Here is a 144,179-nt window from a genome sequence, read left to right as displayed (position 1 = left end):
ATGAAGTGTATGACAAGGGATTTGCCGGCCATGGAATGGTGTCCTCGGGCCATGAAGATGGTTCCTCTAGACCATGACGCCTTTGAATAATGATATGAAATTTTGAGAGATTCTCCAGCCATGGTATGATGTCTTTGGGCTTTGCGGATGATGCCCTCATACTATGACGCCTTCGAAAAATATGGCAATTTTTCAGCCCATGAGATGCAAAGATGTGGCGATATCGATCATTTGAGAGAGGAAACAGCTAATGTTTAGTCTTATGCGAGAACGAGATGAGACAAGGTTTAGTCTTGTGTGAGATGAGGGCAGTGCTTAGCCCGATGCGAAGAGCGGAGACAGTGTTTAGTCTCATGCAAGGAAAGGCAATTCCTAGCCTTATGCAATAATAGAGGCAATGCTTAGCCTCATACAAGGAATGGAGACAGTGTTTAGTCTCATGCAAAGAAAGGCAGTGCTTAGCCTTATACAATAGTGGAGACAATGCTTAAATAATGGAGACAACACTTAGCCTTATGCGAGGAAAGGCAGTGCTTAGCCTTATGCGAGGAAAGGCAGTGCTTAGCCTCATGCAAGGAATAGAGACAGTGTTTAGCCTTATGCAATAGTGGAGACAGTGCTTAGTCTCATGCAAAGAAAGGCAGTGCTTAGCCTTGTGCAATAGTGGAGACATTGCTTAGTCTCATGCAAAGAATGGAGATAGTTCTTAGTCTCATGCAAAGAAAGGAAGTGCTTAGCCTTATGCAATGTGAGGGCAGTGTTTAGCCCTATGCAAGGAGTGGAGACAGTGCTTAGTCTCTGGCAAGGAAAGGCAGTGCTTAGCTTTATGTGATGATGAGGGCAGTGCTTAGCCCTATGCAAGAAAAGCAAATGGCTAAATTCAAGAGAATAAAACATTTCTTAGCTTGATGTGTTTATGTTTGGCGCCCTTTGTCGATGTGAAGATAGTGATCTTGCTGTGTGTATGTATTTGCGGACGTTCCTATTATGTTCATTGTTCCAGCGTTCAAAGAAAAGTCATGAGTTTTGTGGGGGAAAGGTTGGTTCGTGCCCTCGATTCCTTGCTTTGCCTTTTCTTTTGTCTGGAGGCCCTGCTTGAGTTACCCCGGGTAACGTCTGGCTGCTATAGAAACATAATTTTCGAAAAACATGCATTTGATAAATTGTTTTGAAAACCGTAGTTGTTTGAAATATGTGATAATACACGAGAGCAAATAATTTTATTGAATTGATGACTGTGACACGCTTTTGAGACATCGCAACCTTCTTACTCGGAATTTTGAGGATCCTCCTCAAAATTCTGCCCCAATTTAAATGCATACTTCTAGCATACCTTCCTTGGCGGTTCCAAACATGATGAGATCCTACAAACTTGAGTTCTTGCCCCTGTTTCTGACCATAGGGGAAATGAAGATTTTATTATGATGTGACCAAACCCACAGGGCTGCCTACGTATTCCCTATTAAATGGGAATCAGGTCAAGCATAGTTCAGTTATAACAAATAGAAAGTGCGAACATAATCTTAAATGTTGTATCTCATGATTGTGTCCGAATTGATAGGTTTTGGCGAAATCTCTCCATCCATTTCTGCAAGTATAAGTGCTCCTCCTGTTAATACTCGGATGAACCACGCAAGGCCCTTGCCAATTGGGTGAGAATTTCCCTTTGGCTTCATCTTGATGCGGGAAGATCCGCTTTAGCACCAACTATCATAGTGTGAATTATCTAGGCATGACCCTTTTTTTGAAAGCTCTAGCCATTCTGTTTTGGTAGAATTGACCGTGACATACTGCACTCATTCTTTTTCCATCAATGAGGGCCAGTTTCTCATATCGGCTTTGTACCCATTCTGCGTCGCTGAGCTCGGCTTCTTGTATCACTCTTAAGGAAGGGATTTCTACTTTGGCAGGAATAACGGCTTCAGTACCGTAAACCAATAGATATGGAGTTGCCCTTGTGGATGTACGAACAATAGTGCGATACTCGATCAAAGCAAACGGTAGCTTCTTGTGCCATTGTTTGTAATTGTCTACCATTTTTCTCAATATCTTCTTGATGTTCTTGTTGGCGGCTTCTACGACTCCATTCATTTGCGGCCTGTATACTGTAGAGTTTTGATGCTTGATCTTGAATGTTTTACACATGGCTTTCATCAAGTCACTGTTGAGATTGGCGGCATTTTCAGTAATGATTGACTCAGGTACTCCAAATCGGCAAACAATGCGGTCCGGAACAAAATCTGCTACAATCTTCTTAGTTACAACCTTATAGGATGCGACATCAACCCATTTCGTGAAGTAGTCTATAGCCACTAGAATGAACCTATGTCTGTTTGAAGCAGCGCGTTCAATTGATCCGATGACATCCATACCCCAAGCAGAGAAAGGCCAGGGCGAACTCATTGCATCAAGTTTATTAGGTGGCACTCATATCATATCAGCATGTATCTGGCATTGGTGACACTTTTGAACATATTTGATGCAGTCTGTTTTCATAGCCATCCAGAAATATCCTGCTCTTAATATCTTCTTAGCAATAACTAAAACATTCATGTGGGGTTCGCAAGTTCCGGCATGTATTTCCTTGAGCAATCTAGATGTCTCCTTGGCATCGACGCATCGCAACAATCCCAAATCAGGAGTCCTTCTATACATAATTCCTCCGCTTCGAAAGAAATAGTTGGCCAGTCTTCGAAGCGTGCACTTCTGAGTGTGTGTAGCGTGCTCTGGATATTCTCCCTTTTCTAAGTATTCTATGATGTGTGGAACCACGAATTTTCGTTAATTTATTCTTCAACATGAGCATAATAAGCTGGCTGCTTATGAATTCCTATTGGGATAGGATCGATGAAATTCTTGTTTGGGTGTTGTATCATGGAAGATAAAGTGGCTAATGCATTTTCAAACTCATTCTGATTCTTTGGAACATGCTTGAACTCTATCTTTGTGAATCTCTTGATTAGCTCTTGTACATAGTGCAGGTATGGTAAATATTTTGGTGTTCTTCATAGCCCATTCTCCTAGAACCTGGTGCACCAATAGATGTGAATCTCCAATTACCAACAACTCCTGAACGTTCTTATCAATGGCCAACCTGAGTCCCACGATGCAAGCCTCATATTCTGCCATATTGTTGGTGCACGGGAACCTGAGTTTTGCGAATACAGGATAGTGTTGACCTGTTTTTGATACTAAGACAGCTCTGATGCCCACTCCTTTGAAGTTTGCTGCTCCGTCGAAGAACATCCTCAAACCATCATATGCCTCGATAATATATTATCCTACAAACGATACCTCCTCATCGGGAAAATACTTTGTCAGTGTTTCGTATTCTCCGTCTACGGGATTTTCTACCAAGTGATCCGCCAATGCTTGCCCTTTGGCTGCCTTCTGAGTTACATAAATGATGTCGACATCACTCAGTAATATCTGCCACTTTGCTAACTTACTCGTAGGCATGGGTTTCTGAAAGATGTATTTTAGCGGATCCATCCTTGATATGAGATATGTAGTGTATGCACAGAAATAATGTCTCAACTTCTAGGTTATCCATGTCAAATCACAGTAAGTGCTTTCAAATAAAGAGTATCAGGCTTCGTAATACGTGAACTTCTTGCTAAGATAATATATCACATGCTCCTTCCTTCCAGTTTCATCATGGTGTCCTAGAAAACAACCAAAGGCTCCTTCCAACACAGACATATAAAGCAGCAGAGGTCTTCCTGGTTCTAGTGGGACCAACACGGACAGTTTAGATAAATACTCCTTGATTTTATCGAAGGCTTTCTGGCATTCTTCAGTCTAGCTTGTTGCAGCATATTTCCTCAACATTCTAAAGATTGTCTCACATATCACCGTTGATTATGCTATAAAATGGCTGATATAATTGAGGCGCCCTAGAAAACTCATCACATATTTCTTATTCTTTGGCGGTGGCAAGTCCTGGATAACTTTGATTTTTTACGGATCTAACTCGATACCTCGGCCGCTGACGATGAAACCTAACAATTTTCCAGCAGGGACTCCGAAGGTACATTTTGCAAGGTTCAACTTTAGGTTGTATTTTCGAAGCCGATCAAAAAATTTCTTCAGATATGCTATGTGATCTGGACTCCTTTTAGATTTGATGATAACATCATCCACATACACCTCTATTTCCTTATGTATCATGTCGTGGAAGATAGTCATCATGGCCCTCATATAGGTGGCCCCAGCATTCTTCAAACCAAACGGTATCATTTTGTAACAATATATTCCTCATGGTATGATAAAGGTGGTCTTGTTGGCACCCTCTTCATCCATCCAAATCTGGTGGTATCCTGTGAAGCAATCCACAAAGTATTGGAGTTCTTGCTTAGCATAGCTGTCAATCAGTATGTGTATGTTGGGTAGAGGTAAATCATCCTTATGACTTGCTTTGTTCAGATCTCGGTAATCAACACATACTCAAACTTTCCCATCTTTCTTTGGAACTGGCACAAAGTTGGCTAACCATGTCGGGTATTCAACCACTCTGAGAACCTTGGCTTTGATTTGCTTGGTGACCTCCTCTATATCTTCAAACTCACATCTGACTTGAACTTTCTGAGCTTCTGCTTTACCGGTGGACACATGGGATTGACGGGTAGCTTATGAGCTACTATGATGTGCTCAAGCCTGTCATATCGTCGTAGGACTATGCAAAGATATCCTCATACTCCTTTAGGAACCTTATATACTCTTCTTTCTCTAACTGTGATAGATGAATGCTTATACGAGTTTCCTTGACTGTTTCAGAATCTCCTAAGTTAACGGCCTCAGTCTCTTCCAAATTAGACATCGGTTTATTTTCAAAATCCTCTACTTCTTTGACGATTTCCTTAGGTATTATATCATCCTCCCAATCTTTCGAATCATTGTCCTTATGTTGCGTTGTCTCATTACATGTCACAGTCATAGGTTCATCGGGATATGTAATAATTATGCTGAAAAGAATGTAGAAAGATAATAATAAATATGAAAAACAGTAATGCATTAAAGCTTTAAAATGTCAACAAGTACGACTCGATGGCTTGAGTAATTATTTCAAAATGAAATACTGAAAATGTCTTAAATGCTCAAAACTATTTGAAAATAATTCATGCTAATTTGCCAGGCTACCCAGGAACTAGGCGAGCCCGAGATAGTGCAACGATTCAGTTTTTTAGAACAACTCCCTCTTCCATTGTCTGAATAGTAAGGTATTCATCCTCTTCCTCCCCAATAATTGCACTGCAGTCCATGTCTTCTTCATCTAGAAACAGCTTCCTCATACCGGCCAAAACCTCATCTTCTTCGGTTCCCCACATCATGTCGGCTTGATGGAATGTCTGGTGCAGCGGTGATACGAGTTGTTCCAGCAGATAATAAGGGGCACGCCATGGCAGTGTCCAATACTGATATTCTTGCCATGTATATTCATATCTGAGTCCAAAGGTTGTGCCATGATACTGTGGTTGTATAGCTTTGGTGATCCCCTGAAGCTTTTTGCCAAGACCATTGCCTTGTTCATATCACATCCACAACAATATACTTCTATCTTCTTGCTCCACCATCGATCCTTTTCAATCGCGTTCACCTATTCAATGCAGTGATATATTTCTTCGCCCAACGTCCTTATGTTCTCGATGAATGGAATGTTCTGATTGGTGTAGATGGGGTTGCTTCCATCTCCAAGAATGATCACCTCCTGATGATTCCACTCGAACTTCACATCCTAGTGCAGAGTTGAAGCCACTGTCCCGGCTGCATGTATCCATGGCCGTCCCAACAATAGATTGTAAGTAGAGGATATATCTAGCACTTAGAATTCAACCTCAAACCAAGTTGGACCCATCTATAGATCGAGGTTGATTTCTCTGATAATGGCTCCCTGAGATCCACCGAACGCCTCCACATTCATGCTTCACATTCGTATTTCGTCCAGGCCTTTACCCAATCTCTTTAGAGTGGTCAGTGGGCATATGTTCATACTCGAACCTCCATCTATCAAGACCCTGGAGATGAATTTGTCCTCGAATTGCACTTTGATGTGCAACGCCGTGTTGTGACTCAGTCCTTCTAGTGGTAACTCATCTTCATGGAAAGTGATTTTGTGGCTCTCCAATACCTATACGACCATGTTAGCCATCTCTCCACTAGCGATGCCGGAGGGTACATAAGCATCACTTAACACCTTCATCAAAGCATTCTTGTGCGCATCTGAGTTTTGCAATAGTGATAAGATGGATATCTGAGCAGAAGTCTTGTTTAGGTGGTCAACAACAGAGTACTCCCTTGCTTGTATCTTCCTCCATAGATTGTCAATAACAGTCTTAACAACATGTTGCTTATGTGCAGTTTCCTTGCTCGTTCCTCCCAGATTCTCAAGTGTGTAAACTCTGCCAGTCCTAGTCATACCTTGCGCGACACATGTTTCTTCCATTTTGGCTTTTCCCCTTACCTTGCTTCCGCAACATAATCCTACGGGATGGCATCAGACTTGTAAGATGGTGTGAGAGCTACCATTATAGTGAAAGGTGTACCTACCTCAACTTTAAATGGCACATGGGTTTGTACCACAACTGGCGTGAGGGTGACTGGAGATAGTTTAGTACCGTCTCACTATCGAATGAGTCTAATGGACCCTTCCTGATCCCACTCTTCATCAGTTTCTATCACGTTCACTCCATCACCTTTGTGATCCGGGAGAGGGTTGTTGCGAACATTTGGTGCAGCTTCCTTTGCTTGTATAACCTTAGTGTCGATCAACGTCTGAATCTTGTCTTTCAACGTGCGACACTCCTCAATGGTATGGCCCTTCATGCCTGAATGATAAGCACATGTTTTGTTAGGGTTGATTCATTGTGAGTGAGTTTTCACAACCATAGTAGGAATGGGGGTGACATAGTCGGCGACCTTCAGTCTCTCATACAGTTGGGCTATGGGTTCAGCAAGTGGGGTGTATTGTCTAGGTGGTCTGCGGTTGAAATTTGGCCTGATTTTGGGTAGTTTTGGCGGGCGGGTGGAGCTGAATAGTAATATGTAGGTTGAGTGTTGTAGGTATGGTAGGTGCTAACAGGGTATTGGTATTTTGGTGGTGAGGGTTGATATGTGGGTGGAGGTGTTCATGGGCTACCATCACGACACCCACTTCTTTCTTCTTTGAGATACCCTCGGATTGCAAGGCTTTATTTGTGGCTTTCAGCGCCTCAAAATTAGTTATCATCCCGCTCTTGATTCCTTCTTCTATTATTTCCCCTAATTTGATGATGTCGGAGAACTTGTGATTTTCGATGACCATCAACCTTTCTCAATACTGGATATCCTGAGACCTAACAAAGAACTTGTTCATTTGTTCTTCTTCAAGTGCTGGCCTTACCTTTGTGGCTTCTGATCTCCAACGAGTAGCATACTCACGGAAGGTTTCTGTCGGCTTCTTCTTGAGGTTCTGAATGTAGAAATCGTCCGGCATATTTTTCGTGTTCAACCTGAATCTATCTATGAAATCTGATGCCATATCCACCCAATTAACCCACTTCTTGAGGTTTTGACTGATATACCAAGACAAAGCGTCTCCTGTAAGGCTTTGCATGAATAGTTTCATGTGGATTTGTTTATTCTTACCCACTCCTACAAGCTTGTCGCAGTATGTTCTCAGATGCACCTTCGGGGCACCAGTACCATCGAACATTTCGAACTTGGGAGGTTTGTAACCCTCCAACAGTTTCACATCCGGCTGAATACATAGGTTCTCATTTAGACCTTCAATGCCTTTCCCACCTTCCACACTCTGACTCTCCTTGTGAGTTTCTTGAGTTCCTCTGCCATGTTTCTAATGAGCAGGTCCTTCTTAGTTGGTTCGGGTATGTATAGGGTTTGCTGCGGGGTATGGGGTAAGGTTTTCACATGTATCGGATTGCTTTGATAAGTTCCTGGAACTTGGGTATACGGGTGGTCGTTGGTCGAGTTTTGGGGATCGGGAGTAGGTTGTGGTGCATTTTGGGGAGTGTGATAAGTGGTGGTTTACGGGTATTGAGTTGGATGATGGTAGTGTTGTTGGAGGTTGGCACTGGTGGCGGGTTAAGGTTCTAGGGAGGTGCGGTATTATGATACTGGTGTGGTACGGGAGGGTTCAGAACTATGGGTGGTGGATTCTGATTTTGTGCGTTTTGTGGTGGTGTTTGGTTCTGGGTAGTCGGGTTTTGCTGGTTGATGTCGGGAACATTGAGGGTAAGGGAGAGGTCTGCCAGATTTCAGACCTGATCAAGCTCAGCCTGTAATTCCAGGATTTTTTGTTCCAAACATAAGACCAACTTATTCTGCCCCGGAGTACTTCTGCCATCTGATGTTTCAACGTTTTCGCCACAACGGCATTGTCTTTCTTGATACCGCTTAGATCATCCATTTTTCCTTTTCACTTGCTTTTGCTTTTCGGGTCGCTAGATGGAGGAGGTGGTGGAGGACCTCTAGATCTGGTGTGGTATGATGGTGATGCCAGTGTGCACGAACCAACCTATTGGGAACATGAGTAATCAAAAATAAAGAAAAAGAAAAGATAAACCAAGTTAGAAGCAATCAAAACCTCTCTCTAGCTTTGCTCTCGGTGTAGGTTATGCCACCGACCCGTGGATGCCATGGCTAAGAAGAGAGGAAAACCATTCAAAAATCAACCACCTATTACTTTAGGAAGCTCCATCAGTGCAAGTGTGATTGCACAAACCCTTGAAAAAGGAAGTACACAAAAGGTAGTGACCCCAATTAGGAACCTTCCAGCTAGGTCACTCGATTTCGGTTCGCAAAATACAAAAGTAGCGGCATCGATGATGCTTAATTTGAGCCCAAATCAACTGATTGAGGCACCAAATTCAGCAAATTCAGCTAAGAGCATCGCTCAATCAAATGGGAAATCTAGGGTAACGATTACAATGGAGGAAATGCAGGACATACCATAGATTCCATCGGACAAAGGCAAATAGAAAGCTGACCCACCTACTCTAGCGCCGAAAGCTGTACCTGAAGCTCCAAGGACAACCTTATTTGCTGGGAATCGAATAGTTGAACATGGTATGAAAATTTGGATGGCCAATTTGTCGTTGACCTAGATAAAACAGAGGTTAAAAATGAAACTGAAAAATGGAGGAAATCACCCATTGTTTATGTGATTGGGGAAAAGTCGGGCTATAACTATAAGTGTAGATATATTGCTCAATATTGGAATGCTGTAGCAGAACCTGAAATTTATCTACATGAAGAGGGTTACTATATTATTAGATTTCAGAGTATTGAGGATCTGCAAGACATACTACATGGAGGTCCATACACCATAAGCAGTAGACCAATTATTCTCAAACAATGGACTCCTAATTTTGACTTTAAAGCTGAGTTCCTGACAGACATTCCTCTGTGGGTCAAGTTCCCTAAGTTCCCTATGAATTGCTGGGGGAGTAACTCATTGAGCAGGATGGCTAGCACACTAGGCAACCCTTTATTTGCTGATGGATGCACCACCAAGCATACTAGGGTCTTTTATGCTAGAATCCTCATTGAAGTTAATGTCACAAAGTAGCTATCTAATGAAATAACAGTGAATGATCCCTCTGGCAGTATATTTCAGCAGGCTATTGAATTTGAGTGGAAGCCTGCTTTTTGTGCCAAGTGCTTAAAATTAGGACATAATTGTGCCAAAGCACCATATGAGGATAAGGTAGATCATTTATAAAGGAGAAGGAGACCAAGACTAGTTCCTACATGGAGGACAAATGGACAGCTGATACAACACCCTGCAACGGATCAAAAGGATCAACAGCCTATCAATGAGGGGAAAGAGGCTAAAGGAGGAGAATGGATGCAGGTTAAGCCAAAAGGAACACCACAACTTCCCAAACAAGTTGATAAGCCAACAACAAGTGGGAGTAAAAGTACAGAACAACAAACAAACAACTTAATTTGGCCAAGCCTAGATGTAGTTGTTTCAACAAAGAATGGATTTCAAGTGCTACATGAAGGAGGACACAGAGGATAAGGCCAGAAACCCCCTGATACAGGAGGGGGGAAACAACATGCCCAATGACTTGGATTATCTGGAATATAAGAGGAATAAATAAGAGGTACAAGCAGAAGGAACTAAAGCAGTATCTCAAAGAAAATCACATAAAAATAGCTGGACTCCTAGAAACTAGAGTAAAAGAAAACAAAGCACCACAGATTGCCAACAAGATTGTTCCTAGTTGGGAGAGAATAAGCAACTACAGAGATGCAAGGAATGGAAGAATATGTGTAGTATGGGATGCTAAAGCCTATAACATACATAATCTAGCTAGTACAAGTCAATTTATTCATTGTATGGTGACAGGAAGGCAGAATGGAATAGATTGTATACTTACAGTAGTATATGGATTTAATACAGTAGAAAAAATGAAAGCATTATGGGATTAATTGAAAGCAATGGCACCTATGATCAATAAATCTTGGCTAATTAGTGGGGATTTCAATGCAATCCTACACCCTAGTGATAAGTTGTCTGGAACAACTGTATCATTAGCTGAGTTAAAATATTTCTCTGAATATCGCAACAAACTACTTCTAAATGAGATTCCTTGGAAAGGGGAATATTACACTTGGACAAACAAACAGAGAGGGAATGATAGAGTATGTAGCAGGATTGATAGGCAATTGCCAATGATGAATGGATGCTTTAATATGGGCACTTGACTGCAGTATATGGAGAACCCTTCATATCTGATCATACACCCATTCTCATCCCAATGAGAGAAGCCAGAAGAAACATCAAAGTTACTTTCAGGTTCTTCAATGTCTGGATAGAACACCTCAGATTCAAGCAAATTGTGGAAACAAAGTGGGGTAGAAACAAGGCTATAGAGAAAATGAAGAATATCTTGCTCAAATTGAAAGACTTGAAGCGTGCACTTAAATAGTTGAACTTAGAAGAGTTCAAGGGGATTACAGAGAAGATGAACCAAGCAAGATCAAACCTGAAAAGGATTAAAGAAGAACTGGGGGTGCTTACTCTGATACATTGGCTGATCAGGAGAAAATCTATCTGATCCAACTGGAAAATGGTCCTTGATAGAGGAAAGTGCACTACAGCAGAAGTCAACAGCCACCTGGAACAAACTAGGGGATTCAAATACTAAGTACTTTTCAGCTGTAATGAAAGAGAAGCAATAGAAGAAGCAAATAACTGAGATCAAGTCATTGTTGGGGGTCAATCTTGAGGATCCTGAAGCTATCAAAGAAGAATTTGTTAGCTTTTACAAATCCTTGATAGGAACTGCAGCATCACAACTACCAGCAGTGAATAGATTGGTAATGAGAAATGGCCCTTGCTTATCACATACTGTACAGCTAAAGCTTTGTGTCCCAATTATAGAGGAGGAAATCTATGAAGGATTGAGCTTAATTGGAGACGATAAGGCTCCAGGAATTGATGGCTTTAATGTTGTATTTTTCAAGAAAACATGGTGCATTATTAAGAATGAAGTTTGTGAAGCTGTGCAAGATTTGTTTTCACCACAGGAACCTTGTATAAAGCTATAAACTACACTACACTTACTCTGGTGCCTAAGGTTCCAAGTCTAGATTCAGTCAAAGACTATAGGCCTATAGCTTGTTGTACAATGTTATACAAGATTATTGCTAAGGTCATCACCAGTAGGTTATAGAAAGTTATGGCCTACATCATCTCAAAGGCTCATGCAGGGTTTATTCCAAGAAGGAAGATAGCAAACAACATCATTCTGGCATATGAACTTATCAAATCTATGGTAGAAAGCATATCTCCCCCAGATGTATGATAAAGGTAGATCTACAAAAAGCTTATGACTCATTGGAGTGGATCTACTTAGAGCAAGTTATTGAAGGACTGAGGTTTCCAGAAAAGTTCATCAAATGGGTAATGAACTGTATCAAAACAGTTAATTACTCTATTCTACTCAATGGAGAATCAGTTGCACCATTTAATGCAGCCAAAGGCTTGAGCCAAGGAGATCCTATGTCTCCTTTTCTCTTTGCCATTGCCATGGAGTACTTGAGTCTATTACTTAAAGACCTACAGCATGAGAAAAGCTATAAATTCCATCCAAGGTGTAGAAGACTGGGGATCACTCACCTAAGCTATGCTGATGATCTGTTGATGTTTTCTAGAGGAGACAGTGAATCTGTACAGAGACTTCATGCATGTTTTACTACTTTCTCAGCAGCCTCAAGCTTGCAAGCTAACTTAACCAAAAGTGCAGTCTATTGTGGGGGAATGGCACAGAGGGAGAAAGAGGCTATAGTTTAACTTCTAGGTTACTCACTAGGTGAAATTCCTTTTAAATATCTAGGGGTACCTCTAGACACTAAGAAGCTTACCATGGTACAGCGGCAACCCCTCATAGAAACAATAGTGGCTAAAATCTCTTCATGAACGGCAAAGAAACTATCATATGCTGGGAGAATTCAATTGATTCAAACAGTGTTATTTAGGATCCAATCTTATTGGGATCAACTCTTCCCTTTACCGGCTAAGGTGATACAAATAGTTGAAGCCCATTGCAGAAGCTACCTGTGGTCTGGGGGTGATATAATTACAAAGAAGGCCACTATTGCTTGGGAGAAGGTCTGCCTGCCTAAGTCTACGGGGGGGAGGGGAGGGGGCGTAACTTGCATAATCTCCAGGTATGGAACAATGCTGCAATTGCAAAGACACACTGGGATATGTCTCATAAGCATGATAGACCTTGGATAAAATGGATCCATGCCTACTATATCAAGGTTCAGAGTTTGGGAACTATGACTATTCCACAAACCTCTAGTTGGATGGTTAGATAAATTCTGGGAGCAAGAGACACTATTGGGCAGCTGAGCAGAACCATTACTGAACATAAGAATGTCATTAAACAAATATTCTTACAACCGATTCGAGAATACACAAAAATAAAGTGGAGAAAACTAGTGTTCCAGAACTTTGCAAGACCAAAAGCCTTATTCACAATATGGCTGCAATGTCAGGACAGACTTCTAACAATGGATAGATTGCTGAGATGGGGCCTTAGTGTACAAGCTGTATGTGCAATGTGTCAAGCTCACAATGAAATAAGAAATAATTTAGTTGTTGCATGCATATATGCTCAGGAAATTTGGAACAGAGTCAGCAAGTGGGCGCAACAACAACTCTATGGTGGCAGTAACTGGGAACTACAATTCCAAGAGATTGTTAAAAGTATACAAGGGAAGACAACCAAAGACCAAACTCATTAAGATGATATAAGATAAAGTTATATATTCCATATGGAAGGAGAGGAATGCAAGAGTTTTTGAAGGGGTGGCCAGAGAATGTGAAGGAGTGGCAAAAGAGATAGCATGTGTTTGTAGCCGCAGAGCTGTTGGGGAACTAAAATGATTAATACAAAAGCTAGTTTTCTAAGTTTCTTCCTTAATCTACACATCTTTGATTATTTTGTTTTTAAATTAGCTGGCTGAGTGTGCTAAGCTAATGATTTGTAATTGCTTTGGTGATTAATAAAAAGCCTAATTAATTACCAAAAAAAAATACAAACCAAGTCAGTAAGGTGAAATAAAAGAGTGTTCGCAATATTTAAACATGTTTCACAAAGTCATGCAATAATTTGTGTCCTAATTTTGGGACCTCTTTGTGCCTGAGGTCGGCCTAAGCGACATATAGACTTGGAGAAAATTGGTGCGAACATTTGCTTCATTTCATTAATGTGAAAATGAGCCAAAACAAACTTTTACTAAATCTACAATAATATAATAAAGTTACTAATGGCATTTAGCCTTATTACATCGAAATCTAATCTAAGCTAGAACGTAGTAAAGAACATCATCTCCTAATCTACTGGGTCCCTGAAGGACCTTCCCCATGCTTGGCTCGTTTGACCCCATCAATCAGATTTCTTAGGTCACGCATATCCAACAGTAAGTAAGCTTTTTCCAGATTTCCTCCTTCATCGTGGTCCATGCCTTGACAATCCGAGAGTCTCTTCCTCATCTTCCCTTCTAGCTCCATCAGTCCTTATTCCAGGTATTCTAATCTTACTATTGACTTAGTGGCAATCTCCTTCCATTCCCTTATTGCTTCGGACTCAAACACCCTTTTGTGTAGCCTCTTGTAATTAACTTGTGCATCAGCCACTACATCTATGATCCTACCCTTCAGATTAACTCGTGGCTTGATGTCCCCTACTACATCGTCTTCTAGACATGACAGATAGTAGTACATATGACTGGCGTGATACCTGTCTGGCTTAATAGTTTCCCCTTCCATAATAATCTTTTGGTTCCACATGTGTTGCGCTTCGAACTTGAACGGAATGACATCTCCTTTGAAATCTGCCATGTACTGGACCATATTGGAAACCCGAGGTATGACTTGTTTTCTTCCGGCTTATCTTATTACCCTTATTAGAGCGTAAGGGTAGATACCTCACAGCCCGATCAGCACAAAGTGCGTAGTCCCTTTCGATCTAATGATGAACTCACTACTAGGAAACCATCAAACATCCAATGTACCTGCTTGTCTGTCAGATTGCTGAAGAAACACAACCAACTTACAGCATTTCCAGGCTTTGCAAACCTGTCTGGAATAAATGTTATTTTCTTTGGGTGATGGTTAGCTATATAGTGACGGTACCCTCCTCTCTGAAAGTGTTCCAGCAGCCAGACTCGTAGCAATAGATTACAACCCTCAAAGTGTCTGAATCTCTTCTTGCACCGATCTAGAGCACGGTACATCTCAGCTAAGATCTTGGGGATGATAGTGTAAGTTGTCCCTCGATGCCATCCATTAAGGTCCTGACGACCATGGCTAAGCGAGTATGAATCATTCCTCCTTTCATTGGAAATATCAACAACCCCAAGAAGCAGACAATGAACACATAAACCCAGCGATGCACCCATCCTAAGAAAGTAATGGCTAGTTCATCATGGTGAAGATGATATGACTTGCTATGCCCATAACACTGATAGAGAAATTCAAAAGGAATGTATGATTTCTTTAGACAGAGCAGTTTGTCATTTTTCTTAAAACCCAACATTTTTAGAAAACCGTGAGGAGTATGGTTCTTTGGTACCAGTAATCCGAGACTATCCCATGGAAACTTGGTGAAACCTCCTATTTCTTCTAGGAGAGGAGTCATTTCTATATTGCCAAATCGGAAAACATCTCTTTTCTCGTCCCAGAACATGGTGGTGTCCTTGATCAACTCCCTATTTGGTTGAATATTCAACAAAGAGGGAAGGTAACCAAGTACTCTTCTCACACATGATTCTTGTCACAAGGCACAATGTCTTTCCACTAGTCAAGTAGCAAAGGCAGGATATTCTGGACCAAACCGAACTTGGGGATTTTGTGCTTCATTTTCTGCAAACAAATAAAGGTTAGCCCTTTCCCCCTACAGATTTGACTACTTACAACGCAATAATGATCAACACGTTGGCACATTTTCTCCAAGTAATGCACATAATATGATAGTGCCCACTAGGATTGTGTAAATCCTGTCGGACTTTGGACAAGGCTCATCTTAGCGGGTTGTTACATTAAAAACACTTCAACCCGTACTAAGTTTAGCGTGATGCATGTACATTTTAAATTGGAGTAGGGTTTCAAGAAGGGTCTAGGCTGGTACTCCCAAGTGGACAACTTGAGAGGGAAAGGCACAAGACTGTCGACTACACCGCTAATCGACTAGTCTACCACAAATAAGCCTTTCCAATTTAAGAAGGGTGATTACATGAAAGCGCGGACACTCATCAAGTGCCTCTATGTTGATAATTGGCATGAGTGGAGTATGACGCGGAGCATGCTTTATGCGAAAATAATAACACATTGCCAAGTATTTGCATGATAAAAGTACGTAAAAGCAGTAATAGTAAAAGTGAACATGAGGAGAAAAAAAATGAAAGACAAAAGAGAGAAGTCAGCTTAGCTCATGAAAAAATGTGCGAGAACGTAATGAAGTAGGTAGGGAAATAAGGATGGGAGAGTCACAATATAGCAGTCTTAGACAAGATGAAGGAGATGGAGAGATATCATACATGTCATAGCAAATAAAGGAGAATAAGGGAAGGGATATGCATATAATAGCGTTTCAAAACAAATAAAGGTGAATAGGGAAAGGGATGTACATATAATAGCAGTTTAAGACAAAGAAAGTAATCCACATAAGTCAAGTTCATTATGGTAAGAGCCTAAGTAATCCCCAGCAGAGTCGCCATGCTATCGCGCCCCGTTTGCTCATGAAAGCGGGTTTCGACGTGTGAAAACTCTTTTAAGGGAGGTATTAAAATAGAAGAGTCGTCACCTAACGATTTTTAAGGCGCGTTAGGGCACCTATTTGCAAGTAACTTTGTTTGACTAATCTGTATCACCAAAGAAACGGGTAAGGGCTCAAATTACCTCAAAGAGAAGGTGTTAGGCACTCTTCGAGGTCCACAACTGTGGGTCCCACCCGAACTTTAAACTATGTGGATTACGTAATTAGACTAGGGGATCAAATAAATAAAGGGAAATTTACAAGTGGAAGAGTCTTATTAGGGCACGTGAGACTCGGTACAAATCTTAATGACTACAGAGATATAACTACATTGATCTATGTTAATGACTAAGTGTAAATAATAAAAACATAAAGAAAATGGGGGGGAGGGGTCCTAAGTTTTTAAGCCTAAAGGATCACCCCGTGCAACATAAATAATACTTCACAACTCCTTTGAGGTAGATGTTGCTCATATTATTCAGCAGGCACAGACTATCATCTCCCGCTACCCGATTGTTAAAGTTGTTTACCTAAAGGTACTCTAATTCAATTCTAGGTCGTACCCTACGCGTGCACTACCTGTCCCATACCTATGGTCCATGAGGTTTTGGACCACTATTTGGGTGGTTCTAGACTTCACTTAGGATGCTCTAAATGATAAAACTAGCGCACATTCAAAACATATAGGACTACACATAAGTACAATCAAAGGCTCAAGTTAACCTCCACACATAAACAACAAATGCACGCGGGAAGTTAGGCAGTAGACAATTTCCGACGCATTAGAGTCATTAAGTCCTATAGGCATAGTTTCTGTGTGATTCTGATTTCTAGCGTTGCAGCTTTAAACTAACGAATTTGTAGATTAAAGGTATTACAACCCTATAGGCATAACATCTACATTGTTCGTGCGATGAGGCAATAAGGCTGTTTGAAAACTAAAGGTTTACGACACTGATTTTATAAACATGTTTCTTAGGCAGGTAACAGTATCCTATAGGCAGGATTTCTAACAATTGACAATTGAAATTGATTTTATAATGCTTTATCCCTAGAGGCATGTCATCTAAGGCAGGGCAGTATGGTGAAAGTAACGGAAGTAGTAGATTGATTAATTAAGGTCATATAGTCATGATATCTAGATGAGCATTATACTAAAAGCAATAGAGGCGACTGATTGATTGATTAGCTGGATCCTTATAGACATGGTATATAGACTAGCCAAGCACATTCTATTGCATCCTATATTCATGTTGTCTAAATGTGCACAATGAGAAACAAGTACATCAAATGCTTAAACTAACATGCTTTGAGAGGTGTACAAGTATTAGACAAGTTAAGTGAAGTGTGTGATTTCCTATAGGCATGCTTTCTATTAGTGTACAACACACTAAACTAAATAACATATAAGGCCTTGGTGAACGAAATAGCAAATAGAACATATAGACCCTATAGGCATATTTTCTACCCTTTTGTGTAAGTATTAAAATACCTCAACCCCTTTCATTAACTTCCCCATCATTCGTTATTACAAGTTATTACAGCCCGAATGAAATAATACAAATTAAATATGAATAGCTACAGAAGAAGACAATTATAGGCCCAACGATAGGCCCAATATAGATAACATAGGGCTTTTCCTTGGCCTTCGACAACTCCAGTAGACTCAAAACCCAACTCATAAGACTAGTAGTAAGTCTAAATCCAACAGCCAAGCCCAATATCACATAGAACATACACCAAGCCTATACGAAGGATTCACACATGATTACAAGCAACATACTATATGTTGAACTAACTAAACAAGGAAGGAAGTCTGCACACCTATTTCTTAGGACTGTAAAGCTAATTTTCACTAAGACGTATAGAAACATTCATGTGACATGTTTGCAGGACACACACAAGACGAGTTCATGCTTGCATTTCCCAAGTTTAGGGGACATGATTGATTATCACAGGATAACATACTACTTCTAAAGAAGTTTCAAACATTAATATGGTAAAAAATAGCTCTAGGCAATTTCATGCAGGGGATCTAATTATGAAAGATGAAGGATCAATAGAGAACGGCCTTAATGGAGTCATTTTAGCATAGAGACTGACAATATAGGTTCATAACAAGTGAAAGGGTATAACATGTGCAACATTAGCAGAGCTGACGACACATATCACTTAGGTCAACATAGTAAGCATACATGCTTAGTTTTCAGAACAACAAGATTATAGTAAAGCATGAACTAACCTAAAAGAGACTTAAAACTAGGAATTTAAGGCATGAAGGTCTAACACCATCATAGTCAAAGAATGGAAAGCAAACAAGCAAGTAGGCATGGTCTATAGCAGCTAATAATAATATTAATTATGCTAAGTGTAACATAGAGGTTCTTAAGTTCAAAAATATCATGGTAGAAGGTATTGCCAACTTAAGGTCAAGCAGAGTAGACGGATTTCAGAACTTAAACCAGTCAACCAGGAATAATACAAAAAATAAGTGTATTAGGATTCAACTGGGAACCTAGGCAATACTAAAGAGCACAGAGTTTGCTAAACACCACATTACAATTCTTAAAGCCACATGTTTGGTTAAACATTGAGACAACAATTATGGTTCATATAAGCAAATATAAAAATAGAGTTCACATAAAGGAGTTATCAATAGAAGTTCATTAAGGCAAATTCTGGGTATGAGACAATTCCCTAGGAATCTCAATGCGAGAATCCAAAACAAGGTATGAGAAAAACTCATAATAAACAACAGAACAACAAAGCAAACTTAAAGATACAAAGTTACTCAAGCTGAACACATAGGAGTTTAAAGAATTAGGTAGGTTGTGACACTAGGAGATTCATAACTACAAAATAGCTATAATGCAGGTAAAATTGCCGATGATTACAACACAATATTGGAGTCATATTGGTTCGAACAACATGGATATGCGAAGCACTGGAAAAAAGCAAAAGAGGATAGAATTGCAAAAGTCAAGACACTCACCAGTTTGCAGATTCAACAAACAAATAGAATAGAAGGCTAAGTGTCAGAAATAACTCGAATATCACCACCAAAGAGAACAACCAGAAGACCCAAATACTAGTGCGTCAGAGTTCACAGAAGCCTCAAATGAGCTCCGTGCAGTGCTCGCACTAGAGAGGTCATTAGAGAAGGTTACAACAGCCTTGCCTTTCAGCCGGCCAAGAGCAGTAGATTCAGAATAGTATCCAGTGAGTGAGAGTATGAGAGAACAACAGTGATTAAAAATCCGTTAAAGGGGATTAGGGGAGGGGTTTATATAGTAGTAAAATTGAACGAACTAATAAGGAAACACAGTCGATCAAACATAATAAACGAAATAATAGCATGCAGAATCAATTTAGAATCTGATTAGGAGAAAAATTAGGTAAACCCTAGTTCAAGATGGAGAACCAAATAGTTAAAAATCCCATTGAATTAGACCCATTTAACCTGGTGGTGAATGTATCAAGTCAAGAACATGGCGATAATACAGAATCGGAGTCGAATGAACTCATGTTGATGAACTTCCATAAATAAATTAGTACCAAACACATTGTAATATTTAAGATATGGTAAGAATCTCCGTGTATGCAAGAACGGAAAAGAAACAAGGAAGATTTCCATGTAATATCGGATTGGGGCTGTGATTTGAGTGAAGAGGCTAGGGTTTGTGAAGTGAGGGGAGGGTTGCAGAGAGTATAGAGGCGGCTGCTGAGGGAAAAATGGGATTAGGATTTGGGTGAGGGGATATAAGGAAAGAGGTTGGTTTATTATTAGTCGTTGATCATTTGAGATCAACGGCCTGGATCAAAGGGGAATTAGGGCGGGTTATTTCAAGGGATCCGACCGGGTTGGCCTAAATGAACACTTGGTTTGGGTTGTGAGAGTATTGGGCCAGCTTTTGGTTCGAAAATTGGCCTAGCTTTGGACCAGATTTTAAATAAAAGAAATTAGAAAAAAACAATTTAATAAAATAACTAAATAAATTTAAAAAATAATATTTGTGAGACTTAATATTTTAAAATAATAGTTAAAGATTACAAAAATATAAAAAATTATTTTTTGACCTTGAACAAAATGATAAATGCAATTATTTGTAAAGTACAAGCTATTATTGCATAATTGTATAAAATAGCTTTAAACAACTATAATTATATAAAACCAAAGTAAAATATTATGAGACATATTTGTGGATGCAAATGAAAACTTTGGATGATTAATTCATCACAAAATAATTTAAGGGGTAATTAATGCATATTCAAGTATTTTAAAATGTAAGGAAATCAATTTTAAAGCCTAAACAAATTATAAAATACTTGTATAACTCTTGTAGATCAAGTAAAAAATGATATTTTGAAAGTATATATATTATTTAAAAAATATGAGGGTAAAATTGGGTATCAATATAGATTTGATAAAAAAAATTCAATTGTCTCTTGATATATGTGATGAGCGCAAAACACAACTGTGTGCTAGCCAAAGATAGTATGGTAAAATATTGTCTCCATAGGAATTGGATTTCAACACTTTGATTTGGAATGATTAATACTAAAACTAACAAACTAAAATTAAAGCAAGTAGTACTTGATCACAGAGAACTAGAGAATAGCAAACTTAGGTTGTTATCCGTGCGAGAAATAAGGGTCATGACATATAGGTGTACGATTGCTATCCTGGATTTGATATTGTTAAATTTCACTCTTAAGGTTCCATTGGTTCTCACGAATTCAACAGGTTATTATATTATTATTCTGATGTGTATTCCTCTCTCGATTAAACCTAAGTCATTCAAATAGGTGTCACGACCCAATTCCCATTATAAGTTGCGATGGCGCCTAACGTCGCAGTTAGGCATGCCAACAATGAACCATAAAATTTAATTATCTATTTTATTGCTTTCGAAATTATGGATTTCATTAAGTAAATGAATTTAAGCATAGAAAAACTCTAACGACCCGATCGGTCGTTTTGAGCTGTAGCCCGTCGTTCGGCGGTTTGAGGCCTTGAGTAGCTTTACTTCATGTTTTATGACTTATAAGCGTAGTCAAAATTGAATTTCGGGAAGTTGAGAGTTGATTCGGATGGAAAATTCTAATTTCGAAAGCTTTAAGTTGGAAGAATTTTCTAAGGTTTGACTTTTGAATAAACGACCTCGAAATAAAGATTTGAAGGTTCCAATAGGCTTGTATGATGATTTCGGACTTGAGTGTATATTCGGGTTGAGTATCGGGTGGTCCGGGAGCATTTCAGCGCTTATTGTAGAAAATTGGCATCTTTGAAAGTTTTAGAATTTCACAAGTTTGGTTTGGAGTTAATTTTGATGTTATCGATATCCGTTTGGTGTTTCGAGCTTTGGAATATGTTCGTATCATGATTTTTGACTTGCATGCAAAGTCTGGCGTCATTCTGGAATGTTTTGATATGGTTCGGACGCGTTCGTCGAAGCTTGGAAGTTTGAAAGTTTTAAGAAGGATTTCGGTCGTCGATTCGTAGTTTCGATGTTGTTTGGCATGATTTGAGGCCTCGACTAAGTTCATAATGTATTTTGGGATACATTCGTATGTTTGGATAGGGTCCTAGGGGCCTCGGGGTTGAAACAGATTAAAATTGGGATTTGAAGAAGTGTTGGTGTTGCTGAAGATTGGTGTCTTCGCATCTGCGGAATAAGTGGTCGCATGTGCGGTCACGTAGGAGCGGAAGGAGTCATCGCACGTGCAAAATTCATGGACAGACCGGAGAGCGCAGGTGCGAGGAATATTCTGCACCTGCGAGGTCGCAGATGCGGGGAAGAAGTGGAATTGCCTAAGAAAGCCTGGGCCGTAAGAGCGGACTTTGTCACGTAGGTGCATGAGCGAAGAAACGCTTATTATCAATAGAAGTGGAAGCGCAGATGCGCTATAGAGCCGCAAAAGCAGAGGCTGCTGTCTTGAGCTAGAACCACACATGCGATGGTTTCTCCGTAGGTGCTGAGCCGCATAAGCGGCTATTTGACAGCAGATGCGAAAGTCGCTGGGCAGTGGTGGTGATTTAATCCGAGACTTAGCCCATTTCTCTTATATTTGCATTTGGTTAGGTGACTTTTGGAGTTCGTGGAGGGAAGATTTTCATCATCTATATCAAAGTAAGCGATTCCCGCATATTGTGAGTTAAATACAAGGTTTATATATGGATTTAAACATGGAAATTAGTAGAAATTTGAGATTTTGGTGACAAACCTAGAATTTGGTATTTTTGGATTTTGACCACGAAATTTGACACAGAATTGGGAACAAAATATATATTTGAGTTCATAATGTTATGGGTAATGTTTATCTTCGAACATTTTCGGAATCCGGGCACACGAGCCCGAGAGTTGACTTTATTGACTTTTCAAGCGGAGTTAGGAATTGTTATAAATTGATTTAGTATGAGTATTAGAGTATATTTTAATTAGTCTGCACATTGTTTGACATGTTTTGGAGTGACAGGCATACAACGGTTTGAAGTGTTAGAGTGGCTTTGGAGCCGATTATGGAACTTCGGAGCGAGATAAGTCTATTGTCTAACCCTGTGAGGGGAAACTACCCCTAGGTGATGTATTTGGTATGTGCTATTTGTTTCGGGGAATATGTATGCACGAGGTGATGAGAGTCCGTACGTAGCTAGATTTATGCTATGTCCGGGTAGACTTAGGTTCCCTCCTTGTTATAACTGTACTATTTGAGTTGTCCCTTGCCTATTAAATTCCTTTATTTTACGCTACAACCTGAAACTAGACTTGTGTAGAGTGATAGACTAGCTATTTTAGAGATTTGACGAGCTTCATGATTAGTCGTGGAATAATTGTGCTCCCCTTATGAATTTCTTCCGCGTTGTGCATTTTCATCGAAAAGCTTCCTTAAAATTCATAACTCACACGTTTATTGATGAATGGGGTCAAAGACCCGTTAAAGCTTCTTATTATAATGGGATCGGGCTGTTTGCCTCCACAATATAATAGATGTATCTTTGGTTCGTGTCGTTCGACCCTCGGTAGTGCGCATATTATGATGCGATCGGGCCGTTCATCTCGATAATACAATAGATGTATCTATGGTTCATGTCGTTCGACCCTCGGCAGTGCATACATTATGATGGGATCGGGTCGTACGCCTCAGTATTTTTATAAAATACTCTTATGGAATCGTGCGTAATATTTGACAAGAAACCAGTGTATTTGTGAGTTTTTCCTGATTTGAATTGTAACGACCTATTTGGTGACGTCCATTATATATATACTCTGGTTGAGGAGGTAACTGCCAATCAAGACCTTGAGTTTATTATGGAGAGGAGGGTTGTGCCATGTATTTATACTTGTTTATTTCATTTATTTACTCTGTCTCATGTCTGTTTACTTCCTACTGCATTTGATTTATTGGACCACTAGTAAATGTCGATGTAGACCCCTCGTCACTACTTCTCTGGGATTAGGCTAGATACTTACTAGTTACGTGTTGATTTATGTACTCATGTTGCACTTATTGTGCAGGTCTATATATTTTTCCAGTGGTCCTTTGAGTGCAAAGGCTTGGCTATTGCGGGGAATTTACATTGCGTTGCATTCCATGTTACGATCCGCAGCATACAGAGTCTCTATCAGAGTTATTTATATTCTCCTATCTAACTTGTACTCCAGACGGATGTTGTATTTTATTGTACTCCTTAGTAGATGCTCATGTACTTGTGACACCGGATTTTGGGGGTTCCTACTGGTTGTTCGTTAGTGTAGTTCACGTAAATATTATCATTTAACCCTATAAATTATATTTTATACTACTTAATTAATGGAAATTATGGTTTCAAAAGTAATAAAAATGAGTAATTAAGTTGATGAATCACCGTTGGCTTGCCTGACGGAAATGTTAGGCGCCATCACGACCTATAGTGGATTTTGGGTCGTGACAGCTTGGTATCAGAGCGTTAGGTTCACTTAGGTCTCATGAGTCATGAGCAAGTCTAGTAGAGTCTTGCGGATCAGTACGGAGACGTCTGTACGTATCATCGAGAGACTACAGGGTTATTAGGAGCACTTCCAATATTGATTCCTCTTCGTGCGATTTGATTCCTTTGAGGCTTGTGCCTTTATTTCCTTCCTACGCAATCTCATGCAACGTGAAGTGCTTGTTATTAATTGGGTATCGAGGAGTTGTAGTGGTACTACAGACGTGGTGCAGGATGTTTTCCCCAGCGTATTCGGGCAAGCTACTATCGTCGCCTTACGGAAGGATGTTCTGTCATCTCAGCTCAGTAGGTATATTTTCGATGGCTTTGAGGTTATGCACATATTGCTATGATGTTCATGCGTTGTTATCGCACAGTATTGATGTAATTGTAGGGTGCTTGTTTACTTGTCGAGGCAGTGAATGACTTGGAAGGAGGATCCCTTAGTGCGTGGTTTAGAGGTTTGGAATTTAATTCTAGTGGAGGAAAGGCAATCAGACTATGGATGTTCAGGCTTTGGTTGATCTTGTAATGAGACTCGATATTTTCAAGAGTGGTGGAATTCTCATTTGTAATGTGGTGTTGTCGTCCTTATTTGAACGCATTAAGGCTCGTTGGTGTTATTGTCTTCTTTGATTTGCCTTCGAGGTGGGGTGTTGTGAAATGGTGCCTGAGAGACGCTTGTCAAGGATGGCGGTGTGTAGAGGTTTCAAAATTTAATCGGCATTTCTAATGCTGATGGCTCAGGAAAGATGATCTGTGATGAGGCTTAGAGTTGGTAGCAATTTATTAGTTCGGGGGCTACAGGTATGGATTTTGATTTGAGGCAGCAATTAGGCAGCGAAGAATGAGGAAGGACATGTGGGAGGTGTCTTGCGGTGGTTGAATTTCTAGCAAGTCAAAGTATGAAAAGCAGAGGTCGGGGAGTTGCTTAGAGAAAGAGGTTTAATAGAAGTGGGAGTGGCAGAGTAGCATATGGATTTTGTGGCAGGAAAGCCACTTGCCTTGAGAATGTTTAGGGCGATTTGGGAATCATGATGGAAGGTGATTTGGTCTATAGATTTTATTTGGGATGGTGGCTATTGTACCGAGGAAGATTGAATATGGAAAAGAGGAGTTTGCTTGAAATGAAAAAGGGTGTGAAAACTTGATTATCGATTTGGATGTAACATGACTACGAGTTTGGAACGTATCATCGGACTTTCAGTTGAAGTTAATGGGGAATGAACAGACTTTTACAACTGGTGGGAGGGCATGAGCTCCGGAGGGTTTACTAAGTTCGCGGTGGTGGTACCCGGTGCATCATCGTTGGAAGATGTTGGTATGGAATTTCCACATGTGGGTTATCTCTTATGAGCAGGTTAGCAGTTGCATGATTTTGATGAAGTTTCTATGAAGAGATCTACTTACTACTCAGCGGAAGGTCGAATATGCGATTGTGACTGATAATTCAAAATATTCGTGAAGAGTTTAATAAGGGACTACGAGAAGTTTGGCGAGTTGATGGTGTGAGATCATGGTAATACTGAAGGAGGAATCTTTGTGGGTTCTACATTATGTGATGGTAGCTTAAAGTTATGTGAGGGAGCCTACCATCTACGATTTGATTGCGTGGTTGTCTGCTTGTACGATTTCTAGTTATAGGTGCATTGGTAGATTATTCATGACTAAGAAAGGGAAACATCAGGGGTAATTCGAGCAAAGAACGTGATGAATGTGTGATATATTTAACCTTATCGATTCATGTACAAGGAAAAATAATTTATCTGGTTGCTTCTTTGGGAGTGCTTATGTGCTGACAACGCACTAGAGTTTGGTTTTATATTCGGGACCAAGTCAGGGTGGGTGACTCTTAACAGTGGTTCTAATGGGTTAGTTATGTGGCTGGAGACCGGGATTTTGCAGTAGAGTGTGAAGAATACTTGGGGAATTTTCTATGATATCATCGAGTCTGCGGGGAAGTATTGGAAAAATAGGAGAAACAATTTTGGATTTGCAGAAGGTCATTCAGAATGGGTGTACCAATTGGAGATGATATTTTGCGCATGAGGAGGGTAGGAGATGGTTCATGGGTATTAAGACGATGTGGTCTCGTAAATTAGGTCACTTGGGAGGAATGTTGTTGAGTTTTGTTATGTTCTTGAATGGAGCTATTATTATTTCTAAGGCAAGTTGAGAGTAAATTGAAGGAAGTAGGGTCAGTTGGTAATGGTTTGAATCAGCGTGGTTGGGGCAATGATCAATTCTTTCGGCGTGTTAAGGTTATACATGTGGTTGGTGGTTGTACGTACGGTCTTGACAGCCACCATAACTTGATGAATTCGAGAGGTATTTGATTCAAATGGCCTTGTGGTGAAAAGGGAATCTAGGAGGGATTATAGTGGTGTAGACCACAACTTGAGGTTTGTATTTTCTACAGTTTTGGAATTCGACTGCGTGTCTCTATGGTTCTTCCGAAATGAGTTAAGTGAAAGATTTCTAGCCAATGAAGTATTTATTCTACTATTAGTTCAGGGGTTATGGTGAATTCTTGTACTCTCGCATAGCGGCGGGATAGGTGCAGTGAGCGGCATGGGAATTTGAAAGTTGAGGATCAAGGTTGCGGTTCGGTGTTGACAAGAATGTCATGCGCTCGGATGAGCAGGGAAGAATTCAGATGTTCAGAGTAAGCTGGCATTTTCTTTAGTGTTACCTGAGGACGGTGTCCTATGTAAGAGGTTTTGTGTATTGATTTTGCGGATTCCCAATTTGCTTTACAAAATTAGTACGGTTGGTGGGATGGATATGTAGACTTGGCTACATGGTGCGGAAGGTCGTGGGAGCGTATCTCACAGGGAGATTTGTATAGTGTTACATGTTAGTCACTTAATTCCTAAGGATTGAAACTAAGTATGGAGATTCTGGTACAATCGCTAATATGAGAGTTTATGCCTGAAAGGCGCTCTCGTCATTTGGTTGTGGACCGTGAGAGTTTGTTCCGGATTGGATAGTTGCTCGTGTGTGTTAGGAATAGGGCCATTGTGGATCCTTGAAAGATTATTGGCCCAGTATGGGATGATTAGACTTGGCCTGGGGTCCGTTGGTAGGTTTAATGTGAATGTGTGCTCTACATCATGTCGGATGTGTTTGTTTGGCATAGCATTGCTTGTGGAGGAGCCTTCGGGCATTGGATGGTATTCCAGTCGTTAGCTATTCCATGTAATACTCTATTGTGCCATGTGGGTTATGATATGGCTTGATTATTTGCACATGTGTTGTGATCCCGTGTAGCTTGTGGTGTTATATGAGCATGATGGATCTCGAGATGCAGGTCATTTCTCGCACCTTAGTTGTGCTTGGGTTTTGTAGTGTATGACACTATCTATCTCCCCAAGTTTGTATTTTTGCACTTGGCGTGCTTGTGGTCGATATTCGGTATTTCGTAGGTATAAGCATTTTGGCTTGATGGATATTTTCTTATTTATTGTTATATGTGGATCGGGTGGCACGTCACCACGGGTATGTTGTTTGGATCGGGTTGCACGCTGTAACGGTATCATGTGTGGATCGTGAACAGTGAGATGATGAGTACGGTTCCCTATATCTATTCTTATGTATTTTTGTTTCCCATTCTCGGAGCAGGGTTCATAACATTTGTTACACCGTTTTATTCGTTACGAGGGCTGGGTAGCTCTTTTCCAGAGTTCATTTTTTCCTTATATATCATATTCAAGTTATAGCTTATTGGCGCATTGATGGTGTCATATGAAATCTTGGCGAGTGTTTGAGGTGGTTTATTGACTGCTTGTACTGGGTGAGACGAGGTTATTGGGCCTAAAATTGGTGCGATCGGATTTGTGTAAAGTATATTAAATAGCAAATATCATTATTCAGTTCAGAATGAGGAAATAGTTTTTATCAGGAGAAGAGACTCCATGAATTATTGATTCGGCGGGTGGTAAGGAGTTTCAACGCATCACTTTTGTCATGGAATTATTGCAAGAGTTGGATCAAGGCTTATATATGTTATGAGGTGTATTGCGGTGCATGATGTGATTTCATCATAGGTGCATCATCATGTTTTAGTACAGTGTGTAGTGATTGATATGGTGTTCGTATGATAGAATTTGGTCTCGTAGAGAATTCTGGATGTTGGAATGTGGTTCTAAGGGGAGGATCTTCATCCTAGCTCGAGCTAAAGTGCTCACATGGGTTGTGGTGGCACGGGCAGGTACACGAGGTGTTAAACAGTGATCTTGGACAACTCTAGAGCGGTCCTTGGCACATTCGAGGATAAATGTATGTTTAAGCGAGGGAGAATGTAATGACACCACCAATCATTTTGAGCTCTAGCGCGTCGTTCTGCGGTTTGAGGACTTGAGTAGCTTCACTTCATGTTTTATGACTTGTACGCATAGTCAGAATTGAATTTCGGGAAGTTCGGAGTTGATTCGGATGGAAAATTCTAATTTCGGAAGCTTTAAGTTGGACGAATTGACTAAGGTTTGACTTTTGAGTAAATGACCTCGGAATCGAGATTTGAAGGTTCTAATAGGTTCGTATGATGATTTCGGACTTGGGCATATGTTCGGGTTGAGTATCGGGTGGTCCGGGAGCATTTCGGCGCTTATTGTAGAAAGTTGGCATTTTTGAAAGTTTTAGAATTTCATAAGTTTGGTTTGAAGTGGATTTTGATGTTATCGATGTTCGTTTGAGGTTTCGAGCTTTGGAATAGGTGTGTATCATGATTTGAGACTTGCATGCAAAGTTTGGCGTCATTCTGGAATGTTTTGATATGGTTCGGACGCGTTCGTCGAAGTTTGGAAGTTTGAAAGTTTAAAGAAGGATTTCGATCGTTGATTTGTAGTTCCGATGTTGTTTGGTATGATTTGAGGCCTCTACTAAGTCCGTAATGTGTTTTAGGATGTGTTGGTATGTTTAGATGGGTGCCAGGGGCCTCAGGGTTGAAACGGATCGAAAACGGATTGAAATTGGGATTTGAAGAAGTGCTGGTATTGCTGAAGACTGGTGCCTTCGCACCTGCGGGAGAAGTGGTCGCAGGTGCGGTCATGCAGGAGCGGAAGGGGTCGTCGTACGTTCGAAATTCATGGATGGGACCGGGGAGAACAAGTGCGAGAAACATTCCACACCTGCGAGGTCGCAGATGCGAGGAGGAGATCGTAGAAGCAGAATTGGCCAAAAAGGCCTGGAGCCGCAAGAGCGGACATTATCATGTAGGTGCGTGAGCGCAGAAGCGACTAATTGACCATAGATGCGAAAGTGGCGGGGCAGTGGGGATGTTTTAATCCGAGACTTAGCCCATTTCGCTCACATTTTCATTTGGTTGGGCGATATTTTGGAGTTCTTGGAGGGAATATTTTCATCATCTATGTCAAGGTAAGTGATTCCCGCATATTGTGAGTTAAATACAAGGTTTATATATGGATTTAAACATGGAAATTAGTAGAAATTTGGAATTTTGGTAGAAAACCTAGAATTTGGTATTTTTGAATATTGAGCACGAAATTGGACATCGAATCGGGAGCAAATTATATATTTGAGTTCATAAATATTTATCTTCAAAAAGTTTTGGAATCCGGGCACGCGGGCCCGAGGGTTGACTTTATTGACTTTCTGAGTGGAGTTGGGAATTGTTATGAATTGATTTAGTATGAGTATTAGAGTATATTTTTATTGGTTTGCATATTGTTTGACTAGTTTTGGAGCGACGAGCATCGGTTTGAAGTGTTAGAGAGGCTTCGGAGCCGGTTATGAAACTTCGAAGCGAGGTAAGTCTCATGTCTAACCCTATGAGGGGAAAACTATCCCTAGGTGATGTATTTGATATGTGCTATTTGTTGTGGGGGCTACGTACGCACGAGGTGACGAGAGTCCGTACGCAGCAAGATTCATGCTATGTCCGGGTAGACTTAGGTTCCCCCCATGTTATAACTGTACTATTTGAGATGTCCCTTGCCTATGAAATTCCTTTATTTTAAGTTACAACCTGAGACTAGACTTGTGTAGAGTGATAGCCTTACTATTTTAGAGATTTGACGAGCTTTATGATTAGCCGTGGAATAATTGTGCTCCTATTACGAATTTCTCCTGCATTGTGCAATTTCATCGAAAAACTTCCTTAAAGTTCATAACTCAAACGTTTATTCATGAATGGGATCAAGGACCCGTTAAAGCTTCTTATTCTAATGGGATCGGTCGTAATATTTGACAAGAGGCCGGTGTATTTGTTAGTTTTTCCTGATTTGAATTGCAACGACCTATTTGGTGATATCCATTATATATACTCCGGTTGAGGAGGTAACTGCCAATCAAGACCTTGAGTTTATTGTGGAGAGGAGGGTTGTGCCATGTATTTATACTTGTTTATTTCATTTATTTACTCTGTCTCATGTCTGTTTACTTCCTACTGCATTTGATGTATTGGACCACTAGTAAGTGTCGATGTAGACCCCTCGTCACTACTTCTTTGGGATTAGGCTGGATACTTACTAGTTACGCGTTGATTTACCTACTCATGTTGCACTTATTGTGCAGTTCTATATATTTTTCCAGTGGTCCTCTGAGTGCAAAGGCTCGGCTATTGCGGGGAATTTACGTTGAGCTGCATTCCATGTTACGATCCATAGCATACAGAGTCTCCATCAGAGTTATTTATATTCTCCTGTCTAACTTGTACTCCAGACGGATGTTGTATTTTATTGTACTCCTTAGTAGATGCTCATGCACTTGTGACACCGGATTTTGGGGGTTCCTACTGGTTGTTCGTTATTGTAGTTCACGTAAATATTATCATTTAACAATATAAATTATATTTTATACTACTTAATTAATGGAAATTATGGTTTCAAAATAATAAAAATGAGTAATTAAGTTGATCAATCACCGTTGGCTCGCCTGACGGTGGCGTTAGGTGCCATCACGACTTATAGTGGATTTTGGGTCGTGAAATAAACCATGGAGATACGAAGCATAAATAAACATAAAAGGAAATGGTGACAATATTAGGTAAAAATCATAAACATCTACTATAAATTCCCAAAATCCGATGTTACGAGTGCACTAGCAATCTAGTAGAATATACAAACCACTATAACTACTGTGTGAAGTAAAATAAACAGAAATAGTAAATACAACAAGAAGGAGACTCCGGGTGCTGCAGATCGGAGCATGGGAAGCAGCTCACTACTAGGTCTCCGGATAACGGGGATGTGCGCCCGAATGACCACTAGATGTACCTACCTCAGAACTTGCACAATTAGTGCAGAAGTGTAGTATGAGTACGTAAATCAACGTGTACCCAATAAGTATCTAATCTCACTTAGCACGCTCAATCACTTAGCACTCTCACTCATCACTCAACGGTACCTACACTCACTGCTGGTATGTCAGACTCTGGCAGTGCGGATCCTGCCCAAGCGCTAATACAAAGCCAATATGGCATGCTACGGCGTGCAGCCCGACGCCATAATAATAGATAAAGCTTATAAGTATCGCTGCGGCGTGCAGCCCGATCCATAATATATATATATATATATATATATAAAGCCAATAAGGCATGTTGCAGCGTGCAACCCAATCCACAACATCACTCACAGATACGGGTCTCAGGCCCGAACTCAGTCATCAATCTCTCCAGTCTCAAGGGCTCACATATCTCTTGTCACTCAGCCCAAACAATGATAACATGATGTAACAGTGAATGATAACAGAGACTGAGATAGGATATGCAAATGAATGAATATGACTGAGTACATGGTTGCAATTTAAATAAATAGCTCAACAACAGAAATGACCTCAGTGGATCCCAACGGAATAAGCATATAGTCTAAACATGATTTCTAACATGGATCACACCTCAATTACTCTAACATGTAGAAGTTACATTGATAAAACAAGGTTAGGTAACTACACAATACCACAGAATTAACCGAATCATAAAAATCATGGTACAAGCCCACACGCCCATCACCTAGCATGTGCGTCACCTCAACACCTACCATATAACATGAAATGCATGGATTCATACCCTTAGTACCAAGTTTAGAAGTGTTACTTACCTCAAACCACGCAAATCACAACTCCAATAAGCCCTTGCCTCACGAATCAGCCTCCGAACGACTCGAATCTAGCCACAAACAACTTAATACAATCGATACAAGCTATAGGAATTGATTTCGTACGATAAAGTTAAGTTCATTAACTAAAGTCAAAAATGCAACCCAATACGTCAACCCCGAGCCCCCATCTCGGAACTCGACAAAATTCAAAAAATTTGAACACCCACTCAATAACGAGTCCAACCATACCAAAATCATCCAATTCCAACCACAAATCAACACTCAAATCCCCAAATCTTACTCTCTAATACATGTGCCAAAAATCCCCAAATTAGATTCATGATAAATAGGTGGAATAATCAATAGGTATTCCAAATACATGGAAAAAAGTGATCAAAAATCACTTACCTCTTCAATCTAGGTGAAAACCCCTTAAACAATCGCCTCAATCCAAGCTCCCAAAGTCCAAAAAATGAAGAAAATATTCTAACCCTCGCTTATATCTATTGTGCCAACAAAACCGCACCTACGGTCATGAACTCCGCTTCTGCGGTCGCATGTCCGCATCTACGAAAAACACTAGATAACCGACCAGTCGCTTTTGCAGCCAAAAGCTCGCACCTACGGCCCTAGTTCTGCATCTGCGCATTCAGGCCAAGCTTCCAATCTCCGCACCTGCGGACTCCTCATCGCAGAAGCACTTTCGTTTCTGCGGAAACTCACCCGCTTCTGCAGGACTCCCCGCCTTTACTCCAGTACGCATATGTGACCAAAGCACCGCACCGGTGGTATCGCATCTATGGCCACTCCTATCGCAGGTGCGAACGCACTAGAACTGAATACACTAGTACTTATACGAGTCCAAAATTCCATCCGATTTTAATCTGAATCACACCCAAGGCTTCCGGTACCCTATCCAAACATACCAACCCTTCCTGAAACATCCTACAAACTTAGTTGAGGCTTTAAATCACATCACATAACATCAAAAACATGAATCGCACACCAATTCAAGCCTATTGAAACTACTAGATTTCCAACTCCTACAATCGATGTTGAAACCTATCAAACCAACTCCGATTAATCTCAAATTTTGCACACAAGTCATAAATGATACAACAGACCTATCCCAACTTCCTGAACCAAAATCCGAGCCTGGTATCTACAAACGCAACTCTTTAGTCAAACTCTTCAACTCTCCAAACTTCAACTTTTCCAACTTTCGCCAATTCAAGCCAAAACCAACTACGGACCTCCAAATTGATATTCGGGCACACTCCTATGTCTAAAATCACCATAGGAGCTATCGGAACCATCAATACTTTATTCTGGAGTCATTTACACATAAGTCAACATCCGGTTAACTCTTTCCACTTAGGCTTCCAACCTTGGGACTAAGTGTCCTAATTCATTCTGAAATATCTCCAAAACCAAACCAACCACCGTGGGACGCCACATAACAACAAACAAACATAAAATAAGCAATAAATGGGAGAACATCCCTACAATACTCAAAAGGGACCGATCGGGTCGCTACATTCTCCCCCTCTTAAACAAACTTTCATCCTCAAATGGGTCTAGAATCATACATAGAGTCTCAAATAGGTGTGGGTAGCTGCTCCTCATCTCCCGCTCGGTCTCCCAAGTAACCTCCTCGACTGGCTGACCTCTCCACTACACTTTCACTGAAGCTATACTCTTTGATATCAACTTTCGAACTTGCCAATCCAAAATGGCCACCACCTCCACATCACAAGTCAAATCCCCATCTAGCTGAACCTTGCTAAAGTCCAAAACATGAGAAGGATCACCGAAATTATTCCAGAGCATTGAAACATGAAACACTAGGTGTACATTCGATAGACTAGGTGGTAATGCAAGCTTGTAGGCCACCTCTCTAATCTTCTCAAGCACCTCAAAAGGTCCAATATACCGAGGACTCAACTTACCCTGCTTCCCAAACCTTATAACACCCTTCATGGGGGAAACTTTGAGCAATACATTCTCTTCCACCATGTAGGAAATATCACGAACCTTCCAATAGGCGTAACTATTCTATCTAGACTGTGCTATGCGAAACCAATCTTGAATCAACTTGACCTTTTCCAGAGCGTCCTAAACTAGATTCGCACCCAATAGCCTAGCCTCACCTGGCTCAAACCAACCAACTGGAGATCGACACGGCCTCCCATACAAGGCCTCATACGGAGCCATCTGAATATTCGCTTGGTAGTTGTTGTTGTAAGCAAACTCTGCAAGCGGCAGAAACTGATCCCAAGACCCCGAAATCCATGACACAAGCGCGTAGCATATCTTCCAGTATCTGAATGGTGCACTCGGACTATCCGTCCGTCTGAGGGTGGAATATTGTACTCAACTCAATTCATGTGCCTAGATCTCGTTGTACTGCTCTCTAAAACTACGATGTGAACTGTGTTCCCCGATCTAAAATAATGGACACTGGAACACTGTGAAGGCGAACAATCTTGCGGATATAGATCTCAGCCAACCGCTCCAAAGAATAGATAGTCCCAATTGGAATAAAGTGCGCGGACTTAGTCAACCGGTCCACAGCCACCCAAATAGCATCAAATTTCTTCAAAGTCCATGGGAGCCCAACTACGAAGTCCATGGTGATACGCTCTCATTTCCACTCAGGAATCTCAAGCCTCTGAAGCAAACCGCCCGGCCTCTGATGCTCGTACTTGACTTGCTGACAATTCAAGCACCGAGCTACAAACTCCACTACATCCTTCTTCATTATCCTACACCAATAGTGCTGTTTCAAGTCCTGATACATCTTTGCGGCACCCGAATGAATGGAATACCGCAAACTATGGGCCTCCTCAAGAATCAATTCACATAACCCACCCTTATTGGGCACACAAATATGACCCTGCATCTACAACAACCCATCATCTCCAATAGAAACCTCCTCGGCATCACTGTGCTGAATCGTGTCCTTAAGGACAAGCAAATGGGGGTCATCATATTGGCGCTCTCTAATGTGATCATATAAAGAAAACCGAGAAACCACGCAAGCTAGAACCCGACTGGGCTTCGAAACATCTAACTTCACAAACTGATTGGCCAAGGCGTGAACATCTAATGCAATCGATCTCTCACCAACATGAATATATGCAAGGCTACCCATACTCACCGCCTTTTTACTCAAGGCAACGGCCACTAAATTAACCTTCCCGGGATGACACAAAATGATAATATCATAGTCTTTTAATAGCTACAACCATCTCCGCTGCCTCAAATTTAGATCTTTTTGCTTGAATAAATGCTAAAGACTCCGATGATCTATAAATACCTCACAAGATATGCCGTAGAGATAATTCCTCCAAATCTTCAATGCATGAATGATGGCTGCCAACTCCAAATAATGAATGGGGTAGTTCTTCTCATGAGGCTTCAACTGGCGTCAGGCATAAGCAATCACTCTAGCCTCCTGCATCAACACACACCCAATACCTAATATGAGAAGCATCACAATACACTGTTATGAACCTGATGCTGAAGGCAAAACTAGAACTGGAGTTGTGGTCAAAGCAATGTTAAGCTTCTAAAAGCTCTCCTCACACTCATCATACCACCTGAATGGGTCACCCTTCTGGGTCAACCTGGTCAAAGGCGTTGTAATGGATGAGAAACCCTCAACAAAGAGGCAATAATATCCGACAATCGAAGAAAACTCAGAATCTCAGTAGCTGAGGATGGTTTGGACCAAATTTAAACTACCTCAATCGTATTTAGATCTACCTTGATCCCCTCACTGGACACCACGTGCCCTAAGAATGCCACCAAATAGAGCCAAAACTCACACTTGGATAATTTAGCATAAAGTTTATCCTTCCTCAATGTCTGTAGTACAGTCCTCACAGGCTGTGCATGCTCCTCCTGTTTAGGTGAGTACACCAGGATATCATCAATAAATACTATGACAAATGAATCAAGATATGGCTAGAATACAATTTTTATCAAATGCATGAATGTTGCTAGGGCATTGGTCTGCCCAAAAGACATCACAAGGAACTCGTAGTGACCAGAGCGGGTCCTGAATGCCACCTTCAGAATATCAGAGTCTCGATTCTTCAACTGGTGATACCCATACCTCAAGTCAATCATAGAGAACACTCTAGCTCCCTGAAGCTGGTCAAATAAGTCATCAATGTGCGACAAATGATACTTGTTCTTAATTGTATCTTTGTTTAACTACCTATAGTCAACGCACATCTGCATAGTACCATCCTTCTTCTTCACAAACAGAACTGGTGAAACCCAAGGTGTCACACTAGGCCTAATGAACCCCTTATCAAGAAGCTCTCAAAGTCGCTCTTTTAATTCCTTCAACTCTGCTAGTGCCATACGATACAGAGGAATAGAAATGGGCTGAGTGTCGGGCACCAAGTCAATACCAAAATCAATGTCCCTATCGGGTGGCATGCCCAGCAGGTCTACAGGAAACACATCCAAAAGGTCTCGCACTACCGGAACAGAATCAATGGTAGGAGTATCAGCATCAACATCCCTCACAAAAGCCAAATATGCCAAACACCCCTTCCCAACTATCCGTTGAACCTTCAGATGTGAAATCACCCTATTAGGAACATAGTCCAGAGAACCTCTCCACTCGATCCTAGGTAGCCCCCGGCATCGCCAACGTCACGGTCTTAGCGTGACAATCCAGAATAACATGACATGGGGACAACTAATTCATGCCCAGAATCATGTCAAAATCAACCATACTAAGAAATAAGAGATCAACTCTCGTCACCAATCCCCAATGGTCACCACACGACCGATACACATGGTCCATAACAATAGAATCGACCACCAGCATAGATACATGAATATGCATAACTAAGAACTCATGGGGCATATCCAAATAACGAGCAAAATACTATGATACATATGAATAAGTGGAACTAGTGTCAAATAATATGGAAGCATCTATGTGGCATATTGAGACAATACATGTGGTTATTGCGTCTAAAGCAACGGCCTCTGGCCTGGTGGGAAAGCATAGCATCGAGCCTGACCGCCACCTGATCGGCCTCCCCATCTAAGATGACCTCTAGCTGCCTGATCCCCACTCCGAGCTGGTTGAGTAGGTGATGATTTAACAGGTGCAGAAGTTATAACCTGACCCATCTGCTGAACTAGACCTCCCAAGAGAAGGGTACAATACCTCCTCACATTTCCAAACTCCCCACACTCGAAGCAACTCCGATCTGTTAATAGCGGTGGAGACTGAATCGGACCCCGAGATCCAGAATAACTACTAGAAAGAGCTAGCACCGATGAACCCTGAACTGAGGGAGCACGAGATGAACTTTAAGCTTGGAGGGCACTAAGAGATAACTAGCCCCTATGAGCACTGTATGAACCATGGACAGCTAATGTACCATGATGAACCGAACGAGCCATTTGAGCGGACCTATAAGGGCGACCCCTGTTGTGGTGGGAGTTTCCTCCAGAAGAAACAGTGCTGAAACCACCCGAACCACGAGGCCTTATGGCCCCACTCTCCTCACGCTCCTGACTATGAACCTGCTCTAGTCGCCTAGCAATATCAACCACCTCGTCAAACATAGCACCTGATACAATCTCCCAAGTCATGACGAAGCGCAGTCGATAGTTGAGGCCATCAATGAACCTCCTAATCCGCTCTCTCTCGGTGGGGACTAACCATACTGTATGATGAGCCAACGCTGAAAATCTCATCTCATACAGGGTCACTGACATACCCTCCTGACGTAGCTGTGCAAACTTCCTACGCAACTCCTCCCTGTGAGTTTGTGGAACAAACTTCTCTAATAAGAGAACTGAGAACTCATTCCATGTAAGTGGTGCAGTGCCGGCTGGCCTGCTCAAAGTAGTAAATGAGACTCTACTAGTCCCTAGAATACCCGTCATGCGAAAGATCCGCTAGCACCTATCTAAGAAACTTTGAGCATCCTCGAACTCAACCTTACTGAACTCTGGAGGCCTGAGTCTCCTAAACCGCTCTAGTCTCTTCTGTTCTTCATCACTCATAGGTGGACCAACCTGGGCCTGAGCAGCTGCAATATGTTGGGCTGGTAGTACCCCTGGTGTCTGGAGTCCCTAAACTACTTGCTCTAGAGTACGGGCGGCGTAGTCTAAGCAACTCCCTCGACCTGAGAAGTGGCTAGTGCGGCCGGAACTGAAACCGCCTGAGTAAGGCTAGTGCATATATTCAATATCTGGGTCGGAGCCTCCTGAAGGTATGGAATCACAATGGGCACAGCTGGTGCATGAGTTGGTCCCACCGGCTCAACCACATCTGGTATCTGCTCCTGAGCTGGAGCAACTGGTGGCTCCACATCTGCTTCTCTAGCTGCTGTATGAGCTATACCTTGGCCTCTACCGCGGCCCCGGCCTCTTGCGGCCCTAGCTAGTGGTACTGTTGGCCGTCCACCCAATCCAGTCACACGTGTCCTCACCATCTGTGAGAGAATAGAATAATAGAAGTTTAGTTTTCGAAATCAAAACATGCGCACCACAAGAATACAAGAAAGTGAAATTTTCCTAATGGTTCGGTAGCCTCTCGAAGATAAGTACAGACGTCTCCGTACCAATCCACAATGCTCTACTAAACCTTCTCATGACTCGTGAGACATGTAACCTAGGCTTTGATACCAACTTGTCAAGACCCAAATCTCAACATGTCGTGATAGACCCTATCACAGTACTAAGCCAACAATCACAAAATAACTATGCATTTTAAATTAAAAGCATGATGTATTAAGTTTAACGGTGAAAAATCTCATAAATAACTGTGAGAACAACTACGACTCAACTACGAAATTCCCAAAATCTTGTTGTCCCCGAGTACATGAGCTACTAAGTGTCAACACAATCTGAATATCTAATACAACTGTCTAAAAGATAGAACAGTACTAAATAAAATGAAAGGAAGGAGAGTCGAGGTATGTGGACTTCATGGCAGCTACCTCAATAATCTCCAAGCAGATACTACACCAAGTCTAGCAACTGTCATGTCCAAATGTACCTGGATCTGCACGCCAAGTGCAGAGTGTATACAACCGACCTAATGCACTCAATAAGTAACAGGACTAACCTGGGGCTGAAAGTAGTTACGAGCTCAGAAAAATACAGTCCAATCCAGATAATAACAATACAGATATAACAGGGAAATGACAGTAATAACTCAAAGAAATCCCATAATCCATTTGTACACAGTACAAAAATGTAGACATGCTTTCAAGTTCAACAATTGAAGCTCAATACCGAAGAAATATGTCAATTATAGATAGTATGAGGAATGTTACATCTCTATGTCTATATGTCAAATGTGCATGTCACATGTAATACATCACAATGATAAACTCAGGTACTCACACTCTCAGAGTACTGCATGCTCAATCACTCAGCACTCCCACTCAGCCCTCTCACTCACCACTCAATAGTACCTACGCTCACTACTGGTATGTCAGACTTCGGAGGTGCAGATCCTGCCCAAGCGCTAATATAAAGCCAATATGGCATGCTGCGGCGTACAATCCGATCCCACAATAATAGATAAAGCCTATAAGGCCTGCTGCAGCGTGCATCCCGATCTATTATATATATATATATATATATATATATATATATATATATATATATATATATATATATAGCTAATATGGCCTGTTATGGTGTGCAGCCCGATCTATAACATACTCACAAACACGGTTCTCAGGCCCCAACTCAACCATCAATCTCTCCAGTCTCACGGGCTCACATATCTCATGTCACTCAGCCCAAACAATGATAACATAATGTAACAGTGAATGATAAAAGAGACTGAGATATGATATGAAAATGAAGGAATATGACTGAGTGTATGGTTGCAATTTAAACAAATAGCTCAACAGCAGATATTACCTCAGTGAGTCCCAATAGAATAAGCATATAGCCTAAACATGATTTCTAACATGGATCACAACTCAGTTACTCTAACATGTAGAAGTTACATGGATAGAACAAGGTTAGGTAACTGCACAGTACCACATAATCAACCGAATCACAAACACCACGGTGCACGCCCACACGCCCGTCACCTAGCATGTACGTCACCTCAACACCAACCATGTAACATGAAATCCAGGGATTCATACCCTCAGTACCAAGTTTAGAAGTGTTACTTACCTCAAACCTCTCAAATCACAACTCCAACAAGCCATTGACTCACGAATCGGCATCCGAACGACTAGAATCTAGCCACAAATAACTTACTATAATCAATTACAAGATATAGGAATCGATTTGATACAATAAATCTAAGTTCATTAACAAAAGTCAAAAAGTCAACCCCGGGCCTAGGCCACGGAACTCAACAAAATTCACAATATCCGAACACCCATTCAATAATGAGTCCAACCATACCAAAATCATCCAATTCCTACCACAAATCGACACTCAAATCCCCAAATTTTACTCTCCAATACATGTGCCAAAATCCCCAAATTCTAACTTAGATTCATGATAAAAAGGTGAAGTAATCAATGGGTATTCAAAATAAATGGACAAAAGTGATCAAAAATCACTTACCTCTTCAATCTAGGTGAAAACCCCTTCAAACACTGCCTCAATCCGAGTTCCCAAAGTCCAAGAATGAAGAAAATACACTAACCCTCATTTATATCTATTCTGCCAGCGAAACCGCATTTGCGGTCATGACCTCCGCTTCTGCGGAACCGTTTTTGCGCGTGCATGTCCGCATCTGCGGAAAACACTAAACACCCGACCAGCCGCTTCTGCAGCCAAAAGCTCGCACGTGCGAGACAGCTTCTGCGGCTCCATGTCACCATATGCGCATCCAGGCCAAGCTTCCAATCTCTGCATCTGTGGCCACTCCCACAGCAGGTGCAAACGCACCAGAACTGAACACACCAGCACTTATACAAGTCCAATATCCCATACGATTTCAATTTGAATCACATCTGAGGCCCCCGGGACCTCATCCAAACCTACTAACCGTCCTAAAACATCATACAAACTTAGCAGAGGCTTTAAATCACATCACATAACATCAAAAACATGAATCGCACCCCAATTCAAGCCTATTGAAACTAATGGATTTCCAACTCCTACAATCGATGCTGAAACATATTAAACCAACTGATTAACCTTAAATTTTGCACACAATTCAAAAATGACACAACAGACCTATCCCAACTTCCGGAACCAAAATCTGAGCCCGGTATCAACAAAGTCAACTCTCGGTCAAGCTACTCAACTCTCCAAACTTCCACTTTTAAATTTTTGCCAGTTCAAGCCAAAACCACCTACGTACCTCCAAATCGATATCCGGACACACTCCTAAGTCCAAAATCACAATACAGAGCTATCGGAACCATCAAAACTCCTTTCCGAAGTTGTTTACATATAAGTCAACTCTTTCAACTTAGGCTTCTATCCTTGGGACTAAGTATCCTAATTCATTCCGAAACATCCCCGGAACCAAACCAACCACTCGGGAACGTCACATAACAACCAAAGAACATTAAATAAGTAATAAATAGGGGAACGGGACTAGAATACTCAAAACGACCGGCTGGGTCATTATAATAAAATCCTTAGATATTGTGTGCTATCTCACATAAATAAAGAACATCAAGTAAATACCAAGTCTCAAGGAATAAGTAAATCTCATGTATATTCGGACTCCTAGCGATAGTACGCACGAATTATACCAAGGTCGTACGGTCTGATCCCTAATAATAGTGTACACTGCCACGAATGTACGACCTGATCCATGGATGCATCTCAAATATACTACTCAGGTCGTACGGTCCGATCCATAATGCTATTTCATAGCACTGCTGAGGCATTCGGCACGATGCACAGGAACAAAGGAAACTTTCTGAATTAAGGGCCACATATTTTCACCGACAATCAAGTATTGTGCTAAAAGCTCAAGGTAAAGAGGTTCGGCCTAACATAATCTCTAATCCAACTTTAATTATAAATTCAAGTAATTAAACTAACAAATTGAGTTCAAGTAATACAAATATTGCATGGTAAAGTCCTAAGTCTACCCGAACATAAACATGATTTTAGCTACGTACGGACTTTCTTCACCTCATGCGTACATAGCCCGAGCAATCCGAAACTAAACAAATGGTGCATAAATCGATCAATATGTGTTGAAAAGTTCATAATTTAATTATTAAAAAAATTCCAACCCAACTCGGACAGACCGTAAAAGTCATCCTCGGACCCACATGCCCGAATTTCGGAAATTTTTGTAGATAAATGTTGTCCATGACCTTACGAACTCCAATATATAATTTATACCTAATTCTATAATCAATTTCATGGTCAAATCACATCTTCACTAAACCTTAGATTTTTCAACATAATCCCATAATTCTACTACTTTCTATATTAAACTCTACCCATAATCCATGTATTTAACTTACATTAGGTAGAAATCAACATGTATTTAACTTACATTAGGTAGAAATCAATCTCCTTATAGTGCTTGATAAACAATCCCCTCCAAGAAGCTCCAAATACGGCCAACAAAATTGAGAAATGGAAAATTTGAGCCTAAGTCCCAACATTAAAATGTATTATGCCCAGTTGACCCTTCTTCGCGATCGCGGAATGGCCCTCGCGATTGCCAAGGCAAAAGCTGCCAACGCCTAGAAAGAGTTCATCATGAACGCGACCAAGCCTATGCGATCATGAAGGCCAACTTAGCCAACCCTTCGCGAACGCAGACAGCACTTCGCGAACGCGAAGGCCAACAAACTAGCATCCCCAGGCCCAACTCCTTCTACGTGAACACGAGCGTACTATCGCGAACGCGCAGACCACCGGACCCTAAGCTCCGCGATCGTGAACGCGTAGCACAAAAAAACCTCCAGACCAAATCTTTTATCATGAACGCGAGACCCCATGCACCTTCGCGAGGAAGGAAACCAGCACTACAAAATCTACCATTCCAAACTTAGTTTCGGGTGGTCCGAAACATACCCGAACCACCCGAGCCACCCGGGACCCCTTCCAAATGAAACAATAAGTCCATAAACATAATCTGAGCCTTCTTGAAGTCTCGGAACACATAAAAAAATATCAAAACCAAGAATCGCACCTTAAAACAAAATTATTCAACCTTAGAACTTCAAATTTCTTCCAACTAGCTCTAAACGCGATGAATCATACTTAAACAACTCGAAATGATGCCAAATTATACGTACAAGTTACAAATCACCCTACAAACCTATTACAAGGCTCGGAATCCCAAACGGACATCGATAATACCAAATTTTACCTTAAACCAAACGTAGAAAGCTCTAAAACCATCAAGATGCCAACCTAGAACAATAAGCATTGAAACGCTCGCAGTCCATATAAAACTCAATCCGAACATACGCCCAAGTCCAAAATTATCATATCAACCTATTGGAACCTTCAAATCCCAATTCTGAGTTTGTTTACTTAGAGTGTTGACTGAAGTAAAACTTGGCCACCTTAGGCCACTACTATGGAACTAAGTGGTCCAAATTATATCTGAACCTTTCCAAAACCAAACCAACCATCCCCGCAAGTCATAAAATAGTAGAAGCACATAAGGGAAGTCTTAAATAAGGGAATGGGGATTTAGAAACCAAAAAGACCGACCAGGTCATTACATCCTCGACCTCTTAAATAAACGTTCATCCTCGAATGTGTTTAGACTCATATTTGGAGTGCCGAATAAGTGTGGATATCTGCTCTGCATGTCATCCTCAGTCTCCCAAGTCGCCTCCTCGAATATTTGACCCCTCCACTGGACCTTTACAGCTGAAATCGTCTTATATCTCAACTTAAAGACATGTTTATCAACAATAGCAATTGGCTCCTCTTCATAACCTAGGCTCTCATCTAGCTGAACTGTGCTTAAATATAACACTTGGGACCTTTCGGTATGGTATCTCTGGAGCATAGACATGTGGAATACCGAATGAACTCCTAGTAGACTAGGAGGCAAAACAAGCATGTATGTAACCTCTATCCAATACCTCGAATGGATTGATGAACCTCGGACTCATCTTGCCCCTCTTCCTAAACCTCATGATACACTTCATCGGCGAGACTTTCAAGAGAACCTTCTCGCTCACCATAAATTATAAATCACGTGCTTTTTGATACGAGTAACTCTTCTGCTTGGATTGTGTTGTGCGAAGTCGCTCCTAAATCAACTTTACCTTATCCAAGGCATCTTTTACCAAATCACTGCCATATAACCTAGCCTCGCCGGGCTCAACCCAACCAATAGGAGAACGACATCGTTGACCATACAAAGCCTCAAATAGAGCCATCTCGATACTAGACTGATAGTTGTTGGTATAAGCAAACTTGGCCAAAGGTAAGAATCGATCCCACTTCCCTCCGAAGTCAATCACACAAGCTCTAAGCATATCCTCTAGAATCTAAACTGTTCGCTCCGACTGCCCGGCGGTCTGCGGATGAAAGGTTGTACTGAGATCTACACGGGTACCAAATCACTCTATACTGCTCTCCAGAAATCTGAAGTGAACTGAGTGCCTCTATTTGAAATAGTGGAGATAGGCACACCATGCAACCAAGCAATCTCCTAAATATAAATCTGGGCCAACCTCTCTGAAGTATATATAGTCATCATCGGAATAAAGTGTGCAGATTTGGTCAATCTATCGACAAAGACCCAAAAGACATCAAATTTCCTTAATGTCCGTGGAAACACAACCACGAAGTCCATAGTGATGTGCTTCCACTTCTACTCTGGTATGGCCATCTGCTACAGTAAGCCATCTGGCCTCTGGTGATCGTACTTAACCTGCTGGTAATTCAAACACCTTGCCACATACTCAACTATGTCCTTTTTCATCCGCCGCCATCAGTAATGCTGCCTCGGGTCATGATACATCTTAGTTGCACCTGGATGAATAGAATACCACAAAATATGTGCCTCATCTACAATCGTCTCCCTCAAGACATGAACACTAGGACACATAAACGACCTTGGAGCCGCAGAACAACATCATCACCGATAGTAACCTCATTGGCATCACCCCGCAGTAGCATCTCTCTAAGGACTAGAAAGTGCGGATCATCATACTAACGAGCCTTGATCCACTCGAATAAGGAAGACTGAGCCGAAACACATGCGAGAACTCGACTGGTCTCTGAAATATCCAACCTCTCAAGTCGGTTAGCTAAGGACTGGATGTTCAAAGCCAATGGCCTCTCCTCCACTGGAATGAATGCCAAACCACCCATACTCTCGGCCTTTCTGCTCAAGTCATCCGCAAACACAGTCGCCTTGCTCGGATGATAAAAGGATAGTAATATCATAACCTTTCAGTAACTCAAGCCATCTGCGCTGCCTCAGATTAAGATCCTTCTACTTAAACAAATGCTACAAACTGCGGTGATTTGTGTAGACCTCGCACGATACACCATAAAGATAATGCCTCCAGATCTTGATAGCATGAACTATCGCAGCCAACTCCAAATCGTGAACAAGGTAATTCATTTTTTGGGCCATCAACTGGCATGAAGAATATGCAATAACTCTCCCATCCTACATCAACATACAATCCAAACCAACACGCGAAGCATCACAATACACAGTATACATCTATGAACCAAAGGGCAAAACCAACATTGTGTTGTAGTAAACACGGTCTTGGGCTTCTGAAGATCACCTCGCAATCCTCGGGCCATCTGAACTGAGCACCCTTCTGGTAAATATAGTCAAAGGAGTTGTAATATATGAGGCCCTTAACCATCTGCCCTCCACCTCTAGCTAGCTGGACGGGTGTGCGGTGATCATGGGCTGATGGCCCTGCTATATTGCCTTGCCCTGAAGCCTGGGGCAAACACTCCTTACTTGACCAAGCTCCCCGTACTCGAAGCAACCTCTCGGTGTGGAAAACGGCTAACCTTAGGTTTAACCCTGATGACATGAATACTCGCTGGAGGAACCTTGAATAGCCGGTGAATGGTAGGTGCTCTCTGGAATGGCGCTAAAGTAGGAACCTTGACTTGGTCCCAAGTCAAGGGAGGTGAACCTGCTAGCCTACTCTGGAGATAAGACTGCCACCATCTGTGGGCCTTCCCCTCTAGCTGAAATGAGGGGAATCCACCCCGTTGGAATCTATTACTCCCGTAGTCTCTCCCTGCAACGGTCAACAAAATCTTATGGGTTCTCTGACTGCTCACCGCTAAAGGGAGGAAGACGAAGCCTAGTCCATCTATCTAGCCGCTTCTGCTCCTCAACAGTCATGACCGGTCTGGTCTCTAGTCTAATTAATGCAACCGGCTTAGCCTTATCTATAGGTAGTGCACCTGGAGTCTGATAAACGGTAGGAATGTGCCCTGAAGCATGAGAAGTAGGGTTTTGTGATCCCCCTCCCGCCTAAGAGATAGATGTTCTGAAGCATGAGAAATAGCCCAGCCTGAGTCATAGAATCCATGAACTGCAACATACGGCCCAGGACCTCTTGAAGTCCCGGTGCGGTCATAAAATCCGCCAGGGCCGGCTCACCTGCAAGAACCTCATCCTACTCCTCAATGACAGGATCCTCCACCGGATCCACTAGTGGTCTTAGGGGAGCAACTCTGGTACATCCTCATCCTCTAGCAGGAGTTGTGGCCCTCCCTCAACCTCTACCTCTACCCCTAACAGCTAGGGGAGCAGCCCCTCTACCGTTGGGTACTTCCTCCACGTGCGTTCTCATCATATGTGAGAGAGTAACATCAACTACACGATAGGAGTTGAAGAAAGAGAAGTTTTCTTACACCCTATAGCCTCTCAAAGATAAGTACGGATATCTCCGCATCAACCCACAAGACTCTACTAGGCATGCTCGTGACTCGTGAGACCTTTATGAACCTAGTACTCTGGTACCAAGCTGTCACGACCCAATTCCCATTAAAGGCCGTGATGGCGCCCACCGTCATTGTTAGGCAAGCCAATGGTGAACCATCAAATTTAATTATCCATTTTATTGCTTTCGAAATCATGGGTTTCATTAAGTAAATGAATTTAAACGCAGAAAACCCATAGAGATATGAAGCATAAATAAACATAAAACAAAATGGTGAAAATATTAGGTAAAAACCATAAACATCTACTAGAAATTCCGAAAAACAGGTGTCACAAGTGCATGAGAAATCTAGTAGAATATACAAACTATTATAACTACTATCTGAAGTAAAATAGACAGAAATAGTAAATACAATAAGAAGGAGACTTTGAGTGTTGAAGATCGGAGCATGGAGAGAAGCTCACCACTAAGTCTCCGGATAGTACGTATGCGCGCCCGAGTGGCCACCTGATGTACCTATCTCAGTACCTTCACAATTAGTGCAGAAATGTAGTATGAGTACGTAAATCAATGCATATCCTATAAGTATATAGTCTAACCTCAAAGAAGAAGTGATGAGGGTCGATAGAGACACTTACTAGTGGTCCAATAAATAAAGTACATGAACTATAAATAGGCATGAAACACAATAGTAACAATGAAATAAGAAAATGTAACTAACATGATCTTTTAACATAATGACTATATGAAATCCTCAGATATCGTGTACTATCTCAATAAATAAAGAAAACTAAGTAAATACCAAGTCTCAAGCAATAAGGAAATTCATATATATTCGGACTTTTTGCTATAGTACGCAAGAATAATACCGAGGTCGTACGGCCCGATCCCTAACAATAGTGTACACTGCCGAGGTCGTACAGCCCGATCTATGGATGCATCTCAAATATATTGCCGAGGTCGTACTGCCCGATCCATAATGCTATTTCATAGCGCTGGCGAGGCGTTCGGCCCGATCCACATGAATAGAGAAAACTTTTCGAATTAAGGGCCACATATTTTCAACACAAGGGTAGGAACATAAAGAAAGCAAGGTTTTTCACCAACAATCAAGTATCCCACTAAAAGCTCAAGGTAAAGAGTCTCGTCCTAATATAATCTCTAATCCAACTTCAATTATAAATTCAAGTAAATAAACTAACAAGTTGAGTTCAAGTAATACAAATATTGCATGGTAAAGTCTGAAGTCTACCCGAATATAAACATGATTTTAGCTACATACGGACTCTCGTTACCTCATGCGTATGTAGCACCTATAATAAGTAGCACATAACAATTAAAGCACCTACAGGGATAATTCCTTCTTACCAGATTGGGCAAGAGACTTACCTTGCTTCAAAACTCTCTACTCGGCTCACAAACTACACTAGTCGCCTCAAAATAACGCCGAGCAACCTAAAACTAATCAAATAACACATAAATCCATCAATATGTGTTCAAAAGTTCATAATTTAATTATTAAAGTAATTTTCCAACCCAACTCGAAAAGTCCGTAAAAGTCACCCTTGGGCCCACGTGCCCGAATTCCAGAAATATTTGTAGATAAATGTTACCCATGACCTTAAAAACTCAAATATATAATTTATACCTAATTTTATAATCATGTTCGTGGTCAAATCTCATTTTTACTAAACCCTAGATTTTTCAACACAATCAAATAATTCTACTAATTTCTATGTTAAAATCTACCCATAATTCATGTATTTAACTTATATTAGGTAAACATCACTCACCTTATAGTGCTTGATAAAAATACCCCTCCAAGAAGCTCCAAATTCGGCCAACAAAATTGAGAAATGGGAAAAATGAGCCTAAATCTCGACTTTAAAATGTATTCTGCCCAGTTGACCCTTCTTCACGATCGCGGAATTACCCTCGCGATCGCGAAGGCAAAAGCTTCCAATGCCCAGAAAGAGTTCATCACGAACGTGACCAAGCCTCCGCGATCGCAAAGGCCAAGCTAGCCAACACTTCGCGAACGCGAAGGCCAACAGCCTAGAATCCCCAGGCCCAGCTCCTTTTACACGAACGCAAGCGTACTATCGTGCATGCGTAGACCACTGGAACCTAAGCTCTGCGATCGCGACTCCATGCTCGCGAACGCGTAGCACAAAACACCTCCAGCACAAATCCTTCATCACGAACGCGAGACTCCTTCCGCGTTCGCAAAGAAGGAAACCAACACCAGAAATCTGCCAGTTCAAACTTAGTTCCTGGTGGTCAGAAACATATCTGAGCCATCCGGGACCCCGTCCAAATACACCAACAAGTCCATGAACATAGTCTGAACCTACTCGAAGTCTCGGAACACATAAAACAACATCAAAATCAAGAATCGCACCTCAAAACCAAATTATTCAATTTTAGAACTTCAAACTTCTTCAAACTAGCTCTAAACGCAACGAATCATACTTAGGAAACTCGGAATGACACCAAATTTTACGTATAAGTGACAAATCACCCTACAAACCTATTCCAAGGCTCGGAATCCCAAATGGACATTGATAACACCAAAGTCTACCTCAAACCAAACTTAGAAAGCTCTAAAACCTTCAAGATGCCAACTTTCAACAATAAGCGTTGAAACGCTCCCGGTCCACCCGAAACTCAATCGGAACATATGCCTAGTTCAGAATCATCATACAAATCTATTGGAACCTTCAAATTCCGGTTCTGAGGTCGGTTATGCAGAGTGTTAACTCAAGCCAAACGTGGCCACTACTATGGAACTAACTGATTCGAATTCAACCCGAACCCTTCAAAAATCAAACCAACCATCCCTGCAAGTCATAAAACATTAGAAGCATATATGTGAGGTCTTAAATAGGGGAACGGGGATCTAGAAAGCAAAACGATCGGCCAGATCTTTACAATAAGGTAATGTGAAGTACGATGAACATGGAAAAATCTATTAGTAACAATGATTTAAGAGAAACTTCTCATGAATATTTCTCAATTTTAATTCAAATAATGGATCGCAAAGCTCTTTCGATTACGTTAAAGAACCTAAAATCAATTAAGACTTGCATTGAAATAATATTCATTATTTTGTTCCTCTCCTGATTAAACAAGATAATGAATAAAATCACAACTAAGGTTAAAGTTGCTCCAACAAATTTATGCACTAAAACAATAATCAAATCCATAAATAATAACCAAAGTTATCAATTCATGTTAAACCCTAAGGTAAACGACTCCATAGATATCGAAAAAGTCATCACAAATAGAGTTAAAGAATAAGAAAACATAATCTAACATTACAATCCAAACTCCCGTATTAAATTGGTGGAAGAATGATGAAATCTTGTGTGTTGAAACCTCATATGCTCTCTATCAAGCCTCTATAGGTCAAAAGTTCTTCTAAAAAATATATTTTTGGTATATTTATAGCATGTAGGAACGAGTTCGGATGAAACTACCCTTTCCAATTTGAAGTGGGAAAATAGAACAACAAAAATACACAGGCACCCCGCATTGTGCACCGCGCTACTGGACATTTTCAGAGCGTTGATTTTTTTATCAAAAGTCTGCATCTACACTGCCGCGCTGCCCCGTGCGGCATCCCATGTGGCGCGGTAGTTCAAATTTCTCATAGTCGAAATTTTCTCAATCATTTTACATCCAGACTTGATCCTTGACCCCCGAACACGATCCCGATTTAATAGGGCTTTTAGTCAGACTTCAAAGCTCCAACTCAACTCCAAAATTGCTTCGTATGCGGAATCACCTCCTATAAAGCATAATACACATAATAAGCGCAAATCATGGTCAATTAAGCTCAAAAACGATTAAAGTGCAGAAATTACAGTGTAAAATATAGCTAAAATACGAGTTCCTAATCTACCATCAATATGTAGTAAAGTATATATTTGGTAATTGAATAATGATTTTAACTCAGTTTTGTTTTTGCATATTGTATTTCCAGTCTAGACTGAAAAGCAAATTAAAGTCAAATGCCAACTTAACAATTACCTGGATGGCCACTAATACTACTGATTTTGACCAATATTTGCTCTTTGCAGATTACTGAATTGGGCCAAATGCCAAATTCAAATTTTGATGTCACACAAAAAATTAGTTTAGCCAATCACATTAAGACAAAATACTGCTACTGAATAAAAGTGCAAATCTTGAATATTTATATGTGTGCCTGTAATGTATGTAATGAAATGAATTAATTGGTTAATTTATTCTAGTTTTTTCGTATTTTCAACTGTTATGATTAATTGATCGTAGAGATAATAAATGGGAGTTACTTAGCTATGTTTTAACTTAGAAAGTGAAATTTCAATTATTTTAGATCTTAATAAGAAAATATTTTCTCTACATTTAGTATGAGCTCATAGATGATTTATAACCTGTTTGGCCAAGCTACAAAAATCAGCTTATTTTGAGATTTTTTTTTTTTCAAAAGTACTTTTGGCGAGAAGCAGTTTGTGTTAGGCTAATTAATTTGAATAGCACTTCTGAGCAGCAATTAGTGTTTGGCCAAACTTTTAAAAAGTATTTTTAAGTATATTTTTCTCAAAAGTACTTTTCAAAAAAGTATTTCTCGGGAGAAACTATATTTTTCTGTTTCCACTTAAAAGCGCTTTTTTTCTTCTAAAAGCATAGCCAAACACTTCAACTTTGGAAATAAGTACTTTTAAAAAAAACGTTTTTGGCTTTGAAAAAATTTGACCAAATACGCTATTAGTTCAAAAGGCCTACCTCTTTTTTTTCCCAATGAGCTACTTGTTCATCCTTATCTCCTTATACCCGGCTCTTTTATGAACTCGTTTTATCAGTACACTAAAATTTTTAATTTTTTTTCTTATTTCTTGGCCAAGTTTTCATATATAAAATATAATATTAGAGAGGATTAGGGTATTTTTTAAAAATATTAGTAAGTGGATAATCACCTCATAAACGACCTCCTATTTCCAGCATTAACAATATTTTAATTAGTAATTCATTCACAATATTTTTAGGCAAAATACGTAAGTCCGAAAAATTAGATTTCATACTTTAACTTTATGGCCATTTAACTTCCCCCTAAACAATTTTAGGTCAATTATTTTTTCCTTACATGGACCTGAGGCATTTCAATACTAATCGGTGTATACTATGCACCATCTGATTAAGTCACGTCATTATAGAAGACTTGCCATTAAATAACACGACCCATTTCCAAATAAATCCAACCTAAGAAAAGACCCGACACTGTCCCAAATATTTTCCCCAAAATTTCACTCGATCCCATTAGTTACCAACCCACACTAAAATTAGACTCCGCAAAAGGGTCTGATCCACCCAAAACCCTAGGATCGATACAACCAAAAACCTCAAATTATAACTGGATCTCTCGTCGTTTTCACTGTATGTTGTGTAGAGTTTGCCTAATTTAAACATAAAACTGAAGGACTATTGGCATTTCTCAAAAAAGTGTGACATTTTTTCAAAACTGATCGTTACCTTGGAAGCTTAGTTCTTTTTCATCACATTTTGAATTAGATACTGAGGTTGCTATCCCAAATTATACTTCATTGTTAAAAGGTTACCCTTCTTCATCATCGTTTTCTGTTTTGATTCTAGGGTTTTTTTTTTTGTTCTTAATTCCTTGTGAAATTTCAATGTAAATATTAGGGTAAGTGTTGTATTTTTAAGAAAAGACTCCTTACTGTTGTTGCATGTGTTATTATTTGCATGCTTTTATATCTGAAGCTTGTTTTTTACTGACTTCAGTTTGAAAAATATCGTTTGAACTCGTTACTCTAAGGTTATTCCATAAAGGGAAATTACATCAGCACACTATTAAGTATAAAGGTTGTATTATAACTGACAATTTTGATGTGGATATTGATAGATTTTCATATTTTGAATTTATGGATTATTGTAAAGAAATTGGTTATAACTGTAAGTCTTGTTCCATTTATGCGCGACCACCTCAATCTCAGAGGCGGATCCAAGATTTTAAAAGGATGGATGCATTACTACCTTTTGATCTTCTTTTTTGGTTTCTTACCCAACGTTTGTATCCCTTTTAGGCCCAACCAATTTGAATTCGTCTTTTGCTTTGATACATTCTACTGTCAAGACAATAACTTGACGAGTAAGCTATAGTCAGTACTAATATCACAAATAAACATCATTTCATTTATCATTATCCTTGAATAGTTTTCTTACATTGGAAAATGGTCAATAATAGCATCATAATATGTAGTTATAAATACCTTAACTCTATTTATTAAAACAAATAAACATTCAAATGGATGTTAAGACCCGAAATCCCAACCACAAGGTCGTGATGACGCCTAACATCCACTTGCTAGGCAAGCCGACGTCAACAATAAAATTAACCAATTTTAGTAATTTAAAACAGAATAATAATAATAATAATAATTAACGATCGGTAAAATCTAAAATACATAGGATAAATCCATAAATAACGCGGTCTATACTAATCCCAGAAATTCAGAGCCACAAGTACATGAGCGACTAGAATACTACAAATATGATTAGAAATGAAATACAATTGTTTGAAACTAGATAAACAGTAAAAGCATGATAGAAGGGGGACTTCAGGGACTACAAACGCCGAGTAGCTCTACCTCAAGTCTCCTGTAGAAGTGGTATCCAAGCGAACTCCTCTACGCACCACTAGGACCAACACCAGGATCTGCACAAGAAGTATAGAAATGTAGTATGAGTATAACCAGCCTCACGTACTCTATAAGTATCAAGCCTAACCTCGACGAAGTAGTGACGAGGCTATGACAAGACACTTACAATAAACTTGTATGGACAAAAAATAAAAGATGACAGAATATAAAAAAATTTGATAAACTCATAAGTACGGTACCCGAAGGTCAACTAACAGAGGGCCCTAGTGTCACGACCCAAATTATACTATAGGCCGTGATGGCGCCCAACGCCGTTGTTAGGCAAGACAACAATTAAATCAATACGTCAATAGTAAATCCAAAATGCATTTCAAAGCAATTAAAGAAATAGGGAGTGAAAATCGTTCGTTTTCATAAAAAGTATAGATGTTATTATTTTAAATATTCGAATGTGGCCAAAATATAAACTAGAAAAATCATAGCGGAGTACAACCAAGAGCAAGATCTAAATACCCAAAACTCGGTGTCACAAGTACATGAGTATCTACTAGGAAGTACAATACAAATATAAAATCTTTCTAGAATATAAAATAGACGAAATATAATGAATGAACAAGATGGGGACTCCGTATGCGCCAAGATGACCACCAAATGTACATGTTTCAGTACCTGCGCAATTAGTGCAGAAGTATAGTATGAGTGCGTAAATCAACGCGTACTCAGTAAGCATCTAGCCTAACCTTGAAGAAGTAGTGATGAGGGGTCGACATCGACACTTACTAGTGATCCAATAAATCAAGAATAATAAAAGTAAACAAGTAAGAAGCATGGCGAATAAACAGTGAAAACAGATATAGGTACATAATGCGATCCTCAGCTGTAGAGTAAACACGAAGTCCTCAAATACCGGATACTGCCTAAAATGGAAGACATAATAGTCAACACCAAATAAAATATCACATCTCGAGTCAGGAAAACTTATAGGTAAACTGACTTCTTATTAAATATTACGCACGATTCTGCCGAGGCGAACGCCCCGATCCCTTAATAATCGAGTACATTGTCGAGGGTCAACCGGCTCGAACCATAGATGCGTCTCATAGTGCTATCAAGGTCGTACGACACGATCCATAATAGTACTACAGAGGCGTTAGCCCGATCCTATACGAATAGCGAAACTTGACAGGTCACTGGCCCCACTCACAAATATATATATGAGTTATGAAATTTAAGAAACTTTTTGGATAATTTTGTACAACACGGGATAAATCCATTAATGAAAGTTTAAGTTCCACAACTAACCAAGTAGCTTGTCTAGTATTGAAGATAGCAAGGTTCGATACTCTATATGTCACGACCCCAATCTCCCACCGCATGATGTCGTTATGGTACCTAGTCTCTAAGACTAGGTAAGCCTAACATGCATGGAGAACTAGCAGATATACTACTAAGACTTCAAATTAAACCTTCACACTATTATAACAAACGCAACACTATAATAGCCAACACTTTTTCATTAACCCCTATCCTTATACTGCCGCATGCGCATCATTATCACATCAGAATAACAACTCACAGCATAAGTTCCATATGTTACAACTTGCCAATAATCAACAATATTGATATTTACACAACAATAGTCCATGGCTCAACTACAATGTGTACAAGAATATCAACAATAACAATGAATGTAATTTCTCAACAAGAAAGATATCTCAGCAATTAACACTTCGCCTCAATGTGATAACGGCTTTCACAACTTCAACATCAATAACTCAACAATGAGAAAGATAATGTGTAACCACGATACTAAATAAGAATAACTTGCAATGGAATAGATAATATGTAACAATGACTTCAAATAAGGATAATCAACAATGAAAGAGATAACATGTAACAATGACTTCAAATAATGATAATCAGCCATGAAAGAGATAATATGTAACATAACTTCAAATAATGATAAATCAACAATGGAAGAGACAACATGTAACGACGACTTCAAATAAAGGTAAATCAACAATAGAAGAGATAACATATTACAATTAAGAGGCAACAAGTTCAACTAAAGCATAAGAGCAAACTATCAAGTAAGATGTAGAACAAGTATTAACAAAGTCATTTAAGGCATGTAAGAATAGACTAACACAAGTAAGAGTAGATTGACAATGAGAATTTAGAGCATGATATGACAATTCACTTAAAGCATGGAAAGAGTTTAAGTAGCCTAAACCGGTCAAATACCACATATAACCCGTGTACTCACTCGTCACCTTGTGTTCACGGATTTTCCATACTACAAATGACACAATCAATCCCAAATCCTAAGGTGTAGTTGCCCCACACAAAGTTCGGCAAGATACTTACCTCAACTTGGCCAACTCAACCCTCAGAAATAGCTTTTCCCCTAAAATTCGCCTCCACATGGCTCAAATCTAACCAAAATTGACTTAATATCATCAAACTATGCAAGGAAAAACAATTACAATAGATAAAGCTATGATCTTTACACTTTTTCCAAAAAGTCAACAAAAGTCAATATGCGGTCAAACATTTCATCTTCAAATTACTAAATTTCGGCAAAACAACAAAAATTAACCTACGGACGTACGAATTCAATTCTGGGAATACGCTCAAGTTCAAAATCACGATACGAGGCTATCGTAGCCATCAGAATACAGTTCCGGGATCGTTTTCACAAAAGTAAAAGTTTGGTCAACATTTCTAACTTAAGCTTCTAAGTCAAGAATCAAAGGGTCCAAATCAACCCGAAATCTTCCCGGAATGAAACTAATCAACCTCGTAAGTCATAAAACCATAAACACACATGTGTAGGACAACAAAAGCGGAAATGGGGTGCAATTACACAAAATAATCAGCCGGGTCGTTACATTTTCCCCCCCCCCCCTCTTAAAACAAATGTTTGTCATCGAACGTGCATAAGTACATACAATAAGTGATGAATAGATGAGGATAACGACTCCGCATGTCGTGCTCAGTCTCCTAGGTTGACTCCTCGACCGGATGATCCCTCCATTGAACCTTCACTGAAGCAATGTTCTTTGATCTCAACGTTCGGACCTTCCTGTCCAAGATAGCCATCGACTCCTCAATATAAGTGAAAGCCTTGTCCAATTGGGCTGAGCTGAAGTATAAAACATGAGATGGATCACCATAATACTTCTGAAGCATAGAAACATGGAACACTAGATGAACTGCAGATAAGCTAGGTGTCAATGCAAGCTTGTAGGCTACCTCACACATCCTCTCAAGGATCTCAAAGGGCCCGATATACCTAGGGCTCAACTTGCCCTTCTTTCGGAACCTCATCATTCCCTTCATGGGTGAAACCCTGAGCAAAACCCGCTCTACAACTATAAATTCTACATCACGAACATTCCAATCAGCATAACTCTTCTGTCTAGACTGATATATATGAAGCCGATCCTGAATCAACTTGACCTTCTCCAAGGCATCTCGAACCAAATTTGTGCCCAATAACTTAGCCTCTCCCGACTCAAACCAACCAACTGGGGAACGACATCGTCTCCCATATAGGGCCTCATAAGGAGCCATCTGAATACTCGATTGGTAGTTATTTTTGTAGGCAAATTCCACAAACTGCAAGAACTTATCCCAAGAACCCCCCCAAAATTCATAACACAGGCACGAATCATATCCTCTGATATTTGAATGGTGCACGCGGACTGTCCGTCCATCTGGGTGCAATGTTGTACTCAACTCAACATGTTTTCCTAACTCACGCTACATAGCTCTCCAAAAATGTGTTGTAAGCGGTGTACCTCGATCAGAGATAATGGATACCGGCACATCGTAGAGATAAACAATCTCGCGAATATAGATCTGAGCTTTCTGCTCTGAAGATTAAGTAGCCACCACCGGAATGAAATGAGCCGACTTGGTCAACCTATCTACAACACCCATACAGCGTCAAATTTCTATTGAGTCAGTAGGAGCCCAACAATGAAATCCACGGTGACAGGCTCCTACTTCCACTAGGGAATCTCAAGTCTCTGAAGCAAACTGCCTAGTCTCTGAAGCAAACTGCCTAGTCTCTGATGGTCGTACTTCACTTGCTAACAATTTATGTATCGAGCTACATACTCTACTATGTATTTCTTCATTCTCCTCCATCAATAGCCAGCCTAAAATCCTGATACATCTTAGCGGAACCCGGATAAATGGAGTACCGCGAACTGTAAGTCTCCTCAAGAATCAACTCACGCAACCCATCCACATTGGGAACATATAATTGGCCATGCATCCGCAACACCCTGTCATCTCCAATAGAAACCTCATTGGCATCGTCGTGCTGTACCGTGTCCTTAAGGACAAGCAAATGGGGTTCGTCATATTGACGCTCTCTGATGCAATCATATAAAGAAGATCAAGAAACCACGCAAGCAAGAACTGGGCTTCGAAACATCCAATCTAACAAACTGGTTGGCCAAGGCCTGAACATCTATGGCTAGTGGTCGCTCTGCTACCGGTAAATATGCTAAACTACACAAGCTCTCCACTTTTCGACTCAAGGAATCGACCACCACATTGTCCTTCCCAAGATGATATAGAATAGTGATATCATAGTATTTTAGTAATTCTAACCATTTTTGCTGCCGCAAATTAAGATCCTTCTGTTTGAATAGATGTTGAAGACTCTGGTGGTCGGTAGATACCTCACAAGGGACACCGTACAAATAGTGTCGCCAAATCTTCAATGCATGAATAATAGCTGCCAATTCCATGTCGTGGACAAGTTAATTCTTCTCATGGGTCTTCAGCTGCTGTGATGCGTAGGCAATCACCCTACCGTCTTGCATCAACATCGTGCCAATGCCAACACACGATGCATCATAGTACACAGCGTAAGACCCCGAACCCCTAGGCAACACCAACACCAGGGTTGTAGTCAAAGCAGTCTTGAGCTTTTGGAAGCTCACCTCATACTCCTCCGACCATCTGAAAAGAGCACCCTTTTATGTCAATCTAGTCATATGTGCAGCAATGGATGAGAAACCTTCCACGAAACGGCGATAATACCAAGCCAAACCAAGGAAACTCCAAATCTCAATAGTTGAAGACGGTCTGGGCTAACTCTGAATTGCCTCAATCTTTTTAGGATCTACCTTGATCCCCTCACTCGACACCACATGACCCAAAACATTCCACTGAATTAAGCCAAAATTTAGAGTTTGAGAATTTTGGATACAACTTCTTCTCTCTCAAGGTCTGAAGCACGATCCTCAAGTGTTGCTCATGATCTTCCCAGCGCGGGAGTACACCAAGATGTTGTCAATAAACACAATGATGAATGAATCAAGATATGGATGGAATACACTATTCATCAGGTGCATAAATGTCGTTGGGGCATTAGTCAGCCCAAAAGACATCACAAGGAACTCGTAGTGACCACACCGAGTCTGAAAGGCAGTTTTTGGAATATCCAGATCCCGAATCTTCAGTTGATGATAACCTGACCGCAAATCAATATTTGAGAACACTCTGGCACCCTATAGCTGATCAAATAAGTCATCAATGCGCGGTAATGGATACCGATTATTCACTATAACCTTGCTCAGCTGCCAATAATCAATACACATGCACATAGAATGATCCTTTTTCTTCACAAACAAAACTGGAGCACCCCAAGGCGACACACTTGGCTGAATGAAACCCTTATTAAGCAACTTTTGCAACTGCTCTTTTAACTCCTTCAAATCCGCGAGGGCCATACGATATGGTGGAATAGAAATTGGTTGAGTGCTCGAAAATAAGTCAATACCAAAATTGATATCTCCATCAGGCGGCATGCCCGAAAGATCTACTGGAAATACATCTAGGAAGTCTCTCACTACCGGACCTGACTCAACGGTAGGAGTATCAACACCGGAACAAAATACATCTCTCTCTAAGTCAAGAATCAAAGGGTCCAAATCTACCCAAAATCTTTCCGGAACAAAACTAATCAACCCCGTAAGTCATAAAACCATAAACACACATGTGTGAGGCATCAAAAGGGGAAATGGGGCGCAATTACACAAAGCAAACGGTCGGTTCGTTACATTCCCCCCCCTCTTAAAACAAATGTTCATCCTCGAACATGCATATGGACTTACCTGAAGTGATGAATAGATGAGGATAACGACTCCGCATGTCGTGCTCGGTCTCCCAAATTGCCTCCTTGACCAGATGACCCATCCATTAAACCTTTACTGAAGTAATGTTCTTTGATCTCAACTTCTGGATTTGCCTGTCCAAGATAGCCACCGGCTCCTTAATATAAGTCAAATCCTTGTCCAATTGGACTGATCTGAAATCTAAAACATGAGACGGATCACTACAAAAATATCTTTCTACAAAAATCCTTGTCCATTCAAGGAGCATTTGCTCCAAGCTGGAAGAAGAAAAGTCACTACAAAAATATCTTTATCCTACCAGCCTGAAGCCTGACATTATAAGCCAAGAAAAAGTCCTAAATAGATTTCAAAAATCAGTGTTGAATCTATATTAGTGGAGATTAACATGAAGAGCAAGCCTATGGATGAAGAATTGTGATATTCAAGACGTGTGATAATAAAGTTATCAATTCCGAAAGTTATCTTTCCATATACCTCCGCGTGAGCCTTACATTTAAATAGTTTTGAAAAAAAAAATTCCTGAAATAGCAACACGCACTTTAGCCCACCTTATGACGCTATGTGGCTTCAAGTAATTCTCTTGCAAGAAACACGCACATAAGTCCCACCTTATGTCGCTGCATGCATATTAACCCCTATCCTTATACTGTCGCATGCGCATCATTATCACATCACAATAACAATTCATACCCCAAGTGCCCATATGTCACAACTTGGCAATAATCAACATTATCGATGTTTCTACAACAATAACCCATGGCTCAACCACAATGTGTACAAGAATATCAACAATAACAATGAATGTATTTTCTCAACAAGAAAGATATCTCAACAATTAACACTTCGCCTTAATATGATAACGGCTTTCACAACTTCAACACCAATAACTCAACAATGAGAAAGATAATGTGTAACCACGATACTAAATAAGAATAACTCGCAATGGAATATATCACATGTAACAATGACTTCAAATAAGGACAATCAACAATGGAAGAGATAACATGTTACAATGAATTCAAATAATGTTAATCAACCATGAAAGAGATAACATGTAACAATAACTTCAAATAATGATAAATCAACAATGGAAGAGACAACATATAACGATGACTTCAAATAATGGTAAATCAACAATGGAAGAACATGATATGACAATGCAATTAAAGCATGGAAAGAGTCTAAGTAGCCTAAACCGGTCAAATACCACATATAACCCGTGTACCCACTCGTCACCTTGCGTACACGGCTTTCACATAGCACAAATGACATAATCAATACCAAATCCTAAGGGTAGTTCCCCCACACAAAGCTAGGCAAGATACTTACGTCAACTAGGCCAACTCAACCCCCGAAAATAGCTTTCCCCTAAAATTCGCCTCCACACGGCTCAAATCTAACCAAAATTGACTTAATATCATCAAACAATGCAAGGGAAAATAATTACAATAGATAAATCTATGATCTTTACACTTTTCCCACAAAGTCAATCTACGGTCAAACTTTTCAACTTCAAATTGCCAAATTTCGGTGAAACAACACAAATAAACCTACGGACTTCCGAATTCAATTCGAGGCATATGGACAATTCTAAAATCACTATACGAAGCTATCGTAGCCATCAAAATATAGTTCCGATGTCGTTTTCACAAAATTCAAAGTTTGGTCAATATTTCTAATGTAAGCTTCTAAGTCAAGAATCAAGCCCAAATCAACGTGAAATCTTTCATGAACGAAACTAATCAACCTCGTAAGTCATAAAATCGTAAACACACATGTGTAAAGTATCAAAAGGGGAAACTGGGCGCAATTACATAAAATGACTGGCTGGGCCATTACATTATATAAGTCCAGCCTCAGGCTAAATATGATAATTAAGGCATGTAAACATAGAAGGATAATTCAAATAATACAATTAAAGCATGGCGTGAGTCTAAATGATGGATATAATTTATTTATATATTTTTATATGTAAATATTAAATATTTTAAATAAAACATGAATAAATATACCATGTTCTCCCATATTTTCTAACATACTTTGCAGGAGGAAGAGCATATGAAAATTGAAGAAAATAAGCAAAAAAAAAGAGTGGGAATTGAGTAGTCAACCGGGAATGAAGAAGCAAATATAACACCCTAGTTGAAACAATGGAAATTGAAAATCATGGAGCAAATTACATAGTTGCAACTAGAAAACTATAGTTTAAACTATGGTTCTTCCTCTGCAGAATGAAACTCAATTGGCAAGGTCATAGTTGCACCTACAATTTTCATAGTTGCAACTATGGAGAACCTTAGGCAAGAAAACTCTATAAATAGAGTGTGAATTTTGAAGAGAAGACATTGAATCTTACGGGAGAAAACTACTTTTTGGTCTCTCTCTCTTTTGTCTTTAGTATTTCCTACTAGTTGTCTTTCTTTTAGAAGAATAATATTTCTTCATAAGTTCTTTGTTCCTAAATTAGTATTTCTTACTTAGTAATGGAGTAACTTCTTTTGTTGGGATAGTTCATGAAGCTTGATATATATATTTATAATATTATCTCAGTTTAATACATCCTTGGCTTGAAACTTTCTTTTTATACTTTGTACTGTGCCGTAATAATAGTTTTAATTAATCATTATTATCACTTCTACAAAGTGTATCTCTAAGTTATTCTTATATTAATTTTGTAATTCTCACGAAGCAAAATTGATATATAATAACCAATGAATAATTAGTAGAGTGAGAGTAATTTTTAGTAATCTATTATTCCAACTTCGTAATCTTGCTTGCCTCAGTTTTAATTCTCACGTAGGAATTGTTGTAGGCAAGATTATTAAATTTTTTTTTAGTAAAAATATTCTCACGAAGTTTTTACTACCTCTTAGCACAATTCAAGCAAGAAAAATATTTTGGTTTAATCGTCACTAGTTTTAACTCAATTAATCACATAACCTCACAGAGTGCTATTAATTGACTACTTCTTAGTGAATTAAATATAATTGTATTAGCAATAAGAAATTATTCCTAAGAGAAATACATGTAAAAATTGAGATTTTATTGTAATATATTATCAAGTGAATTCAATGATTCCCAACTCTTTTAAATTATAAATCTTCCGAAAGTTCTTGGTTTTTGTTTAAGTAATTAACAAGCTTTAAACCTCACTCAGTTTTCATCAAACCGATTCTCTCAAATAGTAGTTGAAATATTAAAAGTCTGTAGCATAGATGTTCCAATCTCTGTGGGACGATATCATAAACTATACTAGAATTTGACAAAGCACGAGCAGGAAAATCCTATACACATTGGCCTCGTCAAAGTTTTGGCGCCGTTGCCGGGGATTGGCATACATCTCGTCACTTCATATGTGCGTAGCTCCTACATGTAGCACATAGCTAATATAATACCTATGGGGTAAATTCTCCCTCACAAGGTTAGGCGAGAGACTTACCTAGCTCCGAAATCCGATAATTGGCTCCAAAGCCTCTCTAACACCTCAAACCAATACCAAACGACCTGAAACTAGCCAAAGAACGTGCAAACCAATCAGAATGTACTCACACTCGTAATTTAATCAATTAGAAATAATTTTCATCTCTGTACGAAAAGTCAACCCCTGAGCCCACGTGCCCGGATTCCGAATTTTTTCGAAGATAAATATTACCCATAGCACCACGAACCCAAATATATAACTTATTCCCAATACCATGTCCAATTTCGTGGTCAATACTCAAAAATACTATTTCTCGGTTTTCTTCCAAAATTATACAATTTCCACCAATTTTCATGTTCAAATCCATATATAATCAATGCATTTAACTCACAATAGGTAGGAATCACTTACCTTGTAAAATATGATAACAATTCCCCTTCTGAACCGCCCCAAAATCGTCTCCAAATGAGATGAAAATGAGCAAGAACCTGATTTGTTAATTTATACACTGCCCAGGTGATGCCCATCGCAATCACGACCAAAGCCTCGCAATCACTAAGCAAAAATTTCCTGCTGACCAAAAATAGCCGTCACGATCGTTCCTGCCCCTCCGCGATCGCAAACCACGAACAACCCCTTCATCGTAAACACGGGACATCTTCGTGTTCGCGAAGACCAACTCACCCATCATGGCTTCAGCTGTTGCGCGAACGCGGGGCTCCACTCGCAAATGTGAAGAACAACTTCCCCTGCTTCAGATTACCCTTCGTGATCGCGAACCTTTGTCCGTAGTCACGATGCCTACCATCGGCCATAAAACAAGGGAAAACTAGAAACCATCTGCTGTAAAATAAGGGAAATGGTCAGAAACACACCCGAGGCCCCCGGGACCCCGTCCAATCATTCCAAACAGTCCTAATACCTTATCAAAACTTATCCAAAGGCTCGAAACACGGCGAATAACCTCAAAATCACGAATCGTCGATCAAAATCCTTCTTTTAACTTTCAAATCTTCAAATTTCACCGAACACGTCCGGTTCACACTTGGACATACACGATCTTGAACAAACTTCACACATAAGTTCCAATTAATAAAATGAACCTATCCAAGGTGCCAGAGCACCGCCCGAAGTCCGATAACACCAAAGTCCACTCTAAGTCTAACTTAGCAAATTTTAAAACCTTCAAAATGCAAACATTTTATATTAAGCGTCATATCACTCCCGAAACATCCGATACTCAACCCGAACATATGCCCAAGTCCAAAATCACCTTACAAACCTAAGGAACCTTTAAATCTTGATTCTGATGTCGTTTACTCAAAAATCAAACCTTGGTCAATTCTTCCAACTTAAAGCTTCTGAATTGAGAATTATTCTTCCAAATCAACTCTGAACTTCCTGAAAATCAAAGCCCACTACACGCACAAGTCATAATACATAAAGTGAGGCTACTCAATGTCTCAAACCACCGTATGACATGCTAGATCTCGAAACGACCGATCGGGTCATTATACCAAAATGATTACCTCCATATAGGGTCGGGTTACCATTCTAATGAGATAACTGTAGTAAATAGATGTTATAACATATCATACTCCATTGCGGCACGCAACCCGATCCTACATTAACATAATATCTGTTGCGGCATGCAAGCCGATCCCACATTAACGTAATATATGTTACAGCGTGCAACCCGATCCCAATATCATATCAATATATATTGTGGCACGCAACCCGTTTTCAATATTAATTTATTTCAATACTATTGTGGCGCGCAACCCGTTCCCAATATCAACTCATTGATATGAACAACTCAACACAACCAAATTCCGTAATCTCGGCACAAAAAAGAAATAAAGAGTATAGAACATCAAGGAACTACTAGTTCAAATAGAGAATAACCAACACCTTATTTTTGCAAACCTCGACAATTTATTAATACCTGAATAGATAAAGGTCTCACACAATCGGATATAACATGATAATGTGCACAAGTAATGTAAAGACAAATAATGAAAGTAAAGACATGAGGCAATAAGATATACAATTAATTACAGAAAGAAATATATAGCATGTAAGCATATATTTAGCGAGAAATGAATAAATCGAAACACGTAACAACTAAATGATTGGTAACAAATAAGTCATGAACAACAAGTAAGGACATGTAGCAATCAAATCATTTAATGAGATATAACATAAAATAAATGATGACATAAAAGTAAATAGCCCAATCTGCATGCTTGAACCCATAACAATGCATATGCACTCGTCACCCCGCATATATGCCATCCCCATACATAGTTCATGTAACAATTAGACCAAACAAGTCATAATTCCCTTAAGTCAAAGTTAACACGACACTTACCTTATTCTGCAATCAAATCAATAATCAACAAAGGCTTTTCCTTCAGAACAAGCCTCCAAACCAACCGAATCTAGCCAAATATCATTCAAATAATCCAAAATAAGCTCTAGAAACTACCCATAAATAAAAAAGGTTCAATCTTTAGCTAAATTGAAAAAGTCAACAAAAGTCAACCTCGGGCTTGCTTGGTGACCAAATCCTGATTACTCATTCACCTCCGAGCCCGGTTGTGTGATTTGTTTTGAAATTCAAACTCAATTTGAGGTCTAAATCTCGATTTTACAAAATTCCTAGATTCTACCAAAAAACCCTAATTTCAACCATGCAATTCCTAGATTGGATGTTAAAAATTCATGAAAAGTAATGGGAATTGATTGGAAACTAGCTAAAGTTGCTTACCAATAATTTTGGGAAAGAAAGCTCTCAAGAAAATCGCCTCTAGAGTGTTTGGGGTTGAAAGATTGCGTAAAATGAGCTAGGCCCCGATTTCCCCTATTTTACCCAGCTACAGATGTCACATTTGCGAACACTTGTTTCCAAATGTGATACCCGGTAAAGTCGCAAATGCGACATTTGGTTATCAAAAGCAAAGTGCCCTCCATCGCAAATGCGCCCCAATGCTTCGCAAATGAGAAGCTGACTTCCAGGATACTGCGTCGCAAATGCATTCTCAGCTCAGTTTGCAAAAGAAAACTATTCATCGCAAAAGCGAAGTACCAGCCCCCAGCCCATTTTCGCGAATGCAATCATTTGACCGCAATGAGAGATCTACAGACTACACCAGCAACAGGTCTTGCACCGGCAATTCCAATTTCAACCGAAACTCGTCTGAAGCTCACCCTCCCCCCTCCCCCTCCCCCAACCCACCCACCTCTGCTCCAAACCAAACATGCACATAAGTGAAATTACATCGTAAAAACTTGCTCGCTACCTCAAATCATCAAATAACAAAAATCGATCATCAAAACTCAAGAATTTCAACTTAAAACTCAATTTTCACAATCTTTCACATAATGCGCCGATATGAATTAGGTCACCCAGGACCCCAACCAAACATGTGTACAATTCCAAAAATATCATACAAACTTATCGAAATCATCAAAACATCGATTTGAGGTTGTTTACCAAAAATGTTGACAGTGGTCAACTCTGGCCTCATTTTGAAGTCAAAAATCATATTTTCTTCAAACGTTTACGTAAAAGCTTTCCAGAAAATGAAACGGACCATGAACACAAATTAATTAACATCAAATGAAGCTATGGGAGGTCTCAAAATATTGAAATTAAGGCTAGTACTCAAACCGACATATCAGGTCGTCACATTCTCAACCTCTAAAAGAAATATTCGTCCTCGAAAGGACATAGACAATTACCTGGACTGGTAAAAAGGTGGGGGTATCTACTCCGCATATCGGACTCGGACTCCCACGTAGTCTTCTTAATTGACTGGCATTTCCATTGCACTTTCACAGAAGAAAAACTCTTAGATCTCAACTTATGGACCTACCGATCTAGAATAGCCACCGGCTCTTCCTCATAAGTCATATTTTCATCAAGCTACACCGTGCTGAAGTCCAAAACTTTTGATCTATCCTCATGGTACTTCCGAAGCATGGAAATGTGAAATACCGGATGTAGACCTGCTAGTCTATGAGGCAATGCAATCCTATAAGCAACCTCCCTAACTCTCTCCAAGATCTCAAATGGGCCAATAAACCTCGGGCTCAACTTGCCCTTCTTCCCAAAACATATCACGCCCTTCATAGGCGACACCCAAAGAAGAACCTTCTCGCCCACCATGTAAGCCACATCTTGAACCTTCCGGTTCGCATAACTCTTCTGCCTGGACTGAGATGTACGAAGTCACTCCTGAATCACATTAACCTTTTCTAAAGCATTACTGACCAAATTAGTGCCCAATAATCTAGCCTCACCAGGCTCAAACCAACCAACCGGTGAACGACATCGTCTCCCATATAAGGCCTCGTACGGGGCCATTTGTATGCTCTATTGATAGCTGTTGTTGTACGCAAACTCTGCTAGAGGTAAAAATTGGTCCCACTGACTCCCACCCACCCCACCCCCCAAAATCTATAGAGCATTCCCGAAACATATCCCCCCCAATATTTGAATAGTGCGCTCGGACTGTCCGTCCATCTGAGGATGAAATGCGGTACTCAGCTCAACCCACATTCCCCACTCATGATGCACTGCTCTCCAAAAATGCTATGTGAACTATGTGCCTCGGTCAAAAATGATGGAAATGGGCACATCGTGCAGGCGGATAATCTTCCGGATGTAAATCTGAGCCAACCGCTCTGAAGAATATGAAGTCATCACTGGTATGAAGTGTGCAGACTTAGTCAACCGGTCCATAATAACCCAGACTGCATCATATTTCCTTAAGGTCTGCGGTAAGCCTACCACAAAATCTATAGTGATGCACTCCCACTTCCACTCTAGTATCTCCAATCTCTGAGTCAACCTACCCAGTTTTTTATGCTCATACTTCACCTGTTGACAATTCAAACACCGAGAGACATAAGCAACAATGTCTTTCTTCATTCTCCACCACCAATAGTGTTGTTTTAAGTAATGGTACATCTTCGTGACACATGGATGAATGGAATAGCGTGAATTGTGAGCCTCCTCAAGGATGAACTCTCTCAACCCATCAATATTTGGGACACAAATCCGTCATTCGAGTCGCATAACACCATCATCTCCAATCATAACCTCCTTAGCACTACCCCGTTGCACCATATCCTTTACCACCAATAATAGAGGATCATAAAACTGGCGAGCCCTAATACGCTCCAACAATGATGACTGTGCCATAACACAAGAAAGAACCCAGCTAGGCTCCGAAACATCTAACCTCACAAATTGATTGGCCAAGGCCGGAACATCCATATCTAGTGGCCTCTCCACTACCGGTAAAAATACCAAACTGCCCATGCTCTCATCCTTCATACTCAATGCATCGATCACTACATTGGCTTTCCATGGATGATATAATATGGTGATATCATAGTCTTTCAACAACTCCAACCATCTCCGCAACCACAAATTAAGGTCCTTCTGTTTGAACAGGTGCTAGAGACTCCGATGGTCAGTATAAAACTCACATGGAATGCCGTATAGATAGTGCCTCCAAATTATGTACATGGTAATTCTTCTCATGAACCTTTAACTGCCGAGACTCTTAAGCAATCACCCAACTGTCTTGTATCAACACCTCACCAAGCCCATTATGTAATGCATCACAATACAGGGTATAAGATCCCAACTTGTAGGCAACATCAACACTAGGGTTGTAGTTAGTGCAGTCTTGAGCTTCTGAAAGCTCAACTCACACTCGTCAGTCTATCTGAAAATAGCACTCTTCTGGGTCAACTTGGTCAATGGGGCTGAAATAGATGAAAACCCCTCTATAAACCGACGATAATAGCCCGCCAAACCTTTAAATCTCCAAATCTCTGTAGATGATGAAGGTCTATGCAAGTTCTGAACTGCCTCGATCTTCTTAGGATCCTTCTTAATGCCTTCGGCTGATACTACATGGCCCAAGAAGGCAACCGAGTCAATCAAGAACTCACACTTAGAAAAGTTGGCATATAACCGTCGATCCCTTAAAGTCTAAAGTACGATGCGGGGATGTTGCTCATACTCTTTTCGACTATGGGAGTAAACAAAAATATCATTAATGAAGACAATCATAGAGGAATCCAGATAGGGCTTGAACACCCGGTTCATCAAATCCTTAAAGGTTATTGGGGTATTAGTCAAGCCAAATAACATCACCAAGAACTCATAGTGACCATACCAACTCCAAAAAGTTGTCATAGAGACATCTGATGCCCTAATCTTCACCTGATGGTATCCAGATCTCGAATTAATCTTGGAATACACCTTGGCACCCTGAAGTTGATCAAATAAGTCATCAATCCTCGATAGCGGATACTGTTCTTGATAGTGACTTTTCTTAGTTGCATGTAGTCAATACACATCCTCAGTGAGTCGTCCTTCTTCTTCACAAACAACACCAGTGCACCCCAAGGCGAGACACTCAATCTAATGAATCCCTTATCAAGCAAATCCTATAGTTGTTCCTTCAATTCCTTCAACTCAACTGGGGTTATACAGTATGGTGGAAATGGGCTGAGTGCACGAAACCGAGTCAATGCAAAAGTCAATATGTCTATCGGGTGGCATCCTCGGCAAATCTGTAGGAAACACCTCCGGGAATTCACACACAACCGAAATTGAATCCATGGAAGAAAACTCTACACTATAATCACGAATATAGGCCAAATATGCCAAATAACTCTTCTCCACCATATGCCAAGCCTTCACATATAAAATGACCCTGCTAGTAGAATGACCAGGAGTCCCTCTACACTCCAATAAAGGCAACCCCAATATGGATAATGTCACAGCCTTGGCATGACTATCTAAGATAACATGATAAGGTAATAACCAATTCATGCCCAAAATTACATCAAAATCTACCATATCAAGTAAATGAAGTTCAACCCTTGTCTCATAGCTCCTAGTGACCAAACAAGCACGATATATCCGATCTACTATAATAGAATCCCCAACAAGCGTAGACACATAAACATGAGCACTCAAATAATCACGAAACATATCCAAATATGAAGCAAAATAGGATGACGTATACGAATAAGTGGAACCCAGATCAAATAAAACTTATACATCTCTATGGAAAACTAGAACAATACTTGTGATGACCGCATTCGACGACTTCACCTCAGGTCTAGTTGGGAATGCATAGAAATGGGGCTGATCCCCACCACTCTGACCTCCACCTCTCGGATGGCCTCTAATTATCTGGCCTCCACCTCTAATGGCCTGACTACCACCTCGGGTTTCCTGACCCCAGCCTCTAGCTGGCTGAGCGGGTGATGGAGCAATCGGTGCTGGAATCATGGCACGAGTACCCTTCTTTGGTTTGCTGCTCCTCAATCTTAGACAGTACCTCCTGATATGACTTGTGTCACCGCACTCAAAGAAACCCTATGGCTGTCGTAACCGCTTAGTCTGAGAAGATCCCTGATTACCCGAATGACCATCATAGTAACTGTGTAATGGTGGTGCACTAATAGAAGCTGAAGGTGTACTGTATATTGGCTACTCAGAACGAGACCCATACGCACCGTGAGCACTTGAAGAACCATGAAACACCTGCAGTGCTGATGAAACGGTCTGGTAGGATGGCCTCTACCAAATGAACCCCTGCATCCAGATGAGGCACTACTAAAACCACCTAAATGATAAGGCCTCTTCTGAGATGTTGCCTTTTTTCCCTGACCACGAATCCTCTTGATCCGCCTAGCAATTTCTACAACCCGAGTAATATAAATATTATCCTCAGTGTCTCTGGCCATCTACAACTTGATACCATAAGTAAGGCCATATATAAATATCCTCACCCTATACCTCTCAATAGGGATCAAGATAGCTCAATGGCGTGATAGATCCACAAATCTGGTCTCATACAGGGTAACGGTCATGCAACCCTACTAGAGGTGATCAAAATAGTTGCGTAGATTCTCTCTCTAAGTAAAAGGGATGAACTTCTCCAAGAAAAGCTGTGAGAACTGAGCCCAAGTGAGAGAAGGTGAACCTACTGGCCTACCCCAAACATACTCCTACTACCATCTCTTCGCATAACCAGTCATGAAACACTACAAAGTCAACTCCATTAGATTCCACTATGCCCATGTTGCGCAATACCTCATAGTAACGGTCCAAGAGATCATATGGGTCCTCAGAAAGTGTACCACCAAAATGAATAGGAAATAGCTTGGTGAACCTATCCAACCTCTCTGTCAAAATAATAGTTCCCTTCCCGGACTGTGTAGCAATGACAGGCAGAACTGCTCCGATAGCTGGAATTATCGGAGTTTGATATCTATACGACACCTACTTTAGGGAATGAGTAGTGGGAGTCTGGGCTCCTCCCCTGACTTGAGAGATGACTGGTGCTACAGGAAATCCACCGGCCTAGGCCACACTCTCCATAAGACCCACCAAGTGAACTAGAGTGTCTTGAAGTACGGGGAGAGAAATGAACCTCCCCTTCTTGCTCAATAACAGGTGCTGCTATGTGTGCTCTAGGCTGAGCTCTACCTCTGGCCTTACCTCAGCCCCGGCCTCTACCCTTGGTAGTGGCTACAACTGGGGGCTCCGGCTTCTGATTGGTTCTGGATGTTGTATGTGTACTCACCATCTGTGAGAGAACAAGAATAGAATGATTTCAAACTCAATGATAGAATAAATTGCATGATGGAGAAAGAAATAAGGTAAAATTTCTTAAAGCCCTATAGTCTCTGGAAGATAAGTACAGACATCTCTGTACCGATCCTCCAAACGCTACTAAGCTTGTTCATGACTCGTGAGACCTAGGCAACCTAGTACTCTAATATCATCTTATCACGACCCGGAATACCTACCACGGGCGTAATGGCGCCTAATAATAATAATAATAATAATAATAATAATAATAATAATAATAATAATAATAATAATAATAATAATAGTAATAATAATAATAATAATAATAATAATAATAATAATAATAATAATAATAATAATAATAATAATAATAATAATAATAATAATAATAATAATAATAATAACAATAATAATAATAATAATAATAATAATAATAATAATAATAATAATAATAAATCAATAATTAACGCGATCTACACTTTTCCTAGAAATTCGGAGTCAAGTGTACATGAGCGACTAGAAAACTATAAATATGGTCTGAAATGAAATACAATTTTCTGAAACTAGATAAACAGTAAAAAATATGATAGGAGGAGGACTTCAGGGACTGCGAACGCCGAGCAACTCTACCTCAAGTCTCCTGTAGAATTCGGATTCGAGCGAACTCCTCTACGCACTGCTGGACCAGCACCGGGATCTGCACAAGAAGTGCAAAAGTATAGTATGACAACAACCAACCCCGAGTACTCTGTAAGTTTTGAGCCTAACCTCGACGAAGTAGTGATGAGGCTATGACAAGACACTCACAATAAACCTATACGGGCAATAAATAAAAACAACATAATATAAAGAAAACTAATAAACTCATAAGTACGAGACCCGAAGGTCAACTAACAGAGGGCCTCAGAATAATATCATCTCAAAATACTCATGTCACAGTACCGGAATAGAACATTACAGCTAAAAACATTACAACATAGCATACTCCGTTGTGGCACGCAACTCGATCCCACATTAACACAATATTTGCGCGGCATGCAACCTGAGCCTACATTAACTCAATATTTATTGCGGCATGCAACCCGATCACAATATCATATCAATATCTTTTGCAACACGCAGCCCATATCAATATTTTTGCGGCATGCAACCTAACCCCACATTAACTCAATATTTATTGTGACATGAAACCCGATCCCAATATCATATCAATATCTTTTGCAACACGCATCCCGTTCCCAATATTAATTTATTTTAATATTGTTGTGGCACACAACCCGTTCCCAATATCAACTCATTAACATGAATAATTCAATACAGCCAAATTCTGTAATCTCAACACAAAAAGGAAATAAAGAGTAAAGAACGTCAAGGAACTACTAGTTCAAATAGAGAATAACCAATACCTTATTTTTGCAAACACCAACAATTCATTAATACACGAATAGCTAAAGGTGTCACACAATTGGGTATAACACAATAAGATGCGACAAGTAACGTAAAGACAAAATAAGGCAAATAAAGACATTAGGCAATAAGATATACAATTAATTACAGGTAGAAACATATAGCAGATAAGTAGATATTGAGTGAGAAATGAATAAATCGAAACAGGTAACAATAAATGACAGATAACAAATAAGGCATGAACAACAAGTAAGGATACGTAGCAATCAAAGCACGTAATGAGATATAACATAAATAAATGATGACATAAAAGTAAACAGTCCAACCCGCATGCTTGAACCTATGACAACGCAGATGCACTCGTCACCTCTTGCTCTACCAGCAGGATGGAGGGAGTTTTCTAAGGAATTTCTACAGCAGTATTTGCCTATTGAGATCCGTCGAGCCAAACAAGATATACTCTTACGTTTGAAACAAGGTAACATGAGTGTTCGGGAGTATAGCATGCAGTTTAACTCCTTGGCTAAGTATGCCCCTTCGGTTGTGGCGGAGATGAGTGATAGAGTACATTGATTTGTGGGTAAGTGGATTAGGACCACATTTAATTAATGAGTGTACCACTGCTTCTCTGAATCCAATATAGATATTGCTCATATTTAAGCATATGCATAGTACGTGGAGGATCGCAAGAGGCAACAGCGAGCCACTCGAGAGTATGACCGGGGCAAACATAAAAGAGCTCCATCTATCGGAGTTATAGGAGAGTCTCGAGGTGAGTTCAAACCTCTGTTTCCTCGGCACCCATCTCATCTGGTGGCTAATGCAATGTCATAGTCCCAAGGTCAGCATCATGATTGGATCACTCATTCTGATCAGGGTTAGAATTCTCGGGGACAGGGCTTATAACATAGTGGAGACCTTAGTAATATGAGGCCATCGGTGCCGCATTGTGGCCGATGTGGTAGGAATCATTATGGGCATTTCCACCAGGGTTCGAATTTATGTTATTCTTGTGGGCAACCCCAATCACATTATGTGTTTTGCCTAGTGAGACTTATGGGTTATGTGATGCCACCAATGGGATCTATAGAAGCTTCTTCATTTATGCATTGTCAAGATGACAGAATCTAGAGGTGGAGGTGGATCGTCTAGCCTGGGTGGACGACAGAACCACATTTATGCATTGTCAAGATGACAGAATCTAGAGTCATCACCAGATGTGGTCACACGTATACTATATGTATTCTCCATTAATGTGTATGCATCGATAGATTCAGGTTTCACTTTGTCGTACATTTCTCCATTTATTGCTGATAAATATGGTAAGGAGCTTGAATTATTACATCATCTATTTAAGGTGTCCACACCCGTAGGCGAGTCCGCGATAGTTAGGCCAATATATCAAGGTTGTGATGTGTTGAGATCATCATACCTTAGCTGATTTAAATGAATTAGAAATGGTAAAATTTGATGTTATTATGGGCATATATTGGCTGGCTTTTTGTTATGCTACTATGGATTGTTGGAAGAAGGTTGTTCGCTTTAACTTTCTAGGAGAGCCCATTATTGAATGGAAGGGTGATATTGCAGCACCAAAAGGGAAGTTTATTTCTTACGTTAAGGCTCGAAAGATGATCTCAAAAAGATGTATATTGTATGGGTGCAAGATGTAGAGGCAGAGCCTCCAAACCTTAGATCAGTTCCGATTGTTAATGAATTTCCCGATGTGTTTCCTGATGAGCTCCCGGGTATCCCTCCCGAGAGAGAGATTGAGTTTTCCATCAATGTACCATCCGATATGCAACTGATATCTATCCCTCCGTACAATATGTCTCATGCCGAGTTGAATGAATTAAAAACTCAATTGAAAGATTTTTTAGATAAGGGCTTTATCCGACCCAGTACTTCATCGTGGAGAGAGCCAGTGCCATTTGTTCGTAAGAAAAATGGTTCGTTGAGGATGTGCATCGATTATAGATGGCTGAATAAAGTAACCATTAAGAATAAGTATCCACTTCCGAGGATCAACAATTTATTTGATCAATTGCAAGGAGCTAAGTATTTTTCGAAGATCGATCTCAAATCCGGATATCATCAGATGAGGATCAAGAATGAAGATATTCCGAAGACAACCTTTCAGACTAGGTATGGCCGTTACGAGTTCCTTGCCATGTCTTTTGGCTTGACCAATGCATCAGCGGCTTTTATGGATCTGATGAATCGGGTGTTCAAGCTATTCATGGATATCTTTGTGATTGTCTTCATAGATGACATTTTGGTATATTCAAGATCAGAAGTAGAGCATGCAAAGCATATGCGAATGGTTTTACACATGCTCTATGAACGTAAGTTGTACGCTAATTTTTCCAAATGCGAGTTCTGGTTGAAATCAGTGGCTTTTTCTTGGGCATATAGTATCGAACGAGGGTATCAAAGTCGATAGTCACAAGATTGAAGTAGTTAAGAATTGGACAAGGCTCACAACTCCTACGGAGGTGTGCAGCTTCTTGGAATTAGCCGGTTACTACCGAAGGTTTGTGGAGAATTTGTCATCCATAGTCCAATAACGAAGTTGACATATGAGGCAGCTAAATTCTGGTGGACTGATACTTGTGAAAAGAGATTCCAAGAGTTAAAGTACATGCTAACTTTGACACCAGTTTTAACTCTTCCTGAAGGACCCGAGGGCTACGTTATACATTGCGATTCCTCGAGAGTGAGATTGGGTAGTGTTCTGATACAACACGGTAGGGTTATTGCTTATGCTTCAAGGCAACTAAGGAAATATGAGTAGAATATGTGACCCATGATCTGGAATTAGCAGCTGTCATTTTTGCTTTGAAAATATGGCATCATTATTTATATGGAGTACATGTTGACATATTTACGGATCATAAAAGCTTGCAATACATATTCAAGCAAAAAGAGTTGAACTTAAGGCATAGGAGATGGCTCTAATTATTAAAGGATTACGATGTTGATATTCTATATCACCCAGTGAAGGCAAACGTTGTGGCCGACACATTAAGTCCAAAGTCCATGGGCAGTTTACAACATGTGAAAGATTATAAATTAGGGATGACTAAAGACTTGCACCGATTAGCTACTTTAAGTATACGATTATTTGACACCGATGATGGAGGAGCCATAGTTCGAAACACTGTCGAATCCTCGTTAGTGGCTGAAGATAAGACATGACAATTTGATGATCCAGTCCTGGTGAAAGTAAGAGAAAGCACTCCCTTTCAAAAGAAGCAATTGTTCAAGCTATCCGAGGATGGAGTCCATAAAAACAAGGATAGATTGTATGTGCCCGATGTCGGGGTACTCCGAGGGAAGATCATGGCGGAAATTCACCAATCTCGGTACTCTGTTCACTTGGGGGTAAACCAAGATGTATCATGATCTTTGACAGCTATACTAGTGAAATGACATGAAGAGGATCATTGCTGAATACGTTGTACGGTGTCCGAATTGCCAACAAGTTAAGGTTGAACACTAGAAACCAGGAGGAGTATTTCAGAATATAGAAATTCCAACCAGGTAATGGGAGATGATCAACATGAACTTCATTACCGTGTTACCATGATCACGCCGAAGGTTTGATTCCATATAGGTTATCGAGGATCAACTCACCAAATATGCTCATTTCCTATTTGTTAAGACTACCTTCTCAGTTGAAGATTATGCTAAGTTATATATCAAAGAAATAGTTCGACTCCATGGGGTTCCAATTTAAATCATATCGGACAGAGGTGCCCAATTTTTGGCTAACTTCAGGAAATCATTCCAACAAGGATTGGGTACGAGGATCAACCTAACCACAATGTTTCACCCACAAACAAATGACCAAGTTGAATGCACTATTTAGACGCTCGAGGACATGTTATAAGCCTACATTTTGGACTTCAAAGGATGTTGGGAGGATCATCTACCACTCATCAAATTTTCCTATAGTAAGAACTACCATGTTAGCATTTGAATGGCATTGTATGAGGCCCTATACGAACAGAAGTGCACATCTCTTATCGGCTGGTTAAAAGTTGGTAAGACAAAGTTATTGGATCCTTAGTTGGTTCAATATGTTGTAGAAAAGGTGAAAATGATTCAAAATCGATTATTGACCACTCAAAGCTGGAAAAACTCTTACTCAGATAACCGACGACAAGATTTGGAGTTTGTTGTTGGAGACTGGGTATTCTTGAGGGTGTCTCCTTAGAAAGGCGTGGTAAAGTTTGGTAAGAAAGGCAAACTCAGCCCAGGTATATCGGACCATATCAAATTATTCAGAAAGTCGGTCAAATGGCTAATAAGCTTAAATTGCCCCCAAAATTGGGAGCAGTACATTCGGTATTGCATGTGTCCATGCTTCGCAAGTGCTTGGGTGATCCTTCCCGGTTGCCTCTATTGAAGATATTTAAGTCACAAAGGGCCTATCTTACGAAGAAAGTCTGGTGGCTATCCAAGATCGTCAAGTTCGTAAGTTGCAGACCAAAGAGGTAGCTTCAGTTAAAGTACTTTGGAGGAACAATAGTATAGAAGAAATAAACTGGGAAGTTGTAGAAGATATGAAATCTAGATACCCCTATTTGTTACATACTACAGGAAGTAATAATAAGAATTCCATAACGGGCACAACCCAAAACAACTAAAGAAGTTTGCAAGGGGTAACTATGATTCAACATTCGAGGACGAATGTTCTAAATGAGGGAATGATGTTACACCCCATGTTTTCCCCCAATGATGAAGTTGGATATTAATGAGGTTTTGACCCAACGGCGGCACGTCATAAGGACAAGAGGCAGTTTCATATGACCAAATTGCGACACATGTCCCACTGGGCGCAGTAGCCAGTGCGGGGTGACCCGTTTGGCATTTGGGGCGGTGAAATTTCCTAGACTTGGTATAAAAGGGCAAATGACTCTTCTCTCTTTAATTATAGGAGATATCACAAACTTTAGATCACCCAAAATTCTCTCTAATCCCTTTGAAAATTCCTAGACAATCTAAGGCTAAATCAAAGGTGAACTTAGTAGGATTTAGCTTGAATCGTGAGATCGTCATTGTAATATATGTTATCTTGTAACACTAATTCTTGGAGATTCATTGGAGGCGGAATTAGTCACCAAAAAAGTGTAAGAACCCAGGAAGCGTAGTTAGTTCTTCGACAAGGTATGTAAGGCAACTTTCTTTCTTGGCATGCTTGATGTAAGCATCTCTTTTTGAAGGATTCTATCTTGAAAAATTGGATTGTTCTAAGCCCTTCTTAATAATGTTGCTTTAGTTCTTGTACATTCATTGCTAGTAGCGTTTCTTTCCAGTTTGAGATATCCCCAGATAGTATCCCGAGGTCAGAAAATATGGTTCATTGTGAAGTTCAATCTTAAAGGCACGACAATTCGATGATCCAGTCCTGGTGAAAATAAGATAAAGCATTCCCTTTCAAAATAAGCAAATGTTCGAGCTAAGAGGGCGGAGTCCTTAGATACAAGGACCGATTATGTGTGCCCGATGTTGGGGGACCATGAGGGCAGATCATGGCGGAAATTCACCAATCTCGGTACTCTGTTTACCCGGGGGTCAACCAAGATGTATCATGATCTTCAAAAGCTATATTAGTGGAATGACATGAAGAGGAACGTTGTTGAATATGTCGCACAATGTCCGAATTGCCAACAAGTTAAGGATGAACACCAGAAACCAGGAGGACTGCTTCAGAATATAGAAATTCCAGCCTGGTAATGGGAGATGATCAAAATGGACTTTATTACTGGGATACCATGATCACGCCGAAGGTTTGATTCCATATGGGTTATCAAGGATCGACTCACCAAATCTGCTCATGTCCTACCTGTTAAGACTACCTTCTGGGCTAAATATTATGCTAAATTATATATCAAAGAAATAGTGTGACTCTATGGGGTTCCAATTTAAATCATATCAGACAGAGGTGCCCAATTTTTGGCTAACTTCTGGAAATCATTCCAACAAGAATTGGGTACGAAGATCGACCTTAGCATACGTTTCATCCACAAACAGACTGCCAGCCGAACACACAATTCACACGTTCGAGGACATGTTACGAGCCTACATTTTGAACTTCAAAGAAAGTTGGAAGGATTATCTACCACTCATCGAATTTTCCTACAACAACAGCTACCATGCTAGCATTCGGATGGCACCGTATAAGGCCCTGTACGGATGGAAGTGCACATCTCTTATCGACTGGTTTAAAGTTGGTGCGATAAAGTTATTGGGTCCTAAGTTGTTTCAACATGTTGTAGAAAAGGTGAAAATGATTCGAAGTCGATTATTGATCACTCAAAGCAGGCAATAATCTTTTTTAGATAATCGACTATGAGATTTGGAGTTTGATGTGGGAGACTGGCTATTCTTGAGGGTATCTCCTATGAAAGGCGTGATAAGGTTTGGTAAGAAAGGCAAACTCATCCCAGGTATATCGGACCATATCAAATTATTCGGAAAGTTGGTCAAGTAGCTAATAAGCTTGAATTGCCCCCAAAATAGGGAGTAGTACATCCGGTATTCCATGTGTCCATGCTTCACAAGTTCTTGGGTGATACCTCCCATGATACCCCTATTGACGATATTCAAGTCATGGTGGGCCTATCTTACGAAGAAAGTCCGGTGTCTATCCTAGATCGTCAAGTTCATAAGTTGCGGACCAAAGAGGTAGCTTCAGTTAAAGTAATTTGGATGAACAATAGTATAGAAGAAATAACCTAGGAAGCTGAAGAAGATATGAAATCCAGGTACCCCCATTTGTTCCATACTACAGGATTTTACAATGAGACTACTATAACAGGCACAACCCAAAACGACTAGAAAAGTTTGCAAGGAGTGACTACGATTTAACATTCGATGACGAATGTTCCAAATGAGGGGATGATGTTACTCCCTACATTTTCCCCCGCCTATGATGTTGGAGATTAATGAGGTTTTGACGCAACCAATCAGTTGGAGGCACGTCATAAGGACAAGAGGCTGTTTCATTTGACCAAATTGTGCCAGTTGTCCCACCGGGCACAGTGGCTGGTGCGGGGTGACCCGTTTGGCATTTGGGGCGGTGGAATTTCCTAGACCTAGTATAAAAGGGCAAATGACTCTTCTCTCTTTTATTCTAGAAGATATCACCAACTTTAGATCACCCAAAATTCTCTCTAATCCCTTTGGAAATTCCTAGACAGTATAAGGCTAAATCAAAAAAGTGAACTTAGCAGGATTTAGCGTGAAGAAGCTTGAGATCGTCAATGTAATATCTGTTATCTTGTAACACTAATTCTTGGAGATTCATTGGATGTAGAATTAGTCACGACAAAGTGTAAGAACCCAGGAAGCGTGGCTAGTTCTTCGACAAGGTATGTAAGGAAACTTTCTTTCTTGGCATGACTTGATGTAAGCGTCTCTTTTTGAAGGATTTCTATCTTGAAAAATTGGATTGTTCTAAGCCCTTCTAAATAACTTTGCTCCAGTTCTTGTAAATTCTTTGCTGGTAGCATTTCTTTCCAGTCTGAGATATCCCCAGATAGTATCCCGAGGTCGGAAAATGTTGTTCATTCTGAAGTTTAATCTTAGTGTTTTGTGAAGTTTATATATATATATATATATATATATATATATAAGTGCGCGTGCGTATGTATCTGTTTTATGAAGCATGATGTGGGATATTATTGAGCCCATGTGTGGCCGGATACGATGATGTGTGATGTGAGGCTACCGAGTCCTCTTGAGGCCGACTACACCAAGTTGTATTGAGACTGAGTACGACCGAGACCTCGTGAGGCCGGGTATGAAGAGATACGGCACCTATTGTGCAACCACTGATCAGTTGGGTATGATGATGTGTGATGTGAGGCTACCGAGTCCTCTTGACGCCGACTTCACCGAGTTCTATTGAGGTCGGGTACAGTCGAGACCTCCTGAGGCCGAGTACAATCGAGTCCTCTACGAAGCCGGTTATGGAGTGATGTGATATGAGATATTATTGAGCCCTTCTAGCCGGGTACGACTGATTCCTCTTGAGGCTGATTACACTGATTTCTGATAAGACCAGGTACAACCAAGACCTCTTGAGGCCGGGTACGATGTGATAAGAGCATGAAACATTACCGAGTCCTCTATGAGGACGAGTACGACATGAGACAATATGCCCCCAAAGAGTGGCTGAATACTATTATATTATATTATATTTAATGCACATCCCAATGAATGGCCTCGCTTTTACAATCTACATACATTTATAATTTATGGTTACCATAGTGTACGCTCGCGATTTCTTGTATCGGTGTTCATGTTAAAATTGTGTACTTATATCCCTTATGTTATGTTCTTGGTTTGCATATATTACCAGCTTTACATACTCAGTACCTCTTTCGTATTGACCTCATTTTCTTTAGGCACTGTGTTCATGCCCACAGGTATAGATAGACCCGGTAACGCACCTCCCCAATAGGGTGCATGGTTCCGCCGTTAATTATCTCACTCCACTTCTCTGGAGTAGCTATTCAGAAGTCAATAGGTACAAAAGAGTATGTTCCAGTCATTTTGGGTACGGTGTGGCCCTGTCCCGACCAAGTTATATGTTATGGTACTCTTATAGGCTTGCAGACCAGTGTTCAGATGTATGTAAATATTTTAATGACTCTGTTAGCAACGATGGTGTGTATATAAAATGTAAATGCTTCTTTCACAGTCAATTGTGAACCTTTTAAGTTTTGATATTATATTTGGCGGCCTTACTGGCCCAGATTTTATGTTGAAGGGGTCTAAGTATGGATGTTGGTTGGCACGAGACTTAGGGCAACGTGTTCCGTTAGCACCTCCTTAGGTTGTGGTGTGACACTGGAGCAACTGGTGGCTCCACAGGTACTACTCTAGCTGTAGTGTGATCCCCACCTCGGCCCGGGCCTCTCCAGCCCTGACCGGTGGCACTGGTGCCTGATCAGCTGAATGTGTCCTCACAATTTATGAGAGAATAGAAGAGCAAAGGTTCAGACTTCAGAATTAATAAATCCACACGACAAAGATGCAAGAAAATGAAGCTTCCTAATAGTTCGGTAGCTTTTCGAAGATAAGTATAGACGTCTTTGTACCGATCCGCAGGACTCTACTAAACATGCTCATGACTCGTGAGACCTAGGCAACCTAGGGATCTAATACCAATTTGTCATGACCCAAACTCCCATTGGAGACATGATGGTACCTAACACTGCTTGCTAGGCAAGCCAACAATTTCACAATAACAATAAACTCAATAAAGAGAACGTAATAATCTCAACAACGGAAATATCATGAAATATCTGAGAAAGAACAATGATAACACTACTATAACTATCCCAATGATTTGGTGTCAATGAGTACAAGAGCACTACAAAATCTCAAAATACATGGCCAAGTCCTGAATACAAACTATCTGAACAATAGAACAGTGATATCAGAAATAAAAGGAAGATAACATCAAGGTCTGCGAATGACATAGCAGTTACCTCATAGCCTCTACAAGATGGTACCGGTGTGAACCCTAGTAATCACCGCACCCAAAAGTACCTAGATCTGCCTATGAAGTATGAAGTGTAGTATGAGTACAACCGACCCCAAGTACTCAATAAGTAACAAATAATTAGTGTCCAACACCAATAATCAATAATAACTCGGAATATAATGAAAACAGTAAAAGTAAATAACTCAACGATATCATGTTTAGCACGTTCACAAATACAGAAAAATTTAGGCATGCTTTCCAAGTATGACAGTCATGTCTAATCTTTCACCAAAATCACTAATACATAAATTTATCAAGGAAAACTGTGATTCTTCCAACTTCCAATAACAGAAAAGACATTTCAATTACCATTTAGCATGAGGAAAATGCATCTATATGCCTACATGTCAAGCCAATAACACCACAGTGAAACCATAAAGTATAATCACACTCAGCATGCTCACGGTGCCTGGCAGAAGTGCCCTTTACCATCACAACCACAACCACACTCAGCATTGTACGGGTGTCTGGCACAAATACCCCTCACCAAAACACATATATAGCCATATGCCTGCGCTCATTGTGAAGAACAGACTCCAGAGGGGCTGATTTTTGCCCAAGCACTAATTAATATCACATATCCCAATCGTGGGGTTTGGTGCATGTGTAGCCCCTAGTCAGTACCACTTAGCCCAATATAGGTCTGGCATACCCATCACCTCAAAACCAATACCAAATCAGCTTTATGGCCCATGCTCAGTCATCAACCGCTCAAGTCCTAGTCAACCAAATCTCTAAGTACTCAGTTCAACAGTGTTACACATATGAGGCATCAACAACATGTGAGAAACCAAAATTAAATGCACTGAGACTAAGATATCATACACTGATGTAGCATCATGACTGAGAGTATGTTTAAAATTAAGGCAAACAGCTCAAAATAATAAGAATAGCCCTAGCATGTCTCAAACAAATAAGCACATAGTCTAGACATGATTTCTAACATGAATCATAGCTAAAGTAATAATAAGTAGAGAAACACGGGTATAATGAGGCATGATAACAAACAAGTATCATAGTAGTCTAAAATCCACCCGAATCATGAATACCGGTGCACGCACACACACTCGTCACCTATCACGTGCGCCACCCCCTACACATCTCAAATATCATAGTTCTCAGGGATAATTACCCTCAAATCCAAATTTAGATATGTACTTACCTCAAAACGCGAGAATCAATACTCCAAAAAGTCCTTCCCACGAGAATCGACTTCCGAACGACTTGAATCTAGCCAAAACAACTTAATATCATCAATAAAAGACATAGGAAGCAATTCCAAATGATAAAGCTAAGATCTTTAATCAATTATGCAAAGTCAACCTCAGGCTCGCACCTCGAAACTCGATAAAACTCACAAATTCCGGATATCCATTCGAATAGGAGTCTAACCATACCAATTTCATCTAAGTCCGACTCCGAATCCGGGTTCAAATCCTTAAATTTCATTTAGAAAATGTTTTACTAAAATCCCCCATTTCTTCAATTTGATTCATCAAATAATCCCTAAATTCAAGGTTAGAATAATGGAATATAACCAAATCTGAGTCAAAATTACTTACCCAATCCAAATCATGAAAATCCCCTCCAAAATCGCCTAAATCTAAGTTCTAGATCTCAAAATGTGATAAAATAACCAAAACTCTCGAAAACAAAATATTTAAGATCTGCCCGGGCATACCCTTTGTGAACGCATCATGTGCCTCGCATTCGCTAAGCACAAAATCATGATTGCCTCTGAAATCCCCTATGCGAACACGATGACTTGGCTGCGAACACGATACCTCTCGCGCGAACACGAAGTCCAAAAGCCTGATGCCCCCAGTCGGCCATCCCTCCTATGCGAACACGGTTCCCTACTCGCGATTGCGAAGACCACTGCCTCCCCAAGCTCTATGAGCACGAACCTACCTTCGTGAATGCTAAGAACATGCCTACCTCCAAAATGCCCTTCGCGAGCATGACTCCCTAGTCACTAACGCGGTGAAGGAAACCAGATATCAACCATCAACAGTCCAAAAGAAGAAATGGTCTGATACCCATCCAAAACACACTCGAGGCCCCCGGGACCCCGTCCAATCACACCAACCAATCCCGAATCATAGCACGAACTTACTCGAGACCTCAAATCACATAAGACAACATCAAAATCACGAATCGTACCTCAATTCAAGCCTAATAAACTTTCAACTTACAAAACTCATGCCGAACCATATCAAATCAACTCGAAATGATCTCGAATTTTGCATGCAAGTCCTAAATGACACAACATACCTATTCCAATTCTCGGAACCATAATCTAAACCTGATATTAACAAAGTCAACTACCGTCAAACCTATGAACCTTCTAAACCTTCAAGTTTCCAACTTTTACCAAAAAGCACCAAATCAACCTACGAACCTCCAAATCCAAATTCGGACATACCCCTAAGTCCAAAATCACCATACGAAGCTATTGAAATCATCAAAATACCATTCTGGGGTAGTCTATACAAAAGTTAAACTCTAGTCAACTCTTACGAACTAAGCTTCTAACCTTGGGACTAAATGTCCCAATTCACTCCACAACCTCCCCGAAACCAAATCAACCATACCGGCAAGTCACGTGATCATAATTAAATATAAGTAAAGCATAAAATAGGAGAAACAAGGCTAAAATACTCATTACGACCGGTCGGGTCATTACAGATGGATCTGAAGGCTTCAACTTGAATTGGTGGTTTTGAATATTTCAACTTAAAGACTTGGCATACATAAGACTTCAACAAATTCGAAGACTTCAGCTTGGAGACTTTGTGGTTTTTAAGACTTTAACTTGAAGATTCAACTTAAAGACTTCAAATATTTGAAGAGTTCAACTTGAAGATTTAATAGATTCAAAGGTCTCAATTTGACTTGGCAAATTTGATGGCTTCAACTTAAAGAATTATCGGACTTGAAGACTTTAATTTGAAGATTTCGCAACCTGGTAAAGACTATAATTGTCTAGTTGAAACAACAATTCACTATATGGAGATTTTCTCTCATTGAACCATCAACGCTTGACAAGGGCTCAAAATTCTCAGTGAAAAGGATCAAGCCATACCGTAGTTCAAAACAAGTGAGTTTTTTTTTTTGCTCCCTTTTTAATACTTGACAGATTTGAAGACTTGGTGAGCTTGAAGATTTCAACTTGAAGACCTATCAGGCTTGAATACTTCAAATTGATGTTGTTGCAGATATGAACAAATCAACTTGACTTAGAATTGGAGACTTTAACTGGAAAATTTGACCTCTTACTAAAATACTATAATCATCACATCAGAGACATCAATTTGACATGGAAGGCGTGCCCCTATTGAGCCATCAATATCTGACAAGACAGAGATTTCAACGCAAGAATACATGTACACATAATTTTTAAGTGTCAATCAAGTGAATTATACTCCATCATACTTCATTTGAATAATAACTTGGGTAATATATATTTTTTGAACTCATATGACTGAACTTAGAATAAAACTCTAAGCTGCCTATGTATCTAGGTGAAAAAGATCAAGTCATAGCGTAGTTCAAAATGGGTAAGTTTTTTTAGTATCCTAACTTTTATCTAGGCCGTCTCTTTCGAGATTATCAACCTAACAGACATTTTTAGGGGGTTGTGTATACTTTATACTCTTGCGGGCTAGGAGTAACATGCAGTTGCATTAAGGAGCTTATTTGTTTTCTTCAAGGATAGTATCTCTTCATGAATTTACCATTGTTGGGGCAAGTCCACAAACCATCTGAGTAAACTATCTTGTAAGTGTCACTTGAGTATACCTCATGTACAACAAATGGTCCATCCCACTTAGTAGAGAATATGCCTCCAGATCGACGAGAGGTAATGATAGGCCTTCTCGCAACAAGAACTTGGTCACCTACTTGAAAGGATCTAAGGCACACCCTTTTGTTAAAAGATCGAGACAAGCAAACTTGATAACATTCAAGTCTTTGTTGAGCTTCTAGTCTCTTATCATCAAGAGCTTCCAATTCTTCTTGAATGGCAAGCCGCAATGACGGTATTTGATGCTCAAGTGGAAGGACTGCTTCAACTCTATACACAAGTGAATAAGGATTCGCTTGCATTGGTGTGCGATATGTGGTCCTATATGCCCAAAGAGATTCTTCCATTCTCTTATGCCAATCTCTTTTAGACTTAGAGATAACCTTTTCAACAAGTTACAGAGCGTCTTGTTAAATGCTTCAGTAAGTGCATTGGCAGTAGCATAATACGTGGAGGAATTGCATTGTTTGAAGCCAAAAAGATCACATATTTTATTCATGAACTTGTTATCAAAATGGCTCATCATTTTTCGTCAATATATATTGAGGAATGCGAAAATGATAGATAACATTGACTCGGATGAAGTTGTCCACATTTTCCTTCTTTACTTCCTTAAGAGAAACAGCTCCAGCCCACTTTGATAAGTAATCAGTTGCGGCCAAAATGTATAAATATCCACAAGAAGAATTTGGCGATGGACCAACAACATCCAAATTCCAAGCACCAAATGGCCAAGAGGCAATAGTTGGGGGTAATACTTCAGGTGGTTGATGTATGAAGTTAACATGGAATTGGAAAGATTTATACCTTCGAACGTAATCTAAATAATCTTTCACCAAGGTTGGCCAATAATACCCCATTCTTTTTTATGTGGAGGCCCAGATTGATGCACTTCACATACTCCAGAATGTGCTTCTTGCAGGCTTGAAGGGATTCATCAGCCCCCAAACAATGTAAGAGCATTCCATCAAATGATTGTCTGTAGAGTGTATCTTTGTAATAAAGAAAGCAAGTGGCTCTCCTTCGAATTTATGTCTTCCTTCGGGAATTTTCTAGAAATATTCCATAACAAAGATAATAAATTAATGGTTGTCGCCAATTTTTGGACCTCAAGAACGGTAGCAAGATGCTAAATTTTACTTTCTTCTTCAACTTCGTAGTCCTTTGGTGAAGGAACTACCCATCTTTGGCAAATAGCGACTTGTGTTTGATAAGGTAAAGCTAATGTAGAAGATAAGGCTGCAAATGCATCACCTCACTTATTTTCCTTTCTCAGCATATGTTGAATAGTTACCTCTCCAAGCCAACTTACCAATCTCTAGGAATATGTATGATATGGGGCCAACTCTGGCTTCTTGACCTCATAGCTACCTAAAAGCTGATTGATCACTAACTTGGAGTCTCCAAGAACTTGTGGTTACAATTGTTTCATATCCACGGCCATTGTAAGCCCAATAATGAGCGCCCGATATTTAGCAATATTATTGGAGCAACGTTGTGTCAAAGTGAAAGAATATGGCAAAATTTCCCCTTGAGAAGTGATAAACACCATTTTAGCGCCAGCTCCTTCACGATGTGCATCGCCATCAAAATATATCTTCTAAGGAGGTTGAATTTCGATGACCATTGCATCTTCATCAGGCAACACACCAGACAACTCCCAATCATATGGAATCGGAGCTAGGAAGTCTACTAATGCTTGTACTTTTACCGCCTTCTGAGGAACATACACAATTTCAAATTGTTGAAATTAGAGGTACTGCCTCTCTAACTGATAACTTAGGACAGGTTTAGATATGACAAACTTGATAGGATTCGCTCTTGAGACGAGTCACACAACATGAGCTTGGAAGTAATATTTCAACTTCTGAATAGAGAAAATAAGTGCCAAGCATAACTTCTCGATAGGTGAATACTTGAGCTCATTTGGTGTCATCATCCTACTCAAGTAATAAAGTGCAGTTTTTTTTTGCCTTCATTGTTTCACTGAGCCAGAAGTGCTCCTACTGACCTTTCTTGTACTGAAACATATAATATTAATGGGTTTCTAGATATGGGGACTGCAAGTACTGGAGGCTTCATTAGATAGGAAATAATGTTTTCAAAAGCATTTCTACAAACTTGGTCTCTTTCAAAAGGAACCCTTTCTTCATGAGGTGACTAAACGGTTGGCATCTTCCAGCCAGATTCGAAATAAATCTTCTGAGATATATCAACTTACCTTGTAATATTTTTAATTCCTTAATATCCTTAGGCTCGTGCATTTTCAAGATAGCATTCCTCTTAGCTAGATTAATTTCGATACCTCGGCGTCGAACAATAAAACCAAGGAACTTCTGAGAAGTAACTCCAAAGTCGCACTTCAACGGATTCATTCTGAGTTGGTATCTCCGAATCCTTTCAAATACCATCCTCAAATTTTGTAAAGTGGTCATCTCTCTTCCTTTATTTTACTACAAAGTTGTCAACATAACACTCCACATTTTTAAGAACCATGACGTCAAAAATATTTTGCATGGCACGTTGATATGTAGCACAAGCATTTTTCAAATCAAAAGGCATTATCTTGTAGCAGTATATACCTTTAGGGGTTCTAAAGGCGGTAAGTTTTTCATCCTTCGGTGACATATGAATTTGATTACATCCAAATGAACCATCCATGAAAGGCATCGCCTCATATCCAGTCATTGCATCAATCATGAGCTCCGTGATGGGAAGAGAAAATTCATCTTTAGGGCAAGCGTTATTAAGGTCCCTAAAGTCGACACAAACTCGAATTTGGCAATTCTTCTTTCTTGTAGGGATGATGCTCAAAATACATGTAGGATACTTAACTTCATGAACAAAATCAGCCTCAATAAGACTATTAACTTTTCAATCAAGGAACCAGTTAAGGTCTAAAGCGACGTTGTGTTTGCTTCACGGGAACGAGCATCTCGTTTGACAGCAAAATAATGAACAACCACCTTGGGGTCTAAACCTGGCATCTCTTTATAACTCCAAGCAAATATGTCTTTGAATTCCTTAAGTAGCTCAATATATTTGCTGTTTTCATCAACAGTGAGAGAGGCACATACATATGATCTTCAACAACTCTGAGATTGACTTTTTTTAGTGCATCAAATGCTGTCTTCACCCCTTCTTCAAGCTCGGGTGGTGCATGTTTAGTGTCTTCATCTTCGTGAGGATTACCATCATTGAAAGATATGTGATGACATTTATGAATATCAAGCCATTTTTCCTTGACTTCCGTATGAGATGAAGCATTTTGTTCTTCATGAACTGTGATATGATATGTGATATGAAAGATAGCCTTTTATTTGAGGACCTTTCCGTATGAAACTACAAGTTGTGTCTATCGCCTCATTCTAGAAGGAATCAAACTCGAGCAAGTTGTGGTCAAAATCTCCTTTTTAGCGAAGATAGGTGCTTCGAAGCTTCTATTACTTCCATGATGCTTGTATTTCTTCTTCAATGGTTCCACCCTATTAAAGACTGAGGTCCTTGGTTTCGTAAGTCGATCAAATACAGAAGGCTTCTCATTAAATGTTGTAGACTCTTATTTAGCAGTAATGTCATTATAACTTGCCCTTTTTATGGAGATACATATTGGCATGGGTTGTTTGTAACCCAAACCTTCACGTGATTATTTCAAGGGTACCCTTTCTCGATCATAATCTTTTGAGTAGGGTAGAAGCTTTAGGTGAGATCTTTCCCAACTTGGATGGTTCATTAGGGTCATATCCATCTTTTGCTAACCACTTGTAGGCATTTGGTCAAAGCCCTCATCTGTGGGATTTGCAGGAAGTGCTACATTAGAAGCGAATTGTGGTTTGAGGATTTAATAAACCATTTAAGAAACTTTGTAGATGACTTAATTGTATCAATTCTCTTGATAGAAAGGGTCAAGCCTCTTAAAACATTACCTTGTAGTTTAGAAGATGGATCTTCAACCTTTCTTGCCTTTGGGACATAACTTGAAGATGACTCATTTATCTTGTTTTTATCATGAAGCACTTGATCTTTTTCAATCGTAATCTTTTCCTTACCAGTTGTGACATCAACCTTCTTTACAACATTTTTGGTCGACATCACATCATCAACCTTAACATCCTTTGAGACATAATTCTTTAAGTAGAATTTTGCATTGGCAAAGTATGATTCTGTCTCGGTAAAAGGTTTATCATTAGTAACTATCTTCTTTTCGACCCCATCTTCATAGTACTTCAAGCATTGATAGTAAGTGTATGAAACCACATTGTTCTCGTGTATCCATGTCCTTCCCATATGAGTTCTTTGCATTGATCACGTGCATCCATGCACTCAAATGCATATCTCCCATATTTATTTCCAATTTGATAGCCCATATAGCTCTTTGCCCCTATTGATTGAATCCTTGAATCATCAAACTACTTTCACATAGTTCATCCATCGGTATACCAAGCTCTTTGACAGTATGAATTGGGAGAATATGGATGACAGATCCATCATCAATCAAACGTCTACTCATTCTCTGCTCATGCACAAAGCCAACCATAACAGGGGACGATTATGTTGTGTTTCACCTAGCAAACGATCATCATTAGTGAATGTCATTTTTGCATCACAAGTGTTTGCTTCTTTGGAGAGATGCTCAGTGTGCTCTTCAGACGAGGGAGGTGGCAACAATGACGAATTTTCCTTCTTTGTCTCTTCTTCCTCTGCCTTACAACATAAGGCCTTGATATCATTACAGGAAATTTGTGTGCGCAACCAGCTTAGTGAGAAGTCTTTCAATGTCATTGGATGACGTAGACTTTGATAGTGATTCTCCTCCATTTTTGTTTTCTTCAAATTCTTCTTTACCATTTGCCTTTTGGGTTATTTCACCCCTTTTACCCTAGTCAATTGCTTGTTTGACTCCTTTCGTGAATTTGTCTTGAATCATCTCTGCCGAGTCATAAGAATCCAACCTTCGTTATCAGTTTAACCATCACGTGATTCACTTTCCTCTTGAGATCTTTCCTTCACTATTACTTTATTTACTACAGGGAAAAGCAATGATATGCTCACATCGATAGGTTCAAAGTCACCAAATTTAATCATCTTTGATGGTGATGTAGTTTAGATGCCCTCATATTTATGTACTTAAACAAAATTGCAAAGGACAATAGGATTGAGTGAACCAAAAGTGACAGAGACTTGATTAGAACTTTCCTTCTCATCCTCAAGCAAGATTATTCCTTCATGAGCCACGTCCATGACTTTCTCCTTGAAAATGAAGTACTTTTCAATAAGGTTGCCAATCAACTAATGGTACTTGTAATAATTTGAATCATTAGCCCTTCTAGCTTCGTCTGGCTGCTTCATTTCAGGTAACTCAATGAGTTTCAATTCAAGAAGTTTTTCAATAATTACTGGGACATTGGAGTCCAAAAATGGATACTCCTTCACTTGCATTTCCTGCAAAGAACTTTTGGCCGATTTTATCTTGTAAGGATGTTGTCTTCACACTTTGCTTCTTACTCACTTTTGTACTGACCTTAAATGGCGAGGCATTAATATTCATTGATTCTTTGCTCTTAGACTTAGGGACAAACTTGCCCCCTTTCTTTATTTCTTGTTTATCCTTCCATTTGCGAGGTTCATAAACAAGCGCTCCTTGATTTCCACTTGAAGATATGCTTAACTCCATATCATGAGCACGTGTAGCCAATTCTTCAAACGACTTAGGCTTGTTACCTTGTAGGATGTAGCGAAGTCCATAATACATTCCTTGGATGCACATTTCTATTCAAGAAGCTTCACCAAGTATGTCTTTGCAGTTAAGGTTTGCATTCCTCCATCGATTGATGAAATCAACGGCTAGTTCATCTTTCCATTGATGCGTTTTTGTAAGTTCAACCATACTCACAGTGCGCCCTATGCTATAGAAGCGATTGAGAAATTCATGTTCAAGTTGCTCCCAACTATCGATGCAACCGTCCTCGAGCTCAGTATACCAATCAAAAGCATTTCCTTTTAAGGAGCGAACGAACTGCTTAACAAGATAATCTTCATAGGTTCCAACATTATTACAAGTTTCAATGAAGTATACAATGTGTTACTTTGGACTTCCTTTACTATCGAATTGTTGAAATTTTGGAGGTTGGTAACCCGTAGGCATCTTCAAACTATCAATTCTTGAAGTGTATGGCTTTACATATGCGAGAGAAGACTTGGCAACAACATCGTACTTGTCTTTGATGGTTCCCATAATGAAGTCTTTCAATTGATCAATGGGATTACCCCGTCACATGAAATCTGAAGTTCCTTAGGCGCCATCGTTTGCCTTGCAGATGAGTCTTCTTTATCTTGCATTATAGGGAGCTTCACAAGTGCATGACTTGATTCTCCCTCCATCATGCTTTCAACTCTATCTGTCAGCTTGACAATTTGATTATCTTGATCTTGCATATGCTTCGTTAACCCTTCAATTGCCTTGCGAGTTTTTCTTTAACAGTTGAAGTGTTAGTCACCATTGCTTGGATAACTGTGGTGGATAGTGGAGCAAATCATGGATTTTCTCTTACACCATACGTTGAATAAAAAACGTGCATGGAGTGATTGGAGCAGATCCGGTAATTAAGACATCATGCTCGTCTTGTGTGATGAGATTCTTAGATATAGATGGGCTAAGTAGAGCCAATGTCTTCTCAACTATTTCAGCAATGTTCGCTCCTTCTTCCAATTTAGTCGAAAAAGATCTTGCCCCCTTTGAGGATCGAAAATCAAAGATACGAATCGATGCAAATGTCCCAACAAGTTTGCTTTGTTCCTAGTGATAGGTCCTACACTTTCCATGGTAGCATCCAACAAGTTTTTCACATCAGAGGAAAACTTGGAATCCATAGCCTTAGCAATAGTGAATTTGAAGTTGATCTTCTTAGGAGCCATTTCAGTGTTCTTGAAATTTGGTAATTGAAGAGATGAGAAGTAGAGATTGTCTCACTAGGCATGCAACAACAACAAATTTTTGGGTCGAAAAAAATAAATAATCAAGATTAGAAAATTGCATAACAAATATAGTATTTGATTTCAATAAACAATCTCTATAGTATTCCTCTTATATTTCAAGAATATAAACTATCTTGATGAGCTTGAGTTTGTTTTGATTCAAGGGCTTATAAAGCTTGGTCTTGAATCTCCTTCACGAACTTGAATTTGGATTTGACGACGAGCAAGTAATTTGATCTTGAACGCCTTGGTATTTGATTTGTCTTCGTTCTTGATCTTGAACTTGAACTTGTAGTTTGTAGAGAAAATTGCAGTCTTTCATCCACGAGCTCTCTGCTTGCTTCTTGTTCTCAATTCTTATGTCTTCTAACTTTATGAATACCTTTTATTTATAGTTATAGGTGGTGTGACTCTAGTATTTGATTGGTCTGTTTGAACTGACCAATACCATCTAGACACTTAGCACAACTCTATTGGTTGTTGATTTGACTTGGTATGACACTCTTTCTTGACACATGGCATAATTTTATTGGCTCATCTATTTAGCTTGGATTGCCACATTACTTGACATGTGACATGAGCCTAGGCTTTAAGATGGACTAATAGCTATTTGGGTATCAGGCTAATAAAATGGGCTAATCATTTAACTTGTAGCCCAATTAAATGGACTAGCCCAACAAACACACACACACACACACACACACACACACACACACACACACACACACACACACACATATATATATATATATATATATATATATATATATATATATATATATATATATATATATATATATATATATAAATAATTAATCCAATTTACTAGCCACAATATTTGTCTGGACTATCGTCTTAATTTAATATAGTCCAAATTATTTTATGGATTTAATCCAATAAAATTTAATTGCTTACCATACTACTTTTTTTTGGGTGCAGATTTTATGTATTTTGATTGTAAATTTTTTATTAACTAATCTTTCAATATAGAATAACAGAAATGTTTAATTTTGGCAAAAACATATTGTAAAACCTCTACATGTAAATCAAAATTTTACTTGAACATTGCAGGTATACAGGCTCTTATAGTAAAAATTATACTAAACAGACATTCTATTATTAGTCTATTCTTCGCGTGTTATATTAAAGTGGAAAAAAACTTACTCGCACCCGGTGTATACACCAAGTCAATAATTAAATGACATTTGTAAACTTATTTAATTATAAACTAGTAGTATTTAACCATAGTTAACCCCATTTAATTTTTATATAATCTTAAATAGTAATCTTAAATGTTTTCTAGCTATTCTGTTGTTCCCCGGCAGATATCGTAAGGGAGCAAATCAAGGCTAACAAATTTCTCATTAACCACCCAAATTCTCCTTCTTTCTTCTTAAATAAATTTTTGCTGCAAATACACCCTCATTGATTTTTCCAGGATCTTATAAAGCCAAAAATATACTAGCTTCCACCTTTCCACACTAACTTATAGTAGATCATTCAACTTTTCTTTAACATAAAAATTAGCTATAAAATCACAAGACTAATCACTGTTAAAGGCATTCAACAAGGCAGCCTACAAGATAATTGTTCTACTTAGCTCTAACACGTAGAAATTAAGTTAAATACAAGAAAACTTAGCTTTCGGAGGCCTATAAGGTTATTCAAGATATCTAAGAGCTCCTTTATAAATACCATCATATTATATCATCGTCCCTCCGGATAAGTTTCATAAGCTTAACCAAAGACTTGAAAATCCAAAATCGAAAAAACACGAAGAGTAATGACAACATTCAGCCTTACTCATTAAAAAAGGTAATAATAACAAAAGCATTTATTTTTCTTACATGACAACACACTACTAGAAATCCGGTAAAAACCGACCAACGTTGGTCGGTAATGGCAAAAAACCGACCAAAACGCGACCATTTACATGTGGACGGTATTTTTATGGTCGGAAAGGAATACCGACCAAAGTTAGTCGGAAATTACCGATCAACTTTGGTCGGTCAATTAAATTCAAAAAAAAAAAAATATTGCCAAAAAAACGATCAAAGTTGGTCGGTATTTTAATTATGTAATAAAAAGATTCACCATCTGGGAATCGAATCGGGGTCTATACTGTGGCAGGATACTAACTACCACTAGACCATTGGTACATTTTGTTTTAAGACTGTCTTTTATTTGATTTATACTCTTTAATTGTATTTTCGCACGAAAATAACCGACCAAAGTTGGTCGGTTTTATTAAAAAGTAAAATTACCGACCAAAGTTGGTCGGTTTTTTTAAATGACCCGCCGAATTAACCGACCAATTTTGGTCGGTTTTTTTAATATTAATTTTTATTTATATTAATTGAAAAACCGACCAAAGTTGGTCGGTTTCTTGAAACATAAATTTCGCGGGACTCAAAAATAGTTTCCCGCATTTTTGCGCCAAAGAAAACCGACCAAAAATCTAAAATCGGAAAAACACGAAGAGTAATGACAACATTCAGCTTTACTCATTAAAAAAGATAACAATAACAAAAGCAATTATTTTTTTTACATGACAACGTCCAATCATTATTCATTGAAATGATTTCTTCGTTCACAATTGTATGTAAAATGCTACTACTATTTAAAAATTAGAGCAACCAAGTTCACTAGCATCTCCTTCTCAAAAGTCTCAAAATACTAATATCAAAGAATTCCATTGTCAAAACTAGCATCTCCAATCTAATGGCTCCTACTCTTTGCCAAAACTGTAAATGCAGCAATAAATCTCATTAACGGCAGTCGAGTCATAGCACTTCAATTGTAATTTGGTCCTGGTTTCCACGTACTTGTAGATGATAGCTACACCAAAAAAAAAATTAAAATAGTGAAAATTTTCAAATATAATTGCACCATTCATACAGGATTAATTCATGTACAAGAAAGTATTATTAAATTACCTGTGTAGTTTTATCAACACCTTCCAACAAGGTTAAAAAAGAGACATTTGATTCGATCATATCCAAATCAAAAGCATCATCCTTACAAAAAAGAAAGTTCTAAGATAAGTTGATAATATGAAACAGTTATTTAATATAAGAAACACTGTATGAATAATCCTAAAAGAAAACTAACGTGAAAATTTGCTTATGATAAAGGAAATATTACTTGAGGAGTGTATGCATTGTTCTCAAACAATTTTTTTATTGGTGGTGCAACCACTTTTTGAGATTTCTCTGTAACAAAAACAACTAATTAGATGGATCAAAAATAAAAATAAAGTAAAGAGTTGCATAATTCTTACGGATTCTCCCCTGAGTAGTTGGTTGAGTTGCTTTTCTTTTTTTGGGTTTATCCTAATGGTTAGGAATACGTTCTTTGTGAACACCTGGTGCTCTTACATAAAGAGGGTCCAATACCTTCTTTTCTATGTTTTGCTTACCATTTTTGGTGAAAATATGGATATCAGAACCGTCCAACTTGCCTAGATAGTCATCTATCTCAATTGAAGCATTTTCGAGATGTTTTTGTAGAATTTCCCGACATTCCACATTAGATTTGCTAAGATAAGCAAGATTATAACAACTCTGCATCACATTGTTAGTGTAAACAATCTTAGATTCTGAATTTCCATTGATAGAACCACTCTTACTTGGCAATATTTTTATTCTTTTCCTCACATCTTTGGTCCATCTCTTCAAAATGTATTTCTCAGGGATTTGAGACACTTTCTTTGAAGTTAATATGAATAAACAGTGTGCACATAGAATACCCATAGATTCAAACTTCTTGCAAGTGCATGTCACATGTAAAGTTGTAAAATCTAACTCAACAAACCAACTCTTGCTTGAATTATGCATTCTTACTTCATACCTGGACATTTTACCATCATCGTATATTTGTGCCTCGATAAAACATGCCCCGGTTCCTTTCAAAAAACTCTTTCTCAAATATATTGTAAATCTTGTGCGTGTAGATTGCAGAAACCTGAGTTAAAATTGGACTACCTTTAACAGCAAGTGTAGGCTTACCTTGTTTACAATTGAAGCCTTCATGTTCTTTATTCAACCGCCACTTATTTACTACATTACTTATTTACTACATTTTTCTCATAGTTAATCACAAATATGTGCAAATAAGTGCTCAAATCTCCAAGCCCATTCAACACATGATTAGTACTTTCACTTCGAGATGTGGCTTTTAGTCAAGCACTAAACACATCATTATTAAAAGTCGTAGACCACATTTTTCGAATATTGTAAAGATTATTCAACCACTCGTGTTCTTCTACGTTGTATGTTGTAAGCATCATCTCCCATATTTGTTCAAATTCAGTAACAGAATCACATTCAGACATACACTTATTAAAAAGTTTGCAAAAACCTTTATCATTCTTCAGTGAGCTTAAATGAGATAGGGCATTCTGAGATATGTGCCATTGACACAATCTATGTCTAGTGCCAGACATCACTTCTCTAATGGAAATTTCCATTCCTCGAGCTTGATCAATTATAATAGTTTGTGGGGCAATACCTCCTATTGACTTTAAAAATATAGAGAATAACCATTTGAAAGATTCAGCAGACTCATAAGACAAAAAAGCACAACTAAAAATAATATTTTGCCAATGATGGTTGATTCTAATAAATGGTACACAAATCATACGATACTTGTTTGTCTGATATTGGTATCAAAAGAAACAACATCACCAAAAAAACCATAGTCAATTCTGGACCGACCATCTCTCCAAACAATGTTAGCTATACGCCCTTCAGAATCAAGTTGGACGTCCCAATAAAAGAGTGTCTAACTTGCTTGTCTATGATTAAATTCATTAACAACACTTTGAGCATCCCCAGCTTCCACCTTAGATTTCATCAATTGGTGTATAAAATTACAACAATCTTTCTTTGAATATCCCAAAATATTAGCCCCATCGGCTTCTTCTACCAAGTAAGAATACGTTGTTGTTGGCTTTATTCCAGCATTAACCATATTTTCATTTACTAGGCCTTTGGTTTTAGTTATCGAACGTGCAGATCTTAGTAAATGCCTCTTTTTTGGTGAAGCTATCTCATGATTATGCTCTTTAATTTATGGGACCCACTTGATCGGGCCCAATCTTCACTTATTCTTATCTCATTTTTGGGATGAGCTTTGCTCATTTTTCATTCTCTTTCCAGACTCACACTCTCCAAACCCTCCCAAACAGCTCCCCAAAGGCTCCAAACAAATTTCAAAGGAATACACTATAATCAAACATCAAAAGTTAGCCTAAGTGAAGAAGAGAGTCTCTATGGTATCGTGATGTGATTAAGGGTGGTTATAAGATAATGGAAGCTTTGGTTCGAGTTTTTTCAGATTATTTAAGGTATGTATAACACCCTATTTCTTGGGATTAATCTTATCTATGTGTTGGTTAAGTTATTGGATGAAGATTATAAGATAACACTTGAAATGGGAAGAGTTGTTGTTATCTTTTGTTGGGTTGTTTTAAGGCTATATATATGTTGTTATGGCTAAAATTTCAAGTTGTATATACTGCCTAAGGTATGTAAATCATGTTCTTGATTGTACTTAAGGTTAATCATGTGTTGTTTGAGTTGTTTGAGTTAAAATCTTCAAGATAGTAATTGACATGGCATAAGAAATCGTTATCTTTTTGGTGGGCTGTGTTGAGGCTATATATAGGGTTGGTTGTGGCTGGAAGTTGTTATAAATAGTTTGATTATGTTGTGGCTGCTGTTGTTAAGCTTATCTATGTGCTAATTCAGTGGATTGAAGAAGATAACATAAAAAATAAGAGGTTGATGATAAAGGTTAAGGTGTTAGGCGTGTGGACTATTTTTGAAGATTATTCTTATGATATTTTGGGATGAAAATGATATGGTAAGCATAAGTATGATGTTATACAAGTTGTAGGCAGATTCATGGAAAAGAAATTGGATTAAATTATATTTTGTTAATTGTAAATCGAGCTTGCCGCTCAAAATGGTTGTTGAAGTAATAAGAGAGTTTATTGTGAATTATATTATTGTTGTTTGGGCTGTTTGTTTGGTCACTTTTAGTAACTTATGGGATATAGTAAAAACAGGGGAGGTGTTGTCCTTTTTTTTTTTTTGTAGAATATTGATTTTAAAATATGAGAGTTACAATGCTTATATGATGACGACGAAGTCGGGTTTCTCATTGTAGACGTAAGAAGATCATATTGAGCTTGGTTGACGATTGGAGAGAAGATTGCAAAGGTATGTTAAGGCTAAACCTTTCCTTCATTTTGGCATGATCCCGTAACTACATATGGTTGACGATTTTGGCATGCATGTACTAATAGACAACTGGATAGACCTTCCTAGTAGACAAAGTCAAACATCAGCTTGGTTGGTAAGCTCCACTTCCGCGGAGTTACCAGGTTGATACCTTGGAGTCCATTTTACATATACAGGTTTGATGAGTAGGTCGAGGCCCTGTCCCGACCATGATACAATTCAGTTATTCCTAGAGGCATGTAGACGAGTCCTGTACATTGTTTATATCAGTATTATGGCTTTACCAACCATATGTAGATGTTTAGTTTGTTATTGTTGGTTGCAGATGTTATTTTCAGATGATTCAGAATATGGCCTCATCGGCCTAAGCTGAGGGTTACCCTCCATAGTTCACAGTTCCAGAGTGGTACGCTCGGGCCGAGTATCGAACCGGGTGCCGGCCACGCCTCTTCAGGTTTGGGGTGTGACAAACTTGGTATCAGAGCAGTTCTATCCTAGGGAATCTACAAGCCGTGTCTAGTAGAGTCTTGTTTATGGGTGTGTCGTGCACCACACTTATAAGTAGGAGGCTACAAGGCATTCAGGACTTTTACTCTTTCTTCTTACTCTAGATCGTGTGGTAGAGCTTAGTTGTAAGATTCAAACTCCTAACTTTTATTTTATTAATACAACGATACCTATATCCAAAAAGACAGTTGGTAAGAGATCGAATATGGTTGTGGAAGAGTTGAGTCAGAGGAACTCGATTTTGCATCAGACTTATGATGAGTAAATGTATGGTCTTCAGCAGATCATGTGTGTATTAAGACGTGTAAGCTCCTTGATAAAGAGCCCTAAGGCAAGAATATCTATCCACCCATATGGTAAAAATAAATAAGAGAATCATAAGGTAGATACAAGTTTCAACACCTAAAAGAAGCAATGTGAAGAAGGATACTAGGTACTCAGTTAGTGAAGATTATCAATATTTACAATTCAGGCAGATAAATATAAGCATTCTGAGTTACTTTCAACAGTAACAGAGATATATACAATTGACCACACCTATCTCAATTATGCCATATGGGAGCTAACATATATAGTTTAAGAGAAGGATGGGATATCAGAATCCAGTTGGGGTTAGAGTAACCCAAAATTATGGATGGATTGTTATCATTAGCTAACATTTCTGAAGGATAGTACAAAATATGGTAATAGTTCTCCTTACGAGACGTCTAAATGGTGCACTCTAGAATTGAATTGTCAGATATGAATACTGGAATATTCAGAAATTTCAGAAGATAGGCAGTGAAATTCTAGAAGGGATAAATATTTATCTTAGTATGACTCTCGTCTCTAGAAAAAAAAAAGAGAATGTTAGGCATTCCGAAGAGCCAGTGAGATAAAGCAAGGGGAGTAATAAGTGAAAGAATGCTTTGTTGAAGTTTTCATAATAGAGTGATAGACAGAAATATTAGCAAAAGAATAAGAAGAGAGTATATAAAGAATTATGAGTAAGATGTGATTAATGAGTGATATCAATAAATCAAAATATGACAGGATGATAGAGTGTATAGTCAAGTGAAGGAAAAGACAAGAGGTGACAGGCCTTGAGGCAATAAAAGAGTATAAGCCATAAAGTCATATCCCCATTTTGAGAAATGAGTTGGTGACCCCAACGTGATTACCAGAAGGAAATGTTAGACCCCCAAAGTAATAGAAATCAGTATGGGTTGGTGAACAAGATAAACTGAACATGAATTAGGGACCGAAGGATTTGATAATAGTCGACATCGTGAGAATTTCAGCGATCACGTTCCGGCGATAATAGAATGGACAACAGAAGAATAACATTTAAAGGCCATTCAGGAAGACGCTTCCTAAAGCAAGCATTGTGAGCAAAGTTAAGCTTAAGGGACTAAGTGTGCCAGTTACACTAGGCGTCACCCTCGTGCGTAAAATTCAGTTATCCTTGGTACAGAAGGGTTACCGCAAGATGAGTAAGATGTCAGTGAAAATGTGAAAAGATGCTAAAGATGATGAGGTGAAAGGAATGAGATTGCATTTATTCAGATCCTACAGATATGATATGAATCCAGAACATTATGCAAGCATGACGCTGGGGAGAACCAATAAGGTTTCCGCACCCTATGTTATTGATAAATAAGTGCGAGAAACACTTAATACATAAGGAGCCAATGCCATAGGTAAGTTAAGACAAAGGACATAACCCAAGAGGGGTTACGCGGAATATAGATATGAGAATGGACCAACAAGTAGTCTGTAGTTGATTCAGGAAGAGCCTAGTTATGGCTAGACAAGAGGTCAGGGATAAATAAATAGATCATGCAAGATAGACGTAGTGAACCCGAACATAGTGAATTCAGTCTCGTAGATATGACGTTGTAACCATTGAGAAATATTCAGATAGGAGTTGTAGTAATTAAAGGTACCGTATATGTGTTATGGAAATAAGAGAGAGTGCCACTAAGGGGACAATCAAAATTTGAGTTCAGAAGTAACCCTACGAGCACAAGGGAACGAAGGTATATAACTAAGGATATTTGTAGGCGAGTAAGAACATCGAGAATTCCTTTAGGTATACAATATAACAAGCTCGTAACTTTACAAGAGCCAGAAGGTCTCCTTAAGTACTATAAAGAAAGACCAGCTGGGGAAATAAGGAAGAAGGCTTCCACCTATGCATAGTGACATAAAGAAGAAATAGTCTTGTAACAATAGTTTCACTACAACATTATATGTACTCCATAAGAAAGTGGCATCTATTGTAGCTAATGAATGGGAAGAAGAAAAAAAAAATCAAAAGCTGATATTTGAGATCATATGAGTTACAGGAAATTCCAGTAATTATGGGCAATGAGATAAGCCATGTATTCATGCAACAAGTGGCAGAACGACCAGGAAAAGTAATTGCTTATATTTATAGGCAACTGAGAAGGCACGAAAGAAAATCTATGGTGCTAGCAAGTTAAAGGAAGGTTGCAAGTAGTATAAATAGATATGTATAGGTCGCAAGCTAAAGTATGGTAGAGTGACAAGGTTTTAGGTAGATGGGAGTAAGGATAAGAAAAGATGAGTGAGAAGGTGACAAGAATAGGTAAGGCATCGGGATTAAGCCTATCAAAATAAGAGAGTTGATGGTTTCCGTAAGTTATAGAAAGCTCAGTATAGCTTGAATTGACTCGGAGGAGTCTAAGACTAAGAGCAATTAGAAGAGATGAAATGCTTCCCTGGTAGTATAATAAGGGTGTAATTGTGATATATAAGAGGATGACATTTAGGCCTTTGATTGAGTAACAATTTTGAGAAAAGGGATTTCATAAGTTGCACGGGATTAGAACCCATATGATGAATCACGTTGGGATGCTATGAAATACGGTTATTGAAGTATAGTATCATCCCTAGGAGGATCAGGCAAATCACTTCAAATGTCCCCCGATGAGACGTGAGCCTTAGTGACAATGTATTATGTAAGAAGTTTCAAGTTATCAGTGGTAGATTATGGATTAAAATTAAGGTGAATCAACAATGGATGTATAAAATTTATAAAGTATGAGATGAGATTAGACCGTCATTCTTAAGATGAACAGTAATGAGGAAGAACTAAAGGACTTAAATTTATAAATATTGGATAAGCAGCGAGAGAGTAACCTGGAATTGGGTGGCAGACCTAGGTAGTAATAAACCGATGTAAGTGTTATGGTATAGCATGACCTACCTAGTTGTAGTAAAGACATAAGGACAGATAACCAAGGATAGGAAACAAAATATAGCAATAGTGGTACATTTAACAAAGTACCAAGCGAAGGACTTCAATATACATATAGATGCCCAAAGGGACAGCTTGCCGTAGTCCTGTATATGTTCACAAAGTGAGGCCTAGAGATTGGTTAAAAACTGGAGGAAAATGAGAGAAGAGTCTCATAGGCACACATACAAGGACAAAGTCGTACAGACTGCATGATAGAAGGTAGCAATAGTTACGAGATTGGAAGAATTCTGACCATGAGTCGTGGCGTGAGAAAGAGGCCTAAAGGGGGAATGCCCTGGCCTTTGGATTTATTCATAGAACAGTTGCCTAGATGGCAAAGGACAATATTAAAGTAGGTTATAAGAATGATAAGCGCATCAGTCAACATTCGAGGATGAATGTTTCAAAGGAGGGAATGATGTTACACCCCATATTTTTGTACGTGAAAGTACATCGTAAGTCAATTAATTTTGAAAGCATATAAAGTAATTTAATGATGTTACATCATATTTTCGCAAGTCTTTAAGAGTTATCATTTGGGGGAAAATGTTTATTAGGGGACATGTTGTTACAGCCCGTACTTCAGACATCACTGCCATTATAGGATTATCTAAAGTAAACTCAAAAATGACGAAATCCTTCTACAAGGATAAGAAAGGTTTACCGAAGTCTTAAGTAAGTTAAGATGAATATGAGACTTTCTAATTATGATTTAAATGTATTTAAAGTCATGATATGAATACATATGATGTTTGGATATGGAATATAAAGTTTGGGAAAAATCAAATTTAAGTTGCGAAAACATCGAGTTAAGATTTGCCTTGTAACGAGCCGTTTTGAGAAATTAATTCGTAAGATTTATGATGTCATTTTGGGACATATATCATATCAAAATGAAGGTATATGAATTTAGTTTCGAACGTTATACACCATTTATTCATACGATATCAGAGTAAAGAAATATGAATTTTTAAAGTAGGGTCGCCAAGTCACGTCGCCACACTTTAGAGAAACTGACAGGTTTATAAGTCAGGTTGCGAGGTAGTTTTCTCTCAATATATTGAGAGTTACAGGTAGATATTTATATTTAATTAAATTTTCATGTGTCTAGTTTCTAACGCTTCAAACCGTTCATCAATACGACATCATTGTAGAGAGATATTTACGTTTTCGCGAGACTGCGCAGGAGGCCCCTATGGGACCCACTTGATCGGGGCCAAATCTTCACTTATTCTTATCTCATTTTTTGGGATGAGCTATGCTCATTTTTCATTCTCCTTCCAGACTCACACTCTCCAAACCCTCCCAAACAGCTCCCCAAAGGCTCCAAACAAATTCCAAAGGAATACACCATAATCAAACATCAAAAGTTAGCCTAAGTGAAGAAGTGAGTCTCTATGGTATCGTGATGTGATTAAGGGTGGTTGTAAGATAATGGAAGCTTTGGTTCGAGTTTTTCCAGATTATTTAAGGTATGTATAACACCCTATTTCTTGAGATTAATCTTATCTATGTGTTGGTTAAGTTATTGGATGAAGGTTACAAGATAATACTTGAAAGGGAAAGAGTTGTTGTTATCTTTTGTTGGGTTATTTTAAGGCTATATATATGTTGTTATGGCTGAAATTTCAAGTTGTATCTACTGCCTAAGGTATGTAAATTATGTTCTTGGTTGTGCTTAAGGTTAATCATGTGTTGTTTGAGTTGTTTGAGTTAAAATCTTCAAGATAGTAATTGACATGGCATAAGGAATCGTTATCTTTTTTGTGGGTTGTGTTAAGGCTATATATAGAGTTGGTTGTGGCTGAAAATTATTATAAATAGTTTGATTATGTTGTGTCTGTTGTTGTTAAGCTTATATATGTGCTAATTCAGTAGATTGAAAAAGATAACATGAAAAACAAGAGGTTGACGATAAAGGTTAAGGCGCTAGGCGTGTGGACTATTTTTGAAGATTATTCTTATAATGTTTTTGGATGAAAATGATATGGTAAGCATAAGTATGATGTTATACAAGTTGTAGGCAGATTCATGAAAAAGAAATTGGATTAAATTATATTTTATTAATTGTAAATCGAGCTTGCCGCTCAAAATGGTTGTTGAAGTAATAAGAGAGTTTATTGTAAATTATATTGTTGTTGTTTGAGTTGTTTGGTGACTTTTAGTAACTTATGGGATGTAGTAAAAACAGGGGAGGTGCTGTCCTTTTTTTTTGTAGAATATTAGTTTTGAAATATGAGAGTTACAATGCTTATATGATGACGACGAAGTCGGGTTACTCATTGTAGACGTAAGAAGATCATGTTGAGGTTGGTTGATGATTGGAGAGAAGATTGCAAAGGTATGTTAAGGCTAAACCTTTCCTTCATTTTGGCATGATCCCGTAACTACATATGTTTTACAACGAGGCATAAAGAGAAGTACATATTCATGAATGTATTCACATTATCCTAGTCTCAGAAGTTACAGTATTCTCCCTTATCGAGACTTTATATTCAGTTAAGTATTATTTTCTTCCAGTCAAGAGAGCAGAGGGTCTATATATATATATATATATATATATATATATATATATATATATATATAGTATTACAGTATTTTTACCACCATCGAGCTATAATCTATGGGTAGGCCCTTATTAGGCAACCTCTGATCAGATGGTAAGTTATATACCGAGCCTACTGTGGTCGAGCGTCTATGAGCGAGCCCAGAATGGCCGAGATACAGAGCCTAGTATGAGCGAGCCTACTACGGCAGAGCAGTTACACATACCGAGCCTTATAGGGCCGGACAACTATTTTACTTACTATATTGAGAGAGATGAGTCAGTATCAGTAGGTAAACATATCTTCAAATTATATTTGACTCCCAAGTACTTTCAGTTATTATATTATCAGTTTAGTTTCAGATTTTAGTTATCTTATTGCCTTACATACTCGGTACATTATTTCGTACTGACGTCCTTTTTGCTGGGGACGCTGCATTTCATGCCTGTAGGTACTAATAGACAACTGGATAGACCTTCCTAGTAGACAAAGTCAAACATCAGCTTGGTTAGTAAGCTCCACTTCCTCGGAGTTACCAGGTCGATACCTTGGAGTCCATTTTATATATACAGGTTTGATGAGTAGGTCGAGGCCCTGTCCCGACCATGATACAATTTAGTTATTCCTAGAGGCCTGTAAACGAGTCCTGTACATTTTTTATATCAGTATTATGGCTTTACCAGCCATATGTAGATGTTTAGTTTGTTATTGTTGGTTGCAGACGTTATTTTCAGATGATCCAGAATATGGTCTCATCAGCCTAAGCTGAGGGTTACCCTCCATAGTTTACAATTCCAGAGTGGTACGCTCGGGCCGAGTATGGCACCGGATGCCGGCCACGCCTCTTCGGGTTTGGAGCGTGATAGTTTTTCTCATCATCTTCTTCATCAATTTTAATATCTTCGACTAATACTTCTTCATGACTCTTAAGGATGTTTGTCTTCTCAAAAGTTGACATTCTGATATTCCAAAAGAATAATCTAAGTATTTGTAAGACATTTAAGCACCAAAAAGAAGAAAATTTATTCAATCGCATGAAAAAAGCATTCTGCGGCAATATATTTTAAAAGAAGTATGAAGTTAACTAACCTGCTAATAGTCGATCATTTATACTTATAGCTCTTAGTTTGAACTCCTAACATAAGTACCTTTTCCTCTTCAATGGAGAAATATGCTGACTCATTTATGCTCCTAACAGAATTATATTTTTCGATCTTCAATGGAGAAATAAAAGAACAGGAAACTCGCAAGATGCAGGAAGAAACTGAAGCGAGAAATAAAATAAAGACGGCAACCTTAAAAGTTTAACGTCAGTTATTAGGACTGTTTATTACCTTTTCTTAATTTAAAAAAAAAACTCTAGTAGATATTGTAGTTTATCTCTTATGGTTAACTTAACTAGATTTGGTGTATACATCGGGTGTGAGTAAGTTTTTCCCCTAATACAATGCACCTCATATGTGATGTTTCTCCAAAAAGTTAATGTCAAAATAGCGTAGGCCGGCTAATGTTTACATTGATAATTGAAAAATAGCGATGTTTGCAAAGTTATTAAAAAGTAGTCACTATTTAATGCGAAGCTAAAATTTGGACAAAAATACCCTATCTGAAAAACGAAAAGTTCCAGCATATATGCTTGATTATAGAACTATATAAACTTCCATCACATTATGAATTCCAGCAGATTATGCTGGAATCTCATATGTAAAAAATTCAAACTCTAGTATATTTGTTAGAATTTTTTGAAATTTTAAGGGTAATTTTGTTAAGATTTTATTTTCACGTGAAAAAGCAGCTAAACTTCAATTAATTTTAAAAGTATAACTAATTTTTAATTAGCAGTTCAGGCTATTTCTGATTTTTTTTTTTTCAAAATTAATCTGACCTCATAGGTATGGAAGAAAAATCAAGATGACTAATAGCATGTTTCTCAACTTGAGGTGTTTGGCCAAGTTTTTTTGGAAAAAGTGCTTTTGGGAAGAAGCAGAAGCAGTAGAGAAGCAGAAAAAAGTAACTTCTTCCCAGAAGCAGAAGCAGATGCAGATGCTGTTTTGACTTTTATTCTTACAAAAAATATCCTTAACAAAATATGGTATATATCAAAATAACCTTACTTATTTTAAACCTAATACTTAGAATTGGAGATTATATTATTGAACTCTCCTAATGTATAATTATTTCTTTTTATTTTTAGGATAGCTTTCTAATATATGGTAACTTTTGAGAAGGATACTTTTATATTTATTAAATAATTTTTTGACATATTTAAATCATCTTGAAAAAATTAAAGTACTTTTTAATTTTATTTTCATGTTTTACTTAAATAAAATAAAAAAACTTATAATAAAATTTTGAGATTATTTATTTATTCATATAATATTAATTATTAAGTAAATCTTTTCATGTCGTTATTCGTAATTTGATACTTAAAAGCACTTTTTGAAAAGTTTGGTCAAACACAAATTATTGCTCAAAAGTATTTTTTCAAGTGATTAGCCAAACACAAACTGTTTTTTTTTTTTCAAAAGTACTTTTTGGAAGAACACTTCTGAAAAAAACACTTCTTAAAATAAACAGATTTTTTTCATCTTGGCCAAACAGACAATAAGATAGTTTTAAGTATAAATTTCTTAAAATAACCGGCGAAAGAACCAGTGATGCCCCTAAAATATACTGATGGAGTGACGGTATGAAAAGGATCTTCGTGGTGTAAAAAAAGATTTTATGCGCCTAAAAGTCTCTATATAACATTAATGGATAATCTTAAAAAATGGAAAATAATCTTGTATAAAATGTCAAAATATTTTTGTAGAAATAATTTCAGGTAAAAAAAATTAGTGTACTTAATTCACTGCATAAGTCAAATCCTTCGCCAAAGAGCCCGTTTGGATATGCTTGTTTTAAATGACTTTTATTAAGCCAAAAATTATAAGTTAGAAATTCTATCTTTTAACTTTTTAATTATTTTTGTCATTTTAACTTTAAAAAATATCAAAATAGTACAAAACGACTTACAAACTATTTTGGTCTAAAAGCAATTAAAATAAGTGGATGAAGAGGAATAAAGAAAACCTAACCATTTATTTTGTTGTTTTACCAATTACCAGCGGCAAAAGCAAATAAAAAATTTGATCAATCCTCGCACCCAGTGTAAAAGTTCTCTCGAAGATGGAAGAACATTTGAAAATGGTTATAGACGAAGACGATGAACAAGACTCTAAAGAGACTGTTTTCCATAGATATTTTCTGCGTGAATGGACGCTTCTGGAATCACTCCTCGACGATATCATCTCAAATGGCCGTGTCTCCAACATCTCTTCTGTGCATAAAATTCGATCTATCGTACTATCTCTCTTTCTGTTACGTATTATCAGTTCAAAGCTATATTTGTAATCGAAATTATGTGTAAAATATTACTACTCTATTGTTATGCAGATGGACAAATACCAGGAGCAAGGTCAATTACTGGAACCTTACCTTGAGCGCATAATTTCGCCACTCATGTCCATTGTACGTTCAAAAGCTGGTGCTGCCTCCGAAGAAATTCTCGAAATAACCAAGCCTATATGTATCGTAATTTATACATTGGTGACGGTTTGCGGATACAAGGCTGTTGTCAAGTTCTTCCCACATCAAGTCTCTGACCTGGAGCTTGCAGTATCTCTCTTAGAGAAATGTCATAATGCGCAAGCCATAACGTCGTTGCGACACGAAAGTACTGGAGAAATGGAGGCGAAATGTGTGATACTGTTGTGGCTTTACATTCTCGTATTGATTCCGTTTGATATATCTTCTGTGGATAATAATTACACTGGAGGCGATGAACTACCTCAGCTTGTATTAAGAATTCTAGTACTTTCGAAAGAGTACCTCGAAAGTTCGGGTCCTATGCGAACCATAGCTGGTTTGTTGCTCTCCAGGCTTCTAACGCGTCCAGATATGACAAAGGCTTTTACCAGGTCCAACTGCCTAAATCCTTGCCGTTTGTAGCAGTTAATGATTTGAAATCTCTCCCTCCGTCTATTTTATGTGATGTTGTTTAACTGAACACAAAATTTAAGGAAGGAAAAAAGATTTTTGAAACTTGTGGTCTAAAATAAGGCATAGGTTTAAGTGTAGCTATAACTTAAATGGTAAGCTTAAAGTTAAATTGTTTTAAGTATATAATATACTCCATCGTTCTTTTTGGAACAGACTAAAATTGAAGTGAATCACATAGATTGGGACCAAGTGAGTAATAAAGAAGAAAAAGAACACATAAAAGTGGATGAATTGTCTGGTCATTCTCATGTATGGACATTCATGTTTGTGATGCAAATGACAATATACCTGTTGGAATATCATTTTCTACATTTCGCTTTGCTTGTTATGTGACATGTAGTTCACTGACTATGCCTCATTAATGAGTTATTTTAACAGTTTCAAATTCTTTTACACCATATGTTTGACATACATATTTGCTTCCCTATAATATGTTTTCAGCTTTATGGATTGGGCACATGAAGTTATGTCCTGTCTTTCAAATGATGTTGTTAATCACTTCCAGCTATTGGGTGCAGTTGAAGCACTAGCTGCTATTTTCAAGGTTAGCTCTTGTTCTTTATGCCCTATTTTGGAACATTTCCTTGGTCTCTTTTATGTATGATTGCTAATCTGTAGAACCTTGGTTCCTACTTTAGAACTTGGATATTTGTTTGAAACTCAAATTTGAATGAACTGAATTCATCTTCATGCCTTGCCCTTCAAACCATGAACTACTTATAGCTGCTCTTCCAGGAGCAATATCTTTTGGTAATTATCTTAGACGGAGAATGCGGTGACAATCAATTTTGAAAGAAATGGACAGGTGTGGGAAATCAATTTGGATTTTGTAAAGTAAATGCCAAGTTTAAGTCTCAGTATCTTGGAAACATCTTTGATGTCATAATATCGGAGACCGGTCACTCAATGAATGGAAGAGACAGTCAGACAGATCGATCATCAAACAAAGTCTAACATCTTTAATAACGTAGAGAGTTTTTTATGGTTGTACTCACTCTGGAGCGGTACAATTGTGCAACATGTTATGTAATCCGTTTTTTATTTATCTTATGGTCTTGTTTTAATATGTGTATTTCTAAGTACAGTATTGGTTCCTCCTAATGCAGAATGGAAGCCCTAAAGTGTTGCTTGGTGTGGTTCCTGGTGTTTGGAATGACATATCAGCTCTGATGAAGTCCAATACTGCAGCTCGGAGTCCTTTGCTTCGCAAGTATCTTGTGAAGCTATCTCAACGGATTGGGATGATCTGTCTCCCTCCGCGTCATCTGTCATGGAGATATGTGGTAAGAATAAGATTGCTATTAATTCAAAAGATGCAGTGTAAATGGTTCTTACAAGTTACAAAGTGATGGTTGCTCTGCTTCAAAATATTTTTGTGCACTTAAATAATTTACGTTCAGTATCATTATTAGGAACCAGTTGCCCTACCTTCATTCTAAGAGTAAAATCTTTGATGCTTTATGGGGAATAGGGAGGTGGGTGTCTTTGTAGTTTTCCATCAGGGATCATCCTTTTTCTTTATATTTCCCCACTGATCTTAGTGGGACTTGAACATTTTCCTCCTTTCTTGATCTTCTCCATCCTTGTCAATATTTCTCTTTCTTTTGAAAAAATTACAATGCTGTGGTGTTTATCAAAGTTGAGCAACCTGTTTATCAGCTCTTTTTCTCTTTGTTCATTTACATATTCGTCTCTGTTTCTCATTCCTGCGCATTTTGGTATTCCGCTGGAAATACTTTAGTATGATGAACTCACCATAGAATGTGAGAAGAAATAGTTAGCATTAATACTTGCTTTGTCATGTAGGGTAGAACCAGCACGCTTGGAGGGCATATTACTGTCGATAGATTCAAAGAGGACCAATACAATGATGCCAGAAACAATAATCTTTCGAATTTCTATCAAGACCCGAACTGTCAGGAAGAAGACAACATGGATGTCCCTGTTATAGTAGAAGAGATTATTGAATTACTGCTGTCAGGATTGCGTGACACGGTATGTCTAACACGGTATGTCTAAAGGGTGAACTTCCATCATATACTTTTTCTGATTGTCCTACTTGATCTTAGGTATTTGGTGCAAGACCCTAGACTAATTCAAGTTGATAACAGTTTCTTTGGATGCTTTTTCGTTTTAAATCCTCCTTCGGCTCCTTCTCATTGAGTAAGCACAAACAAATTCCACAATTCTTTCATGGAGCAACAACAAACCTAGTGAAATCCCACAAGTGGTGTGTGGGGAGGATAGTGTGTACGCAGTCCTTACCCCTACCTAGATAAAGTAGAGAGGTTGTTTCCGGTAGACCCTCGACTCAGAAAAGATACAAAGGTATAGAGGGAAAAAAAAGGCTCAGGAAAGGTAAAGAACAGGGAATAACAATAAGCAGCAATACCAGCAAAGCAATCAGAAAACCAAAGCACAACAAACAACAAGTAGTAACAAAGTCTGAGAACAAAAAATACAAGGCTCGCACTAAAACGATCACTAAAACTACTCATAAGAATGAAGAAGACGCTCGGCTACCTAACCTTCTACCATAATTCTCGACCTCCACACCTTCCTATCAAGGGTCATGTCCTCGTTGAGCTGGAGCAACACCATGTCTTGCCTAATCACCTCTCCCCAATACTTCTTTGGCCTACCCCTACCTCTCCTTAGGCCAACCTCTCACACCTCCTAACTGGGGCATCAGCGCCTCTTCTATTCACATGTCCGAACCATCTAAGTCTCGCTTCCCGCATCTTGTCCTCCACCGGAGCCACTCCCACCTTGTCCCGAATAACTTCATTCCTAAAAAATACGCCGAGACATAAGTTGTCATTTGCTTATGACTTTAGGAGATTCTTAGTTGACTATCCGCTTATGTTCTTCTTGTCTTTTATTTTGAGCTAGTGCATTTGAAAACTTGATATTGATGCTAAGGTTCTCGGCGTATTTGTTTTTTTGTGTGTGTTCGGCTTGATAAAAGTGTCATTTGCTTATGACTTTAGGAGATTCTTAGCGTCAGTTACATTGTGGAACAGAGACAGGAACATTTATTTACTTCCTTTCAGGCTAACTGATCTCCTTTCTCATCCATCTGTAGTTACTAGGTTAAAATCAGGCATATATCTTCTCATGCAGTAGAATAATCTGATACTATTTCAGTAATAGTTGCAAGGTCTTTCTTTCATTTACACATTTACACATTTTCACTATTTGTTATTTGTTGCAACTTTCGCATCTTATAGATTTTATCACCATACTACAGGGCACCGTTGTGCGTTGGTCTGCTGCAAAGGGTATTGGCCGTGTTACTTCACGGTTAACTTACTTGCTTTCAGATGAAGTCCTTTCATCCGTTCTGGAGCACTTTTCGCCTAGCGAGGTATGTTACTACAGTTGTTTCTAGCCAATTGACTTTTCCCCATATCTGAATGCATAATATTAATTAAGGAGACTTATATCTGGTAATGCTAATAGCTCCTCATGCATTTCATATTTCTTGATTGTTCATTTGGTGTGCACTTCTTATTTTTTGATTCTTCATTAGGTTTAGGTTATGCTCATGTATTCTAGTGTTGCAGGGTGACGGCTCATGGCATGGTGGTTGTTTGGCGCTGGCTGAATTGGCACGTAGGGGATTGCTGTTACCTATCAGTTTTCACAAAGTTGTTCCTGTTGTGATGAAGGTTGCCTTTACTGAAGTTCCCAATTTTAATCTGTTGTACTTTTGATCTCTCTTTAACTCCATATGTTGGCCCTGGTGATTGAGCAATTACTTTTCTCTAAAGAGTATGAATGCTTGTGGTACATAACTTGCTTCATCACTATACATCTTTTTCCTTCCTTCATTACCTTCCAGGAAAAGTATAGGTTAAGAAGGAAAGCAACCCATGGTCGACTATGATCTACTGCATGTTGCTTGATTACTCCTCCAAGTTGAAGCTCTCTTTAGCAACTCTAATAGGCCACCTGGAATTCTGTATGTAATACACCTTAGTATTCAAGTGAAACATCTTAACAAGAATCCTAATCAAAAATAATTCTCTCTCCTACTCTTCTGTTGCAGAAGGCATTCTTTTTTCTTGCAGAAATACAATAGATAACACCTTCTGCCTACTTCCATATGTGAGAGAGGGGGGAGGGGGAGAGAGAGGGAGAGAGAGAAATTGGGAAGGAGGAGGGGAGAGAAAGGGTCTCTGTTTACCATGATGAGCATGCTTATCAGGCAATCAGATGGATCCAAATTGAATTAATCTTATTTAGTTGTCATTATCGACATTCACGTCATTGTCCGTGTTTCTATCCTGTACTTACCAGCATATAATCCTCACCTTGGGAACACAAGTCTTTTACATTTTCTATGTTATCATCTAATCATTAGCATCCGGAACACATTATCGTGCTCTTTTGATGTTTACTAAGGACTCTGCATGAAATATGGATATGCCGGGTGGACTTGTTTCGGTTGGGATGAGTTGCTGAAACATATCCAATCTAGACTACCGGTTCAAGATAATGGATTGCACTGGACTTAGATTATCCACTTATTTAACTCTCTCCTTGTTGAAGCTGGATTTTGTCCCCCTAATAACGAGGGAAAGTTTGTTTCGGCAGGCATTACATTATGACATTCGAAGGGGTCCACATAGCATTGGATCCCATGTACGTGATGCTGCTGCTTATGTTTGTTGGGCATTTGGCCGTGCATATTACCATGCAGATATGAAAAGCATACTTGAAAAGCTTGCCCCACACCTTCTCACTCTGGCCTGCTATGACCGCGAGGTACCAAAAACACAGGGCTCATTCCTTACCCAGGCAAGGTGCTTCTTCCTCCAATTGAAATGTTGAAACATTGATATTACTTCCCAGGTTAATTGTAGAAGAGCAGCAGCTGCTGCTTTTCAAGAGAATGTTGGACGACAAGGAAATTATCCTCATGGTATAGATATTGTGAATGCAGCTGATTACTTTGTGCTTTCTTCACGTACAAACTCGTATCTTCACGTTGCTGTCTGCATTGCTCAATATGATGGCTATCTTTATCTTTTTGTTGATGAGCTTCTGAACAGCAAAATCTGTCATTGGGTATGTTACTTTCTTGGTTGCTAGATTTTACTCAGACAAAGCACCTCTTTTGTAGAATGTTTATGGTGTGCTTGAGTGTGCCTTTTATCTGCGATATGCGGAGATGCATAATATAAGTCGGCAACCAAAGATATGATGCATCTAACTGATTCCTTGCCAAAGCTTCTTTTTGAGGTTTTAGCAAAAGAATACTTTTACATGTTTGGTCAGAGCATGGAACTGAGAGAAGATAGAAATAATTTGATTAGAAATGTTATAGGAATTTGTGTACAAAATACAAATAACTTTTTTTTCCCAGCTCCTGGTACTCTAAAGAGGATTGAAGGTATAAAATTTTGGTGATGTGTCAGCGAATTGACACTGTTCAGAAGAGATAATGATAGCGGAGTGGTTGATAAAAATATTCCGAATCGAGAAACTAAAGGTGTGCCCTAATTTTGGCAAACTGTAGGATCATTTAGCACAAATGTACATTTCACCTTCTTTCTGTAATTTCTCTGATTTCCTTTTCCAATTGAACTTAAGACATGCATTCATAGCAGTCTAAATCCGAGAACTAAGACATACATTCATAGCAGTCTAAATCCTGCAATCACAGCTGGCTGCTATGCTTAACTTCTTTGTTTATGCACTAGTTCTCGCATCTGTTTGTACTTACTTACTGTTGGTGGATCCTGTTAATTGGTTACCTTACTTTTGAAATGTAGGACAAAAGTTTGAGAGAGCTTGCCGCAGATGCCCTTTCTTATCTTACTAAGTATGATCCTGGATATTTTGCTAGTACCATTCTGGGAAAGTTATTGCCTTGCACATTGTCTTCTGATTTGTGCATGCGTCACGGTGCAACTTTAGCTGTTGGGGAAGTTATATTGGCTCTACATGAGTGTGACTATGTTCTTTCCCCGGGTTGGTGTCTCCCTTTCAGCTTCAAGCTTTTAGTTGATTAGATCAAAGTTCAAGCTGGTTGGCGCTGGTTTAAAGTTTAGAGGTCTTCAATGCATTTTGTGCTTTACATTGTTCTTAATAAATATTAGCTTTCCCGAGTCTCACTTGATGAGTTAAATAGTTCTGCAATTTGCTGGAGAAACAAGATTTGCTATTAAACCATAATTTGAAAACTAGAACAATACTGCAGTAAAAAGCAACTTAAGTATAATCATATGAGACTATAGTGACAACCTTTACTCAATTTGTGCATGTAGATACCACATACTTTTGGTGTTGTATGTTCATACTGGTATTGAACATGATTTTTCTATGGTTGAGAAATGAAATCATGAATTCAAAGTGGAAATATTTGTGTCTAGTTTCTTAGGATAGCTGTTTGCTCCCTATGAGCGCTTAGTGTTTTTGTTGACCCATTTCTGTAGTGATTTCTTTGCATAACTAAAATAATCCCTCCATCCAAATTGAATGCCTGGGGGGTGATAGCATAAGTATATTATGTGGTGATAGCTGACTTTTGGTTATAGAGAAGTGAGCTACTACTTGGAGAAATGTAAAGGTGCACCATGGTATATTTCTGAATTATGTTATACGCGGAAGTGATGTATAAGAAGAGCAACAGAAGTGTTCTGAAACTAAGAGCAACAGAAGATCTTTCAGTTTTCAGAAATTGGATTATTGCGGGAAAGCAAAGATGAACTGGATTTTGAATTTGGGAAGGAGGATTACATTCTAAGATGTGCAGTACTAATTTTACTTAGTTTTTGCACCAATTTTAATTGTCCATCCATCAAGTAGGCCTTGACATCCAACTTGTGTCGTACAGAATATCACCATGTGGGTGCCTTTAACTTTTTTAATTACCACGAGTCCTTTTTAAATTACTGAAGAGAAAATCATCTGGTCAAGAGTTACAACACAGTCAATTTCTGTGTTTACTATGTATAGCTAAATGTGGTCCCTCTATTTTTTCATTACAGATCTGCAGGATCAAGTTGCTGGTGTGGTTCCTGCAATTGAGAAAGCACGGCTATATTGTGGAAAGGGGGGAGAAGTAATGCGTTCTGCTGTTTCCCATATCATTGAGTGCATTTCATTGGCTTGTCTCCAATTGAGAGATAAAATAAAGCGGATTCTGCTTGATACACTCCATGAGAATTTGAGACATCCGAATTCTCAGATACAGGTTTATCTTGTGAATTTGTCAGTTTCCTGCTGATTAGCTTCCTTTGAAAATATACCCCGATTTACTTGTATGTTTGCAGGGTGCTGCTGCTGCAGCCTTAAAGAGCTTTCTTCCTGCTTATTTTGTGGCTTTGGAAAGCAAAAGCTTCAATGCCATCACATCAAAATACCTTGAGAAATTGGCTGATCCTAATGTGGCTGCTAGACGAGGATCTGCACTTGCGCTTGGTGTTTTGCCATTTGAGTTTCTAGGCGAAGGATGGAAGGATATACTCCGGAAGCTTTGTGCTGCTTGTGAAATTGAGGTAAAGAAGTGCGCATCTGTTTATATGTTGCTGATGAGGAAGTAAAGGGCGTTTTATCTTGAATGATGGAACACCTTATGCTATACAGGATAACCCTGAAGAAAGAGATGCTGAAGCACGGGTAAATGCTGTCAAAGGACTAGTATTAGTGTGTGAAACTTTAACCCAGACACGAGATTATTCTCATCTATTGTCTGCAGAAGAATGCATATCTCTATATGTTTTCATCAAAAATGAGGTTATGCAGACTTTATTTAAAGCTTTGGATGATTACTGTGTAGATAACAGAGGTGATGTTGGTTCTTGGGTTCGTGAAGCTGCCATAAACGGCCTTGAGAGGTGCACTTATCTTCTATGCAACAGAGAATTCAAGCGCTTCCTAAGCAAGTCAGTACAAATGGAACTTGGATCACTTTCTCAGTTGAATGAAAAAGATATTACTAACCAGATGAAATTTCTATTTGATGAAAATGTGGCAACCTGTTTAGTTGGAGGCGTTGTTAAACAAGCAGTGGAGAGGATGGATAAATTGAGAGAGTTAGCTGCAAAAGTTCTTCAAAGAATTTTGTATAATAAATCAATTTTTGTACCATTCATACCCCATCGAGAGAGACTAGAGCAAATATTTCCTGACGATGCTGATTTAAAATGGGGGGTAGGTTAAAATCAGTTGTCCCCTGTTAGTTTCTATGTAAGTTTTGGTATCTTACAAATAAGTCTTTCTGTGCCATCCTGCAGGTAGCTACTTTCTCATATCCTCATTTTCTTCAGTTACTTGGTATCAACTGCTATAGAAAATATGTGATATCGGGGTTGGTTACTTCCATTGGTGGCTTGCAAGATTCATTGACGAAGGCATCATTCAGTGCTTTGCTTGAATTTCTTCAGTCAACAGATGAAAATGTAAATGGTACTAGAGAGTACAATCTTTCTAATGACATTCTTTGGGTTCTCCAGACGTACAAAAGGTGTGAGAGAGTCTTAATACCCACTTTGAAGGTAAATTCAATTGGAGATTCCATTACTGCAAATGGTGATTGCCGACCTTTCCTTAAATTGTAGACCAGTATGTGTTTATCTTTCTAGAGTTATCATGTAATGATTTATGTAGGCTATTGAAGATGCTTGTGATCATAAAATTTTATTGCAGCAATCTGGGAAATTCTTATTTGACTGTCTATGCAGTATCCTTAGCATGTATCCATCTTCCTTTTTATTGGTTAGAACCATTTTTCGTAAAAAGAGAATGGAACCTTTTTGTATTTTACGGATGCACAAAAATATCATGGCATATTTAAGACCACAAGACAATGAGACATTATAAACCCCTTTAAAAACCCTTATGCAACAGATATGGAATAGGTTTTCTAACACCCTTCGGCACGTGTAACCTGGTTCTAGAGGGTTTACATGTGGCAGAAGACTTCTTTCTTCTGCTCTCTTTTTTTCTGACTGAAGAGTGATTTGGAGCATAGAGGTAGGCTTAAGAGGCTGAAGTGTGGGCCTAGAAGGCTTAATAGGCTTGCTTAGACATTGATGTGTCACTTTTTTGTTTCAGACTATCGAGATTCTATTCAGCAAAAAGATATTCTTAAACATGAAGGTTAGTCTACTTTCATCTAATATCTAATCATTCATGTATTCGGTATCTTTCCTTTGTTCTGACGTATACTGTGGTTATTCTGCAAAATCAGGTTATGCTTGATGTTGTTTGCTTTGGCCTTGTACAGGCTCAAACTGCGGTGTTTTGTGCTGGCGTTTTAGAAGTTCTTAGTACAGAGTTGAAAGAATCAAAAGTCTCTAATCTGAAAACTGGAATTCAAGTGCTTGGATACATTTCATCAACATCGGATCCCATCAATATCCAGGCATTTGATCATTTACTTACTTTCCTCACTCACCCATATCCACAGGTATCAAAAAGCAGCTGCATAAGAGAAACTTTAAAAACAAGTGAATAGATATATTGTTCACATGTACCCTCCATATATATCCCTCGATGGGTCGAATTTTTTTATTTTAAAAACGGGTCATTCATATTATCTGACGGCTTTCCGTTTAATGAGGGGTATTTTCATAAAGTTGGGTAACGGTGAGGGTTTATGTGGCCCTATAGTATAACAGAGGGTGCATGTGATCAATATACCAGAGTAGAGGGGTATATTTGGACCTTTGCCCATAAATCAATAATATGCCACAATGAAGTGGATTTCTTAACAATTGTTTTCAACTATTTCTGCAGATAAGGAAAGCCAGTGCTGAAGAAGTTTATAATGTGCTACAAAACGGCACTCTTGTGCCAGAAGACAAACTAGAGAAAGCACTTGAGGTTATCTCTGAAACTTGCTGGGTAGGTGATGTTGAAGAAGCAAAACGGAAGAGGTTAGAGCTATATGCCATATGCAACATAGATGCTGGCACATTATCAGAAGAAAATGGTGGAACATCGCGTAAAGTTGTGGAACAGGCACCTACTTGTGATGAATATGCATCATACTCTTCACTTGTTGGATCGACTGGGTTTTAGTTTCCTTGTTTTTCAGTTGGGAAAAGGTGTAATCACTTAGAGGTCGATGTAGTCCATGGTATCTTGGAAGCCGATTCTAACCTATGGATAAAAGAAGATCGCCATATGCAAATTGAAAGAGATTGAAGCACCTGCTACTGTTACCAGAAAGGAAAACAAAAAAAGCACCGGCTACTGTTAAATCAGTACCAAGAGTAATAGGATGATGATTTACATCTAACAGTATAGTGACCTGTCTAAGGAAATGGACAATTATTCTTTTTATTTGTTTATTTAAATGGACAGTTTTTCTAAGCTCAGAAATTCTTCCACAAATGAGAATTGCCAGAAAAAGGAAATGACAACAAAAATTGGAAAATCAACTCAAATTGTTACTCCAAGTCTACATAAGCAGGGTGTATTTGTTTGGACTTTGGTTTGTAAATGGTCTGAGCCCTCTGTTACTTATAATCTGGACTGTTGATCATTAATTCGCAATTAAATTAAAATAATCGTCAATCCTAGGTATCCGTTAATACTCAACCCAAAACGACGATTGCATCAAGTAGTTGATAATTAATGATAATGTTGCATTAAAATAGGTTAAAAGACGACGTTTAATGTGTTGCAAAACGGTTTACGTACTAAATACTAGTAAATTTTTCAATAGCATATTTTACCAAATACCAAATATCAAAACCAAAATATGGACCTTTTCAATTTCAGAGTGGCTTTTACCAGATTATGCATTCCCCGAAGCAAAGATGGTTTCACTGTCTGTGCCACTTGGTACTCGAGGAGTATTAAATAGAAAATATCATATAAGATATGGAAGTTGCATAATATTTATGAACAATAGATAAATCAATTGGATAGAAAGACGAGAGAACGGACTCAGGGAAACAGGACAAAGAAGAGACCCAGGTGCTCCCTTCAATTCTCCCAAACTTATAGATGAACAGATTAGAGGTAAAGTAGACAGCAATAAACCACATAATATTGCTTTTGATTTTGGTACGATATGCTTGTATATATATATATATATATATATATATATATATATATATATATATATATATATATGATGATGATGATGATGATGATTGATGAGATATGACGCTGGAATGCCCATTTTGAGATATGATCTTTCTTTCCCCCTTTTTAATCAAAAGCTATAAAAAAATAACAACCTAGACATTAAAAAGATAGCTTATTACATAAAAAATTACGTAAAAAAAGTTACTTATATTACGTAAGTAATTTGGAGAATGCCCCCGCAACTATATTTCTATCCAAATATCAAAGCCGAACAACATAGAGGCTAAAGTTGTCAAATTTAAAAAATCTTGGTTGTAGTGATTCTCTAATTGCTGAATCCCCCTATATTCTGATACAGGGTAACTCTTTGCAACATTTTCATTTTGCGACAAATTTGAGCTATTCTCATTGTAATTACTAAAAGAGCCAGACCAGTTGTAATCTCCTCCTCCACTGCTAAACCCTTGGAATCCACTATTCTCTTTGTGCCCGTAATTCCTTTGATCATCATTGTGAGAGAAAGTCTGCTGCGAAGCCAAACCAGTCAAGATACATAACAGAAACTTCCGGTTCATCTACCGTGTAAATTAATCAAATCATGCAATAATAAATGAAATATATATATATAGTTCTGTTTTTTTTTTGGTTAGTATGTTTGATAGTCAAGATACATAACAGAAACTTCCGGTTCATCTACCGTGTAAATTAATCAAATCATGCAATAATAGATGAAAATAAATTAATGTTAAACGAATTAGGTTATGACTCATCAAGGCCTCGCTCATTTTGGCCACGTTAAAATTCCGTATTGATTTGGTTCATTTTAGCCCGCCCAAACATATCCCCGGCATGCCCATATCACACCCCTATCCCCGAAATAAACATTTGCACCACCAGTATGTTGCAGATGCCGAATATATAGAGAGTGATTAAATCACAACTACTATATCTAAATGTAGCTAATAAATAGTAAATGAGACAATAAAAAAAAGAACACCAGAAATTAACGAGGTTCGGCAAAATTTGATATTTGCCTAGTCCTCGGACACAATCAATTCAAACTTTATTTCACTCCCAAAATACAAATAAAATACTACAAGAGAGAAAGAAGATTCAAATGTCTTAAGAGATAAGAAGGCAAGTGAGAGATATTTTCAAATGAACAAAACCCTTGTTATTTATAGAAGGGAAATGGTCTTAATAATGCCATGCATGACATCATATTAAGTGTGAACATGCAATGTAAATGCATGAAAAATGCATATGCCATTTTTTTCCTAAAAGGAGGCTTCAAATCACACTAGTTCACATTAATCTTGTCAAATTCAATAAATCTCCACCTTGGCAAGATCCCACTTTTTCAATTTTCTCTTACTGATAAATTTTGATTGTGTCTTCAACTTCAATCTTCAAAGTTCAACAATGTTGATCAAGTTCAAACAATGTTGAAACTTGATCGCAGTCACTACTTTTGTTAGCATATCGGCAGGGTTGTCTGTAGTCCGAATTTTCTGCACCATGACTCCACCTTCTTCTATAATATCTCGTACAAAGTGATATCGAACATCAATGTGCTTCGTCCTTGCATGATAAACTTGGTTCTTTGCTAATTGGATAGCACTCTGACTATCACAAAATAGTGTGATGCTTTCTTGACCAATACCAAGCTCTCTAAGCAACCCTTGAAGCCAAATTGCCTCCTTTACAGCCTCTGTAATTGCCATGTACTCTGCCTCAGTAGTAGACAAAGCAATCGTTACCTGCAAAGTAGACTTCCAACTAACTGGTGCATTTGCAAAAGTGAAAACATAACCAGTAGTTGATCTACGCTTGTCCAAATCACCCGCATAATCCGAGTCACAATATCCAACCAGATACTGACTATCTTCCTGCTCAAAAATCAATCCAATATCTACAGTATTACGAATATACCATAGAATCCATTTCACAGCTTGCCAATGCTCATTTCCTGGATCATGCATATACTTGCTTACAACTCTGATAGCATGTGAAATATCAGGTCTTGTGCAAACCATTGCATACATCAAGCTACCAACGGCATTCGCATATGGCACTCTTGACATATACTCTCGTTCAACTTCATTCTTCGGTGACATAGCAACACTAAGCTTAAAGTGAGGAGCAAGAGGAGTGTTGTCATGACCCAAACCGATGGACCGCGACGGGCACCCTGTACCTTACTCAATCGAGTACCAACGCAACGTATCTTTCGTATCATACTATCATAGATAATTGAGTCGGAGAGGTGTCGTGAGATAAGTAGAATAAAACATGAGAAAATACTCAATATAGGGTGACCCAACTTGATATACTGACTTATACATATGACGTACTGGCCTATAAGGCCATACTAGTATCCGTATACATGACATCTGTCTACAAGATTCTAAGAGTACATAAATATCATAAAGGTCGGGATAGAGCCCCGCCATACCAAACAATACATATTCAAATCATACTGACCAAATAGGCAACTCCGGAGTAAGTGGAGTGCACAAACACCTTCTGCTGAGCTGATAGCCTACTAGGAGAACTCTCAACTTGTCTATCGGGACCTGGGGGCATGAAACGTAGCGTCCCCATGCAAAAGGGACGTCAGTACAAATAAAGTACCGAGTATGTAAGGCATGACAGTAGTATATAAAAGACATGAAAGAAACATGGAGTAAAGAACTCAACCTGTAATTCTGAATAGCTCTGTGAATCATTAAAAAAATTTATAATGTCATGCATGTGCGTATAAATGCCATACCATGCATAGGTATATGCGTACATATCATCATCAAGCCTCTTGAGGGCATCACATCATATCATCTCAGCCACTGTGGGCAAAATCATCAACGTATACCATCTAATTAGGTGGTGATGCGTATATAACGTCTTAACCTTTTTCCATATCCCATATACATATAATATACGCATATATAATGCCTTCTGGTCATGGGTCAATGTACATGTATAAATGCATGAAATGCATAAGAAATACGTTAATAAGATCTCTCGAATATCATAAAATCAATATGCCTTTCGGACAAACTTTATCAAATACGTATTTTTCTGAGACCCATGAATAAATGATATAATATTAATTCACATAGGGAATCAAGAATATAGACGCCCCTAGTATTTCTATGAATATAGTCATTTATGAAAGTTGCGTATTTTGCTCGTTTTGTTTGTATCATTTGGATCATGCCAAAAAGAAAGAAGGGATAGCCTTAACATACCTTAACTCCATTGAGTCCTTAATACCTTCCAAGAAATTCTTCAAATAACTCAATTCAATCTACCACATCATAAGGAGATTCAAAATCAATGCTGAGTAAAGGCTAAATCCTCAACTTAAACTAATAGCTCGTTTACGTAAATTTGGGCAGCATCTCCCCTGTAACTAGGCCCTCCTCCAATACCATATACCAACAACAAGAAGAAAACAACAATTACAAAATGTAAGCATCATTTTCCAACCTTATCTCCATCATAATATATCACAAAACAGCCAACACACCCTAATCACTTCATACATAAAACGACAACCAAAGTAGTGTCAAACAACTTAAAAATATATAACGACGAACGACCAGCCTACCATTCCGTCATTATGTGGTGTTTCTCCACACCATTTATCCTCCAAAACTCCATTAAACAGTAGAAAAATATACAGCCCAAAGGCAACACGAAATAGCCCACAAAACAGTCCATTACAAGTCAAATAACTCGAACTCACAGTTTTCGATCACCGTCTCGTGAGTTCTAACTATTAGGAAACGAATTTATCAACATTCCTTGATATTTAAACACTTAAATACAGAAAGTACACATTTTCTTAACTATTAAGTACCTTCCAAAACTCAAACTACAAAGAAAAAGAGAGGCGATATAGCGATACTTACGTCGTAGAGATTGTTTTAATGTTATCGCTTCTTGATTCCGTGCCCGGGATGATCGATATAGCGATACTTACGTCGTAGGGATTGTTTTAATGTTATCGCTTCTTGATTCCGTGCCCGGGATGATAATATTGTTTGAAGCTCTTGCAGAGAGCTTAAGAGTAAAGTTAGGGGTGTTATTTGGGCGAGCACTCTCGAAAGATAGAGAAAGAGAGGAGATGGGATGTAAAAATCTCATTTATTTAAAATTCAAAAAGGTGCTACTTGGCACCCTATGATTGGCCCTTCTTCCATTGCTTATAACTTTTTATCCGGGTGTCGTATGAATGAACGGTTAAGTACGTTGGAAACTACATTCCAAGAACTTCAATTTGGTGTATAATATATCCCAAAAAGACCTCATATAGCACACGAAATATATTTCTCAAAAAGCTCTGTTACAGGGTAAATCCTTAGTCGGTGTTTCCACAACTTTAATCTGATTTTTCTCAAACTTCATATGTTCTATCCAAACATCATATATAGCCATATTATGACTTTAAAATTATTTAAATCATGATTAACAAGTATCATATTTATTACGTCACCTTGGGACGCACATGGTGTAACAATCTTCCTCCCTTTGAAACATTCGTCCTCGAATGTTAAACTCCCAGAAATCTATAGAAATTTTGGCAGAGTCTCCTCTGTAACGGTACTACTACCAACTTGTCACACAGAAAACCCAACAATACAAAGCCACACAGGTCCACAATCATCAATAACACCAATGGCCTCACACGACCAATAACAATATCTAACATAAGAATCAAGTACCATTGACGTACCTAAAGGCTGTGATGTCTTAGTCTGATCCTACTCCGGAGGTGGAAACAAGTGAGGATACCTAGTCTTCATTTCTTCTTCAGCTTCCCAAGTCATCACCTCCATATTATTGTTAATCCAAAGTACTTTATCTGAAGCTACATCCTTAGTTCTTAATCTCTGAACTTGTCTATCTAGTATAGCAATGGGAGCTTCCTCATATGATAGCTACTTGTGACCTAAACATCGTCAACTAGAATGACTTTATAGGGATCTCAAATACACCTACGGAGCATAGACACATGAAATACTAGATGTACAGACTCCAATTTCGAAGGCATGTCTAATTCATATGCTACTTGGCCTACTCTACAAATAATCTTATAAGGTCCAATGTACCGAGAGCTAAGCTTTCCTTCCTTACCGAATCTCATAACGCCTTTCATCGGTGATACCTTTAGGATTACTCAGTCGTCTACCTGAAACTCCAAGTCTCGCCGTCGATTATCTGCATAGGACTTCTGACGACTCTGTGTTGCTAATATCCTTTTCCTTATAAACTTAATCTTCTCAACTGCCTGTTGTACCAACTCTGGTCCTACTAACTTAGTTTCCCCAATCTCGAACCATCTGATAGGTGACCTACACTTCCGTCTGTAAGGAGCTTCGTATGGATCTATCTGAATGGTGGAATGATAACTATTATTATATGCGAACTCAATAAGTGGAAGATGATAATCCCAGTTACCCCTGAAGTCCATCACACAATCCCGTAGCATATCCTCTAGTGTCTGAATTGTACGTTCAGCCTGACCGTCTGTCTTGGGATGAAATGATATAAATAAAACTTATCTGAGTCCCCAATCCTTTTTGGAAGGACCTCCAGAAATTAGCTGTAAACTGAGCACCTCTATATAAAATTAGCTATATTTTTATGAATATAGTCATTTATGAAAGTTGCATATTTTGCTCGTTTCGTTTGTATCATTTGGATCATGCCAAAAAGAAAGAAGGGATAGCCTTAACATACCTTAACTCCGTTGAGTCCTTAATACCTTCCAAGAAATTCTTCAAACAACTCAATTCAATCTACCACATCATAAGGAGATTCAAAATTAGTGCTGAGTAAAGGCTAAGTCCTCAACTTAAACTAGTAGCTCGTTTACGTAAATTTGGGCAGCATCTCCCCTGTAACTAGGCCCTTCTCCAATACCGTATACCAAAAACAACAAGAACACAATAATAACAAAATGTAAGCATCATTTTCCAACCTTATCTCCATCACAATATACCACAAAACAACCCACACACCCTAATCACTTCATACATAAAACGACAACCAAAATAGTGTCAAACAACTTAAAACTATATAACGACGAACGACCAGCCCACCATTCCGTCATTATGTGGTACTTTTCTACACAATTTGTCCTCCAAAATTCCATTAAACAATTGAAAAATATACAGCCCAAAGGCAACACGAAACAGCCCACAAAACAGTCCACTACAAGTTAAATAACTCGAACTTACGGCTTCCGATTACCGTCTCGTGAGTTCTAACTATTAGAAAATGAATTTATCAACATTCCTTGATATTTAAACACTTAAATACAGAAAGTACACATTTTCTTAACTATTAAGTACCTTCCAAAACTCAAACTACAAAGAAAAAGAGCGGCGATATAGCGATACTTACGTTGTAGGGATCGTTTTAATGTTATCGCTTCTTGATTCCGTGCCCTGGATGATAATATTGTTTGAAGATCTTGTAGAGAGTTTAAGAGTAAAGTTAGGGGTGTTATTTGGGCGAGCTCTCTGGAAAGATGGATAAAGAGACGAGATGGGATGTAAAAATCCCATTTATTTAAAAGTAAAAAAGGTGCTACTTGGCACCTTATGATTGGCCCTTCTTCCAACGCTTATAACGTTTTATCCGGGTGTCGTATGAACGAACAGTTAAGTGCGTTGAAAATTACATTCCAAGACCTTCAATTTGGTATATAATATATCCCGAAAAGACCTCATATAGCACACGAAATATATTTCTCAAAAAACTCTGTTACAGAGCAAATTCTTAGTCGGTGTTTCCGCAACTTTAATCTGATTTTTCTCAAACTTCATATTTTCTATCCAAATATCATATATATCCATATTATGACTTTAAAATTATTTAAATCATGATTAAAAAGTCTCATATTCATTACGTCACCTTGGGACGCACAGGGTGTAACAAGTGTTAACCGACTTCATGTTCTCATTCATGCCAAATCGATCTATTACTCTCTTCAAGTATTCTTTTTGAGATAGATAGAGTTTCTTTAAATGTCTATCTCTTTTTATCTCCACGCCAAGAATTTTCTTCGCCTCACCCAAATCCTTCATCTCAAACTCCTTTCTTAGTTGAATCTTCAACTTCTCAATTTCCTCTTGACTTTTGGAAGCTATCAACATATCATCAACGTATAGGAGAAGATATATGAAAGATCCGTCTTCAAGATTGCGAAAATACACACAATGATTGTATTTGCTTCTTCTATACTTCTGCCGCAACATAAACTTGTCAAATCGTTTGTACCATTGTTTAGAAGATTGTTTCAATCCGTATAACGATTTTTCAAGTTTGCACACCATTTTTTCCTTTTCAGCAACTTTGAATCCTTCTGGCTGAGTCATATAGATTTTCTCTTCCAAGTCTCCATGTAAAAATACAGTTTTTACATCTAACTGAACTAGTTCCAAATTCAACTATACTACCAAAGCCAACAAAACTTTAATGGAGTGTTTCACGACTGGAGAAAACACTTCATTGTAATCAATTCCCTCCTTTTGAGCGTACCCTTTGGACACTAATCTTTCTTTGTAGCGAACATCTTCTTGGTTAGGAAATCCTTCTTTCTTTGCAAATACCCATTTGCACCCAATTGCTTTCTTGCCTTTCGGGAGATTGGCCAATTTCCATGTGCAATTCTGATGAAAGGACTGCATTTCTACATTCATGGCAATCCTCCACTTATCTTCTTCTGAACTTTGGACTGCTTCTTTATAAGTGGTAGGAACACCATCAGCTACAATTGAGGCTGCACAAGCCACCGTCTCTATGAGACGAATAGGTTTCTTTATTGTTCTTTTTGGCTTGCTAGTTGCTATTGATTCAAGTTGTTGTTGGGATTCCTGAGTTGGAATCTCCCCTTCCACTAACTCTTCTTCCAGGGGAAAATCTTCTATCGTTTCCTCGTTTTCTCCCTGTGTTGGAAAAATTAATTTTCCCTCAAACTCCACCTGCTTTGAAGCACCATCAGTTTGTTTGACATCTTCAACTGTCACCTTATCTGTTATGGAAGATTCATCGAAGGTAACATCTCTGCTGAATATAACTTTTCTTGTCTCTGGACACCATAATCGGTATTCTTTGACTCCAGAAGTAATCCCCATAAATATAGTTTTCTTTGCCCTCAGATCCAATTTTGACTCTTTCACATGATAATATACAATTGAGCCAAACACATACAAAAAACTATAATCTTCAGGAGGTTTTCCATACCATTTTTCAAATGGTGCCTTGCCTCCAATAACGGCAGATGGTAAACGATTAATGAGGTGGCATGCATATGTTATTGCCTCAGCCAAAAATTCTTTGCCCAAGCCAGCATTGGACAACATACACTGAACCTTCTCCAGCAAAGTCTGGTTCATGCGTTCTGCCACTCCATTCTGTTGTGGTGTATTTCTGATGGTGAAATGTCTCAAAATGCCATCATCTTCACAAATTTTATTGTAAAGTTCATTTTTGTATTCTCCACCGTTATCTGTGCAAAGACACTTTATCTTTCTACCTGTTTGAGTCTCTATCATCGCTTTCCATTTAAGAAAAATTTCCAGCACCTCATCTTTGGTTTTCATAGTATACACCCACACTCTCCGGGAAAAGTCATCAATAAAGGTTACAAAATAGTGTTTCCCACCTAATGAAGGTGTTTTGGAAGCACCCCCAAACATCAGAGTGAACATAATCCAAAATACCTTTAGTATTATGGATTGTTGTTCCAAATTTAACCTTTGTCTGTTTCCCCTTGACACAATGCTCACAAAACTTCAAATTGAAAGTCTTTACTTCTTTTAACAATCCTTGATCTGATAAAATCTTCAAGGATTTTCCTCCAGCATGTCCCAAGCGCATGTGTCATAACTTAGTTGCTTCTGTCTCCTTGTCATCACTAGATATCGCTGTTGCTGTCCCAATAATTGTACAGCCGCGATAATGGTACATGTTATTATTTCGCCGAATTCCCTTCATTACCACTAGTGTACCGGAGCATATTCTCATTATCCCATTTTCTGCAACGACTTTGAGCCCCTTTGACTCTAGGCCTCCTACAGAAATGAGATTTATTTTTCAATTCCGGTACGTTTCGAACATCTGTTAATGTTCTGATCAATCCATCATGGTTCCTTAATCGGATTGAACCAATACCATATGCGGTAAGAGAATTCTTATTCGCGGTGTGAATAACTCCACATTCCCCTTCTTGAAAATCAATGAACCAGTCCATGTTGGGACACATATGATAGCTACAAGCTGAATCCATCAGCCATATGTCAGATGGTTTGAACGGCTCAGTTGTAACTAGTGAGAAATCAGAATCGTCACAATCAGCTACATTTGAATCCATGGCAGCCTTCCCATTGTTAGGTTTGGCCTTGTTTTTTAACTTTGGACAGTCTTTCTTCCGGTGCCCTTTTTCTCGGCAAAAGGCGCATTCATCTTTTCTAGGTCTGGATCTTGACTTGGATCTTCCTTTCTTCGTTCTCATATGATTTTGAGAACGACATCTCACAACCAGTGCTTCTCCTTTTCCACTCTTTTGTTTTTCTCTATTTCTTTGTTCATAGCTGTATAAGGCAGAACAAACTTCTTTGAGAGATAAATCATCATTCCCATAAAGTAGAGTTGTTTCGAGGTGCCCGTACTCATTAGGAAGTGAACTTAATAACATTAAGGCCATATCTCCATCACTAAAGGTCACGTCCATATTCTGCAAATTTGTCGCTAACTTATTAAAGCTGGTGATGTGATCATTCATTGTAGCACCAGGAACATATGTGAAGCGCAACCGTCTTTTTTTCATGTAAAGTTTATTTTGACTGTTTTTCTTCAAGAATTTATCTTCCAATGCATTCCACAATTTACTTGCGAAAATTTCTTTTGTGTATGGATACTTCTGTTCTCTTGCGAGGTAAGATCGAATGATACCACAAGCAACGCGGATGATAATCTTCCAATCTCCTTCTCCGATATTATCTGGTTTATTTTTTTCTATGGCAATATCTAGCCCTTGTTGAAAAAAGACATCAAGAACCTCAGCTTGCCACATCCCGAAATGTCCTGACCCGTCAAAAATTTCAACTGCAAATTTCGCATTTGACATAATTCTTGTCATAAGCGAAGATGCCAACGAAATATTACTGACACCCGATGCGGACTCTTCATCTTTATTATCTCCCATTTTGCTACAGATACTATTTATTTGCTGAGAGTACAGAACATCAAAATAATTCTTTTCTGATGTGAAAGTTAAGACTATGCTACAACCACAGAGCATACTAAGATAGAACCTTGGCTCTGATACCAATTGTTGCGGAAGCAGAATATATAGAGAGTGATTAAATCACAACTACTATATCTAAAGGTAGCTAATAAATAGTAAATGAGACAATAATAAAAAAAACACCAAAAATTAACTAGGTTCGGCAAAATTTAATTTTTGCCTAATCCTCGGACACAATCAACTCAAACTTTATTTCACTCCCAAAAATACAAGTGAAATACTAGAAGAGAGAAATAAGATTCAAGTGCCTTAGGAGATAAGAAGGCAAGTGAGAGATAATTTCAAATGAACTAAACCCTTATTATTTATAGAAGGGAAATGGCCTTAATAATGTCATGCATGACATCATATTAAGTGTGAACATACAATGTAAATGCATAAAAAATACATACACCAATTTCTTCTAAAAGGAAGTTTCAAATGTTCACACTAGTTTACATTAATCTTGTGAAATTCATCACAGTAGAATAATGCACTGCACTGAAGTCGAAACGAGTGCTTTCTAGCCCTTTAACATTTAACACAGGGACTCACAGAGAGGAGCCCACTGCTTGGAAGCCAATCTTTGCCAGATATATATACAATTCAAGAATCCCACTTCCACTAGAGGAAAAAATTTATATAACGATTACTAAAGCAGACCATCCATAGCCGGAACACTAGGAAAAGAAAAGGACAGCGTGCACGAGAAGAGATCCAGAATAGTATGACAAGTTCTCTCTTTAATTGTCAGCAGCCCGGAAGACGGTCAACAGAGAAAGGAACAGATTGATGATGTCGAGATACAAGGATATAGCAGCCCAGATATACTCATCGTACGTGTAGCGCTTGATTAAATTGTCCGTATCATAGACAATGTATCCACAGAATATGATCGACGCCAGACAGCCATAGATCATCACTGAGATCTTACCCAGAGGGAAAAGGATCTGCCATAAACAAGAAAACAAATACGATCAGCAGTCATATCTTCATGGATAGTAAGGAGGAGCAACATTAAGAAATGATAAATTTCACAAACCTGGATGAACGCAAACACCAAAAGAACAATGAGAGCGCCGAACAAGAAAGGACCCAAGAAGTTGAAATCTTGGCCTCTCCTAGCCGCCCAGAAGGTGTATAATGTCAGACTAATCACCACTGCTGTCGTCAATATGACTGCCTCCAAGATTACTTTGCCTGAACAATTACCAGTAGGAACAGTCAGTATGCCAGTAATGTCGCCAATTTCTAGATTTAAGTCCACTATTGCAAGTGCGTCAATTTTCCAGAGATACAGAATGATACACAGAAAAGCACCGGCAGATGATACAAATGTTCTCCCTACCCAAATACCAAAAGGAAATCTAGAAGACTTCAGTAAGTTCATAAAGCTTGATCAGAGGATTTACATAACCAAGTACTAGAATAAGAGAAATCATTTTAGGACATATGAATTATCACACGAGGACCCGCTGATTCGTCTTACTGGCCAACATTATTACAATAAAAAATCGACAGTTTGGTTGATTATTTTAAATTGATGTATTCTTTTATATGTATAATCCAAGTGAATGTACATAAGAGTAATGTCAATTGTCTCGATGTTTTTTAGATGTCAGTAGATTCATTACATATTTTATCTGTTTTAACTTAAAAACAAACCAACTTTGCCTAGAAAACATCATTAAAGATAACTTTGCCTAGAAAACATCATTAAAGATTCACCAAGAAGGAAAATCAATCCAAAAAATACAATAATATTATCTTTCGGAATATTTTGATGATTTAATGTAGCAAAAAGCACAATGAAGCTAAAAGATTCATGAGACTTGAACTGAAAACCAGAAGTGATGCGCAAGCCTCCTTAAGGTGAAAAGCATTATGGAAATCAGAATAATTTAGCACTATAATTATCAAATTTCAATTAAAATAATAGGTTCAACATTCAATTTACAACAATGCCGGTATTAATCCGACTACTCAAAGTAGAGATTTGAAGAATCAATTGTTTCTCATTGGGATAACTTTGTGTGACATAGTATGAACCACACATTTATCTGAAGCCCATGGCTTTAGGCATGACACAGAGAGACAACTGCTTCGCATCACTTTAAGCATGGCTTCTAATGTATCCTTGCAATCATCATGTACTCGCAGAGCATCAACTGCGAGTATCAGTTCTTGTTATATTATATTCTTCATCAAATATAGCTGTTGACTACTAAGATCTAAACTAAGGCAGATTATGTAATGAAGCTCAGAGTATCTTTATGCACCAAGTTAAAGTATATGATGGTAAACCGGAAAGCAGAAAGAGTAAATTAAGAAAATTTCTGTTTACCTATATCTATTGCAAAATCAAAACTGTAAACTCCCCCTCCTTTTCCCTGCAACCCACTACCCACTAAAGGAATGGGTGGAGAGAGCATTATTATACACAGGGCGGAGCTAGAGCTTCGAACGCAGGCTCGCCCGAACCCAGTAGCTTTGGTCCAAACTCTATATTTCCCTTTAAAAATTCATTGAATACGAAAACCAATAACTTAGAAGGTATAGAATCTTGAGCTCATTAGCTTCAAATCCTGGCTCCGCCTCTGTTTATACACGCAGACATCTCTGAAGCCCCAAAGTATGTGTATAATTATACGTAATATTACAAGTTATTTATATTTATAGTAGCATATATAGCAATATATACCCCATGACTAAGACCTAACAGTCTCTTCACTTAATAATTATACGTAATACTACAAGTTATTTATATTTATAGTAGCATATATAGCAATATATACCCCATGACTAAGACCTAACAGTCGCTTCACTTAATAACGGTTTTACAAATGATTTTGACACCCTTAAATACACAATGCGAACATCACATGGTTAGGTAGTAGCCGTAATACTTAATCCCGAAGACTTGTATTAACACATCGCCACAAGAGAAGAATATTCCAAAGAATACAGACTCGTAAACGTCTATTATAAATGCACTTGAAATAGAACGCACGCAATGTCTAAAACAGAAAAAATAAAAGAAAAGAAAAACAACAAAAACAAAAACAAAACAATCAAATAGAAAATGCTTACCGCTGGTGAATGCGCAAGTTAATCCGATAGTAAATGCAAGAGAAACCGTGAAAATCCCAAGAAGCAAGTAGTTCACCGGATGTTTCTGATGATAGTAATAGAGCGGGCACAACGCTGCAACAACACAACCAATCAATTCATTAATTACTCATACCCAATAAATAAAACCCCAAAAGATCAAAGATAAAAATCATAAAATTAATTAATTCAAACATTCAACATACTGATAAAAGGAGTGATGATGAGAACAATATAAAGTCCTAAGCCTGCACTTGTGGTAGCGAAGAAATGAGAAATCGGATGGACGGTGACAACGACGGAAGCGACAGCAATGGTGAGAAGCAATTGTATAGTAATGATCGAGTAGACTTTTCGAATAAAAGACCATCGGAGTTCGGGCGCTTCCAGCATCGCCGGATACAACGGCCTTGTTCCGGCTTCCACGTCATCTTTCCGGTATGCCTGGTTCCACATGTCTCTCAGATAACTGCAGCAGATAAACTGATACTGTTTTTGCACCGCCTTTGTTGGGCTTCAAGTTTGGTAGGTTTACTTTAGCGTGAGAGAATTTGAGAGAAGTGGGGTTTATAACTTGTGTGGAAATTGTGAGCCGGGTTGGGCTCGGCCCGCGTAAAAAGATAAGACGGGGGAGAATGGAAAGTTCGTGATTCGTCGGACCACGCGTGTACGTAGACACGTGTGAAGAGAAAGTGTATCGGATATCTTTCTTCGACTTAACATTCCAGATTTCTCTGGACTATGGGAATATTGCCTACTTTCTCTTATCTTTTCTTACTTTTGAAGGCAAAAGCTTTAGCAGATTTCCCCGGTTTTATTTAAGCCAATGAATAAACAATTAATGTGATGGTGACTTAATATTTCAATATACATGGGACTCTTAGAATTTTGTTATTGGATTGAACTAGTAGGAAAGAGTATATACACTAATAATAATATGGAAAATTAACCAATCTGTTACTCTATAAATTTTTCCAACCAAAAATAGCTCAAAACAAAATGAGAAATTTTCACGAACCACTATTATTTAGTGGCTATTAGCTAGTTGTAGCTATCATTTACTATATTACTTCCTATAGCTATGTTTTTAGTTTTTTTAGAGTATATTCGATATATTTAAGCTATTGTATTCATGAATACAGTAGCAAAACTCCGCATGAAATAGGAGATTCAAGCTAGACAATTATTGTATTCGATTGTATTCACGATATGTATTTGTGAATACAGTAATGTAAATAGCGCAAATCGTGATCTATTCAGTTGTTTTTAAACGGAAAGTGAATCAATTAACACAGTAGACTCCTAATATAACTCAAATAACTCAATTACATCACCCATAATCTGTATTTGACGCGAAATATGCTGAATATTTTCAACAGAGCAATCGCCGAGTTTCTAATCCTTCTCTTTTCTGTTGATATCGTTCGTGGGTTTTTCTATTTTCAACCAATAAAATTTGAGATTCATCTATAGTGCAAAAACATATGAATACATACTGCAGATACATTTGAATACATAAATTATATTAATTAAAAAAATATATGAATACATTCATGGAATACAACGAGACAGTGAATACAATAAAATACATGGAATACAGCGAGATACATTGGAATACAATGGAAAAAAAAAAAGACAATGAATACAATGAAATACATGGAAATACAACGAGATACATTGAAATACACTTAAAAAAAGGTAACAGAATCTTCAATTTGCTCAGCCCCAAACTCCTTCGTCTTTGTTCAAGAACAACACTAATGTCGTCTCGTCGAGAGGGCCGCGATTCTAACTCGAACCGTCATTGTTCTAGTTTCGATCAAGAACCCAGTCCAAAGAGATCTAGGAAGCACAATAGACCAGTCGAACTTTCCTCTTCTAGGTATCCGGAATTGAGAAAAACGGTGATTTTGGCTTGGCGTGAGAAGAAAGAGCGGAGATTCGTCGCTGATGGTGGTGGTTGCGGAGATGCTTTCCAGGAGGAAGAACGATCGACGGATGAACTGATGAGAGAGAATCCATGAATTTTATGGATTTGAGAGAGAGAGAGAGAGAGAGAGGGTGGAGAAAAATCTGAAAGAATGAGAGAGAAAAATAATACAAAGCGTATTTTATGGCTTAAGGGTAGGAGGTGACCATAAATAGATATTTGGCTATAAAAATCTAAAGGTAGCTATAAAATATAATTTTTTAAAGGGTGTTTATTTAAAATAAATAAGTTATCAACCTTTGTTATAGGAGATAAAAATTCCCAACAAAATATCTACAAAAAAGGGCCCAAATGTCATTTTGGGATCAAATAGTTTCAATTAATGTTAATTTTTTTGTATCCGTTATGTTTGTAATACATACACCGATTTCTTGCTAAATTGAACCAAAATTGCTGAAATTGACGACAAAACAAGAAATATTTGCGGTTATTTTCGTTTGATTCCAGGTAATTTGGAGTAAAAACTCTCTTGTTTTGTATATTTTTTCGGATTGCATGTGTCTTTGGAGAAGCGATGTTGCTTTTTAAGGCTTTTTGCGACTGAATTGTTTAGTTAGAGTTCATCGTATGTATTTGTTATCGACGATTTTGTTAGTTTTGGTCGAGTTTTATATCAATTTCTTCACAAAATTATGTAACTGTTTGTTCGTATAATTCATTTTAAAAAAAAATTCTCATTGAACCTAGTTTCAATTGTGAAACAGAGCAATATGACAAGACAAACACGTTCGATGAGTTCATCACCTTATTCAAAGTCGGTTTCAATTGAGAAATCGAGCAATATGAGAAGAGAAACTAGGTCGAGGAGTTTATCTCCTCATTCAACCCCGGCTTTAGTTGAGAAATCGATTGATGAACGAAATATGGGAAGACAAAATCGTTCCAACAGTGTTAAAGTGTTAGAATTTCGAAAGGATGTTGTTGGACGATCTGAGAAAAAGAAGAGCAAAAGGGTTGGAGTGGATGATGTTGAAGGTAAGAGAAAACGTGTCGTGGAGAACGAAGTGAATTTCGGTGTCAAACCAAAAAAAAAGTAAGGTTAAGAAGGCAGAAAAGTTGACAAAGTTTGTAAGGTGTCACGCCCCAAACTGGGATGGGACATGATTAGCATTTAACCCTTACCACTCGTTGAGTGAACCCTATACTATTTGTATCAAACTTCAAGTTCAATAGCAAAGAATCAAACATGCTTAAATATTAATTCTAATCAAGTTGCAGTTCTTAAGTTGACTGATAAAAATAATAAATAAAGGATAAATCCCAAAACTATTTTAATACTAACACACTAACAAGTCATGAGCCTCTAGAATCTAAAAAATAAAATTTAAATTACATAGCCTATGGGGGCATTCAAAATTTTGTTAATATATTCCACAAACATTCAACAATATTTGACTATAGTGCCAAACCAAACCTTGCGTAATGAAGCAGAAGGGTGTGAAACAAGCAAGTGCCTAAATGTCATTTTAGGCTTAAACAGTTTCAATTAATGTTATTTTTTTTGTATTCGTTATGTTTGTAATACAGACACTGATTTTTCTTGCTAAACTGAACCAAAATTGCTGAAATTGATGACAAAACAAGAAATATTTGAGGTTATTTTCGTCTGATTCCATGTAATTTGGAGTAGAAACTCTCTTGTTTTGTATATTTTTTCGGATTGCATGTGTTTTTGGAGAAGCGATGTTGCTTTTTAAGGCTTTTTGCGACTCAATTGTTTAGTTAGAGTTCATCGTATGCATCTGTTATCGAAGATTTTGTTAGTTTTGGTCGAGTTTTGTATCAATTTCTTCACAAAATTTTGTAATAGTTTGTTCGTATAATATTTTTAAAAAATTTTCTCATTGAACCTAGTTTCAATTGTGAAACATAGCAATATGACAAGACAAACTCATTTGATGAGTTCATCACCTTATTCAAAGTCGGTTTCAATTGAGAAATCGAGCAACATGAGAAGAGAAACTAGGTCGATGAGTTTATCTCCTCATTCAACCCCGATTTTAGTTGAGAAATCGATTGATGAACGAAATATGGGAAGACAAAATCGTTCCAACAATGTTAAAGTGTTAGAATCTCGAAAGGATGTTGTTGGACAATCTGAGAAAAAGAAGAGCAAAAGGGTTAGAGTGGATGATGTATAAGGTAAGAGAAAACGTGTCGTGGAGAACGAAGTGAATTTCGGTGTCAAACCAAAAAAAAGTAAGGTTAAGAAGGCAGAAAAGTTGACAAAGTTTGTAAGGTGTCACGCCCCCAAACTGGGATGGGACATGATTGGCAGTCAACCCTTACCACTCGTTGAGTGAACCCTATATTATTTGTATCAAAACTTCAAGTTCAATAGCAAAGAATCTAACGTGCTTAAATATTAATTCTAATCAAGTTGCAGTTCTGAAGCTGACTGATAAAAATAATAAATAAAGGATAAATCCCAAAACTATTTTAATACTGACCCACTAACAAGTCATGAGCCTCCAAAATTTGAAAAATAAAATTTGAAATACATAGCCTACGGGGGCATCCCGGGAAATAAAATAAACGTAAAGAAAAAAAAAGATATAAATAATAGTTTGAATAGGGTTCTCTACCGCTATGGTGAATCAACGGAGTCTGTAAATTGAATCTAGAATATCTCATCTAGCCACGTGCCTCGTTACATGCGTCCTCAATACCTGCCACACGATGTAGCAGGTCCAAACGGGCTAAGTACCACCAAAATATATCTAGTAAGTCTCATAGGCTACCTCCTAAAAAGGCGGAGCGATACCTTCTAGAAAATATAAGAAAGAAAAGGGATATACGAAAAATTATATAAATCATATAAAATTTTACAATCAAGTAATAAGCTGGAAACTGAAACTCAACGTAGAAATTGAGCCCACAACTGATAACTGAAATAGAAACTGAGTTATATATATTTTAAGACGTAACTTTACAAAGTTAATTGTTACGCATAATGGCCCTGCGTACGTGAGCATCTGGGAACACGTACGAGGGAGTGTCGGCCTATCTCCCCAACAAACAGTTGGCACCTGCGAGCGTGGGGTGGGTAACCCTGACATCATGGCACTCACGTTGAGAAAGGTTGGCCACTTCTCCTTACTGAATGTGAATATCACAAATAAAGGCTCATAACAATTGGTAATACACATAAGTATGTATTCATGTCACATATAATGTCATACTGAATAAGAATAAGTGAACTGAGTATTTGGATCGCAAGAAAATATGGCTTGGATTTATTGAACACATGGAGCACAGGGGTTCTAATGGAATTTCTACTAGGAGTGTAAGCCTCAACTCACCTTAAAGCTAGCTCAGTTTCGACTTCACGTATCCTTCAAACACCCCCGATTCACAATTTTTCAATCTACATGTAATAATCGGGTTCAATTCACATCAATACAAGTCTAAAGAATATAACATTACTCTCTTTAATTTAAGAATATTGCTCAAATATTCTAACTCATGAGTTTTCAGTAATACAGGGAAACTATGTATACCCACTTCAATTCTATAGTCCAATAAGTTATAATCATTACTAAGAACATATCAATTGCAACGTTCCATACTCACTCAAGACTCCATTATCAAATTTACTTTACTGCTCAAACCCTAACTCTTGTTTGGAATTATAATTAACTATCTTCATATATAACTGATAATTAAAGTAAAAGAACAAAAGAAAAGATGAAAGGAAAAGTAGACTCCTCTTACTCTATGTCGACGACGAGCAATTTTTGTTTCTGTGTTTCTTTGCATTTCCTCATCGTCATTCAGAAGCCAAGAAAGGCTTGATACCTTATGTCTCTTAGTATTTTAAAAAGACCAAATGAAACCCAAATATGACCATTATTTAAAGCTCAACGTGTTGCCACCCATGCTACTTTTTGACTCCAAATAAAAGCAAAAGTTTTTCCACTTAGAAAGTCTTTTTATTTTCTCTCTCCTGGCCCATTTGTCTTTCAATTGATGACCAAGATCTTTGTATCTTTCTTGATAATTCCTTACATATAAAATAGATGTACTCCTTTTACATACATCATCGTATTGCCATTGTAAGGACAAATGCATCCAGTGTTGTATTTCAACACAATGATCAAACAAGATTTTATTGATTCTTAAGTATTTGTCCTACCATATTAGTTTATATCCTATATACATATTATTCCAAATACTTCGCTTAAACCGTGCAAGTTCTTATACCCTTCGAGCACTTTAATTACGTTATGAACTTCGAAATTATAAAAAAAATGAGCTAGAAATTTATGGGGCTTTACATAAGGCACATACAATTTCAGTTTTATTTTTTTTATTGTTGAATCTTCTTTTAAAATTGGATTTAGTTTGTATTTATTTCTTTTTAATTCGTGTCATTTATTTGTAGCCTTGGAAGCTTTATATTCCAGTTGATGAGCCTTTTCCTGTTACTCATTATACATCATACACTAATGTGGACATCATATCAATTTTACAGTATGTCCAACTTCAGATGTTTAGAGAACGCTGTTTTGGCTATTTCCTTGATTTACCTCGAGTTGCTATCCATGCACAACTTATTCGCTCTTTAATGTTTAGGGAGTTGGTTCAAGATAGGTGTGATCAATTTTATATGAAATTGAATGATGAATGTGTTTTACGTTTTGGTCTTCGGAAATTTGGTATTTTAAGTGGTTTAAACTGTTGTGGCAATGAACATGTTGAGGGTAACTTCAGTAGACCCAATAGGTTGGTGGATACTCATTTTTTTGGTTTTGAAGCGGTACCAAAGAAGTCGCTTATTGATTATTTTGAGAAGAAGAAATGGCAGTCTAATGAAGACTCAGTTAAGATTGCAATTATTTATTTCATAAACACATTTCTAATATCCACTCAGGCTCAGAAGATATTTATAAGTATACGTGATTTCCATCTTGTCAAGAGTGGTGAGTATGCTTCCTTTCCCTGGGGTAAGATTGCGTTTCGAGCTTTAATAAAGTCGGTGAGGGACATGTTGAGGGGAAAGTCTGAGTTTTATAGGATTGGTGGATTTCCTCTTGCACTACAGGTGTGGTTCTATGAATGTTGCACTGTAGTTGATCAAAAGTTTGTTGTTCGCGTTGAAGATCATACACCACGCATATTGAATTGGGAAATGACAGACATGCCAACGCGTGAGGACTTCTCTACTAGTTTCTTCAACAGCGTGGGGAATAAAGTACCAGTTTTTATGTATTGATGGGTTATACATATATGATACACTGTAATTCATTGTGATACATCAAATATACAGTTTTTATACATCTTTGATACATCTAGGACTGAAGCACTTTTTGTTACATTTGCAGTTTAAAAATATTTCTCCTACAACTGAAGAGATAAGGATATTTACTTTGCATGTTAAAGTTAATGATGAGTATCAGAAATATTTGACATCACATAACAGGGGAATACTTCCTATTGATGATAGTGATGATTTTTGTCACGCCACCCCCGAAACAGATGAATGAGCATGTCCCACTTGATTATGACCACGAGTTGCAGAAGTTGAAAGCTGATGTTAAACAGGTTTGTATTGGTTTTATATATTTTATTTTTTGAAAGTTTTGTTAAAAATGTATATTCAAAGTCTATTATTTTTCTTATTTGTTTCCTTTTGTAGCTCCATAAGCAGTTAAAGTGCTTCATAGAATATGTTTTTGATAAATTCAAGTCTTTGAGTTGATAAATTTCAAGGTTTATGTTTTTTTCCATTGTGCATTTTCTTTTATTTTTTTAGTTAACTTACTGTATCCTTTTTTTAAAATAGTTTGGTGCAAGCGAAGACAAATATGATGCACATCCAGAGGAAGACACCAGTGGTCGTCAAGACAATAATGATTTTGCGAGCAATATGGAGTTTTGTGGCAATGAAGACGTTGACATGGATGGTTGTAAGGTTTGTTTAGTTGTGCATTCTGCACTTTTCCTTTTTCTTGTCTTTGTTGTTTTTGATAATTCGATTCTTATTTAAAAAAAATAGGTCGGTGGAAGTGAAGGCAAAAATGTTCCATATTCTCAAGGAGATACCAGTGCGCATTATCATAACAACATTGTGCTCGATGCAGCAGATCAGTTAGGTGTCAATATCATGGAAGAACCTTCTGGTGTGAAAGTTATCATGTTCGTTGCTAAAGTAACTTTCACACCAGATGTAGCGCATGCTGGCGCTATTGGTGAGACTACAGATGAGGCGGTAGGGGAGATGGAGGAAGAATCTCAGACTGACGTTGTTTGTGTGACTGCAAATATTGATGAGGCGACAGGGGAGATGAAGGAACAATATGAGAAAGAGGTTCCTGAATCTTAGATTGTTCTGTTCCAGCCTGAATTACTTCCGGAAGTTTCACCGCAAATGAAAAAAAGAAAGAGATGTCCTACAAAGGCCGTGCAGTCTCCGTTCATTACTTTATTTGATTCAGGATCTAGTAATGGTGTTGTGGTAGCGAAAGAAAAAAAATAAATTTATGCTATTAAGCATCCTTTTCAAAGCAAAATCGGAACTGGCATTAACAACTCTTTGTTGAATGTATTTGCTGCGTGGTTCAAAGAAGGGAAGTCCAGAAAGAAGTATGTTTCCAACTTCTGAGTTTTGTTCAGTTTTATATTTTAATATATTATCAATTGTAGCATTAATTTATATCAAATCATTGTATCTCTTTTGTGTATATCTGTTACCAGGAATGAAATTTACCCGAACCATAATAGTGAACTCAATCCTGCTTATGATCATGGGGTATATCATGTTGAAGACAAAAAATAGTTTTACACTTGTCACGACCCAAAATCCCACCACAGGCGTCGTGATGGCACCTAGTCTCTAAGACTAGGTAAGCCAATTTCAATTATATTTTTTAAGCCATTTTTAAATTTTTTTTAATAAATAATCAAAAATAACAGCGAAACAAATATAAATATACAACCTCCCAAGACTGGTAGTACTAAGTCACGAACTCTAGCTGAATACATAAAATGATCACGAGGACCAAATATACAATACTGTTTGATTAAAAATTAACAGTACAATAAAATGAACAGACTCCAAGGAACTGCGACGACCAAGCAGCTCTACTTTGAATCCTTGCGATCACACTCTAACTCTGTCCGGGTCCGATACCTCCAATACCTGCTCTACACAAAAATGTGCAGAAGTATAGTATGAGTACACCACGGTCGGTACCCAGTAAGTATCAAGACTAACCTCAGTGGAGCAGAGACAAGGTACAGTCAAGACACTCACTAGTCTAATAACCTGTGCAATATAGTATACAAAATAATACTGTAAAATAACTAGTAATGATAACAATAAAATCAACCAGTGATATAACAACAGTTCAATAAGAACATCATAATTATTGCTCAGACGAAT

At 38.5% G+C, this 144,179-nt stretch overlaps 6 protein-coding genes across 9 annotated transcripts; 2 read left to right on the top strand and 4 right to left on the bottom strand.

The window, feature by feature from the left end:
- Positions 1-11,809: 11,809 nt before the first annotated feature.
- On the top strand, positions 11,810-12,301 carry LOC142173498 (secreted RxLR effector protein 78-like). Its single transcript, XM_075239096.1, has one exon. It carries the CDS (start codon positions 11,810-11,812, stop codon positions 12,299-12,301), a length of 492 nt encoding a protein of 163 aa, XP_075095197.1.
- A 74,389-nt stretch (positions 12,302-86,690) lies between these two features.
- LOC142173497 (uncharacterized) lies at positions 86,691-87,134 on the bottom strand. Its single transcript, XM_075239095.1, has one exon. The coding sequence runs from the start codon at positions 87,132-87,134 to the stop codon at positions 86,691-86,693; it is 444 nt and encodes a 147-aa protein (XP_075095196.1).
- A 162-nt stretch (positions 87,135-87,296) lies between these two features.
- On the bottom strand, positions 87,297-87,647 carry LOC142173496 (uncharacterized). Its single transcript, XM_075239094.1, has one exon. The coding sequence runs from the start codon at positions 87,645-87,647 to the stop codon at positions 87,297-87,299; it is 351 nt and encodes a 116-aa protein (XP_075095195.1).
- Positions 87,648-97,942: 10,295 nt separating this feature from the next.
- On the bottom strand, positions 97,943-98,733 carry LOC142173495 (protein FAR1-RELATED SEQUENCE 5-like). Its single transcript, XM_075239093.1, has 2 exons — positions 98,550-98,733; positions 97,943-98,274 (listed from the first exon to the last, which is right to left on the bottom strand). Exons 1-2 carry the CDS (start codon positions 98,731-98,733, stop codon positions 97,943-97,945), a joined length of 516 nt encoding a protein of 171 aa, XP_075095194.1.
- A 10,648-nt stretch (positions 98,734-109,381) lies between these two features.
- Positions 109,382-120,695, top strand: LOC107764801 (tubulin-folding cofactor D-like). 4 transcript variants are annotated; one of them, XM_016583415.2, is made up of 17 exons: positions 109,382-109,646; positions 109,740-110,263; positions 110,787-110,889; positions 111,452-111,628; positions 112,152-112,340; positions 113,596-113,712; positions 113,912-114,016; positions 114,945-115,115; positions 115,203-115,418; positions 116,126-116,324; positions 117,344-117,549; positions 117,629-117,853; positions 117,942-118,508; positions 118,592-118,852; positions 119,412-119,456; positions 119,584-119,766; positions 120,096-120,695. In XM_016583415.2, exons 1-17 carry the CDS (start codon positions 109,473-109,475, stop codon positions 120,378-120,380), a joined length of 3,747 nt encoding a protein of 1,248 aa, XP_016438901.2. In that variant the 5' UTR covers positions 109,382-109,472; the 3' UTR covers positions 120,381-120,695. The 4 variants fall into 4 exon arrangements, with proteins under 4 accessions (XP_016438901.2, XP_016438894.2, XP_075093875.1 ...); XM_016583408.2 differs by having other exon boundaries at positions 119,548-119,766; XM_075237774.1 differs by having other exon boundaries at positions 117,942-118,512; positions 118,596-118,852; positions 119,548-119,766.
- Positions 120,696-131,997: 11,302 nt separating this feature from the next.
- On the bottom strand, positions 131,998-135,367 carry LOC107767560 (protein LIFEGUARD 2). Its single transcript, XM_016586599.2, has 4 exons — positions 135,012-135,367; positions 134,788-134,901; positions 132,740-132,897; positions 131,998-132,647 (listed from the first exon to the last, which is right to left on the bottom strand). Exons 1-4 carry the CDS (start codon positions 135,259-135,261, stop codon positions 132,441-132,443), a joined length of 729 nt encoding a protein of 242 aa, XP_016442085.1. The 5' UTR covers positions 135,262-135,367; the 3' UTR covers positions 131,998-132,440.
- Between the last annotated feature and the right edge of the window lie 8,812 nt (positions 135,368-144,179).

Source organism: Nicotiana tabacum, chromosome 19, assembly GCF_000715075.1.
Source record: "Nicotiana tabacum cultivar K326 chromosome 19, ASM71507v2, whole genome shotgun sequence".
NCBI lineage: Eukaryota > Viridiplantae > Streptophyta > Magnoliopsida > Solanales > Solanaceae > Nicotiana > Nicotiana tabacum.
The sequence above is the reverse complement of the archived record's forward strand: the minus strand, read 5'-3'. Positions and strand labels throughout refer to the sequence as shown.

What these genes read in the sequence shown, in the direction of transcription:
- LOC107764801 (XM_016583408.2), top strand. Translation starts at nt 109,473, where the DNA reads ATGGAAGAACATTTGAAAATGGTTATAGACGAAGACGATGAACAAGAC. An exon ending in TCTTAATACCCACTTTGAAG is followed by an intron (nt 118,853 to 119,411) that starts GTAAATTCAATT and finishes TTTTTGTTTCAG; the next exon opens with ACTATCGAGATTCTATTCAG. An exon ending in AGATATTCTTAAACATGAAG is followed by an intron (nt 119,457 to 119,547) that starts GTTAGTCTACTT and finishes CTGCAAAATCAG; the next exon opens with GTTATGCTTGATGTTGTTTG.
- LOC142173497 (XM_075239095.1), bottom strand. Translation starts at nt 87,134, where the DNA reads ATGGAAGAATCTCTTTGGGCATATAGGACCACATATCGCACACCAATG.
- LOC142173498 (XM_075239096.1), top strand. Translation starts at nt 11,810, where the DNA reads ATGATAAAGGTAGATCTACAAAAAGCTTATGACTCATTGGAGTGGATC.
- LOC142173496 (XM_075239094.1), bottom strand. Translation starts at nt 87,647, where the DNA reads ATGGGGTATTATTGGCCAACCTTGGTGAAAGATTATTTAGATTACGTT.
- LOC142173495 (XM_075239093.1), bottom strand. Translation starts at nt 98,733, where the DNA reads ATGGTTAATGCTGGAATAAAGCCAACAACAACGTATTCTTACTTGGTA. An exon ending in ATTTAATCATAGACAAGCAA is followed by an intron (nt 98,275 to 98,549) that starts GTTAGACACTCT and finishes TAAAGTCAATAG; the next exon opens with GAGGTATTGCCCCACAAACT.
- LOC107767560 (XM_016586599.2), bottom strand. Translation starts at nt 135,261, where the DNA reads ATGTGGAACCAGGCATACCGGAAAGATGACGTGGAAGCCGGAACAAGG. An exon ending in CATCATCACTCCTTTTATCA is followed by an intron (nt 134,902 to 135,011) that starts GTATGTTGAATG and finishes GTGTTGTTGCAG; the next exon opens with CGTTGTGCCCGCTCTATTAC. An exon ending in AACTTGCGCATTCACCAGCG is followed by an intron (nt 132,898 to 134,787) that starts GTAAGCATTTTC and finishes GTAATTGTTCAG; the next exon opens with GCAAAGTAATCTTGGAGGCA.